General features: G+C 36.8%; 3 protein-coding genes across 5 annotated transcripts; 1 reads left to right on the forward strand and 2 right to left on the reverse strand.

Moving 5' to 3' along the window:
- The first annotated feature begins 8962 nt into the window (after window positions 1-8962).
- LOC149069457 (uncharacterized) lies at window positions 8963-62175 on the forward strand. Its single transcript, XM_089249341.1, has 4 exons — window positions 8963-11977; window positions 50858-50996; window positions 54023-54240; window positions 58871-62175. Exons 1-3 carry the CDS (start codon window positions 9764-9766, stop codon window positions 54229-54231), a joined length of 2562 nt encoding a protein of 853 aa, XP_089105467.1. The 5' UTR covers window positions 8963-9763; the 3' UTR covers window positions 54232-54240; window positions 58871-62175.
- A 2929-nt stretch (window positions 62176-65104) lies between these two features.
- LOC149069458 (small ribosomal subunit protein uS7) lies at window positions 65105-75513 on the reverse strand. Of its 3 annotated transcripts, none has more exons than XM_089249555.1 (5): window positions 75375-75513; window positions 73209-73331; window positions 71103-71312; window positions 68551-68778; window positions 65105-65227 (listed from the first exon to the last, which is right to left on the reverse strand). In XM_089249555.1, exons 2-5 carry the CDS (start codon window positions 73320-73322, stop codon window positions 65159-65161), a joined length of 621 nt encoding a protein of 206 aa, XP_089105681.1. In that variant the 5' UTR covers window positions 73323-73331; window positions 75375-75513; the 3' UTR covers window positions 65105-65158. The 3 variants fall into 3 exon arrangements, with proteins under 3 accessions (XP_089105681.1, XP_089105682.1, XP_089105683.1); XM_089249556.1 differs by having other exon boundaries at window positions 73209-73346; window positions 75375-75492; XM_089249557.1 differs by having other exon boundaries at window positions 73209-73652; window positions 74268-75479.
- Window positions 75514-85722: 10209 nt separating this feature from the next.
- On the reverse strand, window positions 85723-109119 carry TM9SF2 (transmembrane 9 superfamily protein member 2). Its single transcript, XM_089249242.1, has 18 exons — window positions 108864-109119; window positions 106140-106207; window positions 103982-104075; window positions 102393-102520; window positions 102151-102280; window positions 101863-102008; window positions 100657-100774; window positions 99133-99212; window positions 98433-98541; window positions 98206-98338; window positions 97505-97566; window positions 96838-96895; window positions 96560-96617; window positions 95691-95850; window positions 95448-95599; window positions 94317-94428; window positions 94045-94216; window positions 85723-86444 (listed from the first exon to the last, which is right to left on the reverse strand). The coding sequence occupies exons 1-18, from the start codon at window positions 109017-109019 to the stop codon at window positions 86377-86379; spliced, it is 2004 nt and encodes a 667-aa protein (XP_089105368.1). The 5' UTR covers window positions 109020-109119; the 3' UTR covers window positions 85723-86376.
- Window positions 109120-109488: the final 369 nt, after the last annotated feature.

Consider the following 109488-nt stretch of genomic DNA (forward strand, 5'->3'; position numbering starts at 1 on the left):
GAAAAGCTTTAGTTGAGATTTTCATACTCAAAACGTAATCAGAATTGATTTTTCATGTCACTGCCAGTAACGTTTTACCAGTAGTACTTCTTTTCTTCTACTGGTTAAAATTTACTTGCTGTTATAACATTTTGTACTTTTTAGATAACGCTGTTGAGAATTTTATCGGGAAAAAAACATTTTTTATTGATTCTGCTGGCTGCCACAAACAAGTTATCACTGTTTCTATTTGCGGAAATCAAAGACTTACTATAAAAGTTTTTTGCTCTCTTTGATCTCCTGATTATAGTATAACTCAGTTGAAAAAAATGGATCTAGTGAGTAAAAATAATGTTATGTAGATTAATAGTGTGAGCTCTGTGCTCATTGTGTATGTCCAATCCAATTTTGTGTTTGTCATTTGTCTGTGAATGTCTTGTCCATAATGCTGCTTGAATGATGATGATGTTGTTTTACATTCTGATGAAATTTATGAATCTTCGTGATTAGGTAAAATGATTTGAGATGATAATTTTACTGTAATTTTCCACATAATGTTTTTTTTACATTTGTCTTCTACATTTATACTTTTTTTTCCAATTGGCTCCGTCTACATCTTCATTTCAAATACATATTTTTGTGATGGTTATTTATAATTTGTCTTTGGAGCAAACTATCAAAATTTGTTTTGTATCTGGCATTCTCATGCTGAAATTCTTTTCTATAAGAGTATGGCTAGAAAATTGAACAGTTCATACGAGAGACAGATATAAAAAGATAAAAATTACAGTCAAACTCAGTTATAACGACCTGGGTTGTAACAACACCTCAGCTATAGCATCAATAATTGGCAGTGCGCACTGATTCTCATAGATGATGATGTTAATGAACCTTGCTTATGATGTCTATGAAAAGCAACCACCTCCGATATATATATAACAACAAAATTTTTGTCACTTTTGAATCTTCTCAATGACGTTTTTTCAAAAACAATACCTAAGATTAGAGCTGATCACATGCAGGGAATGTTCATCTGTCATTGTATTTATACCTAATGTTAGAGAAAAGATTTATTGAATGTTTGATGCGCTCTGACTTACTCATTGACATGACCACTATACGAAACATTTCCATATTTTGCCGTTCCCGACTTTTTCCTATAAAGTATCTCTTTTTTTTCAGTGAGGCTTACTTTAATTTTTAATCTTTACTAGAATTGAGGATAAAGATAATTTGCATGCCTTATGCATTTCTTTTTTATAATCAATATGAATACAAAAAAATATCTCACATATTTAAAATATTTTCATTTTTTCCCCCATGAAAGACATTTTAAATCCCTACATGCTGTTGCACTGTATTTGTCACTAACACTAAGGGTTATTTATAAGCCGTATTTGGTGATTTTTGCCAAAAATTTTCAACATGCTTGGGGAGAATCGGCGATGTAATGTATTAATCATCCCGATTGCCAGTGGATGAAATCGATCTCCCTGATCATAAAGAAATAAAAACTTCATTTTAAGTATTTGATTACATCTGATTATATTTTTCGTCAAAAGAAAAGTCTTGAAAACATCTTCGTTGTAACAACACATCAGTTATTATGACAAAATTCAGTGGAATCTTCGATATCGTTATTACTGAGTTCGACTGTAGTGCGAAATGAGAATATTTAACTGTTCTGAGTGTTCTTACTCTGTCTATTATCTTTACTATCATTTGCATTGCATATTTTTGTAACCGTTATTTATAATTTATCTTTGAGGAGCAAACTATCAAAACTTATTTTATATCTGGCATTCTCATGCTGAAATTCTTTTCTATAAGAGTGCGGCTAGATAAAGTTCATATAAGAAAAAAAAATTGATGAAAGTTATTGCGAGATGAGAATATTTAACTGTGTTGTTAATGCGTGTAAGCATTAACTTATTTGAACTAGGATTTTTGCGATGAACGTGAATGATGAAGTGTTTACATATGGGAATGTATTGTCGGTTTATCAGTTTTATGTATAAATTGTGTGAAAACAGGAAATTCCTGTATTTGAGAACCGACAATGTGTTTGAGAAGCCTAGTCATCAGCAAAAAAGAAATAGAATGAACTTTTTTTTCAATTATTCAATCAAGGCACAGATTGGAAGTTATACTTTGTGCCTGACTGACATTTATAAAATGTGCCTGACTTCAAGAATATTAATTTTAGGAGTCATTACATTCCAATGCATTTTTTACGCAAATTTTCAGTCTTGAATTTTTCCTAATACCTTTAATGGGTTTTATTCAGCCCTAGAAACTGCTGGAAGTAAATGACTATGCGGATACTTTCTTGATTTCGTGATCAATTATTGACTTAATCAGTTGAATGAGAAATCTTTGTCCTTCATTTTTCAAAGGTATAAAAATCTATGTTCAAATTTATCATGTCTTGTGTGGTGAATGCATGTGTGTGTGACTATATGGGAGGGTGGCTGAACAGATACTGTGAAAAAATAATGTATTCATATGAAAAAAGTTATATTTTTATGTTTGTAAAAAAAGGATTTTCTGGCAACACTTGCAAATCTCCTTAACAGAGAATATTTGACGGTGTATTATTACGAAATAACATTTGCGTCATATTTGCTTGTTGATTAAAAATCAAACTTTGATCAGCAAAAAAATTTTTAAGTTGGCTCACAAAATGACTGTGTTAGGGCTGTGCCTTTTATTCCAAAATAAAAAAAACAAATGTATCATTCGAATGTTGAGCCAAAGAAATTATTGAAATATTTACAAAATTATTTATGTATCAAAATCCCGATGGTAAAATGTATTGTGCAATCAGAATTTTGTATAAGTGTGTTGTGTATAGTTTATGAATGTATTTTCATAAGAATGTGAGACTCAAGTGCTTTATATAGAATGAAGTAGTAGATACGAATGAACTCTATCCTGATTCTTATTCAATATTGAACAATTAACTTGAAATGAAAAAATACATTTTCCAGTACCAAAGATAAAATATGCACTTCCTATTTTTTTCTTACTCTTAAGGTATCCGACTACATTTGAAACATCGTTTTGGAAGAAAATATTGACTTTTATTTTTTGTGAAAGCCCCATTTGTGTTTGATTCCAAAGCAGTCCATGCTTTGTTTATATGATGCTTAGAACTGCAGTCATGTTCACTTCAGTTGCGTTTTTACATACAAGTAATCGTGACAAAAACTTTAAATGTGGTTTTTTTTTTAAGAATACTGGTTTTGACATTTTGCTTGAGTTTAAAAAAATCTTTCTAAAAATCAATTGATTGTATTATTACAAAATTTTAATATGATATTTTCCCATATATTGTTAAGGTTATAAACTAAAATCTAAGGTCTATCACATGTACTTGTCTAATTACAGTGTTTTACACACACGATATGGTAAATGAAATTTCAAAAATTTCACCCGCATGTCAACAGATTTAGGTGTAACTTATGAGCACACCATGCAATCTTACAAATTTTAGTTCACAACCTGCATCTACCTACTAGCTAAAAGTATTGTAAAAATAGCAAAACATTTCACTCATAGAATTTTTTCTTAATCATGTTTTGAATATTACATGAATATTTTGCTTAAAATTTGACATAAAAATGACTTTTTTTCATAGAAAGTAACCCAAGTGGACTAAAATTTGTTATCGTTTTCACGGACACTTTTTATCAAAAAGGCCATTGAAGTTCCTGCTCTGGAACCATTTTATAGAAAAGTGCTAAGAAAGGTAGTCAGATACCTTAAGTTCCTCTCTCTTTTATGTTTCATTTTGGATTTGTTCCCTTGAATTTTTTAATTTTCAAATGAGTAAAATAGTTTCGAGATTGCATTATTATTTATTTTATTTTTAATTGAAGAATCAGTGATGGAGCTCAATGTGAGACGTCCAAGAGCGAGTGATATCCAGGAATGTCCTGTTGAAATTGTGATAGCGATTCTGAACCTCTTACCAGTTACTGAAACCACCAACTACTTGTAAATGTTTTACTCATTTGAGTCTCATTGATAAGTGGTTAAATTTTTTTGTACAGTTCTTGATTTTTATTGTATCTGGCTCATGGGGGCCACCTGCACAGTGAAGATGGTCAGTGTGCTGTGTGTATATATGGTTGTATTTGTAAAAAAAAGTGTAAAAATCGGATTCTCTTTTTACTCTTCCCAATCACGACTTTTCACTTTTTTTTCCACGTGCTTGATTAGTTGGGGAAAAATCCTGCAGGAAAATTTCTGAAGGGTCTGTCTCTTCTCAGAAACCCATGTTTTTTTTGTGCTGTGCATCTATGGGTATGCTATACAGAATCCAGCCTTACTTGTATTTTTTATCCTTTGATATATATATATATAGAGAAAGAGAGAGATTCGTGTAAATTGTTCAAAGTGGGCTTTGTTACATTGCATCGTATGTGAGATGTGCTGATGAAGCAGTATGTGATCTGTATTTATCCACCTACCGTTGTTTATATTATACTATGTACTACTCCTACTTTTCCATAGCAAATGCGTCTGTCTAAGTTATATTTGTAGTGAGATCTTTTTTTTTTGTTCAAGGGAAGTTTCTATGAAATGCATGATCTTGTTCAAGTATGCGTGTGTACTTACTTGTGTACAAAATATATCATTTGAATAAATTTTTAGCATTTTATTGTTGTGGCAGTTTATTTATTGTGCACGTCTACGAAAATGGGGGTAACAAAGCAAGGCCAAGTTTCGAAAGTGTTTGCTATTAATTATTTATTATTATTACTACTTTACAACTGAAGGGCAACACCCAAACTTTTGACATCAAACAAGAAGAAAGCCATTTGTATTTCTTAGGAAAAAAGTAAAATTCATGTTTTACGTTCTGAAAAACAAATTTTGGCATTTTTAGTTAGATTGACTTATGAGTTTCTAAAGTTCTTTACATTTTTTAAGATGCTAATAATTTATACAATGCAGATATTTCACTTTATATAACGATCAGTTATAAATTACCCTCTGATAAACATGTGCTTCAGAGTATAGAAATTTAAACTTTCAGAATGTTGGGACTAATGGGGCAAATACAAATAAAATGGCCAATCCAAAATACTGTAGGGATGACTGAAAAAAAATGTTCATAAAAATCATACATGTCAAACAGAATAAAGTCTAATAGGATATTCACAAATGTAGAATGACAACAAAGGCAAAAACGGGAAATTCCTAATGCATTTCAACACATTATGGGTGTCGTCTTCAGAGGATAAATATAACTAATATCACGCTGACCGGGGATCTCACTTGGGTTGGTTTCAAAATCTCAACTCCCAGTTGCTTCAGCAGAAAAAATACGTCTGCTCAACTCAAATGTCGTGGTCACAATGGGATATTAACTGTTCATTTTGAAAAGGTGATTCTGGTTTTCTTGTATGATTTGAAAAATTTTTCCAAAAAAAATCAAACAAGTTATAAAATTCATATCCAACACTGCATTCAATTGGTTTCTTTGTAAAATAATTCTATGAATGAAACTCAAACACTTTTGACGATGTGATGGAAAATCGCAATTTTAAATGCTGCTTTAATAAACAAAATCGCAGTCCTTATTTGAAAGAAAGTTTACCTTTAAAAAAATAAGTTACGTTCTGTATAGTTTTTTACACATAAAACTATGTTTTGATGAACAATAATTCGGTTTTCCCCTTCAATCCATTAGTATTGACTTATTTGTGTTTAATATTTAGAATTTTCAACATTTTATGTCATGTAATTAGTTTTCAATACTTTTCTTTGCACTAGTCAAATATGTTATGTTTTCACACCATTTTTTTTTATTCATCTGTTCTTGTCCCTATAAACTTGTAAGCTAATGGAACGGGAAAGTTTATGCCTCATCACTGCTATAAAAAGAGTTTTTCGCTCTGAATATTTTTTTGAGAAAATTCATTTCTGTTTCTGAATAAAACGAAAAAACATTTTTTTTCAATTTGACTGAGAAAAATTAATTAACGGTACTTTCATGCATAAAAGTCTCGATTTTTACTTCACGGTATTTAGAAAATTGGTCTCAAAATTTATACATACATTTTCTCGGTGGGGAGGGTGGGAAGAGAACAGGATTGATTTAGAATCAAGAGTGAACCACAGAAATCCCTTCCCATAAAAAAAATAACATTTCTCTCTTCAATGCAATTTATAACTCGTTTGCAACTTCATGTATTAAAGATGTTTCTTTGCAGAACTACCTATCTGAAGGAGAAACAAGCTTGTAAGGGAGGGGGGGGGGGATAAAACCGTAAAAGGAGTATTTTTTAGCAAAGGAAAATACATCCCATGGCACCAGTTGTTGATTCTATTTCCATAGAGTATATAGATTATGTGATGGGCTTTTGAATTTGATGGGAATAATCTTTTTCTAATAATAAAAAACTATATATATCAGGTAAAGCCTAGAAAAATGTGTCTTAAAATTCAGTCCAATGAAATCATATCCTGCGTTATATCAAACATGTCAAAGGAAAAAGTATGATATATTGAAAGCGTGAATGTGCAACCGATGACTTTATCTAAGGCCTAATGTTTTGTTGAATTTAAATAAAAGTTTTAAAATGGTTTTAATAAAAGTGCTAAAAATATCTGTGAGTGCGAGTTATAATGAGGTGCCTTGTAATGAGGGGGCTATTGCAGTTTAGTAAATAGATACAGTAAATATAAAATTCGAGGTATAACAGCGGTTCAACTTTGTTAAGCAAGATTTCGTCTGTTTATAGATAACTGTAAAATAGAGAAAAACTGTGTATATTTTACTCGTAGTTGGCCATTTTAACAAATTAAAAATCCACTCTGATCAATTAAATTGCTGCGCTGATGTATTGTTTCAATTAAAAAGATAACAACAGCACCGATTTACATCCTTATTTGCTAAAGAAAAAAATCTGAATACGTTATTGTGAACCATAAAGGGTTAGTCACCCATCCTCACCGTACCTACTGTTTCTAAACTGTTCTAAAAAGAAAAAAGTGTTATTTAGCTATTTACAATGATTCTGATTGAAATTTCAGAATAAAATCTTATCTTTATAGAAACTCACTTTGCTATGGGAGATCCGTGATCAACCTTATTTTTTACTTTCTTACACTGATACATTTATTATAATCCTTGAAGACCCTGGTGCCCCAAATGTGTAGCTTGCTTTTTTTATTTTATTTTGACGTCAGGGAGTTAAGATCTGACTTACAGGATTGCGTAAATTTTGAGTTAGAAATATGTTGAATATGATCTTTAGGGGCTTTCATCAGGGGGCAGCACTTCAGGTCCAATTTTCAGGAGTTTTTCAAGATGGATTCTAGGGGAAAGAGTGCCTCCGGGAAAAATGTTGTTTATTACATAAAATTTAGCAATAAAATTCTGGAAAAAAATTGTATGTGAAGACGAATATATATACCCTGCATCATCTCCGCTGAAAACGTTTGAACGAAATGAATTATTATTTCTTTACAGCAAAAGAATTTAAAATTTGAAAATATAAATATTTCATGACGTTTATATTTTTAATGCATTTTTCGAGTATCAAAAATGCAAAAAAATTTAGGAAATTTGCAAAATGAATGCTCGGGTCTGAAAGGGATAAAGGGAGGCCCGTGCAAATCCTGGCAGGGATGGTGGGCAGAATCTGATGAACTCCAAACTCAAACATTTCTTTTTCCCCACGGATAAAAAACTTATTTTGAGCAGTTATTGTTTTCCGATTCTCAAAGAGAAACACGGGCGTAGTTAGAAATTTTTCGATAGTGGATTGTTGGAATTTCGGAGGGTGGGGGATCAAAGTGATAGACCAAACCATAATAAAAACCTCACTATGTTATCCATATCTATCATTCATTTTCTCAATTTCGTAGGGGTTGAACCCCCAGCCGTATTCTCTCGCTACGGCTTTGGTCTCTAAAAACGTTGGATAAACGTATCTTTGGCTTTTTAAATGATTCACGAAATTCTCCGTTGTCGTTGATGCAAAGTTCCGATCACGAAACCCTTACCTTCTCCACAGAACCGCCCTTAGGGGTGTGCGGCAGGTGCGGCGGTCGCACCGGGCTCTGTGGTCATTGTAATGGAAATTAAAAAAAAAAACATATTAACTAACTTTTTTAAAACAAAGGGTGATTTAACACTTTAACTATGTAAATATAAGAGGATGATGAATAGCTGTGGTCCTGGCCAGTGGCACCTCAACGAGTGGCCAAAGAGAACTAGAGCTCCTGAATCAAACAAAGAGCCCAAAATTATTGGAGGCTTTCATAAATTCTGAAGATAATTAATTAATTTCAGTTTTTCATCGATTTTTTCTCTAAATTTTCATTAGTTCTCCGTTTGTATTCATATTGTATTCAGTTCTAATTATATCTAATTTTCATGTCTTTAAAATATTTCTTTAATTTAAAATTTTCTTCACTTATGAAATTTAGTCGATTCGAAATTGTCATTAATTTTTGTGCCAAATAATTCAATTGCGTGTTTATACAGTATAAGCTCTTTATAACGACCAGTACGACAGGTTTCAAATATTTACCCCCATTTCCGCCTCGCTATTTTGTATCCGATATAACGACCAGTAAATATCATTCGATCCATTACAACGACTTATTTCGGCTCGTTCCCCCTTTGATGTTTTTTTCAAAGAAATTGACAGAATTGCATCATTGTTATTTTTTTAACTATAAATTTACTGAGTAGCCCCTCCTCGGTCAAAGATCCAGGGAGGCCGGAGGGTTCTAGATGTGAGTGATAATTATATATTTTTTTTCTGATAAAATTTTATTCTATAGCAAACGTCTTCCACGGAATTTTTTTTCAAAGAAAAAACAGAAAAAAATTGAATTTTTTTTTATTGACCTTGAAATTTACGAATCTATTGTTAAAATTTTCAAATAATTAGTTTCCAATGTTGCTTAATAGATGGCGCTGCACGTTCAACTTATCGATCTTCTCTGAACTTACGTCACAAACAACATGTCAGCGCGGTACTATTCATCGGGTTCGACGCTCCTAGAATCCTTCCGTTTTTCTTAATTTGATAATAGACAGATAATTCAAACGAGTTTAAATGACCGTCCATATTACGGTCAGTGGTACACGCGGCCGTTGTTTCATCGACGCGGAATGGCTCTATTTTGTGCGACAGCTGTAACATCTTTTTTATGTTTTTGTGTGTGTGTGCGCCTATGAGCTAACTCACTTCCCTTCTGATTGATCAGCGTAATTTTGTGATTTCGGAGAGGAGAACGTTTTTTCTGAAACCGTATCGGCCATGTCGTATCGGATAAATGCGGAACATTAGCATCGAACGGTAGGAATTTTGAAATGTTTAATTCTCTTTGATTTCCTGTTGCCCGTGTACGTGTGTGTGTGTAGGACGGACACACCACTTCGAAGCCGGATGGGCAGTGGCACCAGTTCGTTTACCCACACGGCCAATTTGAGAAGATCGCCGGGCTTCGTGCACGCGGAAGTTCTGACATTTGCATTTATTTCGTCGATTCCATGATTTTTTTTTTATCGCGTCCACTAAACTTGAGACGGATTCTCGAAGCAATGAAAGCCGCTATATTTATACAGGAAACGTGAAATAACTAGATTTTTTTTTTGTCTCCCTCTATAGCGTTTAATGAGTGGTGAAACTTTTCTAATATGACCTTGGGCATGTGACACTTTATCCGTATCCTGCTAAGGGAAATAAGATAATCTTGTCGAGAAAGGCGGCAGGAAGGAAGGATATAGGAAGAAAGGGGGAGAGAGAGGAAAATGTTTACAAGTAAAGTTGCTTCCCAGAACAGCGCTGCCGCAGATAGTGCTTCGCAAGAGATACCGGAGTGGAAAAAGATTCTAATCATGAAAAAACGAACGGGATCCGAAGAAATTAAACACTGCCTTCATCGCAATCGTGGCCCGACCTCTCCAGACAGTGTTGATGGGCGCCGCGTGCGGACTGCTAATAACACGTGCGACGATAATAATGCGCCCCAGGGCCCTTCGAACAAGTTTCAGATGTCACGTTCTCCAAAGTGTCTGGACTTATGCGAGTGTAAGTTTTCGCAAGACGTCGTCGATACGCTCCCGGCTGACAAGGTCGTGAAGACCATAGGCAACATCAAGATCGAACTGAGAAGCGTGCAACAACAGAATAAGACGCCGGCCGACTGCGGGGATGAGGAAGCTATTGATGTAGTTGCTGCTGATCACCTGACGTCGCCCTTGTCCGAACCCGCCTGTGTCATCGAGGGGCACTACTCGGACGAGGAAGAGGACTTACCGTATGGTCCTGGAATCGTCGATAAGTTGCGAGCCAGGTTCCTGAACCTGGAAGCGAAAAGCAGACGCAAACCGGTGGTGAGGAAATTTTCTAGTTTGGAGAACTTGACTGCGGGAGGAGGAGGAAGCTCGTTTCGGGCCAATGGCGGTTTCCAACCTCGAATCGGGGAGAGACGGTTCGGAATGAGGACGGCCAGAAACCTCGGCCAGCAACGCGTCGGCTCCAACTTCAAGAAAGCGCAAAGTATGGAGACGTTGCTGGTGGGCTCGGCCGAGAACAACAACATCGGCGCGAATACGGGCCGCCGGTTGCTCAGTGCGCGCATCTTCAACAGCCGAACGTCGTCGAACGCGAGAGAAAAGTCTCCGTCACCGGTTTCTAAATTTTCGGATATTTTTCGGTTCTCGAACAAATCCGATTACGTCAGGCAGACATCGGCTCCGAACATAAACGAAGACGAGCTACCCAGACCCGATACGGTGAAGCATTTCAAGAGAATATTCGAATCGCAACCGCAGGTCGATGATAGTAATAATAAAACGTGTCACTCGGTCGTCAATCATGCCAACAACGAGAACAAGACAGGCGGCGGTCAAACGATTCGTCCGGCATCAGTTCCAAGTAGTTCACTCGCTTCGAGATCGTCAAACGGTGCCATCACCAGCTCTGGAAACATCGAGGTCTCTTCCCCTCAGAAGGCGTCCCCGAACAAAACCAACTCGGACATCACGAGCCCCACGAAATGCATTTTCGGAAGTGCCAAAGAAGCCGATCCACCCGTGGTGACAGTTACTAGAGCAGTGTCTTCCGTGGTGTACGATTCGCCCTCAACCCAATCGGATGCGACAAAAGTGCCGAAATCGCCGGACGCGAATGGCGTTGTTATCTCTCCGGAGATAAACAGCGAGAGTGATTATTTGTTTATCTCTGGGAAGTCGGAAGCGTCTGTGAAAAAACCCGACGGAGGAGAAAAAGACGTCGACCTGAATGTGCGTGCCAAAGCAACGACGGATGCTTCCATTTGCGGGGATACTTTCTCGGAATTCCAGTCCTCATTGAAGGTCACTTCGCATCCCTCACCTCAGTACGAGTCATCGAGTGACGAAGAAGACAGCCACGAAGATCATCTTGAGGCGCTCGGCCAAGCGGAACAGCGCCAGGGAGAAGAACAACAAGAAGAAGAAACAGTCAAGGTGGTATCAGTAACCGATAGAGACTTCCAACCCGAGGAGGTAAGTGATCCGCCGACTCCGAACGGTGAAGTCGTCATGGTGGTAGCCGCGACCACGAGCGAGCAGCGCTTGAGGATGGGGGCCGACGTTGCCAGGGCCGAGATCGGGGGTTCGGCCAGGAAACCCTCGAACTGGCAAAAACCGCCCCCGGCCACTACTTCCGTCGTCTTCGACTTCAGGGGCAAAGACGTCAAACCGAACATATCTCTGAATCCGGCACCGTTTGGCTGCAGGCCGGCCAAAGTCAAAAAACGAGCCGGCTCCCCTCCACGAAACGGAGCTGGTGACGGCGCCGGACCCAAAGTTAACGGGACTAATAATCATTACGAGAATGAAGATTGCGACGATGACGACGAAGAAGATTGGGACGAGATGGATATCGGAGCTGACCTGCCTACAATATCTGGAATCGTATTCGCCGGAGAAAATATCAAAGTCGGGAAAGGAGCTCTCCTTGAGAGGAGAAACAAAAACGTGAGTCTTTTTTTTTTTTTACCTCGTAAATATTTATCATTTATCAATATTCAGATCCGGGGAGGGAGGCTAACTCTACCTTTCTAGGATCAATTTTTAATTTTTAGGACAAACTAGAAATCTTGGGCAGCGGGAGCCGCTTATAAGTGTAAATAATAATCACGTAATTCATTCATAGCCGTGTTGAGACCAGCGGTGAATATTAATTTGAAAATTTTCTCATCAGGAGATTTGGCCTGATTGGGAGAAGGAATCTCCAAACTTTGAAAGATTTTTATCAATTTTGAATATTCATTGTTTTTAATTCAATATTCCATTTTGTATTGTTCTTGAAAATTTTTATTTGGTGTTTTATAGCAGAAAAAGCATTTTTTTACAGCAATTGAGAAGGGTGAAGGCCGTAAGAGTCTGGATCTTGGATTTTTGAAGAATTATCTGAGTATATGATGAGACACTAAAATCTGGGCTTGACGGATCGAAAAATTAATATTTAGGCGCCAGCCAAATTTCTTAAGAGCCAAGCATGGTTTTTGTTTAAAAAAAATTGGTCCTTAAAAATGTTTATCGACTTCGGGTACTAAATAGCTTTTTTTCCATGTTCCCCTTTAAGTGGCGTGGTATAAATCACTACCCCCCCCCCCCCTCCAAAATGCCATATCTTGTAATGACGTAGGCTTCCGATTTTCAGCTGGTACAAAATAAGGGCTATATGAAAAATTTGTCCATTGACAAATCAACTTTACAAAATATCTGTGTGGTGCCACGAAGACCTGGCACTTGTCAAACCCTGCTATAATAACACACTTTGCAGTTTTCACTCACATGGATCTAACAATCGGGCGCAATAACGTTACAACTTCTCGATTAATTCAATATTTTTAAAATTATTATTCCGAATATCTTCGTTGGGAAAAATATACAAAAAAAACTTCCCTCACTCCCCCCCCAATTCTAGAGCCGAGTGGCCCGGATTCTTTGCAACCCCTTATCGATAGTTAATTTGGGGTGTAAAAAAATATCATCCCCGAACTGGAGGCCGTCCTCACCGATTCTGAAAGGGTGGGGATGTGATGCAAAATACGTGTATTTGATAAGGCAATTTTTTTAAAATGTCCACTGCGATGCGCGAATGATTGATTCACCTGCGATATTCCGTTTGAATTACTCATTCAAGGCAACGTAATTATCAATTGTTAGATCCAAGTATTTTTGTTATATTGAGATGACTCGGAACTGATAGCTCGTTAATGTAATTCCTAATGTGTATTTTTATTTAGTTTGCGTCAAGATTTTTCAGGTGGTTTCACAAATTCCTGTTCTTGCTCATCGATTACCGCACTCGGGCTGTTCGTCATAAAAAAAAAAGACGTTTTTTCTTCTTTGTCGGGGGTTTCTAGATTTCCTTTTCTCTGTTTTTATGATTTGTGAATCAAACATCGCACACCTGCGCTTAATCAGCTGCAATTGCACGCGATTCTGCCCCCCCCCCTTCCCAATTTTTTTATGCTGCTACGACGGCCTCGTGTCATCAACACAATCCGGCTGTGTGTGTAACTTTCTTATTCATTCGTACTCAATTTATTTTTTGTATTATCAGTAGTAGGTTGGATTACAACACAACCAAATTTTCGGCGAAGAAATTTCTAAGAAACGTTAGTTTGTCAAACGTCAATGCAACTTGTGCATGTTGTTCAATTGGGACGTTGATGAAGTGCTTGCGAGCACGAAATCGGACGTGGGCAAGGGCGTAGCCAGGGGGGGGGGGACTTGGGGGTCTGGTCCCCCCCCGAAATGTGAGAAAATGACCGAAAAAAGGGAAAAAGATGACCAAATCTATTGTTCTGTAACTTTGGTCCCCCCCCGAAATGAAAGTGGTCCCCCCCCGAACGAAATTTCTGGCTACGCCCCTGGACGTGGGCATGAAGCATTATTAATAAGGGTGCTTCAGGGAGCAGCACCCTGGTGTTCACGAGCAACAGGTTGAAGATGCCTGGAGTGTGGTGAATAGAAAAAAATAAAAAAAAATTCTTTTACAACCTAAAGACATTCGTTCAATTAACGGTTGTCTAAAAAAGCACAAGAATAATTGGGAAAAAATTAGTGGAGGAAGAAAAAGCATTAAATTAAAAATAATTTTAAGAAATACAAATACAACGCCACAACAGGCAAATTGCCCAACGAGGTGGCTGACTTAAGAACATCATGGATCCCCGAGCCATTTTTCGGAGGCTCTACCTACTACTGCTACACCTCCCCGCGGAACCCCCAACGAATCGGTACATGCGGGAATGTGCGTGTAGTGAAACCTGACGTGAAGTTTTTTTTGTTTCTCTGTAATGCTTGTTATGTTAGTGCTGCCATCTGCCACCAGTTTTTCTAACTATGAGTGAAGTGTTATGATTGAATGATTTATCGTTGTAGGACTGTTGCTCTCTGTGGCGAGACTTTTTAACGGGGAGATCGGCTCGCATTTGCGCCTTGAAGTTGGGAACCACAGAAAACCAACTTCAGCCGACCACCACTGTGGGGTTCGAACCCGGATCGTCGCATCGCGAGTTCGTCACTATGATTTTCTCTAGCGTTAAAGGCGAAGCCGACTGATCAGATATATATGTGCGTATATGAATTGACATCATCATTATGCCCCCCCAGACGTTCAAGTCCTATCTCCGCCTATGTTTTCAGCCTCTTTCATAAAACAGTCGCCGCGTTAAAACGACCCCCCATCGTTCCGTCGAAAACGGACGTTATATTGGGTGGTGTTATATCGAGAGGTAAACATAGAGAATATTTCTTCTACGGAAACATTTGGGACTATCCTGGAATGAAACGAGCGTCGACTGCAGGGTTGGCAGGTTTTTGACGGTTTAAACTGTCACGTCAAAAACCCTCCGTCGAAAACTTTAAATATTGCTTTTCAATTTAAAAATTCCCGTTTGAAAATACATTGATCGCATGCAATGTACAAGTGACTACGTTATACAAATAATAAATACTTAATGATTGTAAAATAATATTCTGCTATCTGCAGAATTATTTTGGACAAGATATGTGCTATATATGCTACGGGCCACGACCGAAACTTGATTCCCTGAGGATTTTAGAGATGGTACAAATTCACTTACAGTGCTATGGGTTACGACCCTCAAAGCAGAATATGCCGAAAACGATCAGCGCCGCTGAAAAATAATCTGGAAGAATATTAAGAAAAGTGTAAAAACATTATTATGGAAAATTTTTTACCACAGAAGTGGTAAAAATTGCTCACCAGTTAGCAAAACATTCCGCTTTGGGGATCACGATCCAAATTTGATTCGCAGGGGCGGGCTTCCGAGATGTGTCCTACGAATTCCCTTATAGTCTGTTATAAATGAACTTACTGCGTCACTGGTTTCAGTAATTTTGAAGAACAAATAGTACCTATAGGTCGGAAAGCTGATTTTGTTGATTTTGGGTCGTGGCTGAAAAAAGTCAAATATAGAGCCCCTGCTCTATATTTGAGAAATAAGAGAGCCACAGCCATATATTCTCATGCTCAATAAGTATCGTTCTATCATTTTATCTATATTTTTGAAGGTGCACCGACATACCCTATATACTCGTGTATAAGCCAACCCCGCCCCAATTTAGAAACGAATTTTAAACAAAAATTCTGCTTATACACGACTATACACGGTAATTAAATTTTTATTTTTTGCTCCATCAGTTCACGAGTATGTTTGGTTCGCCTCACAAATACGTGTTGGGAGTTCTTGTTTGTTCAGTAATTTTATCATTTTCTGTAGCTATAGTTTGTAACCTAAACAGCAAACATAGACGGTAAACAAAATCTTCGCAGGGTTGAGAAGGAAAAAAAAAAACGAATCTTCCCCCCTGCCGCGCTTTGTTCTAGAAGCTTTATCGACTGCGACTAAATGTTTTATTTGCCTGTGGGTCGCTTATTGATTGTGGGATTTCGTTTGAATGGAGAGACGTGGAGTTGCAAATGTAAATGCGTGACGAATTTTGCGAAGTTCACATCGATTTGGTGGTGGTCGGGAAAACCATGACATCACGTCAACACAACCCAGCGACAACAATTATGAAATTCTGCGATTTTCATTTTTGCTGAAGTTGCATAAAAGGCTCATAATCTTGCAACTCATTTCTAGTTGTCAGAGTCATTGGAGCTCTTCGGTATATAAATGATTCATCGTCGCTTTGCTCGGATCAGTTGCCATCTTTCCCGAGGGAAAAATCATTATTTCTTTAAACTATTCTTAATTTAATGATTATTTCGTAAATGTTTTTTCCTCCACTATTTGTTTTTTTTTCTTCAATTCTTGTGCTCTTAGACACCCATTAATTGAACGAATGTCTTTAGGTTGTAGAAGACTTCTTTTTTTTTCTATTTACATTACTCCAGGCATCCTCAACTTTTTGCTTGTGAACACCAGGGTTCTCCCTGAAGCACCCTTAGTGCTTTATGCCCGTGTCGGATTTCATGCTCGCAAGCCCTTCATTAACATCCTAATTGCATAAATTGCATTCAAGGATTAAAATCATGATTTCATGTATTCGTATGTCAAACTTGCCGTAAGGGTGCTCTTCTTTTGATGATGCAGTGCTCGTAATTAGAAAAAAAATTGCAAGACCCCTGCCTTAATCTGTAGATCAAGGGGTTTTTTTTCCCCCAGCTGTGACCAAAAATCAACAAAAAGATCAGCTTCACGACCCATGGGACTATTTGTTTTTCGAAATTAGTGAAACCAATGACTCATTTGTAACAGGACAATAAATGGATTTGTCCGACTTATATAGGAATCTCCTGCGAATCGAGTTTGGGCCGTAACCCATAGGTCACGGTCCGAACGGTTCAAGAATCCCTGGCTGTGATTGTTTTTGTACGACAAATCTCGGAAGCCCCCCCCCCCCCCCCCGAATCAAATTTGTTCAATAATCAACACACACAGGTGGTTCCCAGGACCACTAATCTAGGGTATTTTTTTGGATTCGTTAATTTCGCCCCTGACATTTCACTTGCCCGGACCGTATGAGTGACCGAGTGACTGCATGTTTGAGTGATTAACCATTAAATGATGAAATGAGTGACTTTTGAGCGATCAAGTGCTTGACCGTATTAGTGATCAAGTTAGTGACCACGCGCGGTCTCCCATACAGTAATGCACCCATTCATCTGGTCATTCACTCACTTGTCCACTCATACGGTCACTCAAAACTTCAATTTGTCACTCGTCCCCTCCCTTGGGCACTCATAGGGTAGGCGAAATTTCCGTAAACCATTTTTTTTTAACTTGAACGATGTGAATATTAATATTAGTTGCATACAGTTGAATAATTTTATTTTTATTGAAATTAAGTTTTCGCCATCTGTCCCATCTTTGCGGACCAGAGGTGAGTACGGTTCTGAAGTTGAAGACGTATTCACGTCCAAGAACAAAAGATGTTCGGTGACACTTCAGCAATCATTTCTATAGCGTGTTTCGAACGACAAAGCGTGGAAAAAAATAGTGGGTTCGTTGATAGCTTCTCTTGTTTTGTAGGTTAAATGAACCATTTCTCTCCCGCAAGGGAGATAGAGCTTCCATTATCATTTTTGCTCATCGCATCGAGCGATCTCCTCGAAAGCATTGTGTATTCTCCGGACGTTGAGTCTTCATGGAAGTCAATGGCTTGGGGATCCCCATTCGCACAGTAACCCTCCATAATTTAATCAGCTTTCTCAGGGGTATGGTTAGTGGAGAGACTCGTATCTTGTCCTCCACGTTCGCACGCTTGGAATAAACAAATAAGGTGGAGAATTTCTGGACGTCGTTGACTTTAGTGTGAGTAGTCAGTCAGCTGATTTTGAGATGGCGAGCTTACAGATGGCTTATCTCGTTTTGGTTTCCCCCTATTATTTTAGCTTCATTTCTTCCCCCCCCCCCTTTTTTTTAATGCTCACTGATTATATAGATGATGAGCGATTTCCCGTGTGCGTTCGGTTGGTTTCGCCCATTCAGTTCAGTCGCTGCTGCTCTGGTACAGAGGAAAAAATGCAGGACATGCGCAGTAATATTGCTATGTAGGAGTGTGGTGTTCTCTCCCTCGGTATGCGTGCAATGGAAGCGATCTCTCATCCTGTGTGTAATAACGGCGGCTCGTCGACTCCAGTCCATATACGTATATTAACAATTGATGTCGATCGCCCATTTCGCTCCTCCCTGCTTTGTGTAGGTTGTTGTGTTAGCTCTACTGTAACAGAAGGGAGGGGTGGCATTCACTTTGGTCGATGCAGTTGTTCCCATTTCGAAGTTTCATCGAGGTATCGGGTCACCTCGGTGGGAAGATTTTTGTGTGGAGATTAATGTAATTTTTTATGTAATCGTCTTTTTTCCCCCTTACACGGCGAAATTTACTTCTTTACCAATAAATTATATGGACGCCAGGATGATACCACCGGACGTATCCCGTTGCCAAGATCTTTCCAACCAGGCTAGTATTGCAGAGCCAAGCTCCTCTTTTAATAGACTAAAAAACAAACAATTCTTACATATATAATTTTATACGAAGGTTTTTAACAGCTGGCTGCTGCGAAGATGAATTCAGGAAGGAAAGAAAATTCAACTGCCCTCTCTTTCGGGGAATCGAACCCCCGTTCCCTCACTTGCCAGCTCTGAGGAAAGATTGACATTCATTACCACTGTTGTCTAGGGTGCTCACCCGGCAAGTTAGAGGACGTAAGTTCGATTCCCCACAAGGGCAGTTGAATTTTCTTTCTTTCCGGAATTCATCTTCGCATCGGCCAGCTGTTAAAAACCTTCCTATGGATAGCGGAGAATGACATCATTTTTAGGTATATAATTTTGACAAAATATGCAATTGCCTGGACAATTGAGTATTGCCACAATTGACGTATTGTGTCGTGACAACAGACAAAATAGGTTGGGAAGAATTGTTGAAGAAAAAGCTCTAGGGCAGTGGTTCTCAAACTTGTGCCACCAGCCTTGCCTTCATCCGCATTCCCCCCAGAATAAGTAACGTAAAAGAGCTGAACAGACACGCATCAATAGTAACAGCTTGTTGCAACACTCCTAGAAGTCACGACGCACTTTGAGAACCACTGTTATAGGGGATTCGTTTAGGAGAAAAGAATGCTCTATTTAAATTGCAGTCTCGGATCACCAGTTGGAAACCGCTCCATGAGCAGCAATTAAAGGGCTTCAGCCTCGTCGCCCTCTCGTGATAGAATTTGGTTCGTATTTTTCATACCGGTTTCTTGAAAGCCTTGGTTTGCCTGCATCTTGGGTACTTGGGACACAATTTTGCAGTCCTTGACCATTCTCGTAGATCCTTTGTCCTAGACATGTGACACCAAGTGGCCCCACGCAGTTTTCGTTTACCAGCTGCCTTAATCAAGGCCGTAGGATTTTTGCCGTCCGAAGCAAACGTGATTTTGCCAACTCCGACAACTTTAAAATTCGATAATTTTATAACGGTGTTCTTTATTCCACCGAAAACTGCTGCCCCCTAAATTTTGCCGCTCGGGGCAGTTGTCACCCCCCCCCCCCCCCCCTAAGTTCCGACAGTCACCCATCATTTGTATATTGTCTTACTTACCCATCGTTTGCCTGTGGCCTTACTTAGACATCAATTTAATGTTCATATGCAAATTGCGACTACTATAATTTACCAGTGGCTTCCTTGCCTTGAGACCCGTTTAAACGAGATGTGCGATTAAGTAATTAACTACATTTTAAGCCGTGTTCTGAAATCTGTCCCAACGTAAGTAATTGAGTAGTAGATGATCTTTCATTGGAAAATAAGAGGCCACACCCTCTGGTTCATGCGCATAGTGCCTACTTAATCGGAAAAAAAATGGATTAGATCCTATTCCACTTATCCGCTAAATCACACCAACTTGACCCGTGTAAACAGGCCTTTACGCTTACATAGATTTTGAAGTACTGGACTACGTAACTTTTCACTCCCATACAGGTTTTAAAATTGGTAGTGAAGGGTTTAACATTTAGTTATCTATTTAATCACTTAACTCTCGTGGGAACGGGCCTTTACTGAGGCAACATTTACCTGCATCTCTAGTGATCCTTTACCAGCGGCTCTCTTCCATGCCCCCTACTTTTGACGACGCTCTCATGATAGTTATGCGAATGGCCGGAGTAAAGTCTGATTCTTGGCAAACATTATGTTGGCATAAACCTAACGTAATGTCTTCGACTCGGTACGACGCCCACTTTGCAAACCACCACTGTCCTCCCTTGAATGATGCCCATAACCGACTCTGACTACTACTAAACCACACACGCACCTCCTCCGCATTCCTCAGCGGAACATCAAACGAATTGGTACATGTTGGAATGTGCATGTACGTTTTTTGAACCTAAACGAGAAGTTTGTTTCTCTGTAATGATTGTTATAGTGTTGGCATCCATTTTTCGAACTATGTGTGAATTGTAATGATTGGAGATTTGTAGCGTTGTAGGCCTGTTGGTCCCTGTGGCGAAACGTTTTGATGGAAGATCGGTTCGTATGCTCGCCTCGAAGGTTGGAGCCATCCGAACCTGACTGCATAACGAAAAAATCTTGAAAAAGCAATGACAAAAAACACCGTCTCGTGATCATGTCGTTTATGCCATTACAATACAATCCCCACCCCAATTTATTCAAATTAGGGCAGTATCATTTCTTGTAGGTTACTCCAACCTGCGTATTTTAAATCTGTTGGGTTCGTGATATGTAATAAGGTTAGCGCGGCCAAAAAATACCTTACATAAAAAACACGAAATTGTAAAAAGGAAGATAAAAAAAAAAGCTCGTGACCGGAAAGACGCGTTGCAGAAGAACTTTTTTTCATTATTCATTTTTTTTTTTCCATGGCGTCTGCTGCTTTAGGACGTCACATTCGGTCCCGTGCCTTGCACTGGGTCAAAACTGTCCCCGTGAGCGATTTACCTTTTTTTTTATCACTATTACATTTCCATTCTATTATTTGTTTGCCTTTTGTGTGCTGCCCCTTTGGAATTTAGAGCTTCAGAATCCGAGCGCTTTATGGATTCCCCTTTTACCAATTTTTTTTATTTCTCCCTCCGCACGACCTATTGCATTTGGAGATTTATGATTCCTCCATTATTGTGATTCCAGGTTGCTATTTTTTTTTCTCGATTTTTGCTATTGAAAACGCGTCTTTGGGTCGAATTTCGGCTCATCTCGGAAATTGTTACCACACGACCTGAAATATGTATTTATTTTCGTTTTTTCAAACTTTATCTAAACAGTGAAATATGCTTCTTCCAAGCTTGGGTTTTCCCAGAAAACAAAGAACTCGTTTATTTCCTCAAAATCTGGAACTATGGTGAAATTTCTCAGAAGAGCCGCCTTCCAATCCAGGCCAATTTTTCATCCGGAACTTTTTAGTTGATTTGTTTTGGTTTTCCAACTTCAAAGCGTGAATGCGAGTTGATCCCCCATTCAAAAACGTCTCTCCACAGAGAGCAATCGGGCTTAAAAATTCACGCATGACACAACAAGCAAAACTTAATCTGCTGAGTTGTCTGCTTCCGAATTCGGAAGCCAGGCGGCAGCACTACATTACATAACACGCATTCCTAAGAAACTTCACGTTAGGTTCACAACACTTACACGCATATTCTAACATGCACCCATTCGTTATAAATTCCATAGAGGAACATGGACGAGGTACATGTATAGTTTAGTGGTATAGTCCGATATTTCCAGTTTTACTTCTATTAAAGTGCCATCTCTTTGAAGGGATGGTTTATCTGAAAAAAACAAAAAAAAAACAAACGAATCTTGGTCCTTTAAAGGCCGGGATTACACTATAAAATTTTTGTAAAAGTTCTTTGATAAAACTCGAAAAATTCAACCAATAAGATCACCGGTTGCATTTGCTCGAATGTAACCGATGCGTTTATTGGTTGTATTTTTCGAGTTTGATAAAAGACCTTTTACAAATCTTTGGAAAAATTTGTAAAAATTTTATATTGCGATCCCGGCCTTACAGAGGTTTGTTTCACTGTAATTATATTTTGTGCGTCATCGAATACAGTCGAACTCGTTCATAACGTCATAGAAGATTCCACGGAATTTTGTCGGTATAACCGATGTTGATATGAATGTTGTACTATTTACTGTCATATTTATTTCCGTATGATTTACAAATTATTCAAATTACCTTCATTTATGATTTTAGTGAAAATAGTTTAAAAAAAAGAAAAAAACATGGAATGTGTATAAAAAAAAAAAAGATTTTCGCGGGAAGACTAAAGTTACGGATGAAACACATTCGAGCGTGTCAATGAACTAGTCGAAGAGTCAAACATGAAATATATCGTCGGGCATCAATAGAACAGCATTAGCTCTATGTTATGAGCTTGTTCTAAGAATTTCTTACTGAAACTCTACAAAAGCAGAAGAGTCAGAAACACATCGTTTTGTCCGTCGATGAAGCATTTTCATCGACGTTGTAAGCAAGGTTCATTAACATTATTCTCTACGGGAACCTGACGCTATATCTAATGAGCCGGTACAACCACGATTGTTGTAATCGAGTTTGACTGCAATTCTTTCATTCTTGCATTGATTTCGAGTTGAACCCATGAAGGTTTTTCTATAACTTCAGTAGCCTTGATGATGGTTCTAGTTCGGTTGAGTTGTTGGTGTTCTGGTTTCCAACTTATGCCTTCAGTGGGACCAGGGTTCAGCGAGAGCGTTTTTGGAACTCCCTATTATGGAAAGCTTTAAAATTTTTCGTTTCTGTTGGTATAAAAGCTCTATATACACAGGGTGCGTAGCAAAAACAGGGCATATTTTACTGATGAACCGTTAATCCTAGAGGTAAACTTCCAATTAGAAAAGTTTCCAAATAACGTGTAGTAATCAGATATGTCATTCATGTTTCAAGGGGTTGATAGTTATTAAAATAAAAAAAGTAACTTTTTACACATTTTCCGTTGCCCCAAAACCCAATTAGAAAGTTATTGCCCTGTCTCTCCTGATGCCAACAAAAAAAAGTTCCACGTGCAATATTCACCGAGATATTTGAATTCGAAAAACGGAGGAAAATAGCTGTAAATGCAGAAAAACAGATTTACACGCATTTAACGCGGCTTTTTTATAAATTTCCTCCTTTTTCGAATTCGAATATATCAACAAATATTGCAGTTGGAAAGGTGGCGTGTTTTTTTTTTTGTTTTTTTTTTTTTGGCATCAGGAGAGACAGGAAACAACTTTCTAATTGGGTTTTTGGGCACACGGGGACGATATAGAAAGTTATTGTTATTTCAATAACGATACAACCCCTCGCAACATGAATGACATATTTAATATCTAAAAACTATAAGTTATTTAGATACTTTTTAAATTGGAACTATGCCTCTAGGATCAACGGTTCCCCAGTATAAAATGCCATACCCCTGTTTGCTATGCACCCTGTATAAAACTAGCTGTAATACCCACTCCTCAGGTTTTTCCCCTATACTGCTTGGAAAGTATAGTTTCATCGGAAAAATTACAAATCATTGTAAAGGAGTTTGTCTGATCGTTTTCATATGGGTAAGATTTCATATCTATTCAAAATTTAGCAAAAATCTGTTGAAATTGTAGATTTGTATAGAGAACAAAAAGACACAGAGACGATCAATTTTATATATGGGTCATTCTCACGCAATTGGCATAAACTGTGTCCCCCAGCGGATTACATTAAATATATTTGACGCAGAACTTGTTTTCGTCACTTTCTATTTATGTTCCAGTTTCTGAAAAAAGTCGCCGCTCAGTTTTTAATTTTTTCATCAATAGATTTTTAAAATTTGCTCTAACAAATTTTGATTTGTTAAAGAAATGTCCTTCTCCTTGGCTGTCCCCTGCCCTTTTTTTTTTTTTTACCACGTGTTTCAGTTCAGAGACATCTATTATTTCTGAAGCACATGTTTTCAAAATGCTTAGTTTTTGTTTTAACAATAACTAGTTAAAAAATGTCCACACTTCGTTAGTTAATGAACACATGAATACAGAGACAAAAAGAACTCAAAAACAGGCCAGAGATTTTTATCAGTGTTGAAAAACATGAAAAAATGTTTCTCCTGGCATAAGGTAATCAGAAGGAAGGTTTGATCAAAAGTTAGATGGGGGGGGGGGGGTAAAAAAACCAAATTTCTTGGTTGCAACATCAAGCTGCAGTGATGTTTCATGTAAAGCTTTTGCTTTGAGAGTGCATCTTGCGTTCTGTAGCAAGAGAGAGAGAGAAGTTAGAAATCGTTTGGCTCCATAAAATTGACGAAAAAAGCAGCAAAAAACACAAATAAGAAAATAAAAATGCCACTGTCAAAAAAAAAACCCCCTGTTCAGAGTATCATAGTGCCTGTTGAAGTTTAAAATGAGCTACCAAAATAGATGGAAAAGGTTGCGATTGTCAAGCATTAATATCAAATTAAGTGCTGAAGCAGACAAAATGCCTCGTCGGATTTGCCTAACTCTTAACGTGGTTAAATTTAAACTGATTTTTTCAACAAACTTCATTGCTGACTATATTTCATTTATTAGCCGCCAAAGAAGTGTCCAAGAATTTTTTTGGTTTTCTTTTTAAAACTTTTTTTTTTGTCCAATTTAGTGAGAATGGCCAGTACATAGACAGATTTTCTATCTGTGTGTATGTTGTCTACACAAATCTACAATTTCAAACCGATCGTCGCCAAATTTTGTATACATAACAAACGGAACTCGACTAGAACGGCAGGCTACTTTAAAAAAAGTTTGTCAGAGATAGGCAAATGCACGAAACGAAACGGGTGAAAAACTATCAGGCAACAATGGTTCTTGGGGCCTCAACAATGACTTTTGGAATGTTCACTTTGGTTGACCGTGGTTCCTAAACAATTCGTTTCGAACTTGCATATGCTTTCACAATGGTTTGCCACTTTACTGCTGCCAGCATATAGGGGAAAAGCGCCAGATATTATCGCTAGTTATTCATGTATGTATTTGAGAAATGTTTGGATTCCTCGGAATAGTCTCGTAACCATCGAGGATTCCATGTGAACTGGAACGTTGGAAACCCCTGCTTTGGATAAGTCCGTTGCATAATAAGATTCACGTTGGCAAAAAAAAGTGGTCTGCCAATTTGTGTTTACCTACAACTTCCTTCTTAAAGATTAAGGGCACAAAATGAAAAGGATTTTTTTTTTCCATTCACTTTCAAAGCTAAGATTTTATCTTCAAACAAACATTTATTTTCCATTAGTTAAGTGGTTTCTTGATGAAAGCTCCAAGCGCTTTCACTCACCGTATGAATTATTTTAAGGGCGTGGAAATCGTCTCCTCCCAATCTCTAATTCTGTCATTTTGCTGTAACTTTTAATGTGCTTCTGACGTGATATACATTTTTCTTAATGTTTTATTATTTATTATATACAAACCTGTGCAAGGCCAGTAGGCTCTAACTCCACAGGTGCACAATTCTTGTGTCAAATGGAAAATATGAACCTCGATTGGGGCTCCGACGTACCATGCTCAGGCCCGGATCAAGTTTACTCTTTGCTCTCAGATCCATCAAAAAGCCTTTTGTAGGTTGGGGGAAATGTTCCAGCGTCCATGTTTTGAACTCCTTTTGCGGCACAGTGGTGTTCTGCTGAAGTTGGTTTTCTGCCTTGTTCCAAATTCGAAGCGCGAATGAGAGCTGGTCTCCCATTCGAAAAGACTTTTCGCAGAAAGCAGGCAGACCTTTAACATGGTACTTACATAACAGGAAAAATTCAAGCACTTACCATCTTCACTTCAAAATAAGGAGGAGACAGCGCGAACGCGAAACAAGAACAATTCTGTCAACATAAATACGTTAAGGGTCGCACTTATACTCGGAACATAAATCCCTGCATGTGCCGATTCGTTGGAAATTCCGCAAAGAATTTACTCCGCAGAAGAACCGTACATACACCTCGAATGCATACGAGGTGTATGTAGGTTAAATGGTAGTGGTAGCATGCACGGCCGTTCAAACACATGGGTATACTGAGAGGTACAGGAAACATCATGCTAATGAGACTATATGCAAAACAAAATACTATATATATATATATATATATATATATATATATATATATATATATATATATATCATACAAGATATTTTCTGGTGGAGGGGGGGGGGAAGTTCCCTAGAGAATCTCTCTGCCCCAGAGTTTGTTTCTGTTTAGAAGATGGTCCCATGTGGGAGAGGCAGACGAGGGAAATCTAGCCTGGAGAGTTGCTCCGCATTTTTAAATTTTGTTAAACTATAAACTTTCTGAAAAAAATATACAAGGAAAATCTAAAAATCTTAGTCCGGGGTAGTGTTGAATGTCCAGGTCCTATTCAGAGAGCCGCAACTAGAAACGAAAATCGACCCTGTCGCCCAGTAATATCGGTGTCAAATGGGAAAATAGTAAACTCGCCGCCCTTCCCGAATCCAGTGCCTGGGGACACCAGTTGCCCCTGTCCTTCCCTGGATGGGGCCACGGGTTCGCATCTATATGTATGTCGGTTTGAAGCATAGAACGCATATTTTTTATCTATAGATCAATAAAATTTCAAGCTATATTTTTCTTGAGCACAGTTAGTGAAAATATAATTGCGTAATCAATGTATTAAAATCCAGTTTTGCGGCACCGTGCGATCGCACCCTTCGTCCCCTACCTATGTATGGCCCTGACCATGCTCCTTCCATCAAGAGCATGCGCCCTATACATCTAATTTTGCCAATACATTGAAGTTTTAAGCGGAAAAGATGAATATCGTGCACAAATGTACTGAAATTATGCCAAAATATAAAATAAATAAATGGGGGGAATGGGGCAACGTGTTATTCGCCGAGATGATTCTTCCATCCCATCACTTCAAAACAGAATTGATCGAGTTTGTTTTGCCTCGTGTGCTGAGTGGTACGAATTCGATGACGTGTATTTAATCGAACTACTAGACCTGTATTGAGTTGAAGGGACAAACAAAATTTGACTAATCTAGCTTGGGAGTTGTTTTCTTTTTTTGAGCGATGAATTATTTTCGCACCAAGTGGCCACGAGAGAAGTCAGCTGAGCGTGTAACGAGGCGTTAAGTGGTTTCGAGCAAACAAGTCAAAAGTCATTCGTTCGCATCATCAAGACCTAGAAATCCACAAAGGCATGAATTCGCTGCCCTTCTGCCGCCGTCTGATTGAATAGCGTGAATTTCTTTACATTCACGAGCCTTTGCATTCGAAAGCGAATGTAATGTTGCGAATGGGGGTTTTTTTTTAAAAATAAAATAACAAAGACATGCCTTGAACGGAGGTTTTGCTGGTTTTCTTCACCCAAAAACCTTACACTTAGAAGCAAGGCTTCGTTCCTGTTTTTGATAAAAGGAGGAATCTTCTATAAATGCTGCAACATCTGTAAAGAAAGAAACCCTTTTTTGCTGCGCATGCTCAAGTGGTCTCGTACCTATGGCCAAACATCGTTATCATCATTAAAAATATTAACTACACTGATGTATAGGGTGCCACATAAATTCATCAGTTTAAAAACCGTAAAAATTGAAGGAATCTGTGTGTTTGAAAGCGGCTTCCGAATAAGTTATTCCCACGAAGGATTTTTTTTTTTGGTACATGGAAATTTAAGCACCCTCTATCGACCAGATTAGACCGAAACTTTTCTTCAATCTCTTCTGTGCTCGAAACGTTTGTAAAGCTTCAACCGGTGATTCGTGGCTGAATAAAAACAATTTCACCAATAGTGCTTTATACACTAGTGTCAACATCACTATGAAAAACCTTGTTTGTGCCAGTAACAGGAAAATTCAGAAATAAGCTATTAATCGTACGCTCTGCATTGCATAGGACTCAGTTTTGCATATTTCCAGTGATTTGTTTTCGTGCAGCGTCCTCTGTCAACAAAGATATGAGGTATTTTTCTGTGCGAAAAAATAATCCCCTTTCGTGAGGCTAAAGAGGGGGAAAAAACGGAGAGCAGAAATGTGTATTTCTTCCATTTGCGTTGGGCCGATATATATCGTCCCTGATCGTTAAGGGGTTAAAATGTGTTCTCTTCATTCATTAACTATCGTTTATATGTAAACTATCAACTGTAGCCTAAAACACAAAGTTTTTCTTTCAACGTGTCCCAGAAAACTTGAAACGTTGCACTCATCTTCTAATGCCTTTGCTGAGCAGTTGAAACGTGGAACTAATTACACGCGCGAATTGCATAAGCATTGGAAGAAAAAAGGTTTCTTTCGGTAATTAATGCCTCGTATTCGTTATTAGAATTCGCTGCAACAAAAAAAAATGTTATATGTATATTCCTATTCGTGACTTTAAAGTTACGTTCACGTTTGTTGGAGATGAGATAATAAAATGTATTCGTCGATGATAACATGCACTTTTTTTTCTTACTTCCGGGTTTCACTTTTTATTTCGTCCCTATCGGGTGTATTGCCCGGATCTTTTTATCAAAGTTGGGAAAATAATAATAAAAAAAGAGCGAGCGTCATTTTCTTTTTTCTCTTTTTTAATGTTAAAATGTGAAGCAGGTCAACATGCGAACGTCGGTGACACGTAAACGAGGTCATGAAAGCGGAGACATGTGAGCTCTCTTTCCATTGGGCTTTATTGGCCTGTATTTCACGTACGTCTCGCAATGACCAACATCTGTGCAGTGAAAGTGTTTCGTTAATGACGATTACGAAACGCTCAGACGACAAAGTGACCTTTTGAATGTTGTGAACCCTGCGCAAAGGGTCGCGAGTTTCATACGCGGGTGATCATTTCTGTTGGATTCAGATCATGAATGTCTACGTGACATCCAAGGACCCTCCAGTGACGATTTGCGAATGCGGCCTTCGTTTAGAGACTCGTTTTGGCAATCGAATTATTTCATATTTAATAACACCGTCATTTATCAGAAAATGAGCAACTGATCATTATTATTTTGTTTTTTCGCGTTTCCGAAGAAAATATTTCCGCAGCGTTTTGAAAAAGGAGACGCGTTTTGTTTGTTTACGGGGGAAGACTTTTTCGTTGGCGGCGACTCGTATGCATGCCTCAAAGTTGGAAAATCAGCGAAAACCAAGAAGTTTAGCCGACCATCACTATACTTCCCCCCCCCCTCCCCTTTTGGAATCGCACTCGTGCTGCTCACGCATACTCAGTCGCAGACTGCTCCTTTACCTCTCAAACAAATTGATTTTCTCTTGGAAAAAATCAAATTCTCAAGTGCGAGAAAAAAAATTGAACGTAAATCACCAATATCCAGGTCTCTAAGTTAGAGCCCTATTCATCTCCATGTAACCGGGCGGACTCATCGTCTTCCATTTTGGAGAGGCAAAACCAGTTTTTTGTTCAAGACGACATCAAATCGCAAAAAATCGTGATGGGAGCCATTCAATTATTACATCAGCAGGTTTTTGGCCTTTTTTGACCCTTCCCTCATCAGTAAAATTTCGTCAGCTCTGGCCCCTATCTCCTAACTCTTATTGGGATCAGAGACATACGTGGGAGAGGGGGAGCACAAGTCCCTTATGGCCCCCAGAAGATTTATTTTTGATGGGAAAAAATATATTTTTCAATTTAAATATCGGAAGAAAATATCTTTATATATTATTATAATCAATTCCCGTGACTTTCAATGCCGTTTGAAGGCTAAGAACTCAATTTCTCTAAGGTCGGGATTACACTATAAACGTTCGATAAAAACTTTTTATAGAACTTGAAAAATGCAACCAATAATCGTACCGGTTACTTCGCGCAAATGCAACCAATATTCTTATTGGTTGCATTTTTAAGTTTTGTAAAAAACTTATCAAACTTTTATAGTGTAAAATCCTGGTCTAAGCCTTTCGTGCGTTCACGATCCTGCGTTCGCTTCTGATTAGGATTGCCCTTCCAGAATGTACGTAGGGAGGTAGTGTAGGCGTCAACAAAGTAGGCAATACCCTCCCAATCCACCATGCTCACCCTCGGTGAATCACCCCCCCCCCCTCCGTTCGAAGAGCATGTACTCCGCTTATGTACGGAGGTCTAGCAAATCACTCGAAGACAACGCATGTGACTCACTGAGTGAGCATAAAACTGTTTTGCCGACCCCTTCCCCTTTATAAGTGAGGCAGGATATTTGCGGGGCGTCTATTGAGGTCTACTAGAGGATTTAGCAATGGGGTGGGGGAATGTTAGTTCAGGTGCCTACAAACTAATTAAGATTTTTTCTCGTTTTTCGCATTCGTAATAAAGATGTCTAAGAATGTTTCATATTTTTATGAAGGGTGGTTGAAACACTCCCCCCTCCTCCCCTTGTCATCAGAAGTCAGAAAATCCGAAACCCCCTACCGATGCTGACGCAATACTTGAATGGTCTTTTAGCTATACTAACGTGTCCACTCAGAGGGGGCGGGAATAAGTCAGCCTGCAGTAGCAAGGAACCTTATCACGAGCTCCTGGAAACCCCAGGCTGCCTCATCCGCCATATTTGTGTGAAGTGTGATGTTAATATTACCGCTAGAGCTAATAGCTCTTCCCTGAGCCGTTTTCTTTAGCGATAATATGTCGCTTTGAAAAAAAAAAAAAAACAGGTTTTGCCGCTCTAAGATGCGGAACTGCGAGTCCACCCGGTTATCAAGGTATCTTTGAATGCGGGAATAGAGTTGGAGAAATGCTTTTCTCTCTCTCTGCGGCGAAAATTTTTTTTTTTCTATTTTCTTGAGTTTCCTTCCGTGAAAAGTAGAGGGTAATCGAACTCAAACCTCGCAAATTCAATGCAAGCGCAAAAAAAGGGGCGATATACAAAGATTCGAGTTCGAGCCCCACACCAATGATTAAAGGCAGACATTACCATTACACCATTTTGTTCGCTTAGTCCATACAGTACAAGCAAACCTCATAAAAAAGAGAAATAATAAAAAAACCCTAATATATCGGCATACGCCATCTATATGCCATTTTAAGAATTTCATTCTTAAGCAAAAACACATTTCAAATCAAGTGGATGATTACTACGCTCATCATTCATAGATGGGAGCGCGTTGAGGGTTAAAGACCGTGGATGATTCAGCCTAGTATTTCAAGGAGCTCTATACAGGAGTGTCCTGTAAGTCCTAAATCGGCCTTTATGTAATTAACCTTTCACCGTAGAGGTATGGTTCCAATTTAAAAAACTGTTCAGAATGTAATCAGAAATCGCCCTGTACCAGTTTTGAGTGTCTGTGTGGAAAAAAAAAATACAGTGTCGTAAAAAAAAAACACCCTGTTCTAAAACCCAATTAGAAAGTTTTGTCCGGTCTTTTCTGAGAATAACAAAAATTCCATATTTCTCAATTCGCTTACATATTTGAATTCAAAAATCTGAGAAAGAACAGCAGAAATTAACGTATAATAGAAATGAATTAACTTTTGGGTTTGATAATACAATTGAATATTACGTATTATTAACGTATAATGCTTCTTTCCATTATTTATGCTGTTCTTTCCTAACTTTGCTTCGATTTTTGAATTCAAATATCCCAACGAATACTACACTTGGAAACATGAAATTGTTTTGTTGACGTCAAGAGAAACAGGACAGCAACTTTCTAATTGGAGTAATTGGAAATCAGAGGACGGGGGACTGTTTAAAAATTTAGATTTTTTTTTATTTTGCGACATTGTACCAGTTTCGAAAGGGAAAATACAGAGTGATTTCTGAAAACATTTTTGAACGTTTTTTAAATTAAAACCTCTACAACGAACTGTTGATGAGATAAAGGCCGCATTAGGACCTACGGGACACCCTGTATAGTAGTGGTAACCAGCCAAATGAATAAAGTAAAAGCCCTTTTTATGCAATTCTCGTGCGATAACTTTCACGTTTCAACCGTATTTGTCGTTCATCTCATAATCCATCATTTTAGAATTTTCACCAGAATCTCTGTTGTAAAAAGGTGATCATCAATGAGGAAAAAAAAGGCCACCATTTTATCTATTTACGCTCATATGTATAGTGAGATCTCAGCTGTGCTTCAATGGCGTAACATTAGGGTGATGAATTGGACAATTTTTTTTTTGGACACGCTGGGCGATCAAGTGCACTCATTCGAATCTGATTGTGGGAATTTGGACGTTGTTTTCTCTTCATTTGGGGTAATTTCTCCTATAATATTTGTAGATATAGGACAAGATGTTTCTTTCCTCGGTATTTCAGATCGAGATATCAAAGTTTTGTTTCTAAGATGAAATAACAAAAAACGTGCCGCAACCTCGAAATGCGATTGATGCACCCAGGAGGCAAAAGCGATCGTAATTGAGGCATTTACATAGTCCATACTACTACTTTCCTTGATTTTTCAATGGGAAACTGCCGTAAATCGCAATTATTTCGTAATAACCCACCTACCTCGCTATGGTTTACGAAGAAAATTATACGTAATATAAAGTTATACGTTATATCATTCAATTGCCTCGTTAAGTCTGATCTATAGTAGTGGTATAATCTTTTTTTTCTTTTGCCTCAGTTGGAGAAGAATTCTGTATATGCTGGTGGTATTCCGCTTGTATACGAGCGTAATAGAATTGTAATTTTTACTCCCCATAACGGCTCAATTAATGGTTGTATGTACCTAGCAGGGAAATGGCGTCATTCTGTGCTTATTTGAGAATTTTATTTACGGCGACAGCGGGCGATTTATACGTCGCTCCTAAATCAGTTGGAATCGTTGGTCTATAACGAGTTATGATTCAGAGTATTTTTGTTTTCATGTTCTAGTTTTCTTTTTGGTTTTATGGCTCCTATTTATTTCCCAGCTGTATGGGTCACAAACATCGTCGTTCGAACCAGACTTGGGAAAAAAAAAATATTGTTTTGGCCATTGTTTTCCGTGTCTTTAGATTTTCCATTCTTTTCGTTGAATCACGCATGATTTCCTAAGTCACCATGACTTCCGAATGGTGACTGGGCCCCAAAATTTGAAATATTTATATACTCAACGACTAGCCAAAGATCTTTGAGTCTACTCATATCGTGGTCGGCTGAATTCGGTTATCTCTGTAGTTCCAAACTTCGAGGCGCGAATGCGAGCCGATCTCCCCATTAAAAAGTCTCGCCACTGAGAGCAACAGGCCCACAACGGTACAAATATTCAATCACTACACTCCACTTAGTTTTAAATATAGATGGCAATACAAAAAATCCTCATACTATATACGCACTCACTGTTAGGTACACATCACACTTATACGTCCGGCGCAACTCAATCTGTAGTAAATTGCCCATTGCGATAGACCGGAGTTGCGCTGTACTCGAATTGAGAGAAAGAAAGAAAAGAATCCACTTTTTTAAGCAAGTAGAGAAGCCTTTTTCTGTAAGCTACCTCAGTAAAACTCTACACAACTTAACTTTCTACCAGTTCCCGATGCTTAGTAGATATGTGTTACCACAAATTTTTCAAAACTGAAAACATGTGTTACATGTAATATTAACCTTTTGCGGTTCTATGCCGAGGTCGACGTGACATAAGACCGCGTTAAGAAACAACGGTACTTCATTGTTACGATAATAAAGACTTCTGTGTATTCGGCTTCTCAGTAATACTTATAAGCTATACAGAAACCGAAAAGGGACAATCATCTGGAAGCCTTCATCATTGCGGGGAGATGTTATAAAGTACGAAGTGTACCATCGCCATTAAACCTAAAATCCAATCCAATCTACGAAGTGTACCATCGAAGTCCGAAAAAACCTTCGGACCGCAAAGGGTTAAAATCGTGCCATAACCCCCTACAGTCCGGATTTGTGATTTCTGCTTCCGACGTTGTAGGGAAAGCTCTGCGGGAGAATTATTAGTTATTTCAATTGTGTAGAATTCACCGAGTCGGCTTCTAAAAAGCCTTCTCTATGAGGCTTTTCGAATAGACGTCATAATCATCATCAGCATCACTCCTGAGGGACATAAACCGAATGATCCCATAGAAATCAATGCTAAAATTGCCGATTTTGATGTAGAAATGCGGAAATTTAGTGGGGTTTTCCGCCACATCAATAATTTTAAAAATTGAATTGAATATTTGGTTTTCGAAATATTGAGTTCGCTTAGAGATACGAAGCCTAGAAAATTAAATATGAAGTAATTAGCAGGATCTACTTTTGAGTCGGATATCCATGCAATGACATTGATTTCAAATTTTTATTTATATCTTCTCAAGCGGAAAAATGAGAATTAATGTCTCCGTATTGTCTTATATTATCCAATTGCATCAATCCATATTAGTTTAGGATATTTTGAAATTAATTATGGGCCCCCATATAAATTACATTGAAGAAATTCTGTAGCTTTAATCAAGCATTTTTTGAAGGAAAAACAGGCAAATTGATAACTTGAAGTTTAAAAAAAAAAGCTCCCATTAAAAAGAAAAAAAAACGATTCACTTTTGTGTTTCTTTAATTTAGATTTGTTTCTTTCATGAATCGTACAGGAAGTCGCCATATTGGTTACCTTGTATGTTTCCCAAAAAAAAAAAGGGAAATATCACGTGATCCAAAAAGCCTCATTCGCTATGAAATGTTGATTGAACGGTGGAACATATCATTTGTGAGTGATACTTAGAAAAAAAATGAATTATTTTTTGCTCTAGCTTTATCAACGCCCTGTAAGCAAGCATTTTGGTCGGTTGAAGTTCCTGTGGTTCCCAACTTCGAGGCGCTAATACGAGCCGATCTTCCCGTTAAAAAGTTTCGCCATAGAGAACAACAGACATACAACGGTACACTTAGTCAAGCATTACACTTCACTCACAGTTGGAAAACTTTATGGCAGTACTATAACAAGCATTCTTTACACAGAAACAAACTTCACGCTAGGTTCACAGCACATACGCGCACATTTTTCAACATGGCCCAGGTCTTCTTCGACCACCTGCGTATATCTTCATTGAGACAGATCGGAGGGCTCATGACCCAGTTAGGGTCGTCACACCCAGCTGTCGAATCTTGATTCCATTTTCTAAAGTTTTAATTATTTCAAGCGTACATATCGTGCATTATCCAATAGAAAACGCTGCATTATGAAGGAATGGGTGAAATTAAACTCGGAATATGTTTGAAGCGCGAGATAAGTTGGTAGATCCTTGACCCTGTCGTCGGACCGTATCAAAGGCCATTTCAAAAAAAATTACGCACGCTTCCTCACTCACCGGGGGGCATATTTACTCGTAGGAATACTTGTGCAGACTCATCGCGAGTATCCAGGTTTGGACCTCGATGGCGGCACAGTGAAAACGATCGGTTTAAGATTTTTCCCCCACTTTGAGATGTGAATTTGAGCCGGTTTCCTATTTGAAAAGTCTCTCAGAGAGCAGACAGACATTCCATACGATACTGACGTAACATGAAAATTAAGCATTCCACATTTTCACTTCAATATATGGAAGTCGGATGGCAACACCAATAGAGCGCGAAACAAACATAATTCTGACAATATAAATACGTCAGGGTCACGCATTACGATCCGGCATCATCCACTTATTAGGAATGTTTACGAGGTGCGTCCGCAATTAGTTGCCCGGGACGTTAAGGTTAGAGGGGGGTCGACAAATTTTAGTAATTGGTGGTCAAGAGAAAAATAAATTAGAGCGGGAGGAGAATGGTAAATATGAATACCTCGCAGGCGACAAAGACATAAGCTGCTGCTCCACGCAAAAAATCAGCTGCTGTCCGCAAAATGTTCAGGAGCACAATCCTCAAACCCTGGGTTTAAGCTAGATAAAAAAATTCCTTTAGCAAAAAAGTGAAAATTGGGGGGGGGGAAGCTTTAGCAAAATGCTACAATGCTAATGTAATGATTGATGGTTGGATGTCTACTCGTTTCGTACCTCCTGTACGCATTTTTGCGAAAGTGGCTACCACTTCTTTCACATTCTGAGATTTTCTTTCTCATTTAGCGAAAAATGCGACCGTAGCTTAAACCCTGTAGCTCAGACTCCACCCCCCCCCCCTGCTTAAACATCATTCAGATCCAGAAATGCCCTCGTGTGCATAAAATGACCGTGGTGCGATAAAAATGATCAAAATGATCCAAGAGTACGCAACGCATGATTATCTCAAGGGAGGAGGAGGAGGTCCACGTTTTTAGCACCTATCAGTGCACTACAATCTCGACTCGTGGGAGGGTTGGAACTTCGAAACACTCCTTCCCCCCGGCGTACGCCAATGTTGCGACAACATTAAATATTTAGGCATAATGCGCAACAACTTCCCACGTTATTGCTACAGAATTCGGAAGACAGATGGCAGCGCATTATTCGAACCAGAAAGCAACAGGCTTACGACGGTATAATTATTCATTCATTACACTTCACTATGAGGTGAGAAAAAAACTCAGTTTAAAAAAATTGATTGCAGATGGCAGCACTATAAATAACAAGCATTACACAAACAAATTTTAAGGAAGGTTCACTATACGTGCACACACATTCCAGCATGTATCAATTCGTTAGAAGTTCCGCTGAGGAATATGGACGAGCTGCATGTCTGGTTTAGTAGTAGCATTATTCGAACGTATTAAAAGTATCCTCAAAATATAACCTCGGAAACAAACTTCACTTTAGGTACAAAACACATACACGTCAGATTTCGACATGTACTAATGCGTTAGAAGTTCCTCAGAGGAATTATTCTCCTTACAAGGTACATGTGAGGTTTAGTAGTAGTAGTAAAAGCCCAATAAACAAAAATCTATGAAACACATTGTCGAATATAAAATCGCGACAACATGAATGTCAAAACAGTGTCGGCAACAACTCAGCATCACGTTGAAACGCTCATCCAATCAATGCCACCAGATGGTTAGCTGAATCTTAGATGCTTATAAAAGAAAGCCAAACATCGTCCTCCATCTTTGGACAAAAAACTGATTTTTCCGCTCCAAGTGACGCCTAGTCTTTGAAAACAAAGTAGTATGGGGAACATAGTGATTGACTATTGCAATAACACTGACGTCACGGTTTCGCTCAAAGGTGGAGGATGAGTCGGCCTATGATTTTAAGGAGTTCCAGCTGAATCCATCGTTTTTTGTGGTGATCTTGTTTACCTATGATCCCGCCTTATACCGGTGAAATGAATGTGCAAATTTTCACTTTTAGGTTTGTTAGCTGGTTGGATCACTTATTTTGTTATCCAAGTTTTACCAGAAACGGGAATGTGCATCCCTTATTGAAACACAATTTATAGAACATTTTAGGAAAACAACTTCCATAGAGTAACCATGGGTAGAGAGTAAACATCCAAAGGTCTTTTTTCAAGTACTTGCAATTAGCACATTCATGTTTCTGGCATAAGGGAGCCGATATCATCACCCTGTGTATTCGGAGACTCGACTCGCGTGGGATTTCAAAATGAAAATCAAATGGGGAAAACCAAAACATGTTTGTTTTTTTTCTTGTTGCAAATTTTCATACTTCGTATGGTTTTGCATTTTCTTCGTCCGGTAGTACAGTATTTTATAAATGTGCGCCAAAACATACCCATCATTCATTAGACGTCCACCGTGACCTTTTTTTTTATAACGCGGGGAATAATGAAACTACAAATTTTGAAACGCAAGAGCTTACTCATAGTTTGTAGCATTTCAAGTGTGATTGATAGGTACATAGATATGCGCGCCAAACGTTCATCGAGAGGAAACAAAACAAGGTCCAAAAATTATTTTTTGTTTCGTAACTCAAAAACTATCGAGTCATGATGATGTGACGTTGAAACAGGTTGAGTGTTTAGGAAACTACTGATATCGTGTGCCATTTGTCCCGAGAGAAGTGTTTTATCTCTCTCTCTCCGTGTCAATATTTGATTTACCTTCTTTATCACTCGAGAACATTTTTTTATTCGCACGGTTTATCAAAGAAAATTATCGTGTTATTTTGAGAGAGCTCGGGTAAAAAAAACTTTATTCATCCAAGGCCTGGATTCGTTGGGGGGCAAACGGGTCCCAACCTAGAACAAAAACTAATCTTTCTGTCCCGTAAAACATGGGACATGTTTGCCAACTAGAATTGTCAGGGGTCCACGATTCTTTTTATTTTTCCTCTTCAAAATATGGAAGACATGACAGCATCATCACGACCAGCATCTCCTATAGATAGATCTCCGCACGGGTTGCCAAGTTCATCTGTAACGTCATTAAGACTACCTAGCAAGTTTGCTACATTTTGAACCACAGCATTCTATTTCGTTTCCTTTTATTTTGACGTAGAATCTTCCTGGTTGGCTCATAAATACCGCATGGTGATTGGATGTGGGACATAGAAATCGCCAATTCTGGGCCCCGATCATTGCTTTTCCACACAACGATATACTGGCACGAGTAGGGAATTTTTTTCCCTGAATATTCTGAGAAAATGGACTACTTGCTGACGTCACGAGCAGCGTGCGGAGGCCTATCTCTAGGAGGTGCTGGCGCACTACACGAAACAAATATAACTGATAACATAAATATATATGAGCAGTGCCGTTTTAGCCCTTTCCGCGGCAATCTCGAGTTATCTCGGATTCTTAAAACACTGAAAATGGCAACCCGAAGCCCACATAACGTTGAGAGTTTTCTTCTCCAGATAGAATGTTCGCCCCTCCCCAATCCTGTCAATCAACTGCCAGTGGGCGGAGTCAGATTTTGTTCAGTCTCTGAGGCTCGTGATACACATATTACTAAAAAAGCTTCCCCAGGTACTACTAGGTAGCGTGCTTGTTTATAGCATGCTCGCCGTGCATATACATTTGTTAGAACCTTTCACAGCCAGAGGCTTGCTTGTTATAAGCATACTTATGATGTATGCTTTGTATGTGTGTGCATGCGTGCCACACTCAATTCTTGTTGAGTAAGGATACATAATTTTTCATATTTAAGAAATGGATGCGATAAATGGGAAATGTGCCAGTTTTTATGAATGGATGCGGAAATTTGGTTTTCACCGCTTTTCCACGAAATCTCGTTAATTTACATTTTTTGGTTCTAGATTCTTTTTCCTAAGTACAATACTTCGTCAATTCAACCTCGTCATTAAACTTGGAAAAAAAAGTTGTGTCGCTAATTTAGTTCGCTTTTGGGAATGAATTCAGAGCTTTCGATTTGAAAAATACTTTTGCCAACAATTGCAAAATTTTTGATTCGGAAGTTATTTTTGCCAACAAATGCGAAATTTCCGAATATTAAATTTAATTTTTTTACGAAATTTACGCGTCTATTGATTAACGCGAAATACGTTTTTTAGGGGGAAGAGGTAGCTATGCTCTGGCTTTCTTAATATTTTTCTCAAAAAATTATGTATACCATATTTTTTGATCGTATATAATTTTTATTTTCTCCACAAAAAGAACGATCGTTGGGACAATTTTTATTGTACAGTCGTGCTTGATACTGTAATTACAGTATCAAGCACGGAAAAATGGACCGTCGTGTGATTCAGTAGCGTGCTACTTAGTAGCATGTATATAACGGCCCTGATAACAGAAGGTGGGAAGAGCGATTTTTTTACCTTTTTCTTCCAGGGGTAGTATAGTATTATTGCGTACAGCATAAATAACAAGACGATTGTTTTTTTTAATCTCTTCCTTGTTCTTTTATTACTATTTTGTGTTTGGGGGAAGACATTTATCAGCTTACGAGACTGGGGGGGGGGGGGGGGGAGATTCTTGAAAATAGGTGGCAATTTCTAGAAGGTTTAGGGATTTCCAATAAGACAGTTATAATGCCGATTAGGAAAATTTTAAAAACCACTTAAACGGTTATCGCATGGGCTCACCCGGACACGATCCGGGGAACTCAAGTGTGGGGAAGGGGGCTCATGAAAATGATATGTGGTTAAAATTTTTTGAGATTAAGCATGTAAATGTAAGCATACATTTCTCGCCAGATATGGCCCTTAGAAATATCGTTGTGGTGGGTGGGGCCCCATGATATTTTTGAGACTGCCCTAGTGCATGGAAATTCGCGAGTGAAAGTTAGGCAAGGCTTGAGCACAGTGGTTCTGACCTCTTAGGGGGCGAGGTGGGATCCCTTAGAGAGGTTTAAAGACGCTTAGAGGAGAAAAAATTATCTTACTGTTTTACATTTATGTGCTGAATATTATTGTGTGTCGGGAACCGTTCATCTTATTGGCAAAATTGGGGTGGGGTCCGTGGAACATAAAATGGTAAGGACTCTTGCTTAAAACTATGGCGTGGGCCATCGAACCTTAATACTTTTTCACTTTTTTCCCTATGTTCCTAGGAGAAGCGAGGCGATAGAAACCTTGATCTAGGGCACTGTCTGTCTGGGCCTGTAAGCCGCTGTGGTGGTTCGAGCCCCACCGTCACCACAGTGGTGGTCGGCTGAAGTTGGTTTTCTGTGGTTCCCAACTTCAAGGCGCAAATGCCACAGAGAGCAACAGTCCTACAAACAGTACAAATATTCAGTCATTACACTTCACTCATTTCACTTCTGAAATATAGATGGCCGCACTAAAAAATCATACAAAACACTAGATACGCACTCAGACTGTTAGGTACACATACTTACACTTCCGGCACAACTCACTAGGTAGTAAATTTCCCATGGCGATAGACTTGAGTTGTGCTCGGCTTGAAAGAAAAGAAAAAGTCTGGGCCTGTATGGTACTTAATACGTTCCTACATTCACTAATTCGTTGGAAATTCCTCAGAGGTGTACGAGGTGGATGTATTTAATCATGCATGCACTGCACCTCGCAGAGATGAGGGATCCGGAAATTTCGCCTCCGATGTTTCGTGCCCGGTACATTTCGCCCTCCCTGACCGTATGAGTGGCGTAATTATTGGTCACTCATACGGTCAGGGCAGATGAAATGTCGGAGGTAAAATTTCCCGAGTGCAATGTACCGGGGACGAAGTTTCCGTAATCCAAGCCATACCGGATTTGTGGATTGATAAAAAAAATTCTTTCCCCCCCCCCCCCCCATTTGAGACCACGTTTTTCATTTCTTTGTAATATCAATATTTTTTTCCCCTTTTATAACTGCAGGTGTATTTCAATATGTGGAAACCGCACTCCATATCACATGCATAAAAAAAGTGTTTCATAGCAAGAAATAGCTCGCGTTCACAATATTATTTGGCAAGCGCGGGGAATTTTTCTTCGAGCTTAGAAAAAAAATGTTTAATAAAATATTCTCTTAACGCGTTTCCCTTTTGTGGCAATTTCTTCTACAACCCCCCCCCCCCCCCCCCCAATCTCCCGATTTTTTCTACTATACGTATTACGATTGTGGTTGATGCGGTTTATCGCAGCATGCGTCATCTTGTTGGCACTGGGCCTCACAGTTCGTCAAGATTCCAATGAAGAAACAACGTTCTCTGGAAACAATAAACCACTCTTTTTGTTCTTTTTGACGGGAAACTGGTGGAAGTTCTTATCGTTTTGTTTCAAAAAAATTAATAGGATTTATTCATAATTTTTTAATCTTATTTACTACAATGTCTCGTGTATTCACTCGTTTGTTTCTAACATTTCTCTTGCAACTGCTGCTTTGGTTCTGGTCTCAATGAACTTTTAACAAATGATTGAACGCTCATGAATATTTCATGAGAATTAAAAATTATTAAAAATTCTAAAATTGACAGTTCGGATTCCCAGTTACCTGGAAAGGTAATGAGGAAAATATATATAAATGAGAAATGGTCCGAGAGAGAAAATAGAAGAAAAAGCGAAATTCTCGGGGAAAAATTTTGTGGAAAATAACAAACTCAAACATTTAGAAGGTTAGAATTTTTTTTAATTACATTGCTTTGGTCAGGGAAAGCCTAGAGGTGGATTTATGGTTTTTGCCGCCTTGTGGGCTACACCAGTGGTTCTCAAACTTTGAAAGCCCGCGGCCCGGTTTCATTTATTTTTGTGAGGGAAGAGCCCGATCAAACCACAACAAACGGGAAATGAATGGGGGAAAAGGAAACGGCCAATATATGAATGGCTGGTATGAATGATGTTTGGTCCCGTTGTCGGGCCACGGCCCGGCGGTCTATAAACACGACTACACGAAACGAATTTTGCCTCGCTTCTACCATTCTAGGCTGACTTTTGTGACCGCTCATTCCTAGAATTCGCCACCTTGCACTTGTCCTCACCCCACTCAGTAAGTATACATGTGTTAAGTCACTCTCATGCTCACGCATTGTCGAGATTACTCTTTTAGTCATTCACATATTTGCACACGCTCTAGGTAAGGCCGGTATTACACTATAAAAGTTTGGTAAAAGTCCTTTTATAAAACTTGACAAATGCAGCCAATAAAGTCACCGATTGCATTTTCTAGAATGTAACCAATAACCTTATTGGTTAGATTTTTCAAGTTTTATAAAAGATATTTTATCAAACTTTTACAGTGTAATACCGGTCTAACACTTTTTATCAATCATTGACCTGGTCCCTTGCTCTCCAAGTCATTCACTAACATGGTCTCTCGCTTTATAGATCACTCTTTTGATAGTTCACGCGCTCTAAGTCGCCCTTTTGGTCATTTACATTGCTTCCTTACTCTCTAAGTCACTCTTTTGCTTTCACGTGCTTGCACCCTTTTGTTCTCTCACCTGCTTGTAAACTCTCTAAGGGCCGTATTCACCGACATGGTTTAAACTGTAGTCACAATTTTTTGATAAGAGATCGACAGGGATTGGTTAAATTCAGGTTTTTAACCAATCTATATTGATCTCTTATCAAAAAATTGTGACTACAGTTTAAACCATGTCGGTGAATACGGCCCTCAGTCCTTCTTTTGGCCACTTAGTCCCTCACTCTCTGAGCAGAGGCGGATTTATGGTGAGCTATACAAGTTTTTCCGCCATTACAATAATTTTCTTGGCCACTCATTCCTCAAATTTGCTGCCTTTGTCTATCGCCCACTAAGGACCCCCCCCCCCCCCCAACCATGTAAATACGCCACTGGAAAAGTCGATGCAATTTTTTGTCAGGAAAATTACGGATTTCGCTGGGAACCCTGCTATATTTAAGTTTCAAGTCCTTTCACGTCTGAAATTTTTTGTATTCAATTTTCATGACGGGTCATACATTCTACTAAGAACAACCACATGTTCTTTGTGATTCTACGATGGTATCTTCCCTTCTTACCCGAGTGCCCATGTATCAGAGGCTTACGAGGGCAGGCGCATAGACTCTCGTTCCCCCCTTCCCTCCTCCCCAAGACGATCAAAAATTTAAAATATTTTTTAATATTTCTGTTCAAAAAAATTGAAACATCGGAAAAAACTTTTTGTGTGCTATTTTAATCGATCTCTGTTGATTTGAATGTTTTTTGAAGATTAACTCAAAATATCTCTCGGAGACCTTCCTCGTGCCCCCTCCGAAGGGTTGATCCTGCATACGCCTCTGCCGATTCCATTTAGCTACTGCAAGTATGCCCTTTAACCCTCCACCAGTGTCGACCGAACTAGTTTCTGGGAATTAAAAAGCATGTTTGTGATTCAACGATTTTTTTGCTACCAGAAAAAAAGGGTTTTTCTTTTCCCGTTGAAGGCCAAATTCAGTTCATTTTTTGATTCAATGCACGAAATTAAACGGAAAAAAGGTTCCATTTGTACTCATTTTTTTGAAAGAAATTCATCTGTTAAGGGGCATTAATGAGATCTTGTCGCCCTCTTATTTTAGCATTGACAAGCCTAGATATTTTGCGAAGTTGATTTCTCGATGGGGTTTTCACTTTTTTCCGGCAGTCCAATTTTTCAACTTTTATAAAATAACTTTTATCAAACTTTCATAGTGTAATCCCGGTCTTATACGTATTTTAAAAAAACGGTATATACGTGTATTTTCGAAATTATTTCGCGGGACAGAGTTTGTGTATCTTAATGTGCCAATCCTTAGTGTGCGAGAAAAATTTCTGAATAAGATTTGAAATGATTAAATCAAAAGTAGTATATTAAAGGAAGTTTCAAATATTTAATTAGAGCTTTTTGAGAATGGCCATCGCTTGGTATTGGAATGAGAGACGATAACTTCAATAAGTTGCTCTTTTTTTTTTATTTTTCCTCTGGATCTAATTACCCTCTCGCTCTCACTTTTTTTCCTACAGTCCAACTCCATTTCGAAATGTTTGTATTCGATTTCCTGACGGAGCAATATAAATATGGTCATTTTTGGATTCATCTTAGGGCTGGTCGTCCTCTCTTGCCTACACACATGACTTGTTGTCGCTGGCTGTAGCATCAAGTAAATGACACCGTCGCCACTGTGGTGGTCGGCTGAAGTTGGTTTTCTGTGGTTGCCAGCCTCGAGGCGGAAATGCCAGCCGATCTCCGTTAAAAAGTCTCGCCATAGAGAGCCGCAGGCCTACAACATAAGAATTATTCTATCATTACACCTCATCCATGTTAGAAAAATTGGTGGCACTACACATAACAAGCACTACACGAACACAAGCTTCACGTTAGGTTCACAACACGTACACCCACATTCCGGCATGTTAGAAATTCCGTAGAGGAATGTGTACGAAGTGCATGTACGGTTTAGTAGTACATAACAACCCTGAACCCCTTCAGTACAGGCTTTTGGCAACAAATTTGGATGATCTGTATTTGAAGTATTGGCGATTAATCTAAACAAACTGTTTTTTTTGTTCGCATGTTAGAAATAGAAGGAGAAAAAGATGAGTGCAGTACATATATAAATATATATACTTTCGTTTTATATATATATATATATATATAAATAAGAAATGTATATTTTTATTATATATTGTATTTTTTTTATTACATCTTTACATTTATATTATATTTATACGTCATTTTATATTAATTTCGTCTTTCACCATATCCTTCCCCCTCCCATTTGTTCTCTCTATCTTATATCTTTAGAGTAAAAAGAATCATATGTGGGGGAGGGGGAATCACTAAACGGGGTATAGAAGGAACGGGGAGGAAGAAAAACAACTTTCGTTTATAGGGTTACAGCGAAGCTTCGCGATGATGAGAAAACAGGTAAAGCCCATATGGAGAGAATGAATCGATCTCTTCATTTCTGTTAGGACGAGATATCTCGTCCTTTATCGTTAAGGGAGGTTAAACTACAGATCCCGGTCTCGCTACCATGTGCGCAAAGAGAAAAAAAAAAAAAGACCTGACTTGGTTCTTAACCGGAAAAATCGTGACATCAGATTGCTTAAAATTTGAGTGCTAAAAAAATTAATGTTTATGGTGTAATAATGATAAAAATTCTGTTTATTATTGCGTACTATTGTGATCTATGGATGTATAAGGACAGCGCTGTCGACTAGAAATCATGTCCCAAAGCGTGAATATAAATTTACTGGAAAGTCAACGAGGGGCTCCGCGCAATTCTGTTGGGGCTGATTACTACGGGGGGGGGGGGTGGTGACTAGAAACGATTTTTTGATTCTCGAGTGCGGGAAAAAGAAACCTGACCGCCGATGTTTTTCTGAATCCCGTGCGTATCCTCCAGATCAATATAAAAAGTGTTTTTTCCCTCGTCCTGTGTACACGAGAAAGTTTCTAATTAAGAACATTCTGCAACCGTCAAACATTACAAAATCGTGCGATTAAAGCATAGTTCCGTGTTTCCAAATGTTTTTATTGTTTGCTAAAAGAAAAAAAAAACATTGCATTAATCGGTAGCATTGATATGCATAAATTAAACACCGGATATTGAGGTAACGTACGAGGGAAGTTCAACGTTCGAATTCGGAGTAGGGATGTGCGCATTTACCACACAACTTCGGTTTCCGCTTATCGACGTACGGCACGATAACAATTCTTTCTAATTAACTGATCTCGGACGGCTTCGTAGATTTTCATTCAGGCGTCATCACTCGGTATTATGTTCTTTGTCCCATTTAAAGATAGGCTCTCAGAAACGTAACAGATTTCTCATCGTCTCTTCAATTCACATTGACTATAAGAATCGTTTGTAATTTATTATTCAGTCAAACTCGGTTATAACGATATTGACAGTTCCACAAAATTCCATCATTATAACCGAGGGGCCGTTACAACAGAGGTTGGAGTTTTTAAGACTTTTGTTGCCGAAAAATATAATCGGATGCAATCAAATACTGTGCATGAAGTTTTTATTTCAATACGATTGTGGTGATCATATTTTATCGAGAAAAATACAGAAAATTGTGATAATTAATACGTAAAATAGCCGATCTGAACCAGTCGGAAAACTACGGCAAAAAAAAATCTGAATGTAATTTTTCTAGGTACTGTATGTTGAATTATTTTTTGAAGCATATGTCGATAGTACAGTGTAACACGCTCATTAAAAAGTGACGTTTTTTTTAGAGCAACGGATGATCTTTATCCTGAAGCTAACGAAGAGACGTACTCACCCCACACAGACACAATGTTTTGACGTTCAACGTATTGTGGAATTCGTGCCGGAAGGTGATTTCGTGTTTTTCGGCAGGTAACAAAATTCACGCGCATCCGTTACCTACTGAACATAGAATCGGCTTTTCACGTTTGGTGGTGATAGCAAGAATCCTAATTCCCCCTCCAGGTTTTGTTTCCCATCAATATGTGACGTTATACTTACAGGAGAGAGAGAGAAAAGTATACTCTGGAGAGACGGTTAATAAATGCGCACTGAACAAGCCTGTTTTTTGGTATATTCGTAAAGATAAGTTGAAAAAAACCAGATATTGCGCGACCTCGCGATTTCCTTCGTTGCGGAACATTCTCAACCAAATCGCTTCAATAAAAACTGCGGAAAAACACATTCATCTTCACAGTCCAGCGAACGTCTGAAGTTACCCAAGAATGTGTCAAAGTTGTCAAGAATGTATTTACCCTTGGAAAATGCTTGGTTGTGGTCGATTACCTCATTCCTCTGTGACTGACCAAGTGCTCGTAACATCCCTAATTAACCTTTTCTCTTTTCGTTACGCTAAATTCTTCCCTTATATAACACTTTTCCTTCTATGATTTCCTACAAGTTTTTCGAAAACATAGGGTTCTCTAATGAAAGCTCAGACAAAAAAAAAAATTTCTGACATTCGATTTCGGTCGATGTAATTCAGTGCGTTCAATTTAAAATTGTATCAGCCGGAAAAGTTGTCATTTATGCACGTATTTTGCACCTTTCTAAGGCCGGGATTTCACCGTAAAAATTTATTTATAGAACTTGAAAATGCAACCAATAAGGTGATCGCTTGCATTTGCTAAAATGTTACCGATGCTCTTATTGATTGCATTTTTCAACTTTTATAGTGTAATACAACCTTAAAAAAATACAACTAACCTATACACGGTGCATACTTAACAGGGCGTATGTTATTTTACTGGCGAACCGTTGATCCTAGAGGCATACTTCCAATTAGAAAAGTATCAAAATCACTTGTGTAGTACTCAGACATGTCATTCATGTTGCAACGGGTTGCATAGTTATTAAAATATAAAAAAAAAAAATAACTTTTTATAGCTTCTCGGTGTGCCCAAAAACCCAATTAGTTGTTGCCCGGTCTCTCCCGATGCCAACTAAAAAAATTCCACGTTTCTAACTGCAATATTCACTAAGATATTAGAATTCGAAAAACGGACGAAAGTTGGGGGAGGGGGAAATAGCATTAAATCCGGGTAAAAGGATTTTCCCACATTTTATGCTGTTTTTCTTCCGTTTTTCGAATTCAAATATCTCAGTGAATATAACTCGCCCTCGCGCGAGCGACTCCCCTCTTTCGCTGCGTCTGAAAGGATTCTAATCCAATATCAGTTCTGAAAAGGCTCGTAGATTTCTCTTTTCACCCTCACCCTATTTGTTCTCTTTCACTCTTATATGTATGAAGTGTGGTGGAATCATACGTTGAAAGAAAAATCACTAATAGAGTTGAAATCAATTATAGTTTTCATTACTTAGTGCACGTGTTGCATTCGACTCAATGCACTGTACTGTATTTAAAATAATGAAACATTTTCCGAATTGTTTTGTGATTTCGTTAACCATTCGTTATACATGCCTACTGTCGCGTGTGTTGAATTATCGTGATAGCTCAGATGTCCATATATGTTGTCAAGAATGGCGCCATGTGACAACGATAGTTGATGTAAACTTTTTTTATTGGTCTCCGGGCGACAAGAAAAATCCTGGTGACATCGGGTCTGAGAACCCTTGGTTTAATACTGTCAATACTGTCTATACCAGGGCTGAACAAATCGCAAAAAAATCTAGATGCCAGAAAAAATTTACCCGAAGCAAAAGGTCCAATATAATGCCGTTTTTGTTTTTTTCAGGGCATAGTGACCCTCTTTCGTGTTGGCAGATATGCTGCTACATATTCCAAACATTTTGAGCTATTCTCAATCTGCACTTTAGCAACTACACAAAGAAAATTTTAGGCGCCAATACCAAATTTTTAGTCGCCGTGATGACGTGGCGCCTGGGATTTGTCCAGCCCCGGTCTGTACTAATCGGATCCGCATCAAAAATAATTATTTTGTTGTTGATAATTTGTTTTTTGTATTTGCGATGTTTTTCGTGCATTTGAACTCTTCTTTGTGCTGTTGCATTTCTCCTTTGCTGTCGAATTGGAAGGGAAGCGGTAATGTACGCGTTCATATATTATACGATGCTGTTTCCGGCTTCCCTTCCACTGTTTTTTTAACAGCTACGTACCAAGCTTCTCATTGGACATGAGTTTGGTTTTTTTTCTGTACGATTTCCTCTTACGACTGGAGAACAAATGGCCGCACAAAAGCGGCTAATGAGAGCGAGAGGGTAATTAGATCCAGAGGAATAATAAAAAAAAAAAGAGCAACTTATTGAAGTTATCGTCTCTCATTCCAATACCAAGCGATGGCCATTCTCAAAAAGTTCTAATTAAATATTTGAAACTTCCTTTAATATACTACTTTTGATTTAATCATTTCAAATCTTATTCAGAAATTTTTCTCGCACACTAAGGATTGGCACATTAAGATACACAAACTCTGTCCCGCGAAATAATTTCGAAAATACACGTATATACCGTTTTTTTAAAATACGTATAAGACCGGGATTACACTATGAAAGTTTGATAAAAGTTATTTTATAAAAGTTGAAAAATGCAACCAATAAGATTATCAATTGCATTTTCTCGAATGTAAGTCTTTTCTCTCATTGGAGCGAATGTAACCAATAGTCTTATTGGATGGTTTTTCAAATTAAGAAAAGATCTTTTATTAAACTTGAAAAATACAACCAATAAGCTGGTCGGTTACATTCGAGCACATGCAACCGATCAGCTTACTGGCAGCATTTTTCAAGTTTTATAAATGAACTTTTATGAAACTTTTAGTGTAGTCCCGGCCTGAGACAAATATTCCATGGGAAAAAAAATTCCACGAGCGGGAAAGTTTTCACACACCCTTAAATGCTCAATTTATTTTTTGAGCTGATAATTTTTTTCGTAGTTAATGACGCGTATAGAAAGCAAAGTAAAACCAAAAGAAATGCAAACAGGACATTCTAACTTAATTAGCGAAATCTCAGCCACACATGCTCTGCAACAAACAAAGAGTTGCTGTTGTTGATTGGAAATCTGCTCGCAAATTCAAAATATAAAATGGAAGGAATATGACTTCACACGCCACATTTGCAATGGCAATGCTGCACATTTATCTTCACACTGGCTACAGCAATGAACGTTTTTAGAATGCTTTGCATGTATGAAAAGCTACACATTTAAGGATTAAGACAGGAGTTCTTAACCATAGGGATCCTTGCAGACCCCTTTCAAGGGTTTAATTAGTTTAATTGATAAGTCGTACGAAAGTGAAGTTTTGGGATTAAAACAGCCCTTTCCGCCCCCCTCCTAGCCGAGATTTTAGTTCTTTTAGCAGTATAAAAAAAAAAACAAGCTTCCCTTCCCCGCACAGAAAATCCTGCATATGGTAGTGTACAGTATCGAGTGATTTTGCATGAGTAGAAACATCGTGCGCAGATTAAAGAACATTGGTGGTATTATGTGTAAACTTCAGATGATAATGTCCTTCTGGTTCGACTATAACTCAAGAAGTGCACACGATGTGATTTCGTAGAATCAGGTCGAGGTATGTATCAATCACGAATCTAATAATATTGTGTCATTAGTGTTATGGATTAAAAATATTCATGGTTAGTTGGTAAAGAAATGCGTGAACTCGCTGAAAGAGAATCGTTCTCTGGATGCCGAATAATACGCGAAAGTCAATGTTTCTTATTCGCGATTATCTTTATCCCTGTTTCACCCTGTGGCAATACAGAGTAATGGATATTAGAATTCCAGAGCTCGCGTAATTTCTTCATTTTGCTTCCGGTATATACCGAAAATTTCAATTTTTCTTTTCTCTCTCACGTAACAATAGGAGGCTGAGTGGAAAACCACAGAGATGTAGAATGTTTTAAAGGTAATTTTGAGTTGCCTCGAAAGAAATCAAGGTTTTTCTTATGCTTGGAGCTTTTTCTTTTTGGGATTTGTTCTGTTCGTTGATGCGGAAGATAAATAAAGATGATTGGAATGGATGGATGAGGGCATGTTTTGCTGCTAACCTAAATCTTGGCCTTTTTGTTGTTTACTGCACTTGTACTTCGGAGAAAAGGTTAACGTGGAGGAGGAGAGAAAAAGCCATTATGCCTCTACATGGGTGTGGCTTTTATCGGAAATCGCTGAAAATTCTCCATAGTGATGTCTTTGAATTAGTAATTTTGTGATAAATTTTGTGAAATTGCTACTATTTTTTCCGTGATTTTTTTTTTTTTTTTTTTTTTTTTTTTTTTTTTTTTTAAATTTCTTGCGAATAATGCAATTTTTCCACAATACATATTTTGTTTCTAATTCAATGAATGAATCTGTTTTATTTGACCTGTATGTGCTTTTATTTATCAAGAATTCCATTCCGTCTTCAGCTTACAATTCAGTTTGATGATGCGGCAACTTCTACGTACGAGTACCCGTGTGAGTCACCCAATGATGAAAATAGCCAATCACCTGATGATGATAGTCCTAGTACTCTGAAGTCTTCCATAGCCATAAGTTCCAATTCAGGTGAGCTGATCGGTTATTGATATGCACCTGTTGGGTGCTTACCATTGATTTGAGGTTAGCATTTGCAACAAGGACATTGACATCAAAAGGGTGACCATATGACCCGCATTTCCCGGGACATTCTTGTATTTGCCCGTAATTTTGGAATCCCAACCTTTACTCGTACTTTCGACGAAGCCTACGTTTAACGTTCTCTAACAGAATTACGTTTCAATCCACTGATTTGCAGTACCGCTCCATTTCCCCGGCCATTTGCCAATTTTTGTTGCGCTTTCAGCCAGTTTTGCTCATCTTTGATTCCATTGTTGGCCACAATGGAGATTTGCGATCTCCCGTATTTCGGATTTTTTTTCTCTTACAGAAATGTGGTCAGTATGATAACGAAATATGTTCTTCATTAGAGTTCGTATGTATCAGGGGTTCTCAAATTGTGCGCCTCCAACCTTTGTCAGGACAACCGCTCCGCGGCGCCTCTGACAAAGGTTTTTCGAAGAGATTCTTTGTTAAACTGTTCTGAAGAGCTGCGGATAAGTGTTGATTATGAAAAGGAGCGCTGTGATTGGAAAAAGTTTGAGAGCCCCTGGTGTATACAGTATATATAAAATGACCACATGTCACGTTTTGAATAGGATTGTCCAGAATTTTGAATTTTTCTTGATGCAATCTTTATCTAATTGTAGTAAGGCCTAAGATCTAATCCAGTCAAAGACAGACTTATAACTTTGCCGCCTGCAGTTCCATTCTAATTTAATGTTCTTGACCACCACTTACTCAAATTGTTTCCCCTCTGAAATTGCATCCCTGGGCAATAGTCACAATAACCCTGTTAACAAGCCACTGTACAAAAGATAAAAAAAGTATTGATGTTTAAGTATTTCTTTGCCACTAAAATAAAATGGAAGACATATGGCAGCATCACGAGAACACGTATAACGCTACTATCATTAATATGATGGGTCATACGCAACACTTTTCAACATGCATCAATTTGTTAGAAATGCCCAGAGTAATGTCTATGAGGTGCATGTATGGTTGAATATTTAATTTTACTACTGATCTAATGTATGTGCATGAATTAACATCATCGTGTCCCCTAACTTTCCCGTCTATCTCCACCTACGATAAGTAGATAAAACCGATTAACTGAATGTTTATTATTAGTTTGAAATTTTGGAATACAAAATTGCCGCCTGGCAGTCGAGTGGTTAGGGAGCTAGCTTCTCACTGTGCAGGTCTGGGTTCGAATCCCGGTTTGGGCATGGATGTTTATTAACACTAACAAATTCCCTGGATGGATCATGCTGATCCCTTGGGAATATGTGAGGATCACATTATTATTAAAAGTTTTCATTTGCCCCAGAAATATTTTTGTATTTTAGTCTTAAAATTTTCCCATTACTCAGTTTTCTTCCTTTAAGTCAAAGTTTTTGGGAGTGAGAGAAATTGAAAAATGTTTTGAAATGTTTATGAAATGAAATTTAAAAATTTAACAATAGAGTTTAGCAGATTCATTTGTCTGTTTTCAAGTGAAGGACTTTCTCATGAAAGAAAAGACAGTCAAAAATCACTATTTTTTGACATAAAATAGCTTTGTGTACACTTTATTTATGTAATTCATTTTTATATGAACATTGTGTATGCGCCTATTTCCACTATACAGTATGTATGCCTAGTTTTATTTCTAAATATTTTCATTTGCCAATTTTATGAGGTTAAATTATTCTAATTTAATTTCCCTCTAATTTCCTTATCTCCAGTAGTTTGACATGTTTTGCTGATATGATAATTGTAAATAGCACTATTATTTTTTCTTCCCACACTGAAATTGGAATTTACGATAAGTCGAACTAATGATAACTCTAAAGCTTTTTGTTGGCCACTGTTCATTCAACTTATCTAGAATTGACTGTATTCGCTCGAAAAGACTCAATTAAAGGATAAATCTTTGACAACACTCTTTGTTCTGTTCAGTAGCGCCAGAGTGGCATGGTGCTAAGATGCTCATCTACCACCATGAAGGTTTCTGTCACGGTCCTGGATTCGAACCCGAGAGACGATATAGATATTTTCCCTAAGAACTTGAGGGGAGACCACCAATAGACAGCACCTTCATTTCCAACTCATCTCATTAATGGCAGTAAATCACAATATAGTGATATGACCAGAGTTGGTGTTTGGTGATGTAGTAGTAGTTTGCTTCAGTAGAAAAAAAAAAACTGGGCTGGAAGAGATCTCGGCAACGGGATAAGTCCGGTGGCAAAGTTCTGGCGTTCATTCATTCAGTAGAAATAAAAAAACTGAAAATAGAATTAGATTACAGTAAAATCTCTTTTGTAGACACCAGTGGGACAAAAAAAATTCCGTTAAAGAGGGGTGCCATTAATCTGGTTTCAAAAGCCAATTTTTATTATACTCTGGGAAATTGTTATCTGGTCGTAAAGGAGGAGTAATCATATCTGAGGGGTGTCAGTTAAGACGACTTTTACTGTATATTCAATATATTTTTGATTCATTTTTCAAGTATTAGGCCTCTAAGCCAAGAATGTTGCATAAGCTAATAAAATATTTGTCAATAATAAAAATGACAAAAAGCAGTACATGCTCATTCGTGTTTAACATGCAGTCGTCACTGGATATAACGACCCCCCCCCCCCCCGTCTTGTCAAACGGGCATTATATTGGGAGGGTGGTTATATTGAAAGTAAAACATATATGATAGTCGTTCTATGAAAACATTTCAGACTTCAAACTTATCCTATTTGTTGTTGTAATGGAACTGTCACTAACATGGGGTCGTTCTAACAAGCGTCGACTGTATCAAGATTGATTTTTGAAATGACAACCATTGCAGATACTCTGGGATGCTGTGTTTCCCCTGCCTTTTTCTATTTAAAAAATTTAATCGGCGAGAATGAGACAATATGTTGAAGTGATCCTAAGAATTTTCATCTAAACACCCTTGAATGCAGTACTTTTTTTGGTCAAATGGATCTGAAATGATTTAATTTGATTTTTATTATGTCTAGGTTTGTCTAGTTATACTCCTCATGTACTGAACAGTAGCGAGTCAGAATTCAGGCTTGGAGTTTCTCGTCCTCCAGTGTTAAGGTATGCCTCATCATCTATGCCAAAAAAGTGTGAATCTCCAGTCACTGCCGTTGAAGAGCTGATTCCTGCGACACCAGAAGACTCAAGTGGTTGGTCCTCCACTGATAGCGCTGATATACTATTCTGAACTATTGTAGTAAGAAACAACTTCTGTCTCTTCATTGTAATGTAAAATAATTATTATAGCCATGTATCTTACTTAAAAAGTTAAATAAGTCTCTCCTCATGAAATAAATAGAATTGTCAATTTATGCTCTTAAAATATACATACACATATTAGCGCTTTAAAATGATTAGATTAGCACTAAACTCCCTGTGTAGATTTAATACTGTATGACAAAGGTATTCAAATCTGGAGCCAAATGCCCCCCTTACATCCTGAAGAGTGGTGAGATTAAGTCTGTTTGCACCCTATTGTGGACACAATAGTGGTCGGCTGAAGTCTGTTTTCTAAACTTTCGAACTTTGAAGCCGAATGCGAGTCAGTCTTTCATTCGAAAAAGTCTCTCCGCTTAGAGAAAGCAGACCTTACATGAGGTACTTCAATAACATGAAAATTCGAGCATTTACCATCTTCACTTCAAAATATGGAAAATTGATCATAACACTAGCAAGGACACAAAACAAGCACAACTCTGACAACATAAATGTTCAGGCCACTCGCACACACACAATCAGGGCTTCACCTGGGGGGCAGGGGTTCAAGAGTTACCCTGAAACGGTTCTCTTGCTACATGGTGCACCGAATCCCTGCGCCAATTCTTGTTCGTGGTGGTACCGCTAATGCACTGTAGTGCGTCAAAGACCCGGAATGTAGGAAAAAGAAGCATGAAAATTTTGTTCACGGGACGCGTTCTTTCCGAGACAAGGAAAAGATACGGAGGGGGGGGGGGAAGAAACCAATTTTTTTCACTTCCCACCATCTACCACAGTCGCGTTATCTCCTGACCTTGGAATGTAGTTCTACTACCTTTTAAGTACAAAGTCCTGTACTGTTATGGTTTTATCCTGTGGGCTAATCAAACTCCCTGAATGAATATGCCGAATTTTCCGATTTGGGAGTTTTTTCTCCTGCGGGTTATATACTGAAAATAACGGTAATTTCGCCTCTACCAACTTGCGTTCAAAGACAGCGTGTCTATGGCATAAATTTGCTTCATTTCCCACAAGATTGCACACGCGTCTTTGCGAAGAATCTAAAAGGGAATTGGTTCACTCGTTTAAATCATCGAAATTTTTCGGAGATAGTTGGGAAAAAACTATCTGTAAAAACTCCAGCTAAAATATCCATAGTTTTGTCGTCTAGCCACTATGCGGTCGTGTGGTTGTCGTTGGCGGTTGCCGATCGTAAAAACTTCACATCGCGAAAATCTAGATTTGGCGAACAGGGCCGGCTCGAGGCAGGGCTGTCTTAGGAGCATCATGGGGCCCCTGGACCAAGTAATTTTTCTGAGGAACGACCTGGAAAATTCTCAAATTTCAACTAGTTTTTATTTTTGTGAGGCCCCCGGGCTGTGCCCAGGTGAACCCATGCATTAAGACGGCACTGGCTCGAGGAAAGAAATTTCTACCCATGCAGAACCTAGTTTTGGCGCTACTGACGTTTTTTTTTTTTTTGGTCTACAAAGCTCAATATGGACGCACGGTCTGCCCCTGCATTGGTGGGGGAGGGACATGCTCTTAACAACAGTCAAAGGAAGAAGTTTGTATTAGGAGCATGCTCATTTTACATAGCTTCTGTGAGATACCTATTATACATAAATGTTCTATATACTTTTCCAAAATATGTTGCTGGAGAGAATGAAATGTTTGCAACCTCTCTCTTGTTTTTTGCACTCCCTCTCATGCATTGCTGGGATGGTACATTACTCCTTCACGTATTGTTGGGATGTTGCTTAACATTGTATCACCAACAGATGTGTGATGAATGGGTTGCACTACAATGCAAAGAATTACAAGAAGTGAAATCAGTTCAGAGAATAGAGAGATAGATATTGGGCAGAAATATTCAAACTTTGTAACCTTGAAAGCAGCCCAAAGTTCAAAATTTAGCCAGTTTTGATGAAGGCTTTTTTATCTTTAGTGCATGGTAACGCAGACAGTGAAAGAGAGTTCAGTGTTAACAAAAGTCTGCTTGAACAGTGAAAAATCTGTCCATCCAATGCTTTAATGGAATAAGATACACAAAATCTTATGTTCAAGTGCATGAAAAATGTGAAAAAAATTGTCATTGAGATGCTGAAGTTCTGAAAGTGCCTCGTGATTCATATAGAAAATATAACAGGCTTCAGGCTGAGAAAACAGCAGAAAAAAATAAACATTTTTAATCTGTTAACATGCTATTATGTTGAGAAATTGTTTAAATAAATAAGGTATTTATTTTTCTCGTTTTTTGCATTTCGCTTTTAAATTTAATCGTATCTTTAAATTCTGTGAGAAGCTAACTTTTTTTCGCGGAAACCCTTATTATATTCTGCACTCACTTTTTTTTGCTATATCGGGATGAATAAGATTTTGGTGTTCAAGTAGCAGAAACTCTTGCTGCCCAGGTTTTCAGTATGCATGGTGCTTAATTTGAAAAGAGTAATATAATTTTTATTCGTCATTTCAGTGATGAATGTTTTAGTGGTGTCAGATAACATGCTTCAGAAAAAATTTAAATAGACTTTAATTTGTGAGAGAAATTTATTTAGAATTATTTGTTCCAACCATTTTTGGCATTTCAAAGAAACATTATGCCTTATATTGCAGATATAGTTTTTAGTTCTGCTCCATTTTCAAAATTTCTGCTCCAAAAATGAAAGTTTGCTGCTCCAAAATGGCCGGGGGTGGAGAACCAGGCAGGTCTGGTGCCTGGGTACCAGAGCAGGCACAAATTTCACCCTTTAACTTCTCCTTCAGCATTAAAATGGGATGCCAAAATGTGCGCTTGCCCCAGTTGACTATACATCTAGTTGCGGCCCTGCTAACAACACTTCCTTCATGCAACTGATTCATTGTACACATTCCTCTGCAAAATTTCTGAGGTGCATGTACAGTTCAGTAATAGAAGACGGCTGCAACTAGATACTTGGTCAGCCGGGGCAAGCACACATTTTTTCACCCCCTCCCCAATGGTGAAGTTGTTACAAAAATAATTCTGTGCTCCCTTTGGTCTGTTACTCCAGACCTGGCAGCTTCCCCACCTCCCCAGTTTTGACCCTGTAAGTAGATTACAATATATCCATATACATCCACCTTCATACCACCTGATACATCATTTTAATATAAAATTGAAGGATGGCATTAACACAAATTGTCAATAAATGATTGTACAGAATGTTATGCCCATCATCTATCGTTAAAGCAATTTATGGGTCAATTTGCTCTTGAGATTGAGTATCTCATTTTAATACATTTATTGACATTATTGTAGAATTATGCTCAAAGATTATTTGCACTGTTTAAGTGCTTTTCTTGATTTGTAATGCAGACAAAAACTCCTACACCAAGATATATAACATGTCATGATAAATGCATAATCATCTCAGTAAGTTTGATATGCCGTCTGTTTGCAGTGGTTAGATAGAGCCGCTGTGGTGGTCAAGTGGCTATAGTGATGAACTCGCATTGCAAGGACTCTGGTTTGAACCCCACCATCATTGGCTGATGTTGGTTTTCTGTGGTTCCCAAATTTGAGGTGCAAATGCAAGGCAATCGGCCCCTTCAAAAGTCTCGCCACAGAGAGCAGCAAGCCTATAACGTACAATTATTCAATCATTACACTCACTCAGTTAGAAAAATGTATGTCATATGGCAGCACTACAAATTGCAAGCATTACACAGTAACAAACTTCACATTAGGTTCACAGCACGTACACACACATTCCAACAGGTACCAGTTCGTTAGAAATTCCACAGATATGGACAAGGTGCATGTATGGTTTATTAGTGATGATTAAGTAGAACAGATTCCTTTTTTTGAGTTTGGCTAACCATTTGTTAAAATGGCAACTGTAATTGGACTGTTTTCTAATGTGGTCACTTATACAGTCACCCAATGTGGTGCCACAGGTGCGTGAATTTATCAACTGGTTCGTTAAAAAAATGGTTAATAATAATTGAATGTAACCACTTCTCCTGCAGCCGAAAGGCTGGAAGGACTGGCTATGGTCCTTGAAGATAACGTTGTTCATCAAATTTTTGTACATACTAAATTAATTGTAAAGTAGAAAAGGTCTTGCTCCTAAATGTGACACACCCCCTTCAAAATGGGGGCACAAGAATAAAATGTAATGAAAATACCTTTTGAGCACAGAGTATAAAAACAAATGATGTGTGTGTTGGCTCAAAATACTAAAGCACCAGGCACCTGTTTCACGGCTAATATAGCTATAGCCCCCTTCATCATTGTTATTCCTGCGCTATGACAGACTATTTCCACTGACAGTAGGGGGCTATATTAGCCTTGAAACAGTTGTTTTTTTGGTTGAGCTAATATCTTTGGTCTTCTTTCTACTGGAATAAAATGTGTTCAAAAACCAAGGTCAAAGGCATATATATGAGTTGCATACTACAATGATACTGGATATAACAAGAAAACCGTCAGCAAAATGATACTTTTTAGAGTCTTGTTTAGCCTATAATACCTATATCTCATATAACGATAACCTCTCTACAACAATTTTTTTCTTGGTTCACAGAATATTGTATAGAGATCTCTTATCCACTTTGAACTCTCACCAATCTCATGAAATGACTGATAGTTTTTCTTTCTGAATTTCTAGGTGTTCAAAGTTTGTGTCAAACAAGAAATCGTAGTAGGAAGCAGTTATGAACGTGTTCATTTGAGTTCACTACAGCATTAGTGTAAGCTTAGAAGAGACTAAGAATCACTTTTTCGTAACGTGATCTGTGGTATTTCCATCTTCACTTCCATGGTCTGCGATCTTTCATCAAGAAGCAAAAAAAAGTGTTTTTTTGACATTTAATCAAACTTTTTTTTCTCTTTCTAACGGAAGTAACGCTGCCGCTATATTTATTTTATATAACCACATACAATTTAACATTTTAGGTCTTAAAATTATTGTTGGGCATTTTTCCTCTGATATTTAATTTTTAATAACTTTTGTTTTGGAAAAACGTACAAAATATTTTTGGATGCATTTGTTATTGAGAATTTTTATATTCAATCAAATTTTATAATGATTCCAAAGTGACTTTTTTCCCCATGATCTGTCATCATAGTGGGAATGCTGTAACCATTTCTTTTAGCACTGGCTAATAACTTCTTTTTTTTAATACTTTGTATATTATTTTATATATCTTACTTTGTAACATTTTGTGCAAATATTTTAAGACAAACTTGTATTTTCTTTTTCTCATTTTGAAAACAAATTTTGTTTCTTAACATAGAAAAAACAGTTATAATTTTTTTTTCTTTCTTTCATTTTGTTCTCTCATCACACATGTGAAGAAACTGTTAGCCATGACATATTTTTAGACCATCTGCAGCAGTTCCTACAAATAACAGCAAAACTTTCTCCTTGTTCTACCGAACTCTGAAAAATCTAGTCGCTATTAATTTTATCCGTAGCAAAATAAAACTGAGCGTAAAATTATATTTTCCATGCTCATAATGTTTTTCAATCGGCACATGCTGAAGGTTATACACCAAGTGAATCTAAGACCCCTCCCCAACACCGTGTTGCCAGAAGACGCTTTTCACAAAATAAGGTCTGTTGTGAATAAAAGCATTCCTCATTGTAAATATTTGAGAAATGACAAATTTCCATGTGACATAAGCATACATTGATGCTTATATTTCTTGCTGGTTGCAATTTCAAATTGAGCTCGAGACTAACTTTTGGGGAAAAAACTATGGTAAAGGGCATGCATATAAAAATGGAACCTATAAGTTCACATCCCAAGGGAATCAAAAGACATGTCGACTTAAGCGGATGTGAAGTTAGGTTTTATTTCATTTAACCTTTAACAATGTTTTGAAAATTGTTTCTGTATGCATAATGTGCCTGTATATTGTTGAATAATTTTATATTCTATCATCTACAAATTCACTAAAATCTGCATTTTTCTATTGGAAGTTTTCATATTGAGAAATAATCCAGAATTTAATGAAAAAAACCTAGTTTGGTTGCAAGATCTGTGATTTGTGGATGAGTAGTTCAATTGCCCAAAATAACTTTCCTTCTCTCTTAAAACTCTACTGAATGCTGCTTTAGCCCTCTACTTAAAACTTTTCTATCTAGCTCTCACTCCAAAACGTTTCAGAAATCATTCACGTCTATCTGTGGATTTCATAGTTCACAGGTTGAATTTTCAGGTTCCAAACAGAGGAACAACAATAAGTAATCCTATCAGAAGGTGTGTGAAAAAAATTGAATCGATCAACAAAAAAGCAGAAACAAAGAACATGGAATGCTTGAAACAGAGCGAATTATGTAAAATTTTTCAAAGTTTCAAAAATGTGTCAAGTTAAAGAGGTTCCTCCTCCCTCCATATTGAATTTAGTATTGTGCTAACCATTGGAATAATAAATGTAGTTATCTCGGTTGCATTATATAGCAACAAAAGAAACGCTTAACTCAAAATCTGTGAATTTTTTTAAATTCTTTTCAAACATTTTAAGTTTTGCTAAGAAAATGTACAAAAACAATTTAAACTAATTGCTCGGAAACTTTGCCCCATGAAAATTTTCTACATAAAATGCAAGATTTTCGCTAACCAATGATATACCTATTGGGTGATAAGTACATGAAGTACCTAATTTCAGAAGCATGTCTGTTGACTCGCAATGACTTCATAAAGAAAAATGCTCAAGTGAATCCATAGCTTAAATACCCTGATGTGGTCAAAGTTATGTAATTTCATTAGGTGAATGCAGGGGGCGGGGAGAAATATTTTCTATGGATCCTTTTTTTTTAATTGATAGAAAACATTCCAATTTGTGAAAACAAAAATTTACCTACAAAAAAAATTCAATATTGTAGTGATGGACTACAGAGTTAAATTAACAAATAAAACAAACTGAAAATGAATCAATTGCATCCTGAGCCATCATCTAAATTTTAATTTACTGTATCTTTATAAAATTTTAGATTTATATGATAAAATTCAATTGACTGGCTTCCTACCAGAGATCCAATTTTATTAATTGGGCAAAATGGGTGAAACTGAAAATCTGGAATACGTTTGAATTTGTTCTGCACAAACATATTAAAAAAAACTGTTGGAATTTTGAGAAAACATCTAGATTGTTTCAAAATTTTAACACGATCACAACTCAATTTACGAATTTCTGAAATTTTCAAAGTGCATCACTGATATAGCATTTTTGGTGTGCTTTAGAACTGAAGAGAAAGAATAGTCATTCACATTACACATGGTGTCTTTAAACGATACCATTTATATTGTGAATAAACCTTCTTAGATATGTATATGCTCAAATAGATTCATGTGGGTGATATTTACAACTCCCTGAGTGCCTGAACGTGTTCTTTTCACCAGAATGTGAATTTACTAAATTCATTTTTCACCTGTAATAAGGTTTTTTTTTTTTCGCTGTGGTTTTATTAGCAAGAAACATTGGTCGGAGTCATATAGTATTTATTAAATGCATTAAAATACATTTTGAGATAGAGAAGAAAAAATAAATGAATTTTTTCAATGAGCAGACCAAGTGCATATTAACATTTTCTAGATTTTTTTAAATCAACTAACGAATAATATTTTTTAACGCAAATTTTTTGACATCCATATCATATGAAATGTATGTGGATCAACTCGATGGTGTGTTAGTGTAATTTTTCTTCGATGAAAATAATCTCTGTGATCTAGTTAGTGTTTTTATATATTGATTATAACTTGAATGATTAGCATGAGTAGAAAAAATGCAATTATATGCAAAAATATTCATTAGTGGTTCGTTTGCTTTACTGTGGAAAACATTCCATTTGATAAGCTGAAATTCATTGCATATTGTGCTTGTGATCTTTTATAACTGAAAATTCTCAATCAAGTGATATTATTGTAGTTTATACTGTAGATAAAAACTTTTGTTGTAATTTTTTTCTCAATTTGTACAGTTTGTTTATCCAGTTATACATTAAAATAGTTGTTCTGCTTTGCAACGTGGCTTATTTCTATCAATTTCTACAATATTCGTTTTTCATTAAAACAGTATATCAGTGTTCAATATGACCCCCACAGTAACAGTTCAATAATTGTTATATAGGGTGAATCCGACCTATTCTGCCAAATGATAGATAGGGGTGATAGACGAGCCCAAGTGGGTCATGAAACACCCCACCAACCCTGTCCTATATCAAACCGTTTTTGGATCGATTACGGAAAAATGTGTGTAAAAAAAACCTGCATTTGTAAAGTTTCTAAGAGACCTACACGCAAACTAAGGCCATATTTGAAAAGAGCAGAAAAAAATCCTTAAGATGACCTCATTTATATCGAAATATCTGGATTGGGTGAGCTACAAGCGCTGAAAAATATGGCAAGTTGAAAATTGAAGTGTTGCCAAAAATTTTAAATTACGCAAATAGGGCGCGGTAGCCCATGTCGATAAGATACTCGCCTAAAGTATGAAAGGATGTTTAGAGGTGTCGCGATTTCGATACCCGTTTCGTCCTTTCCAGAAAACTTTCCTGACACACGAGTACAACAGAAACGGCGACATGACCGCAGCAAAAAATTGCTACGGCAGGGAGTTCCCTTCGAGGGGTTAGCGCACCAACCTCTCGATGAGTATAAAAAACAAGCCTGCCGTTCGGAATCGGCAATGAATAGTAGGTCCCGGTCTAATTAGCCCTCGTGTGCAGAAAATGACCGTGGTGTGACAAAAATGATTAATTATGTAAATATCCTAGCTATATTGGTCAAATTTGCCAAAAATTTGTCCATCGCACCAGCTTTCGAAGCTTATAATAAACCATACGTGTTTTGGTTCAGGAGAAATTCAGCAATTTGTTCGCAATACATCACTGAAATCTGCGATCGTCTAAGTAATAGTAGGTTTTGGCGACAATTCGATTTTTCCACTTCACCAATCTCTGCGAATGAAGTTCGCCATTAAATACAGATATCCTGTAATGTCTGTCACCTTATATGATTTTTTTTTTTGCAAAATCAAATTGGCGCCAAAATCTGAAACCGCCAATTTCAAAATTTCGTCGAATATCTACTTCGACAAACGTTGATTTCAAAGATGTATTACGAATAAAAGACAATTTCTTCAGAAAACCGATATGGTTTATTGTAGGCTCTTTCGAAAGCTGGTGCAATGGACGTCTTTGGTAAATTTGACTGATTGTAGCCAGAAGGGTATTTATGTAATTGGCGATAATTTAATTTTTAACTTTGCCAATCTTTCAGCGCGCTAATAAATCCAGGTATTTCGATGAGAATGTCATCTTATATATAGGATGTTTTTCTGTAAATGTCTTTCCAAATATGTACTCAATTTGCGTGCAGATCTCTTAGAAACTTCACAAATGCAGGTTTTTTTAGACTTGACACATTTTTTCCTTAATTATCCATAACTCAAACGGTTTGTGATAGGACAGGGTTAGTGGAGTGTTTCACCTGGGGCTCGTCTATCACTCTTTCGTTTGACAGGAAAGTTTGGATTCACAATGTATAGTAAAACCTCACTGATATAAATCTCTACATAGATATTTTGTTCAAGTCCTATTTGGAAAGGACTATAGTCTCGTGCTAAACTCTACCGTGTCACGATATAACAACCCCCCCTCTACATCATTTTTTCTTGGTCAGAAGAGTATCATTATACTTCTAGATTTTATACAAAGTCAGACCCATTCGTAACGAAGTTAGAAAAAAGATTTATATTGCAGCTTTGTTATATCTGTAACTGTCTTGATAAGCAATATGGAATACATGGAAAATCATGTGATATCAATGTTTGTTATAATTCCCCCTATACATAGAATGTTTTTGACAAAAAATATTAATCTATAAAACAAAGTAATATTATATATGACAGTTTTCGATCAACTTCCTCACAGACTCTTGGTCAAACATCAAGGGAACCACAGACCCTCTGTGTTATTACTGATTCAAAATGAATGGCAATTAAGAAAAACATAGCTGTGACCACTATAATTTCGAATGTGTCAACATAATGCAAAAGATTTACTCACCACTCCAAGCTTGATTTGGCAATACATAAAAAACCCATCTCCCAGATGTTCACTAGAAGCTGTTATTCAAAATGAAAGCATTAAGCAAAATAAAAAGCTTGCAGTTTGATAGATTATGGAAAAACTTGCCACGAGATTTTTAAAATTCCGGAGTGTATGAAAAATGGCTACTCTTGCGAGTCTATTCACCAACGCATTGACGAGATCTCACCTGAGGCAAAGCTTTTAAGGTGGTGATACGAGTGAAATTAATTACAGTGATCTAGGTGTTTTTTTTTTTTTTGTACCACCCATTTTGAATTACTCTGTATTTACAGATAGATTTCTCTGGAACGCACATCCAGTTAAAACTGTGGGTCCAGACAACTTTCTAAAAACCACTGGCCCATGAGTTGCTACAACAAAGCGCAAATTTCTCTTGCAAAATAAATTACTGAAGTTGTATTTTTCTTATGCAATTCCTAAGAAACCCAATTCCTCTACATCCTCTGATATACATCTCTTCCATAATTTTAATTCCGGGGGGGGGGGGGGGGGGGAGGAAAGAGACAAAACCTTATAAACCAAGATCTGCATCAAAGATGTTTTATACCATCAACAATTCAGTGAAGTTGCAACCTTGCTCACTCACTCACACACACAGAGGGGGGGGGGGACAATTTAAACAACCAATATTAATTTGGTTCAAATTACACCACAATGATCCCTTTTTGTAATTTATTTTACAAAAGCATCAGAAATGTTTTTTCATTAATGCGAGATGGTGACATTCATCATGTGTACACTAAATTGTACAAACTTTCATACCAACACCAACTTTCAAACACATTTTTTCAGCCAAAAATTTTTTATTTCAATATATTTAGATACCACAAAAACAGTTTATCGGTTGGACTTGGCCACTCTTTCAAGTTCATCCTTTTTCTTGATGGCATATGAGTTTGAAGAGCCCTAGAAAAAAGTTATAGAAAATACAAAACATTAATACGAGTGGTAAGATAATAGATATATTGTAAATAATATGTGGTCATAACCAGTGCCACATTAGCACATGGGCCCACCCGGGCATGGCATGGGCAAGAAAAGAGTGGCCTAAGAAAAATCACTTGGCCCGGGGACCCATTATACTCTTAAAATGGCCATAACTGCCTGAATCATTTGCATTTTCAGCCATCCCTTTACTTTGGTAGATATTTAATTTTCGGCAAAGCTAAATTTTCAACTATAAACATTTCACACATTTCTTTTATAACAGGCATTATAGCAGAGAATGGTGAATTCCGGGTGCCAGGTTGATTAGATGATTGATACGGGCGCCTAAAATTTCCTACACGTGATTGCTAAATTAGAGTCCAAGGATGGCACAAATCTTTCTGATTGCATTGCATCTTTCAACATAAGTTTGTGTGTGTGTGGAGGGGGGTGGGGAAGAGGCATTAAGTACTATAAAAGTAAAAAAAATTGATTCAGTGCAGAAAAGGGCAGGTTCTTTACCTGCCAAATGAATTTGGAACAATGGCATAAGTGCCAATTCACAGACTTGAAAAATCGGTAGTTTATCCCCGTGATGACACATTCCGCATCAAAGAAAACATGTCAAACAAATAAAAGGGAAAACCAGGTGACTTTTTTTAAAAATGCAACAGGTGACAGTATATAAATTCTGTTTTTCCAGGATGCATTTTTCCCTGTCCGGATTTTTTTAGCAACAATTACACCAGGGGTGGGAAGTGACTAGGTCCATTTCGGAGCAGCAAAATTCAGGATTCTGAGCAGTTTTGGAGCAGCAAATTCAGGATTTGGAGCAGCAAAATATGGGATTCGGAGCAGATATTTATAAATTGGAGCAGTGAAATTAACAAGAATATTTTCATTAACCCTCAACCCTTTTCAAAATAAAACTGCACTGTCTTTTGTTATCAAACATCTCTTCGTCAGCTTGATTTTTGTTTTTGGTGTTTTAGGCTTTTGACACCTTGTTTGAAAGAGCAGCTATCATAAAATTTTTTGCACCAGTCTATTTAAGATGATTTTTGCTTACTGAGGGCACTATATGCTGCCTGGAACAGCAGCACTTCAAATGAGCTAAAAATTTTAATTTTTTTATACTTGGAAAGAAATTGTTGCAAAATGGGAGAGAATTTCGGAAGAATCAACTCGCTGTTTGGTGATTCAGCACTCATTATCTGGCGAGATCGGCTATCAGACACTCGTTATTTGGAGATATTGGAGATTTAACGCTCGTTATTCTGCAACATTGGCGATATTCTGCAAAGTTTCTAAACTAACATTCGTAATTCGGCGGACATGCACTTTTTACTCCCGGAATGAAAATTTTTTCCTCGAAACATCGGGATTTAGCACAATGACAATCGACTACAGTAATTTCTGCTGCTTCCAGTGACGACTTTTTTTTTAAACAGAAACACTCTAATTTGCACTTTAAAGCTGAAAGGCATTGCAAACCATAATCAGTTCCACGATCACAGACAATATCGGGGTTTCACAATGGAAAGCCCGATCAGGGGCCGATAGTTCAAGTATAGTGGAATAAAACATGCTCTTCTCGTAAAGAAATGTTTCGTGGCTAGCAGGAACAAATTTGTTTGGCGTCCTTTCCGAAATTCCGGGCATACTGAAGCAAAATTCGCTATTTGGCACAGAAAAATGCAAAAATACGTTATTGGAGCAGGATGGCGCAAGATATTAGTTTTGGCGCAGTGCGGCGCAGTTCCCTGCCCTGATTACACACATTGCTTGCTTTTATCATATTTCGTGACAATTACCAATTTTTCTTACTTGAAATCCTAATTCATCATATTTTTCCTCAGAAAATGGGGTCAGCCTGAAATTAAGACTGGAAGAGGGTTCTTTAGGGATTTTCCATTCAAACAAAGCTCAATTTGAGGACTTTTAGGGATTTTTCTATAAATATACGAAAAATCTGAAGGCTTCTGGGTAAATCAGAAACATTAGCACCTATGCAATGGTGTAAACAGCAATAACTCTGCTGCCAATTATATTTACCTCCAAAAAGTTTAAATAACATAGTTCTCATCCATCCAGCAGGCATAATGCATAGATTGAAGAATATCCAACAATTGACAAAGCATAGTTATACAGATAAACCCTAATTTAATGAAAGACATTTTTGATCGCTAAATAGAGAAAAATCAGAGCCGCTTTTAGGGGAATGTGACAGGTGTGGGTCGCACCAACCTGCAGTTTTGGGAAGAACAGCACTTAAAGTAATAACAATTACTTTGAATAATTCCTGAATTCTGCATTTTCATTCATTTTAAGGTATTTTCTTGCATTTATTCTGAATTTTCGATTCTCCTCTTCCACAGAATATATAAAACCGGAAGCCCCGCTAATATTTCTGCATTGGGCCCTGTGTTTGGTAAGGACAGCCCTGAAGAAAATTATATTATGGTTGAGATTAACACAAATATGGATAAGTACATGGCTTTGTTAACTTGGGAGTTTACATCGGGGTCTAGCTGTAAATTTAGAGCAGTGGTTCAGAATCCGGTACTCATTTTACTGAGAGGGGATCGTCAAGGATACGACGAAATTTTGTAATTACTAGTTGAAAAGACAGAATGAAGTCTCAGACACAGCTCCAATTACACTGTTAGCAGGGGCAGAATAAAAACTCAGACTGGATGACCATCATCACAGCACCTCGAAGCAAACACCCCAAGGATAGACAATGTAAGCGCAGACGTGATATCACATTTACGAATGAACTGTGTGAACTGAAATAATGGACGTTAATGTTTACTTGCGTTTTATTGCAAATTATGTAAATATTTATTGCTATCAGTATAGTGTTATTTGATTATATCCAAATTTCGATTATCTGTATCAATATATATAACCAGGTTGTCTTGTAAAATATGTTATGCATATTTCACGCTTAGGAAGGGTTAGTAATGTAAAGTTTCACCCATAGGGAAGAGGCACAATGGGATTAGAAAGTGTGGGTTGGGAAAAAGGCCCTCGGCGGAGAAGAGGAAAGAAGCTTGGTGTGTTTTCAGTTAGTAAGATTAGTAATTTTAATGTGAATAATTGTGAAACAAATCATTCAAGTTTCCATCATCCCAATAGAGAAGTCTGATTCAATATATGAGCGATTTGGATTACGAGCACTTTCACGGAACATGCTTGTTAACCAAAAAGTTCCAAAGTATTTATCATGATCCGAATATAAAAGCATCAATGAATTTGAAGTATAGAATCATGTTTTTTTTTAAAATAGAAGACATTACCTTAGCAGCATTCATGAGCTCATCAGCAAGACATTCAGCAATGGTCTTGATGTTCCTGAAAGCAGCCTCACGAGCTCCAGTGCACAACAACCAGATTGCTTGGTTAACACGACGCAAAGGTGAAACATCCACAGCTTGGCGACGAACAGTACCAGCTCTACCGATACGTGTAGAGTCTTCCCTTGGGCCACTATTGATGATGGCATTCACCAAAACTTGCAGAGGATTCTGAAATAAAAATAAACAAAATTATACAGCATTACAAATTTTAGGAAAAATAACACTAGCATAAATTTTGCCAGCAGCATCTTCAGTAGACACTGCTTTTCTTTTCACTTTACGCAATGCAAGATTCAACATGAGGCATTTTTCCCTTTTAATAAAATAACTATTTTAATGTTCATAGTTTTTTATGAATGCGAGACGCAAGTAAAATTAGTCAATTTGGCAATGAACATACAAATGGTTCCAATAATCAATATTTGTAAGAATGACTCCACGCGCGTACGCAGGGGCAGAGAGGACTATGCCCCCAGCATTAATGACGGAGCCAACTGATCGAATGTATATATATATATGAATTGGTATCATCGTCATGCCCCACTGGAGCTTTCATGGCTATCTCCGCCTATGAATAGTTCAAGCCAGAAGGGGAAGGAGAATACTAATGGGTTGTAGAAAAGAAAAGGTAGGGAATCTCTTCCAGAAAAATTTTGAGTGACTAATCTCCAAAAAAAAAACACAGCTGCCAACCTTAGAAATGAGATTTTTCAGCAGAATATAATTCTCTACAGAAAATGGAAAAATATTTAGGGCCTATATATAAAAAGGAATTATTTTTAAATATATATATAAAATATAGGGATTTCTCCCCCCCACAAAGGAAAATTTTGGGATAGTCAATTACCACCCACCATTAGGTTAAGTTAGGAGGATCATTCATTCATTCAAACCGAGCACAACTCAGGTCTATCACCATTTATGGGCGATTTACTACCTAGTGAGTTGTGCCGGAGGTGTAACTGTGTGTGTACCTAACAGTCCGAGTGCGTATGTAGTATTGTGTTTGATTTTTCAGTGCTGCCATCTATATTTCAGAAGGGAAGTGAGTGATGTGTTATGCTTGAATTACATTTGTGCTCTTTGTAGGTCTGTTGCTCTCTGTGGCGAGACTTTTTAACGGGGAGATCGGCTCGCACTTTGAAGTTGGGAACCACAGAAAACCAACTTCAGCCGACCACCACTATGGCGACGGGAAGGGGGGGGGGGGCCTCGAACCCGGGTCCTCGCGAGTTCGAGCCCCTGAAATTTTTTTGCAGAAAAGTTTAGTCAATATATGTTAGTAGAATAGACCTCATATTTAGCAATTGACTAATGGGAAGTATTTTTTAAAAAATGTTGAATTAAGATTTTTGAAATTTATATATTTTTCAAACTTTAAAAACGCATAAAATTCTAACGAATGGTCAGATATCAAAGTCTGAGGTATATTCTACTAACACATATCAAATAAATTTTTCTGTAAAAATTCAGAATTTTTGGGACAGTAGTTTTCTTTAAATCTTACGGATAACTTCAAAAACTGCAATCGGAGAAAATCGCGTTCAAAAAGTATTTATTCTAGTATACGTTTACACTATACTCCAGTATTTCTTTAATTATGAAAGAACAAATTAACCGATTGACATGAAATTTTTAGTCTTTTATTTGCAATCAATTGAAATATTTTTTGAAGTCATTATTGAAAATTTGACTTTTTCAAGTCGAAAGAGTAGTGATAACTTGAAGTTCAAAAGGGAAGGGGGGAGAGAATCGAAATACCTAGCGAGCCTTTAAAAAAAGGAAAAAATATCCATTTCTACGTTTCTTCGAATCTAGATTTCTTTATTCCATGATTCGAGCAGAAAGTCACCATATTGGTCAACTTAGACACTGTTTGCATGTCCCTCAAAGAAAGAGGGAGATATCACGTGATCCAAAAAAGTCTCATTGAAGAAAACCTGGGCAATGCTGGGTATTATAACTAGTTTTATATAAAAATACACAAAAGCCCTATGTGTAAGATTTGAGGTTTGTTAAATGATTCAATTGGTGAATATGAACCCCGCCCCCGCCAGGAAGAAAGGTGATATTTTCCCATAATCCTTTGTGATTTTCCCCTATCGCCCCAGCTCAGGGATACCAGATTTTTTTTGTTTCCCAGGACTTTCCCAACAACTTTTCCAGGCTAATCACTTGAGAATGAAAAATTGATACTTTTGTAGAATGAATCAATCACAGTCAACATTATAAAGATAACTTTCCTGAAGTGTACAGAAGTAAGAGCTACGAAAAAGTGTCATTTGAAACAAAATTGGCATTAGAGAGACCCCCTGGTCCCCCATACCAAGCATGTGGTTTAAACTAATTTCAACCAAAAACATATCAAACAGCAATTAAAAGATTTTCACTTAAAAAAAAAAAATCACATTTGCAGATATTTCAAAGCAGTGATCACAACCAGACAAATCACAAATAAATTCCAAATATAACTTAGTTTTACTATACATTACCTCATTGGTCATCAGATGAATGATTTCAAATGCATGCTTCACAATTCGTACAGCCATCAATTTTTTGCCATTGTTACGACCATGCATCATCATAGAGTTTGTCAGCCTCTCAACAATAGGACACTGAGCTTTACGGAATCGCTTCGTTGCATACCTACCAGCTGAATGGGGCAAGTACCTTGCATATTTTTCCTTCACTGATATGTAATCCTATAATTTAGAGAAAACATCATTAAACTGGTAAACAATTTTAAAGCTTTTAAAAAATAAAACTATCCAGATTTTCTAAAAACTTCATTAGGATCTGGACATTAATGGAGAAGCTGATCTTGAGCAACTCATATTTATAGACACACAAGTTAATATTTTTTCAGTTAAATACGTCACCACCTCATATACAATTTTTTTCTTCAAAAATAACAGCAAAAAAAACAACAAAACAGTTTTAGATTGAGAACATCAACTCACTCATTACAGTTTTATTAAAGGGAAAAAAATCAGCAACGATCTGCTCTCTACAGAGAAAAAAATACACTACTTCCTTCTGTGTGTGACATCACATCAATGGGACATCACATCCTTTCTTTTCACACTTGTTGGAAATTTGCTCGATTCCTAATATGCAGTATACCACGATTTTGCAACTTTTTTTTTTTTTAGCTCCAAACCTGCTTTGATGCTATGGGCTAAAGTTACACCCAGAACATCCAAAAAATTAAACAGCGTAGAAACATTAAATCGATGCAATCAGTCATAACGCAGGAAAAAAACCAACAAAAAGCAGCTTAAGCAAGCACTACAGCGTGAAAAAATAGCACAGAAAAAGCAACATTAGCACTAGTTAAAAAACATAGATTAAGCAAAATGAAATAGCAACAATCTCATAAAAAGAAGTAGGAGCAGTGGCGCCATCTATGTTTCAGAACCTGCAACGATTATGTTGTCAACATATCACTGTTTTAGCGCAGCCAAAAATTCAACAACAAAAAGTATACCATACATTGGGAATCACCCAGGAATTTCTTATGTATCATATGATACATAAAGATTTTCTTTCTGCACGCGAGAGCTAATTACACACGGACCCACAATTTATTGTCTATCCCAAACAGCAGCCTGCTTTATTTTTTTATACCCACCGAGAGGTTGGTGCTCTAAGGGGTCATTCAAGTATTACGTCATCATCTATGGGAGACGGGGGTGTGTGTGTGTTCCGATTTGCTGACTTCTGATGACAAGGGCGAGTTTGGATAATGCTTACATCATCAACCAACCTTTATGAAAATATGAGTTAGGATTCAGAGGGGCAGAGCTGATGACAACATTTTGCTGACGGGGGGGGGGGGGGGGGGGGGGGGTGTAATAATGGCAAAAAAATTGGCTTGCGTAATACTTGAGCGGCCCCTAATCCCTCGACGCGGGACTACCTGCAGTAGCAATCTTTTTCTGTGGTCAAGTTGCTGTCTCTGTTGCACCCATCTCAGGGAAGTTTGACGAGGAAAAAACCAGTTATCAAACTCGCGACAACTCTAAACATCCTTTGGTACTTTAGGCAAGTATCTTATCGACTTGGGCTATCGTGCCACAATTTCTTTATGTACGAGGCTTTCATTGGCAACAAATGTTCAGGTCATGAATATATGAAGTCACTCCAGGAAGTTTTATAAGAATTGTGAGTATACTAGCACTATTTGACTTGACTAAACGGCTTTCAGCTACAAATGCAGGAACCATTACAATTTTTAATCTTCCAGATTTAGTTTGTTCTTCCCCTCCCCACAGACTTTTTGGCTTTATACTGTAAATGTCCTATACAGAAGCTTGAGAAAATCCTAGCCACGCCACTTTGCCTCCTAAGTGGATTCAGGCTCTGATAACTGGGGGAAGCAATTGTCCACCGTCTATAACCCAACAATGCCTTTTTTCCAGTGAACATGAGTAATTATTCCAATGTGAGATGCTGTTACTCTGTTAGCACTTCAATTTGAAAAAAACAATTTACAACAGATTAAATCAACAAAAAAGTGAGTTTCGAAAGTGTCTTGACCAAGAGCCACTGGATTCCAAAAAATCTTATGAATCAAACAAACAAAAAGAAATACTAACAGTTAAACTGATATCTCCGACTTGAACATCACTTGAGCTCCATTTGCCGAAAAGCTTGATTTCTGGCATTTCCTGCACAGCCACAGGGCCCATATCATCCCAAGCTTCATTCATCTTTCTGATCTAAAAACAAGTTCACTTGCATCAGAAAAGAAAAAAATTACACACAATTCAAAGCTCAGTTTTTTCACTGCAGTGTATTTATTTTGAAACAAAAAACACTCCTGCTTAAAAAATTTACCATATTACGCCTGTTGGCGTTAAAAAATGATTGAGGCACAATTTTTCTTTAATAGCCAAAAAAAAAAACTTTAGGTCCCAATGAGTAAAAACCTTGGCAAAATCCAAAATAACCGAATTTCACACAACCAGCTTGTGAAATCTTAGCCGATTAAGCCATTACATATAGAAAAATTTTCCTGCCTAGATCTACTTTCCATCAGCCTGAGAATTTACCTGTAAACTCCCAACCTGGTATAATTTTGCAAATAGGAACACCTTTGGAATAATCCGCCACTTTCCCTGGCAACTTTTTTCACACAATAAGTCGCCAAGGCCTTTCTAGATCATTCTATTCTTTCTGTTCAGGTGGCTCTAATTAGTTTCTTTTCTGGCTTCTTCCTTTACCCAGAGAAACTTTTATGCCCTGATGACCTTATAGCCGCTGCGTTTTGAATGATTTGAAAAATCATTGAAGATTAGTTCATTTTCTCTTCCTTCCATATATATAATGTCGTGTGTGGGTCGGATTAATTATTGGATATCTCTTCCCTCAGGTTGTACCTTCAATATTTATTCTTTCCCACATACAGGATGCCCCTGTATCATTTTTATTTATTTTATTTGAAAGAACCTGGATTCCCGGAAAGAGTCCGGGTTTTAATTTATAATACATAGAATATATTTATTTATACATTCAGGACCGTTGTTTATTTAAAAGAATCAGAATTCCTGGAAAGAGAGTCCGGGTTTTAGTTCATAATTATTTTTATTATTATAATTATGGTTGTTGGTTTTAGCATGTTTATGCTTGCTTGAGCATCAATAGCGTCCCACAACATCATATCATTTATTAACCCAGAAATAATATTTATAATCCAGATCTTATTTATGTTTCCATTTCTCTTGTGCTTCATATTGTTTTCATTATTTTCTATGCTGGCGATTTTTTTTTCCGGCGCCCGTAATGTGTCTAATGGCTTTGGCGACTTTTGATGGGGTCGTCTGACATGTTTGGAGCCAAAAAAAGTTGCCAACCCGTCCCTTATACCGAAGCTGTTCCGCAAGGATATTTTCTTTCTTGTCAAATTTTGAAGGCTGATCGGGTACCTTCCGGCTTCCAACCCAAGTCAAAAGTGTCACTTTCCTTCCCGATCTTCCAATCCGCCTAGCCACACACTGGTTGAAAGCATCAATCACATGAAAAGTGTTCTGGAAAAACTGGTTCTGTTCTTGGTGAATATTTGTCAAGAAATACAGCTGGACCTCTGTGTAGCTAGCCTACGCCACTTCTTTGCATCAGGGAAAGGTAAATATTAGCAAGTGACTGAATGACTATTGCGCCAGCCTGTGGCTTTACTTACACAGTACATGAAAACCAGTTTCTATTATCAATGTAACAACTATTCTCTATTAAACTGAGAATGCATTAGATATATTCCACTATTTCAAATAGGATAATTTGCTGCAAAGCAAGGAAAACTTTAGGTGCCAGTGGCAATTTTACAATCGCCATGGCAGGGTTTTTTATTTTTGTCAACAACCTGGCATAAGAATCCAAAATCCGATCGCCAAAAAATCGCCTACTGCAGATTATACTATAGCTGTTCCTAACCTGGATATTTAACAAGTAAAAGTGCCCCATGGGGAAGAATGAATGAAATTTTTAAGCGTCCTTTCCCGATCACTGATGTTGAATGCGACATATTATACACAAGAGCCATTTCTTTCAATCAGAACCAAGCGTGGGTTTTTGTTTTCTCGAATCATCTATCATAGCATGAAAATAAAAATCGCAAATGTAGAATGAAACGAGGCTCTTGGTAACTCGAGTAGGCTTAACAACGCGGGCAGCAGCTTGGCGAAATCTAACGAGATCATGCAAATGAAACACTTTGAATCAATTTGTCGAAATGAATTGTAGACATAGAAAACACGGATTCTTACCGAAAATTTCTAGCGATTTCAAAACGGGTAAATCACGATCACACTCACTCTCGCCGTGCAACGCCACGTGAAGTTGTCCCGAAAAAACACCGAGCACACAGCTACCATTCGGATTTTCACTTTTACGTCTTATTTGGTCCTTCCGCCTGTAACTTCTCACTCGTGACGTCATTTTTTTTCCGAAGCCCTGAATAATTGAAGTCAAGTCAAGACTGCACTTTCGCTGAACATGGAGGAAAGAATAACAGGAGGTGACATCAGGCAGGAAAATTGAAGCCGTTGTGGCAACCCTATGGACTGACAAGTAAACCCAAACAAACCGCTCTTTTCCCTATACTTAACATGTGTTTTGCCGGATCGAATTCTCTTAAAATATTAATATCTAAATAAATTTAAGCACCATGACTGTTTAATGCGTCTTCAGGTAATCTACATGATCCAATAATGGGGAAAGATAAAATTTTATCCTTGTATAAGGGGTTTTTATATTTTTAATTTATTTTTGAAAGGGGAAGATCATTTTTCAACTCGTCATACGTTTTTAGTTCAGTGCCTTCAATATATTTTAAAAATTGGATGTATCATATTAATGTCTATAGGAATATGATTAATTAAAATAATATGAAGCTCCAATAAAATACAATTTTCATAATTTTTTCTTTCAACTGTTTATTTTGCCTTTTTGTTTCGTTCATCATTATCATAGATCCGGGACATTTCGAAAGTGTTTGAGGCCCGTGGGCGCTCGTCTTAAGCTTTACATGAGGAATTTTGATTTTTGAATAAATCCTGAGGTGCTCGAGCACCTTCTGACGGGGACGTAGCTAGGATTTTTGCCACACGGGGCAAAGAGCATTTTGCCGCCCCCGTGCCTCAAAGTACTGGAAGTGCTCGAGCGTCCTCCGCCACTGTGTATTTATGGTTTTGCTGCCTGTAGGCTGTACAAATTTCGCCACCCTTCTTCCGTTCCACTCTCATATTCTTGAATACGTATGATTGAAATATATGCCGCCCATCCGAACCTTCCGCTATGTACAGTAGATGTAGTATTGAGAAAAAAAATATTAAAAATAAAAAAAAAATTTTTTTACGAGCCGCGATAAGTCATCTTTCTGGCCTATAGTATTTAGGAAAATAATCACTTGGGCTGTTTCCCCCCCCCCCCCTTCATTTTGTACCTATTACTTTGCTTTTAAAGTGGCATGTGTACGAAAACTTGAAAAAAAAAAAACAGTTTCGAATTGAATTTGAAATCTAAAATTGTTGTTGTTCTACCTAGACTGGAAGTATTTCTACAATATTTTAATATGAACAGTTGAAAGGCATTATATATGCTAATGTTTTGCATATATAATGTTTTTCGAAAAAAAAAAAGTCAGATTTTTTCAAACACCACTTGTTCAAGTGTCTTTAAACATCGTGTCACTCTCAGCACTGAGGTATTACATGCTTTGGCATAATTTTTTTAAAATTAAAATGCCGAGAAGGAATTTTAGGGCACAAGATATGGGTAAATTTTGGTTATTTTTGCAAAAGGTTCCATGTTGTTGAAGTTAATATTCGAAAACAAATTACAACTAAAATTGTAAAAGCTCTCGTTCAATTGTGTAAATATATCCACAGAATTTGAGGGAAAAAAAATCGAGTTCCTAAAGTGAACAGTAAATTTTTAAATGATTTTTAAAAACGGGGATGTTTCTCATAGGAAAGCATGGGAAGCCACGGTTTGTTTGGGCTTACTTGGTCCCTTTAATAGATCGATCACTGGCTTCATCTGGCAACCCAGATTCCCCGTGCTTTCTCAACGGACGCGCTGGTCGCGTCACCTCCTGTTATTCATTCCTCCATGTTCGCTGAATGAAAAATTATGGATCGGAGAGAAATAAGACACTCTCTCAGGGTGACCTGAAAATGAATTGTATTTTAGCTCATTATTCAACATTTTGGAAATGGCTTGCGTGTCCCAGCAATTTTCTTCCAGATGCTTGTCTGCGCTGCCTCGTATTTTGCTTTTCGCGGAAGAAATTTTGAATCATTTATAAAAGCGCTTAAAGTTCAAAACGTTTCGTACTATTCACATTGATGATGTTTATTTACTCTGCATGATTTCTTTTCCATTGCAGAAAAAAATTAAAGGGGAAAATAAATTATTTTAGTATTGAAAGAGTTGTGGAACTTCAATTAGTGAAGTGGCACCCTCTGTTGGAAACAGAGGCAGTCCAATTTCACCCAACGTCGTCACTAAAGCACACAATTAGCACGATTAGAAAGGAAGTTGGGACTGAAATCTATATTTCAGATGAAGAGTTTAAACAAATTATGTCCATATTTTCAATTTTGAATGCTGGCAACCCTATGCGTCAAGAACTGCTTTGGTATTCAAATGAGATTTATGAAATGATTTCATGATTCATAAATTTCAAGAGAGTCTTGAAAACCTCTTTTTAACTTTGAATTTTTTATTAAAAAAAAATAAAATTAGATTTTTAGTAACTTCAATTTCCCATTTGGGAAGCTTTTATTTTTTTACTTTGTAGCAGAGTGGGATGTCTGAAGTGTTTAAAACCTGTTGGTAGGGCCGTAACTAGAATTTTTGTGAGGGGCCGGAAAAGATAATTTTTTTTCTCCCTGACCATAGCAAAATCCAATGATTTTATAACGATATTTTTGTTTTTCCTAAAATTTGCTCTCCCCCGGACCCTCCCAGTTTAAGCCTTTTGCCCTCCTGTTCAGGTCCTGCCTGTGCGTGTTCGTTTTAAGCTTTCTGTGGAAGATTTTGGTTTTCGCATCGATATACTAGGGATGGACCAGTGCTAAAAATTATCGTGGGTGCTTGAGCTTCTACTGCAGCCCCTCCTCCGACGATGCCACAGCTTTGTAGCAAAGATAGAAAATGAAAAAAAAGTGCAAAAAAATTGGATTTAAAAAAAAATTAGATTTGTGAAACAGTATTTAATGGGCGCTGGGGCTATTTCAGCCCCTATCCAATAATTAATTGAATATACAATGCGGCACTCTTCCCCGTCTTGCATACAAGCTTGAGCCCGGTTTATATCGATCGGCTAGCAACGGTTTCAGCCCCCTCAACGTTTTCTTCATGTCGACGCTTCTGATTTCAGATTTGATTTGGAAAATAAATAATTATGTATCATAACGAGAAGTTGGTAGTGCATGCAGCACCACGAGACAAGGGTAGGGGTAAATTATTTATGGGAATTTCATAAATTATTCCCCAAAGGAATTTGAAGCACCGTTTACATGAGCCAGATTGAACCTGCAGGTGAACCTGCTCGGTAACTTTATCCCTAGGGAAAATAGAATGGGTGGGGGGATTTACACCTTTTGTCTTTGGTGGGATTTCGGCTTTTGCACCAGCTTTGCCATAATGCTTTGCGTTTTTTCCCTGTTGCCGAATGAAGCATACTGGGATTTTTATTTCCCCATGTAAACGGGACTTTAGTGAATATAGTTGATAAATCAAGGTATGAATATTTTTGTGTTTACCTATATTCTCTCTCATGGCCCCCACATGGGGGGGGGGGCTGACAGGGCTCCAGCCCTGGGGCCCGGGAAAAGATCTTTTTGATATGTCCCATAGGAAAATAGGACTCTTTAATATCAATCATATGAATTTGTACTCGTATGGACGGATATCTTGAACTACGTACCTTAGATCTCATTGAAAATTTTTTTAACTATACACATGTAAAACATTAAAAAGGAAACGAAAAAAAACCCCCCGGAAACGAAGAAAAGAACATTGTACAAGGCCCCCCCCCCCGGCTCTCATGGCAGTCGTTCTCCTAGGAAGGAAGAAAAGACATTGTGATGGTCATGGCTACTGAGACGTCAAGGACACCAGCATTTTGTGTGTCCTCAGGGCTATAGCCACTAGAATAATCCTTATCTAGTTGTCGAGCGTGTGTAGGGACCTACAGGGCTACCGCGCGACCCCTGCTGTTTCAGTTCGTAGAAGGCCATAATGTCTCGATAGAATGAAAATTGGAGTAAACAGACGTCGTATTCCACAGTGAAATTGCCTCTGGGTGCTGATAAAGCACATGAATCCCCCCCCCCCCGAACATCCTGGAACAGGGGCCCGTAGGCTGCGCTCTTCAGCGGACCCCAATGGCTGATGACCATTTAGAGTGGACACTTAGGTGATTCGTTTATTGCCTCTTTCGGAGAATACGCAGATGTGGAGAGTCCCGAAGAAATGGGTTTCAATTGTTTTGACGGCCATATGACCTTTCAGAATTTTTTCTCTCCGTTTTCAACGTTATCCCGAGAGGGTGAGAAAGTCTACTGTAAGCTTGTGGGGGGGGGGGGTACAGGTCTGCCGAAAATAGGTACACATGCACAGCAAGTTCTTTCGTCATTTCCTGTAGAACTTTCTTTCGATGTGGTGCTTCGTCGTACTTAATGTCGGAAGAACAAAAAAACGCTCTCTCTAAAAAAACTGGAAATTTTGGAAGAATTCAACAAGAATTTTAAATTGATAACGAAAGTTCATCTTGCAAACAGACCCGTCATTTAGGGGGGGTCAACGGGTCCCCCCCCCCCGGCTTTTGAAAATACACTAAAAATGGTATATATATACTTATACAAATATATATATACATACATTGAGTACATGTGTTTTCCCCCCTGGAAGAATTTTGCCCCCCCCCCCGGAAAAAGTTGAAATAACGGCCCTGCTTGCAAACCAGTTGAATATGTTCGTTTAAACTTTTTGAAACGATTATAAAGTAGAGAAACAACCAAAGAGCAAGCTCCTGATTAAAAAATCATCTACTGCCAAAAAAAAAAGTCCAAGATGGGGAAATTTTTGCAAGTCGAGAAGATTTTGTTGCAATTTTGTACTCAATGTCATGTCCTAAAGGTAATATTGTGCCAAATTTTATTTCTTTAAATGATTTGAAATATGATTTAATTTCCTCTCAAGTATGAAATATTTTTTTAGAACAGAATTGGAATGCAATTAAACATATAAAATTTTATAACATTTTATATGTATGAGGGGGGGGGGATAATTTTTTAAAAAGGCTGTTATATTCACTTCGACCTACACATAAAACGTTTTGACTCGGCCTCTTGAACGTCGTATAAACGACTGTAACAGAATTGTCAAGTTGCTCAGTTGAATAGATGAAGTGAACATAAATATTTGCATTTTTTCAGTTCTCACACACAATTTTTCAGGCCGGTGCTTCAGCCAAGGCCAATGAAAATAGTTTTCAGTATTATTACTTTAACTCTTTAATTCACTAAATTTATTTATTCTTTTTGCACGCCTTTAGTGAATCGCTTCGTTTTATCAAAGAAATCATTGCATGGAATAACTTCACGTTAGAGCAGGGCGTCTCAAACTTTTTCCACCTGAGGCGCCGTTTTCCCCTATTCAATGCTTATTCGCGAGCTCCACCGGCTCTCCAGAGCTGTTTAACAAAGAATATTTTCGAAAACCTCACACCCTGACAAAGGTTGGAGGTGCACAGTTTGAGAAACCGTGAGATATAGGAATAATCTTTGATGTTCTAAATTGAAGTTAAACGTTTGGATAGAAATTTTGTTTTGTGTAAAACACGTTTCAAACTGGTTCTTCATGTGTAGAGATTCTACAGTAGTTTCATTTGGTGTAGTATGAGTATACTTGCTTGCTTGGTGAACAACGAAACTATAGAGATGCGGTGGATATCTTATCTGAGAGAAACTAAGGATAAATTTGATACTGTGCATATATCTATATATATATAATATATATAGAAGGGCAGATACCCGAAATGGACGAAAAAGTCGGGCAACAATGGTTTCTGGGCCTAAACAATCACTTTCGGAATGTTTACTTTGATTACCGTTATTCCCTAATAATGCGTTTTACACGTGCCTTTACAATGGCTTGTCACTTCTTTAATCCTGTCAGTATTATATCAATCGTATTATAAACAATCACTTTCGGAATGTTTACTTTGATTACCGTTATTCCCTAATAATGCGTTTTACACGTGCCTTTACAATGGCTTGTCACTTCTTTAATCCTGTCAGTATTATATATTTATTCCCTTGTAATGGTTTGTCACTTTTCCAATCCTCCCAATAAATGAAGGAAACAGGCCCGCGAAAAATCCTGGGCTGGGGGCCCGGCACTAGCATGTGGGGGTCATGTTCTCTCTAATAAAACATATAAATCATTTAACATCATTAACCCTCCAATCACCACTGACATCATAGGACTCGTGCCGATCCTTGAAAGCCCCTTATTTCAGCATTGACAAGCCCAGGTATACCAGGCGCAGATCCAGGGTGATGTGTTGGGGGCGATTTTTTACAGTGAAGGTTTCGATCAGTAAGGCCCAATCCAGTGTCCGCAGATGCCAAACATGATTAAAGTACAAAAATTAACATAAAAAAAAATTAATTGAAATAATTAATTAAAAATTAAAATTATTTATACTTTTAAATTATTTAAAACTTTAAATTCAAAATTTAAATTAATTAAAAACTACAACTAAATTAAATAAACTTTATATTAATAAAAATTACATTTTTTTCAATACGCAACACAATTATTTAAGAAATTGCTTGTAGTAACTAATGTTACAATTAATGAATTAACTGGTTTTTTTTTTTTTTTGACAAATTTGGACATGTTCCGGCTACCCTCGCCAAAAATACCGTACACAATAAGTTTGAGGGGCAGACTGAATAATGTGTTATATTTTAAACATTGGAAGGCCGCCTTAGCCGCCAGGCAGTTGAGTGGTTAGGGAGCTAGCCTCAGACAGTAGATCTGGGTTTGATTCCCGGCTCGGGCGTGGATGTCTGCTAACAAATTCCCTTTACAGATCATAAAGATATCTTGGGAATATGCGAGGATCACGTTAATTCTGATGCACATTACAACTTACCAGCTAAACGAAATTTTATTAACAGTATCGAGTGCAATTGTACAAATAAAAGAATACTTTGCAGAATATCAAATGCATGTGAAGAATTATTTCAAAAAAAAAAAAAAAAAATACACAAATAAAAATGCATTCGTATGTATTCGATAAATATTTTTTTCGAGCTTCCCATGTCAAAGTAGGGGGGAGGGGTAGATACTTTACTTATTAATGTAATTTTTCAGTTTCGGTTTCAATACAGCACAGGATAGTTTTGTTATCTATTCAGATTTTGCATGTCGCCGCTGGGAATGGCCAATGGGTACATCAGTGATGGACCCATTGAGAAGAAATATAAGTCCTATATTTCTCCTCTAAGGATGGACCCCAGGTGGGCCTCTGTGGTCTCTGCTTCTTATTAAACCAGCACAACCTCCAAAAGAGAGCCCTAGAGAGTTTGGAAGCGCGTGAGTGAGAAAAAGAGTGAATTAGAACCCGAGTAAGCATATGAATGACCAAACGAGTGGCCTACAGAGTGAGCGACCAATTCAGTGAGTGGCGGAGGCAAGCGGGTTATAGAAAACAGGGTGGTGAATTCGAGGAAAGAGTAGTCAAGGAAATTGGACTAGAATGGAAGGAAATTGGCAAAATTCGTGTAACCCAAGGGCGGAAAAATCGTAAATGTGCTTCTGACTGAAGAACATGAAAATTCTCTCAATCTTCAAACAAATTTTTCATGTGAAAATAAAAAACTCACAAATTATGAAAACTTTAATTTGGAATCACCTTAGCATGAGTTTCGGAATTACTAATCAGGAAATACAAAACATTGGAAACACAAATACACAAAATACTGAATGGTAAATCGGGTTTATATGAGTAGAAAGTCAAGATAAAATATGAAAATATTTTACAAGTATTAAAATATAACATTGAAAGTTATAGAAATAAGTATAGACTGGTTTCGATAACAAAAAATAATAGCACATATTTCAATAAAATATGTGGGTACTCATTTAAGAGTAAAAAAATTGCATAATGAAACTCTGATATATTCCACGATTTAAAATAAATTTCTCTTTCAATTTTGTGCAGACTATGGTCGTCAATGGTTTTGTTAGGTCAACGGTTGGTTTAGGACGGTTTTTGGAGAAATGTTATAAGTGGGATCCATTTGCAACGTTTAGGTACTTATTTATTTGAACTTGAAAGATTTCAAATTATAAAGGCTTGAAATTATTGGATGGGCCGAGGCCTATATCTTTAGATATTAGAGAGAGGATGGATATGTTCAAAAGCCCACCTTCTGAAGCAGGGCTCAATAGTTATGGGGATTTTTTTGGGTTGGGGACTTTGCTCAGATTTTTCATATTTTTAGACCCCACTATAATTAATTTGTAGACTTAAAAATAAAAAAAAATGATGAGAGGCCTTGTTAGCCTCAAAAACACCCCTGCAGTGGCACTTTTATATGGGGCTTAGTGGGCCTTAGCCCAGGGTGGCAAGTTCAGAGGGGCATCAACTGTGAAGAATGAGATTGGCCAATTGAAAGAGCGCAAAATTTGTATGGCCCTCAATAAATAGATAGCTAGAGGCTAGGTCAGTGAGTGACCAAAAAGTGATCTAGAGAATTTGCAAGTTCTTGAGTGAGCAAAAGTGTGTGTGGAAGCATGTCAATGACTAAAAGAGTGATCTAGAGCATGTGCAAACTTGCGAATGACCAAAATAGTGACCTAGAGATTGTGAAAGCATGTCAATGACCAAAATAGTGACCTAGAGATTGTGAAAGCATGTCAATGACCAAAAGAGTGATCTAGAGCGTGTGCAAGCTTGTGAATAACCGTAAGAATAACCTAGAGCATAGTTTCCCAAACTTTTCCTTCTATCCGCTCCCTTCTTCAGAAATTTTTTCTCCCATTGCCCCCCAACTCAACCGAACCCATAGGATCCTAGGTTAAATCTGTAACTTCTATCACCCCTCTGGACCATTCCATCGCCCACTTTGGGAAACACTGACCTAGAACATGTGCAAATGATCAAAAAAGGAACCCAGCAAGGAAACATGTCAGTGAGAAATTAAAAAAGCGACTTAGAGCATGTGCAAGCATGTGAGTGTTGAGAATAGTGTGCAAGCATGTGAGTGTTGAGAATAGTGTGCAAGCATGTGAGTGTTGAGAATAGTGTGCAAGCATGTGAGTGTTGAGAATAGTGTGCAAGAATGCGAATGGCCAAATGATTAACTTAAAGAGTGTGTGAGCATGAGAGTGACCAAAAGAGTGACTTAGAATCACAGGTGTACTTGCAGAAGTAGGAGGAAGCCAAGCGGGTTACTGCAAAAGATGGCAAATTCGAGGAAAGTCTAGTCAAGAAAATTAGATTAGAACAAGGAAATGTGGCTAAATTCATATAGCTTGCAAGCAGCAAAATCATAAATGCGCATCTGGGCCCCTGTTGATGTCATTATCCATGAATCCGCAAGAGAATGCAGCTTCATTCTATGGGAAAACTCCAGATGTGCTACAAGAGTTATAGAATTTATTTTCTTTGCCCACCTATTTTAAAACTTCAAAATTTCCACTTACCAAAAATAAGATTTTTTTTTGAAGATCCTGGCAATTGTTTGGTCCACCTCAAGCTTGCCTGTTTAAAGACTGAAGCCAAAAACAGAATGGCTAGAAACGACTGATTCGATGCCTTGTGCTTCACCAAGAAAACTGAAGGGTGTACACTTTTGCCTCTCTAGCTCACAAAAAATTACACATGCGCCCTTAGGCACTAGGGTATGTATGGGTGAGTTGCACCAGAAAGGCAGCGTGACAGCCAAATCGCATCCCTACAGAACCTATCTTTGGTGAGAATGCAACTGACCCTCCTCCAGCTACGGCTTCTTTTATTCTCCTAAGACATTACCACCATAAGAAAGCTCAGGGTCACACTTCCTAGGGTGCACAAATTTCAGCGAAAAGGAAATTTGAGAAGAAAAAGAAAAAAAAATGAAGGATTAATAAAGAAAAAAATGAGATAACCAAAATCATGTTTGCTTGAAGGCTCTTGGGAAGGGTGATCACCCCACCTATATCTGCTACTGCCAGGCACTTTGTAAAGTTGATTTCTCAATAGATCACTTTTCACTATACCCCTTACTCTGCACCCCTGCTGAGTAAAAAAACCCACTTCATCAAAAACTATGACATTTTTAAGTGGGTGCTAGTGATTTATGCTATACCATCTGAAGGGTTAATTTAATTTCAGAAATCTGTTTCTCAAAAGAACAGAAAAAGCATCTATTCAGAAAAATGCAAATCAAAATTCAAACAATTATGAAAATGTTAAATTTATTTAATTTTTGCAAAATTAGAGTCATTGCACACAATTCCTGTAACAGTGTATATACTTACATGCAGTATGACTTCAACGTTCTTCCTTCTTTAAGCAAGACCAAATAATTGTAGTCAAAGACAAAATTTTCTAACATAAGAAAAAATTTATTTACAGAAACCATTAATTACACAAACCAAAGATCAGAAAACAATTGATATTCATCACAATGGACAAAACATTTCCTGCCCCAATCACACATAGTTTACAGGCCATTCAAAAGAAATCTGTCATGAAGAATGAGTTTTAGAAAAACTTACATTTGCAAAAAAAAGAATGTACAATTTTTTTCACCTTACATTTAGGTATGTAAATTTGTAATGATTAGGAGATAACTGCACTGTGATTTAGATTTCAGAGATCATCTTTATACAAATTTGTGACCCAAAAAACAAACACTCACTAATTGGCAAAAGCAAGACTAGAAAAAAAACTCTAGAAAAGTAAATATTACAAGTTGTTCAAGAAAAAGTTTCTTGTTTATCACATCAGCTATTATCAGCATGTGTAAGGCAAAATATGGCAAAAAACTAAATAATTTAGCTACAATAATCCCATGCTTCTTGACCTGCAAAATGCCCAGTTTGTTTTGAATATTTGTTGATTTTCAGAAGCGCAAGGTCACATAATTCCCTTCTAAATTCTCCCCCTACATTTAGAATAAACTTGCCAATTCTTTAGTCAATTATCTGATGGAAGATTATATTTATGTAAAAAAGGGTGCCAATAATTTCTTGAATTCAGTCCACTTTGACTACACCATAGATTTTCCTTACAAACCAAAAACATGCAAAGAATCCGACAGTTCCTACAATTGAGAATAATAAGAAATTATTACAGGCAAATATTTTTTAAATTAATACAATATGCAAGATCTGATGAAATACTTATACATATATCTCTAAATTCAAATGAAAATAAACAATCTTTCAGCTGCATTAATATCATAATTGTTTCCTCAACAAATATAGTGTTAGCTCACCCGAGCAGGGTTGGTAAAAAAACCGGTTTTTTTGAAAAAAACCAAAAAACCGGGTTTTTTTGGTTTAAACCAGGTTTTTTTGGTTTAAACCGTTTTTTTTGTTTTAAATGGTATTAACATTAAAAACAATGAAATTTCTGAAAAATCATTCAAACTTCCAATAATTAACAAAAATAAAATGTTTATTAATGTAATTAACACTATTCCCATGCTAATTAATCAATAAATATTTATTAAATTTTAACAAAAACCAACTTTTGCCATTTAATTATTTTTTGCTTAACTCAATGGATTACTGTGTGTTTGAAAATTCTTTTAATGTTATTATTAATCATATAATATATAAAGGTTTTTCTCCAGTTACTTTCAGTATACTTAATTAGGAAGCTATTTTGCAAAAAGTAATAAAAATTAGGTGAATATAATGCATTTAATGATGCATAAATAATGCGGATTAATTAACGATGATTTACGATATACAGGGTTATTATAACTAAGGTTCTGATTTCAAAACACTAAAAAAAGAGCGATTGTCAGAATGACTTGAAAATTGACATGAATATTCCTGAAAAAATTCAATTTTAGGGGAAAAAACATTAGGGGAAAAGGGGAAAAAATACTTAAAAATGTAAAATTAATGACATCATCCAACATGTGGGAAATTTGCTCGCAGAATGGAAACGATAGCCAGTCAAGGCAAAATTATAACTTAATTATAGCATTGCACGAGTCCATAATTCACGGAAACATCACAAAAAAAATGAAGTAATTGAACAAATAACTACAACTTACTCAAAAAATGTTAAATATGTTGTCCACCGCGTGTTCTGGCTATGAGGTTGAAAGCACAAAAATTTTTGTTCAACAGCAGAATCGGAATATGCCATGGTCATAATGTGGATGTGCTTGCAATTCAGCTTTATTAAACCAAACGCGCCCCCTTTCCCCCGTTCATATTGCTGAGGAATGAGGAACTTCTAACGTATAGGGAATGTGCTGGAGATTACAATTCATCAAAGTTTGCAATCTGACCACTGTTTATAACATTTTGAGGTACCCCCACAGCCAGTAGTTACAAGGGTTAAGGTGCATCCTGTCAAAATGGGTCTTCAGCAGCTGCTTTGCTGGTATTGTAATGTGCATCTTGATAGAAGTTCTATCCACACACTGATGCTGTGGAAGTGCCGAAATGATGTGGTTGCACAAAATAGATTATACTGCTGGCCAAGTATAGCATCATCTACTTGCACATTTTGCACTTTTTTCTTTTGCGAAAGAAACTTCCATTGCTCCAGGAGTATCCATGCAAATTTTCAGGTCATTCCGATCAGTACTTATTGTATAGTTTTGGAATCAAAACTTAAATTATAATCACCCTGTATATAGCTGATTATTTTTTATAAATTTGTTACTACTATACAGTAGAACCTTGATTAACTGGGCTTAACAGTGTGTGTGTGAAAGTATAAAAAAAACAACTATTGAATATTAAGACTGGGAGATATAGAGTAGGAGATGTGCTACTTCTTATGGGAATGAAAATGTATGTGAGGTAATGTAACAACTAGTACACTAGTCTTTGTCCTTTAAGGACAGCTGGTGTCTTTATTGGATTATAGGACCACCTGCCCCTAGCATGATGGTGTCACTACTGTAGCTGCTTCTTTGTGAAGGGAAAAAGAAACCCTGTGAGATAATACACCACTACATTTAGATGTGTGATGCAATCTGTATTCATGAATTTGCTAAAGATAGAGCATCAGAATGTAGCCAAAGGTTAGAAAATGTTGTAAGAATGAGAAGTTTTGGCTTTTATATATAACTTTAAATGACTAAGATACTTCATATGAAAAATATATATATATTCTGGCCACTTTTATGAGACTTTTTGAAAAAAACCACTTATAAAATCTTATGTCATTTAAAGATATACAGTCAGAATGTACCCCAAGGATATAAAATAAGATAAATATGAAACATTTTGGCTAATAATGAACAAATATGATATTTTTCAGGGGAAAAAATAATATTTAGGCCACTTTTATCTGATTTTTTGAAAAAAACCAAAGTGGTTTTTTTAAAAAAACCAGTTGGTTAAAACCAAGGTTTAAACCATGGTTTAAACCAACGTGGTTTAAACCAAACAACCCTGCACCCGAGTAATTTTTTTTTAACTTTTAACCACAAAATTGTCAAATGGTTAAAAAAAATATTTTCAAGTTAAACATTTCAAATAAATTGAAGTATGTATTACATAGCAAAATTTGAGCATCAATTTAAATACAAAAGACCAATTTTCTTCTCAGAAGGCCTGTGTAAAAAAATAAAGTGAACCCGAAAATGGTTGTGATCAATCAATATGATGATTTCCTACTGAAATAATTATTAAAATCTTGTATATAAATGTTAAAGTGCATGTTTGTTCTCTATACAAATCTACAATTTTAGACAGATCATTGACAAATTTTACACATATACTAAACAGGACCGGGATTGAACCATAGGCTACTTTAAAAGTTTGTCAGAGCTGGGCAAATACCCAAAATGGGCAAAAAACCATAGGACAACAATGGTTCCTGGGCCCCAATAGTCACTTTCGGAATGCTTACCTTGGTTAGAGTGGTTCTAATACAATGCGTTAAGAAATACATTATGCCTTTACAATGGTTTGTTGCATTTTTAATGCTTCCAGTATTATGTATAGTAGTTTATTCCTTTATAATTGTCTGTCACTTTATCTTCCCAGTAACTGAAGAGAACCTGGGCATTTTCGCTAGTCTTATATATACATATATGATGTTGCTCTCCACTTATATACACTCCAAAGAAGAAATATTCTACCTATTTATATACACTATAGCAGTGGTTCTCAACTGGTGCTCCTTGTGCCCAGTAAAATTAAAAAAATAATAATTACAAATATTTTAAATAGTAAAAATAAATCGGTAACTGATGAATGATTAAAAAATTGGCCTAGGTGCTCCACCATAGAATTTTTTCACTTAAAAGGACTCCGCGAGTCGAAAAAGGTTGAGAACCGCTACACTATAACATAGTGATAGCACACTTTTCTGGAATGCGACAGATTGGGGGTTCATGTCTTTGTAGAAGCAGAGATGAATTTTTCTTTCAAAAAAAATCAGCAGCTCTACATAACATCCAGTTTTCTGTATATCTTGCCACAGAACATCTTCTCAAATATTTTTTTGAGAAAGACTACCTTAGGTAGAAATGATGTTAGGGATATCATTACACCATTTATCTGGAAGTGGGTTAAGCCAAGGTGGATCCATGCATCAATATGGCAATGTGTGGAAGTTGGTCTAATTTTCAGTGGCAAATCATATTCACAGACTGATATCGGGTGAATAAAGAGTGTTTCAGTTAAACTTTTCTAGGCGTGGTCTCTCCCCCCCCCTCCCCTACATAGTAAGACCACCTGTTGACATTGTTTTCTATGGGTTTTAGAAAAATAACCTGCTCTTCAAAGCTTCAAAGGGTCAATACCCAACTCTATTTATGCAGATAACATGATGTATAGCAATAGACACTGTTATGAGGATAATGCATAAATATGATCTTTTTGCCTATCCACAGCTGAAGTTCTGGGTACTGACCACAACATACAGCCGTTCCTTATGTATGTAACACAGTGAGCGAAAAATTTTTTAAACCTGCTAGAGGGGACAAGGGCACTTGTATGTAGGAGATACAAGTGTGATGAATTCGGTCTAATATATATATATTTTTTAATATATTATTTTTTTAATTAAATTTTTATTTTTTTAAATTTAATTTATTATTTTTGTCTAATACAGTAGAACCTGTCTTCAATGGAATCTCAAGGTTCAGATTTTTTTTCCGTTGAACACAGATTTCCACTTAACAAAGGTTCAATTAATATAATGTGTAAAATTGCGTAATGATCTCGTGAGTGATTGAAATAAAAAATAAATTAATCAAAGATAAAATAAATAATTTAAATATAGATAAAATAAATAATTTAAATATAGATAAAATAAATAATTTAAATATAGATAAAATAAATAATTTAAATATAGATAAAATAAATAATTTAAATATAGATAAAATAAATAATTAGTAATAAATAAATTAGTAGTAAATAAATTAGTAATAAATAAATTAGTAGTAAATAAATAATTAAAATTAACTATAGATAAAATAATTATAATTACTAAATAAAATACTGTATTTAGATTTTGATAGCATCTGTATAAAATTCCACAACCCACACTACTCTTCTTCTAAAATAATGACATTTACATTCTTTTATACTTCCTCAAAAATTTTCAATTAGACTGTCAATATTTGTCGTGCCAGGTTCGGTTCGTACATTATCGTCTACGTTTATGCAATCCTCAGCATCATTGCCTTAACTAGGAATTTTGTGAGGGAAGAGCAACATGCTTTTGCTGCCCCCTACCACTTTAAAATTCAATGATTTTATAATGGTGCTTTTGTCACCACCAAAAATTTTCCACCCCCAGAATTTTGTCAAGAGGGCAGTTGCCCTTTGCTTCTCTCTAATCTACTCTGGCCCTGCTTAGCCTTATGATCATGGAATGTACACAGCTTGCATACAATTTTGTAAGTCCTTCATATCATTTGGAAATTTAACCCTTACATTAATTTCTCCTGTGGAAAAGCCTGCTTTTCCAAAAAATTTTGTTACAATTTCAGGAAGTAATTGCTTTACTACACATCGCAAGACATTGTTTTGTGTTAATTGTATGTTTAATATATCTATTTCATATGACCTTTTGGTTGTCCTATTCTATTATCCAAAAATGGGTTGGCCGTCAAGCCCAATTGTCAAAAGGCTTCGAAAAAAACATCAATGATGTTCTTTCAAAAAAATAAATAAATAAAAATAAATAAATAAATATATATATATATACAGGGCATACATAATTAATAGACCCTATTTTAAAGTAGCCTACAGGCAAAACCAGTCATCAGAAAATTTTGAAATTTTGTGGAGGACTTCATGAAGTGATGAGAATGTTTCAGGGAGAAAAAATTAGTTGCACCAGAGGGCGTTTTATTAAGAAATGACACATTTAGGCAGACATTTAAATTTTAACGATTGTTAAACCCTTTTACAATTGTTACTGCAACAAAACATGTTCCATATGATGGCCATCATTTTCAGATACCATGTGAAATCGCAAGATGGCATGCTCCACAACTAACCAAAGTGTGTGAGGGAAATGTTCAGCACATGGCGTGAAATGTTGCCTTTAAGGTCAAGTAAAGATTGTCATGACTTACCAGACATTTCAAATGCCTACAAAGCCAAAAATCACATGGATTAAGGTCCGGGGAGGCCATAGATTAGTAAAGTGCCGGATGATGACACGTTCTTCTGTAAAATGTATTTTAAGAACATTTTTAACACACACTGCATTAAGAACATTCTTAACACACACTGCATTAAGAACATTCTTAACACACACTGCATTAAGAACATTCTTAACACACACTGCATTAAGAACATTCTTAACACACACTGCATTAAGAACATTCTTAACACACACTGCATTAAGAACATTCTTAACACACACTGCAATGTGTGGAGGAGCTCATCTTGCATAAAGATTTTCTACAAGGCAGTGACGTGCTTGCAGAGCTGGAACAATTTCATTCTGTAACAAAAATGAATTTTGCTTCCCGGTGATTGAACATGTCACCGGACCTGTAGAGCGTAACTCCTCGGAAGTAGGGACCGAGAATAAATGATACAGTAAATGAACACCATACCGTCATTTTTGGTGAATGCAATGGAAACTCTAAGATAGCGTGGTTTTTGGTTCCCAAATTCAGCAGTTGTGAGTATTGACATTGAATTGAATATTGAAGGACCGGACACACCCTGAGATGGGAAGCGGGGTGTGTCCGGTCCTTCAATGTTCAATTCAATGCCAATGCTCACAACTGCCAAATTTGTGAGTATTGACTACTACTAAACCACACATGCACCTTGTCCATATCCCTCTGCGGAACCTCTAACAGATTGGTACATGTGGGCGTGTACATGTAGTGAAACCTGACATGAAGTTTGTTTCTATGTAATGCTTATGTGTGGTGCTGCCATCTGCCACCAGTTTTTCTAATTATGAGTGAAGTGTAATGATTGAATAAATTATCGTTGTAGGCCTGTTGTTCTCTGTGGCGAGAGTTTTTAATGGGGCGACTGGCTCGCGTTTGCACCTTGAAGTTGGGAACCACAGAAAACCAACTTCAGCAGACCACCACTGCGGTGATGGTGGGGTTCGAACCAGGATCCTTGGGATGCGAGTCCATCATTATGACCACTCGACCACCACTTGTGAGTATTGACTGCACCCAGGGCCCCCACATCCTGGAGTGGGGCCCCTGGTCTGGGATCTTTTGTGGGCCCTTTGGTCAGACATTTCACGGGCCCCTTCTGTAGTTAATTCATAGCGTAAAAAAGCAAAAAATTATGAGAACTGTCCCGGGCCCCCGGGCTACAGCCCTGCCAGCCCCCCCTCCTTTGTGGGGACCATGACTGCACCATCCAAGTGAAAATGTGTTTCGTCCGTTCAGAAGATATTCCAAGGCCATTCTGAATTGACCTCAACACAAGCTAGAAACTGCAGTGATAACTGGAAATGAGTCATAACCATGTGGAAGCAACTGCTGCATAAGTGAAAGTTTTTATGGATAATATTGAAGGATATTCCGCATGATTTTACGGACAGTTGAATGTGGCCTATCCAATGCCTATGTTACATACCCGATGAATATATACCGACTATGCTACCACGAGAATTTGAAGCTGTCCTCTTCCACCTGAAGCAAAACCTCATGTACTGCGTTTATAGAAACGGGCTTTCTTCCACTTCCAGAACGAACAGCCAACAATCCTGTGATTTCTAATTTCGTTATCATACTCCAAAGGTTTTTAACATTCATTGGACCTTTTCAAATCCTATTCCAAGTCCGATATTCTGTAAAGCAGTTACTGCAGAATTGATATTTTGGTAAAACCGTTTGACCAAGAAAGTGCAATCTCGTAAACTTATTATCACTGTGAGCAGCAAACACAATGAGAAACAAGATCTCCATAAATATTTATAGGTTTTATAACAGCTGCTGTGTAACATCACATAAATTTACATGTTTACTACAGGTATTCAAAGTGAAACACCCTCTGGTGGCAACATGTGGAACTAATTTTTTCCCCCTGAAACAAATCCCCATCACTTCATGAAGTCCTCCACAAAATTCACACTTTTCTGATGACTGGTTTTACCTGTAGGCTACTTTAAAATAGGGTCTTTAATTATGGATGCCCTGTATGTATATATATATATATTAGTTTTCCAAATAGATACATGAATACACTTCATAAAAGATAAAAAATGAATAACATAAATGTCACCTGTGAGAAGGAAGAACAAAAAGACCATAATGAGAGTGTACCCAAAGTACAAAAATGTCGATATGATGCCAGTTATGTTCATTTTTGTGATGAAATAATGAACACAGTAGACATACAAATAAAATGCAGTGAAACCACTGGTCAAAAATGATCTCCACCACCAATGATAGTCCTGCAATGTAAATTGAGAATGTTATTACACAATTGAAGTTATGAAATTAGAGCAAATCGAAATCAGTAAAAGAAAAAAGCTTAAAGATTTTCCTAATCACCTCAGCGCACAGGTGGAAGTAGCACAGCAAAATTGTGGTCTCAGAACAGGTGATGACAAGAATTGTGAACACTAAAAATAGGAATCCGAACATGTAGTACATCTGACTCGACCTACGAAAATGAATAAATTGCAAAGATTAGCATTGTGAAAATTAAATACATAAGCTCCTAAATTGAACAAACAATCGGAAATACATCTTTCTCTGTGTGCCAGAAAAACAATTTCCCCCCCTTTTCACAAATCATCAGAAAGCAATTAAGCATTATACTATTCACCATCTATTAACAACATGAGCAGTTTAAGGATTATATTACAGTTAAATTGTCTAATAAAGTCGCGGAAAGAAAATGATCATGACAAATATAAATGACAATTATTTCAATGTACAGCAAACAAAACTAAATAGATTATAAAAAAGAAGCAAAACAAACTGGGAAAATGAAATACATTGCCCATAAAAATGTTCTTGCTATCAATTAGAAATGGATAGTTTTTAAATTTTTCTGATATGAATATCGCAGCTTATTTCTATTCAAGGTAATGGTTGGCTATCGGATGAACATTCATGGTCAGAACTAGAGGGAGAAAAAGTAGCAACTGCCAGGAGCAGCTAGTTTGAGGGGGGCAGCAAAATTAGAGGAGAATTTTTTTCATTTTACATAAAATATAATGAATATTTTTTAAGCTCTCAAATATAGTGAAAAAAAAGTATTACAGAGTCGTGGAGTTTATAATGAAAGGAGGTGGGATCAAAGTCATTTGCTTCTCCTGAAGAAAATCCTAGTTAAAGCCCAGTTACCACTGACATGCTTTACTGAATTGGCCTAATTCAGAGTGCTTTCGTTAAATTGATGGCAGTCTGACCTTATTAATCATGCTTGTAATTTAAATGACATTATTTACATTTTAAAAATAAAAATAAACAAAAATGTTTTGAGAGCTAGAAAGTCACCATTAAGAAGAGAGGAATTTGATACTATGAACACCAGCATAAACATATTATTGTTCATTGGTACGAAAAAATATGTATACATGAAAGTTTTGCAAAAGCAAATCAATGCATTAAAAATACACAAATGCAAAATAAACAAAAGTAATACTAAACAAAATAAGATATAAGAAACCTTACCATATGCTATTGAGAATAAAGAACAGTTGGATGAATATGCAACCAAAAGGCAAGATTCCTCCCATTATTATGCCAGGAATTGGTTGAGTGTATATGGACTGCTCCGGGACTTGTCGTGGTATTTGATTTGTTCTAACTGGATGCTCAATTGTCTGCAAGATGAAAATTAAGATAGATGAGTAAAAACAACAACATTTACAAAATACCTTTCACATCAGAATAATATGACCAATATTTGCTTACTCGTTTCCTGAAACCAAAATAAGCCCCAACAAAAGTAAGAGGAAGCGATATTCCAAACCACAATGCAAGTAAGGCAAGCAAAGTAGTAAATGGTATAGCTGCAGAGCTTCCCTTCATCCAGAACAGCAGGTTCATGATAAAAAACAAGCAAAACACAACCCTGTAAAGATATATTAAAATCCACAGTTTTCAAATAATCCCATACAATAAAATGGTAACCGGTTTTTACATTATAATCCATTATAATTGGAACATAATTTTATAGTTTTACAGAGACTAAAAGTAATGAGGGGGAGGGCGATCACTTGGGCCAGATGGCAACAATCACTCATATCAGAACTGATGATTTGGTGTGATAGCAGGAAGTGTTGGCAAGATACTGGGTATGACAACCAGTTCTCAAAAGAGTGATTCAGCAACGAGATGATGTTGCTTCCCTGGTAAGCACTCTTTCTATCACTTTTCCACAACACATTTGACACCCCAAAAAATTAATGACCATGTAATAATTATCATAAATTATATTCCATGTTATGGACCTAGATTGAAAGGAAATTAAGAGATCCGAATAATGAGTTGGGCTATTTTATTGAGTTGGTAAAATTATTTGAAGTGAAATTCGTTAGGTTATGATACTACACAGCAGGTATTGTTTCAAAAGCAATAATTAAAATAACAGAAGAAAAGTAACAAATACATAAAAATAATCCATAGAAATGCTTTCATGAAGCTAAGGGTATAACAGAGGATCCTATGGGTTTGCTTAAGTTAAGGGCAATGAGAGGAAAAACATTTCTGAAGGGTGCAATGGATCAAAAAGTTTGAGAAACTAAGAGCTAAATCAACAGGAACAACAAATAATTACTGACCCAGGACATAACATTGAAGTCAAAAGAATATTGGACTTCCATTTCTCACCACCAAAAGCTGCAAAATAAAATATTATATTGTTGTGTAATATCAATTCAAAGCAATCACAGTTCGAAAATGTAAAAATTTTCCCCTCAACAACACTGAATAAAACTATCAAAAAATGTTCAAATTACTTTACTGCATTATGAATTATCCAAAAAATTACACTATATTGGAAAGGGCTTGAATTTTAATGAAAAATTTAATTAAAAAAGACACACAAAATCATACAAACCCTTGTACATTCTGGCAGAGACATAGCCAGCAGGAGCTCCAAGACAAACATACAGTACCTATTAAATTTGATAAAAATATAATTATATTCCATACACAATGATACACATAAGCATTTCCCTTAAAATTCTCTTAATTTCTTGGAAAAATGTATAAAAAATAAAATAAAGCACAATTTTTATCGCCTTTACTCTAAGAAACACATGAATGTAATAAAACAAAATGAAGTTAAAGAAAGGATGAAAATTTCAGATTCATTCAATAGGACTGTGCTCATAAATTAGGGGAAAATGGACATTAGTGATACAATTTTTTTTAAAATGTTTACTGCATCTGTTGAGGGAAGTTGCTTTGTAATGATTGCAGCAAGGAATTCCATGTGTATGCCCTCAAGGTCCTTACAATAACTTCACCTACCACACATTTAAATTTATTTTGTGAAATTGAGCATTCTTATGAAATTTTTTTTTGTATTTTTTACAGAAGGCGGTTTCGCTTGTGTGAATTTTGATGATACATGAATTTTTTTTATACATTAAATTTTCTTCACTGAGTTTGTCCATTTTCATCAATTTTTAGCATTTCATTTCATACATTGTAATGGATTTCATATATTTTAAGCAACGTGAATTGAAACAAACAATATTTTTTAAACACAAAGTACTTACCATTGAACATGTCATGAGAGCACCCCTATTCGCAGGTGACAAGAAACCGAGACAAGCAAAAACTAAAAAGCAGAATTAAATTAATGCAAACAAACAAAATCTAAATTATCATTCAAATCAGGAAATTTCAAATTAATTATGTTATACAGGTGAACCTTGCAGATTTGAACTTGGCTAATTAAAATTTTTAAATAACTTGAATTTTAGGTATTCTCCTTGAGTTAGTTTTCTATCAATTTAATGTTAAAATTACCAGTTCAACTCAATTTTTTTCGTATATAGGCTAATTCAAAGTTTGATTCAGATATGTAATTCGCAAAATATCTATTTTCCTCAGAATTTCTGGTTAAATTTTGGTCATATTTTTCTTTATTCCATGGCTTACTGATACAGATGCCCCTACTTCAACACTTGAAAAAGCTACAGACAGGTAAGAAAAAATAACGATGTTGAAACTAAAAAATCACATCTTTAAAGAGTATTCAAAAGAAATTAAAATTACAAGTGAAATAGTTTTTTTGCAATAGTTTGCATTTTATAGAGGCATAGTAAGTGATGCGCAATAGCATTCAATAAATTTTTGTAACTATCAAGACTGATTTTTTTTGGTGAAAGTATGGTTACTGTATATTGATGAATTGGATATCACTGCATCCACAAAGAAAAAACTGAAGGAAAAGTAAAATATATAAATTGCTTACATAAAGTAATAACTGTCATGCAAAACACTTGGACACCACTGCCCAGAAAAATTGAAAGCAACATTCCTCGTCTTGGTGGTCGGAAAACATCTCCATGAACTAATTTCCACCCAAATTCTTCTTGAGCATCATCCTGAAATCACAACAGATGATCAAAACATACAATTTTAAGAGCCTTCTTTAGAAAAACAGTTTAAAAAGAAAAAAGTTGGAAAATTTCAACTCACTCCACTTTCACTTTGGTTGTATCTTGCAATATCTTTGTGCAATGTGCGAAGAAGAATCATTGCAACCATTCCAGTAAGGAAAAGAACTATGACCAGTGAATTCAAAATACTGCAAAATAAAATGGGAAAAAATTAAATTTTGGATAAACTACTCGTAATTATAATAAAATTCATGTCTTTATATACATCGAAGTTGGGAAAAATAATTTATATATATAAGCAGGATAGTGATTGAGTCATAGTACAGAACGTTGAAAATATGTTGAAGAAAAACATCTGTGGTGGAGACCATAATCAGGTAGCTCTACTGTAACTGAAAACAATATCACAAAATTGCTATATACATATCAGAGATGTGAAATGCAAGATTTATGAAACACTGTTATCAATTAATTCAAAGTATCTCTAACTTTTATTGAACCAATAAATAGGTTTGACTAACGCAGAAATTCTCATTATTTGACTAATTTTTTTATTCGGCAAGAGAAATGGGAAGATTTATTCAAAAATGAGGAATGTGCTAGACAATACAACTGAAATGGAAAAAAAAAAAATACACTGAAATCTTGCTACAATGACAAATCGCTCAAGAATGATATTTTTTCTTGGCACGCAGAATATCATTATATCGAGATTTTACCTACTTTTAATACACAGGAATAAATTTATGGTGATTGAAATAGAACAATGATATTCTCACCTAAACCACTGTATATTTGTGTGAGGCATGGATTCTAAAATGTAATCCCATCTTGAAGACCATTTGACAGAATTATCTTTCTAGAATTTGAAAGAAAATAATGCTTATAAAACAGTTTCTATCAATGCAATTTCAAGATTACCCAAAATTTATAATTTACATAAAATCCTCATAAAATGAAAGAAAATTAGCTTAGGAAGAGGTTAACAGTTTGATAATTGTATAATAAATTTCAATTTCAAATTCATTTTACAATTTGTGTGAATACATGTTGTATGATATTATTGGCAACCAAGGAGACGAATGTCCAATACTGGTTGTTACAATAAATAGGTTTATAAAATACAGTACAGTGATGTTATTTTCAGATATATGAAAAATAAATACAAAAAAAGATAGTAGTTACAAATAAAAATAGTATAATTTAAAAAATAAATAAAATATGTAAAAAATTGTAATATAAATAATAAAGGATATTCTCATATAACGGGTGAAGGTGCTATAAAAATTACATACAAATAATATCAACATGAATTCTTAATAGACTTAATATTGACCCCAAATATACAAAATAAAAAAAATAAAAACATGTTAATGATAAATATGGAGCCAGCAAATGAATATGTACAGCATTATGGAATGTGATGTAAAGATACGATTTATAGTACTGTCAGTGATTTCTCTGGGTAGATTATTATAGAATTTCGGAATCAGAAAGCTGAAGTGCTTTTTAAGAATATTTTTATGAACTAATAGCAGTGAGTAGATGGCATTTAGACGAGCAGAAGTACACGATACATTCAGAGGTAAGGAGTGTGTTTGGTGTTTTTTATTATTAATAAGGATTTATAAAAATAAAGGTAATGCACTAGGAGAATTTTTAATCGAAATTGATCAAATAGAGGGGTAAAATAATCATTAGTGATGCACCTGATAGCTTTTTTTTTTGGAGAGAAATATTAGTTAGATAATCTCCTCCCCAAACTGAGAGATCATACATTAAATATGAATGAAACATTGAATAATAGAATGTTATGAAAAAGTGGTTATTAATGTACAGTTTCAGGTTTCAGACGATAGATCTTATATAAAATGAAACAGAGCCGAGTTTGAAAGTATTTAATATGCGAATTCCATTTCAAATTTTGGTCAATATGAACGGGTATGGTACGAAATAAATCATACAATATTGTCAAAACTCTTTTCTAAGCATTTCGACATGTTGATATGATGCTTAAACAAAGTTTATCAAGGAGAATAATAACTAGTTATACATTATTACTGCATTGCACTAGGCTTGCCCTGTCTCAGAGATCTCTTTCAGCTCAATTAGAGAATAACAGTTGTAGAAAGTAATACTTGCAAAGAATAACAGTCATAAGTTTTGAATGCCAAGAATTTGTTAAACTTAATAGAATTCAGAATTATAACATATGAACACAACAAATACATCAAATCCAAGAAAGCTACTGGGCATATTAGCAATCAGGCGGCAAATATTAAATTAGTAAATGAAATACTTACTAGGAAATTGATAGAGTAAGTGTAATTCACAGTTATTACATCACCAGGCTTGGACTTATTAGGTATATCCATTGGAGGCATATCATTGTCACACCCTTTGCCTGGTTGGTGTTTGATGCTGGAGAGAGAAAAAAAGTTGCACAAAGCAGCATTTCAAATGAAAAATAATTGATCAATTAATTTTAATAGAAAAATTACTCACATTAGTTACTACACATTTCAAAAAGTCATCATGTGAACTTTTTAGAAATTTAAATAATTCAATTTGATTCTGCACAGAGTTATTCAAGGTTTTTTCCCTAACAACAGCCACAAATTTACAGTGGTTTTTTAAAATTTTTAATAGATTTTTATGAATACAAAGGCCACAATAGGCAAACTGCCCAATGAAATCATGAAAAAAACCAAATATTGATGAAAATTATGGATTTTAAGTACAGTAAAAGCCTGTTATAATGAGTATGGCTTATTTGATCATTTTTGTCGCACCACGGTCATTTTCTGCACACGAGGGCTAATTAGACCGGGACCTACAATTTATTGCCGATTCCGAACGGCAGGCTTGTTTCTTATACTCATCGAGAGGTTGGTACGCTAACTCCTCGATGGGGGCCCCCTGCGGTAGCAATTTTTTGCTGCGGTCAAGTCGCCGTTTTTGTTGTACCCCTGTGCCAGGAAAGTTTACTGACAAGGACGAACCGGGTATCGAACTCGCGACACCTCTAAACATCCTTTGGTACTTTAGGCGAGTATCTTATCGACCGGGCTACCGCGCCCGAGTATGGCTTATAACAAGAATCTCGCTATTACGAGTAATTCACATGATTGTCAACAACAAATGTTAAAGATACAAAAAGTATTTCCTTAAAGCGATTTATTTATGAATGAAAATTAGGACACATTTGCTATACCGACAACAGAAATTCTCAAAAAGCGTGATTTCTTTTCTCCTTTTTTTTAAGAAGTACATAAAATGAAAACAGGAAAGAATCACCCCATTTTTCAAATCTCTTCGCCTTATTCATAGGTGTTTATTAATGGGGGCATGTCAGTACCTCCCCATAGATAAGACCACATACTGTAGCTTTTCTTCCCTCTGGCAGTGAACTGTCATTACAATGGACTTTTACTATATATTACAAATTCAGCAACCTAAAATAAAGCAATTTCTATGAAATTTAACTACGAGAAAATTCAGCTCCATACCTTCTTGGACGCACTTTGACCTGAACGATTCGTCCGCCTTTATCTTTGAATCCAACTCCCCATGACTCAGACTCTCCACTATGATAACGGATTGTCAGATCCACATGATTGAAGAGATAGAAAGTGTCCGGTTGTGAAAACGCAGTCTATGAATCACAAGAAGATTATTAGAATTTTACATTTTTAAATGTAGAATCAAAAACTTAGAAACTTATGTTCAAACTTGCATGCAATTAGAATGGTTAGAAATATTGCTAAAAACAACTATCATTAGCAAACATGATTTACATTCATGACACAAGCATCTTTTGGTTGGCGAGCTGAGTTAACATAACATCCCATAGGGAAGCCAGTGGAACAAAAATGTTGATTCCCTTCAACCAAGTAGCACCATGTAACTGGCATATTATCAACTATCCTGCAAATATACATGGAACAATAGAGATCAAATTGGCAGACAAAAATATGTCAACTTTTTACCTAGAAAAAAAAAGGAAGAACAAAAATATAATTATATGTGTGTTAAATACCAATGATGCTGATAGTTGGACAGCATTCCTTTTTTCAAATTATTCAGCTTTTCCACATCATCCTTTTTATCCATTCTGTATGTTTTTTGACAAAGATTTGCACAACTCGCATCCTTCAAGAAGCTGATCTGCAACAAAAATAAATCTTATTTCTTAAATTTATTCAAAGTTTACTCTTATTTCATAACAAGCAAAAGGCAAGTAATTGATAAGGTTTTTATAGCTAGTTGGAAGTTTCTCAGGGTACATAATAATGATCAACTTCATTCCATCTCAATGTAAATTTCATTTTCTCAATTCATTTCCATCTCAACGTATCCCCAACACTTTTAGCATCATTGGGGTATATAAGTCTTATTGCTAAATACCGAATTAGAAAATTTGTTGCCAGAAACAAATCCAAGACTTTAACTGCTGACTGACTGAATATATTTTAATATATTTTATATTTAAATTATTATATACCATACTTTATACACTAATAATGGTAGCTTTTTCTGCTCACCAGGTGCTACTTGATTGGTCATTTGTTGCAGACTTAAATCTCATGAGCGTCTGATGAATTTTTTCACGAGAATCATTCATTCCAGAAGGCTGTGAATGGACAAGAGGCATCCTTACCAAATTAGTATTATCACCCATTTCATTTGTGGTCACAAAGAGGGCCAGAAGGTTCACGTCCTGCTGACCTTCATTGTCTCCTCTCTCCATATGACAGTCTTATAAAGTTTTATCCCCAAGCACATGGGTGGATACATGGGAGATTATAAAGCATTATAAAGTGGGATGACTAATCTGCCCTGTATAGCAGTCGCCCACTTAGCGATCTGTGTGGTATGCAGCAACATTGGCTAAGGTGCTGCCAAACGTGATGCAAACATCAAGTGCTGTCCGCAACATGAGGCAAATGTATGAGTCTTTATGATCAATTAAAAAACTAACCTATGTTCAAGCCGAGCATTTCAATGAGATGGTTCATCGTTGTATCAGCCAGGCTAACATTAACAGGCAATTTGAAACCTCACACAACAGGCAATTTGAAACCTCACACAACAGGCAATTTGAAACCTCACACAACAGGCAATTTGCCACCTTGTTGGGCAATAAAATGCCCAACGAGGCAATGTTGTGGCGTTGTATTCGTATTAATGATGAATAATTATTATATGTTTGTCTATGATTTTATTTTTAATGTGTAAATTTGATGAATTGTTATTATTATTATGCTATTCTATTAATTTTCATTACTTGTATTTTTTGTATTCTTTATGTCAGTGTGTTTCCCATCTCTGTAATTGAGATCAGCCTGTTGAGCTTATACAAGGTTGACAAATTCTTAGGTGCTTAAAAATTGGTACTGGCACCTAAAATATTCTGTTGGCGTCTAGACTTTTTCTTGATTTGTTAAGCCCTGTGTTTGATACCCCCATGGATATACCTTCCCCAGTCAATCTTTGCATATGCCCAAAGGAGTTAATTTTTTTGCCACCACAAAATGGTAGTGTGATTCCAGATGCAAGATCAATAAGTGTTACAATATATCGACCCAACAGAAAAAGCCAAACATAATTTTCAAATATTAAACATACCTGATAAGGCGAAGGCCTAATTCGTTCCCCAAACACAACTTGTCCCAAATTTTCTACTGGTGAGTCAGCTTCATCGGCAAGACAAAAGTCAAAACTGGAAAAATACAAAAATTTGATAAACCGTTACACTAGCTTTAAACCTTGAGCAAATTTTAACATTATAGTTATAAAATTAAGAATATTATTCTATAATCAAATCATATATTTAATATCTATCAAAAAATTGTCATTCCTTGAAAAATCTTATTAGAGAAATCACCATTAAGCACCAAAGTGGCTCAGAAAAGTGTCTTTAGTCAAAACTAAGAGCAATTTTGATTCCAAAACATTTGAGATGTATATGGCGGGAATGACCTTTCACACAAGAGTCTGGATCCATGCTCTCTAAGAAATAACTTACATTATAGTCTCAATAATTGGAGGTGAATGGGATCGAGACCACCTTGGATTATTTGAAAATAATAGAAAATTGCTTTTGAAGGGGCGAGGGGGTCCCTGAATTAATTTTATGGGTAAATATATATTATAATTATAATTGTAAAAAAATAAAATAAAAGTAGAAGGTCCATACTCCAGCAACCAGGATGAGACCCCAGCCAGCTTAATTTGATAAAATTTGTGACTTAACTTGTTTATTTGGGCCTACGTATTCGTGCTCACCCTTACCTGTTTTGTTTCATAATTCAACAGCCAAACATTTTACAGCAATGGCTGTCAAACTTTTGACATGACATGACACACTCATGATTCCCTTACATTATCATCCTTTATCTGCGGCTCCTTAAAATAGTATCATAACCAACCACTTCATAGTACACATCTCAATATTGACAGATCATCGCAACATACATAATAAAGGCTGGCGATGCCCCTAAGAATTGCAATGCTCACTTTGAAAAACACTGCTTTACAGATTAGGTATATCACAATCCATGTCCTCTTTATGAGGAGGTTGACTGCTGTTTCAGCCCTGGGAGACCAATATAGAATGATATTTTTCTTTCAAACTACAGGCCTAAATTTACTATAGAGGAACCTGCAAAAAATTCCAGCCTAACAGATCTACCGAAGACCCCAATCTATGCGGATCAAGACTCCTTCAAATTGAAACTATTCACATTTGTAGAAAAAAGTTAGACATGCTTGAAAGTGACATGCTTTTGTGTTAATTAGCCATTACAAAACCATCACATTCCGATACTTTCACAACCAGATTATTCAGGTTGTGTTTCTAATAAAGAATTTGCTTAAGGAGGCAATGATTCTCAGGTTCTGAAGAAGTGCAGCAAGTAGCGACGAAGGCACTGGAAAGTGTGATAAAAAAAGACTTGCAATCCAAATTTACATCTTTGTATGAACAATGGCAAAAATTCGTAATTGCACAGGGTAGTTACTTCAAAGGAAATACCAAATAAACAGGTTCTACCTGAATTCATGCTTCCGTAGTAAAATAAATCATGGAACTTTTTGAATTTAATACTGTATTTAAGAGATTCTTCATTCATGGGAGAAATATGCCGAAGATGTAGCTTTTCTCTTTGTGGCATATTCTTATTTCGTTTTCCCATAGCCCCTCCCTTCGCTGTGACATCTGAGAGAAATTTTTCACCAACGAAACCATAATTGATAAAAATTGTTTTTTCGGGTTCGAAGACCGTCGTCCGTTTGAGTTTGTTCTCAACGTTTCCCCAACACTAGTGGTTGGCATCATTGATAAACTGGATCAAAGGTCCAGTTTATCAATTCTCCTGAAGATGCCAACCACTAGTGTTGGGGAAACGTTGAGAACAAACTCAAACGGACGACGGTCTTCGAACCCGAAAAAACAATTTTTATCAAATGATGGCCGCGAAAACCTTATAAACTATGAAACCATAATTGTTGTAGATTAGATACATTTCATTTCCCAGAACACGTCTAACATTACTCACATGTCATAATTTTTTATTTTTGGCACTTGTCACGCATTGTATTTGATTACAGAGAGATTCATTTTAAACATAGATGAAATCTATTTCAGCGATAAGAAATAACAATGACAACAGAATGAACAAAAATAAATTATTCAAAAAATATTGATCAATCAATCATTTAAATTTGATTCTGTAAAATACTTGTAATTAAAATATATATAATTATAAATCATTAAAAAACTTACTGATTATACTCATATGGTATCACAGCTTCCTCAGAATTCAGTCTATTGACATAAAGAACAACTTTCGGCTAAAAAAATAGAAAAGGAAATAAATTGTTTCTTCAAATTACTTATGCTTTAAATCAGGGGGGCGTATACAGGACAGACCTTTGGAAGGGGGCACAAAAATGTTCTTCTAGAGAAATTGTGAGTTACCACCCTTCAAAAAATCATTAAAATTAACAGAAATTTGTTAATATAGCATATAAAAGGGTATTTTCTTTTCATATTGCTATTTTTTCACCAAAATATTACATATTTTTTTCTAATTCTTGAACGGCTTGGCAGCATACCCCTCCCTGCATATGCCTCTGCTTTAAATCTGACACCAAACATTAAAACATTGAAATGATTCTCAACTGCATTATATTGGATTTTGATTTTTTGGTACAAGGACCAATTATGTCAAACTATGCCAAAATGAGAGAAAATTTGTTCGTCATGTCAGCTCGACTACACTTAAGTAAGTTTCACAAAACTTCAAGAATCATTATAAATTATAAAATGAATCATTATAATATACAGTGGACTCTCAATCTGGCCCATCTAGTAATTCAGTGTTCGAGCATAGAAGAGGAAAACATATCACTGTACGCCTCCATACAGAAGTTGATATTATCTAAATGGGTTTTTCCAATTGACTTGTTCAGCGATTTTGATAATATGGCACTCTGATCTGACATGTGCCAAATTATTGACAGTCTACTGTAATAACACAAAATGTTAATATTGATTACAAAAATTGTACAGCATCGGCAAATACAATTTATCAAAAGTTGGGCAAAAATTTGATGCCAAGAAATCTTCTAAATAACTGTGAATGAAAAATATCTTAAAATGGTTGTTATTAATTGATAGTTACTATTTTAGTTATTTTAACTAAACGTGTCCTTAAACAACGAGCATAAAACAGAGCTGGACAAATCCCAGGTGGCCATGGCAACTAAAAAAAATTGGAATTTACTACTAAAATTTTCTTTGTGTAGTTACGAAATTGCAGCAGAGAGCAGCACAAGATGTTTGGAATTTATAGCAGTATATCTGCCAACATGAAAGAGGGCCACTATACCTTGAAAAAAGCGCAAAGTAACATTATTTTGAAACTTTTTCATCGGATAAAAAATTTTTTGGTGTCTAAAAAAATTGGCCTGACGACTCCCACTTTTTGCAACTTGTCCAGCTTTGGCATAGAAGGTATGCAACCATTCAAGATCTCATCCGCTCATCCATCACTCAACACTGCAAGTTCTTTGACCACAAATTTGACTTTCTATCAGCAAAAATGATTCAAAAATACTTCCTCAACTTTGATTTGGATTTTTTTAAATCTTTTCACATCTTGACACTCCCAATGTGTACTGGAGGTACAGAAAAAATTATGATAATTGCAATGCTTAAATACCATCATATTTCAAGTTGAATCAGACAATGACATGAACGAGTAGTGATACAATAGCCTTTTTTTGCCTTTCTCAGGCTAGTTCGAAAGATTGAACATGGCAATTGCGGACACACACGCACACAGCGGTCACTCAAGTGATGTGTAAATGTGTTTACACACATTTAGCTTATTTGGATGACAGAGTTTAGGTACCCTTCAGAAAGTTGCCAAATGTGACACCTTGGTTACATTTTTTTTTCTTTGCTTGCCTGCTCTGATTGGATTTTACTGTCTTTTTGTATTATTCTGATGTACAATGTGGATCGTTAGTGCAGCATGTCGAAAAGAGGATAAAAAAAAAAGGCGAGCCATATAGAAAAAACTTCTATTTCCCTATGTTATGCATCGGGTTGCGACACAAGTTTTTGAAGCCAACTTGGCACTCAATAAGGGTAACTGAACTCAGTTTTCACAGGTCACATCGAATGATTTCGAGGACGACATTTGGCTCATGGGCCATGGATCGAGCATGTATAGACTAGGCATTTATCGCATTATGCATTAATACTTTTCTGATAGAATCTCTTTCATATGACTGCGGGCTTCATATGACTCACAGACTGGAGGCTGTGCACTCCTGATGGTGCATTTTTGAATTAAAAAATACAGTAAAACATGTCTTTTGCAGACACCAGTGGGAAGAAAAAAATTCATCCGTAAAAGAGGGGTGACCGTTAAATTAGGAGTTTGAAATGCCCACTTTTATTGTGCACGGGGAAATTATCATTTGGCCGTAAAAGAGGGGTGACTGCATCTGAATGGATATCCGTTGAGGTTTTACCGTAATAATTTGCCTGTACTTTGATAATGTCACTGAAATGGACGCTTATTACCAAATCAGGGTGAGTGAGAACGGTTTTAAGAAAATTGCCAACATGCATGGCGTTGGTTGAACATGCTATATATAACGTCGAATTTCGAGTGGTACCGCTACTTTGTGAATTCACGCTCTCTCTGAAATAATGGAGCGGTGATACCTCTTACCAAAAATACATTATATATAGTTGCAATAACTATAACCATTTATAGAAGCCCGATTGTAATAATTGTGATTATAATGACAAGAGCGGCATGCGTGCCACTCCTTCATTTAAATGGCCGGGTGTCTCTAGTTACAACAACACGCAAATGAAATCTACACCGATGCCGTAGCCATTCACGACAGCGGTAGAATTTGTTTTTTTTTTCAGGTAAATTGGCAATAATTTATTCGTATTAATTAATGGTCACAGTAATTTACCGACCTGGCATGAGTCAGTAGCTTTGTTTTCCTCGCAGTAATTGACTGGCGCCAGCCCCGGCAAGTAAAATGAATTGCAAACATGACAGGATGCGATGAAAAAGACGAAAATGGCTGCGGACGAACAACACGAGGGACGAACATTTGTAATTTCAGCCATCTTCGTTTGAATTTAAATTAATGATTGATGTTCTAGAAGTACATTCGCAGCTACAAAACAAACAGCAGAGAAACACGTAAAGAAATCAGATCGTTGCCACGACTATCACGCTAAATAACCTTTGAAGTCAGTTAGACTGAAATTAGTTTCTGTTTGTTTTTTCGATTCGATACACCTGGTGGAATATTATGTAAGCATTCAGAAAGGTTCCAGTTTGATGGTTTTTAAGGATTCTATGTTTTAAGGACCAAATATCACACTTAAAAAAGAAAAACATACAGGGCACGGCAGGGCTGTCTTTTAGAGCATCGTTGATCCCCCCCCCCACGGGCCAAGGGATTTTCCCGAGGCCGCATCTGGCAAATTCTTGAAATTTTCAACCAAATCTCATTTTTGTGAGGTCCCTTCTCTTGAGTCTCTGGGCCGAGCCATCACCTCCTAGAGATTGAAGGCCTCTGCACTGTTTGCC

This window comes from Pholcus phalangioides, unplaced genomic scaffold (assembly GCF_987345545.1).
Source record: "Pholcus phalangioides strain wild (caught in Gottingen) unplaced genomic scaffold, Ppha-v1.0 ptg000022l_1, whole genome shotgun sequence".
Classification (NCBI taxonomy): Eukaryota; Metazoa; Arthropoda; class Arachnida; order Araneae; family Pholcidae; genus Pholcus; species Pholcus phalangioides.

Coding starts and splice junctions, on each gene's coding strand:
- LOC149069458 (XM_089249555.1), bottom strand. CDS start 73,322: ATGAATGAAGCTTGGGATGATATGGGCCCTGTGGCTGTGCAGGAAATG. Junction 68,779..71,102: donor TTCATCTGATGACCAATGAG/GTAATGTATAGT, acceptor TTTTTATTTCAG/AATCCTCTGCAAGTTTTGGT. Junction 65,228..68,550: donor AGCTCATGAATGCTGCTAAG/GTAATGTCTTCT, acceptor ACTTTTTTCTAG/GGCTCTTCAAACTCATATGC.
- TM9SF2 (XM_089249242.1), bottom strand. CDS start 109,019: ATGGCTGAAATTACAAATGTTCGTCCCTCGTGTTGTTCGTCCGCAGCC. Junction 96,618..96,837: donor CTCTGCCAGAATGTACAAGG/GTTTGTATGATT, acceptor TTTATTTTGCAG/CTTTTGGTGGTGAGAAATGG. Junction 86,445..94,044: donor TTTGTTCTTCCTTCTCACAG/GTGACATTTATG, acceptor TCTCAATTGTAG/GAACTGTCGGATTCTTTGCA.
- LOC149069457 (XM_089249341.1), top strand. CDS start 9,764: ATGTTTACAAGTAAAGTTGCTTCCCAGAACAGCGCTGCCGCAGATAGT. Junction 11,978..50,857: donor TTGAGAGGAGAAACAAAAAC/GTGAGTCTTTTT, acceptor TTCCGTCTTCAG/CTTACAATTCAGTTTGATGA. Junction 50,997..54,022: donor AGCCATAAGTTCCAATTCAG/GTGAGCTGATCG, acceptor TATTATGTCTAG/GTTTGTCTAGTTATACTCCT.